At 44.7% G+C, this 144,179-nt stretch overlaps 1 protein-coding gene and 1 non-coding gene across 2 annotated transcripts; both read right to left on the reverse strand.

Annotated features, from left to right (window-relative positions):
* Positions 1–30,663: 30,663 nt before the first annotated feature.
* Positions 30,664–104,408, reverse strand: LOC120932520 (vomeronasal type-2 receptor 26-like). The gene is made up of 6 exons (XM_040345381.1): positions 104,123–104,408; positions 81,318–81,606; positions 64,988–65,764; positions 57,170–57,391; positions 39,778–39,901; positions 30,664–32,151 (listed from the first exon to the last, which is right to left on the reverse strand). The coding sequence occupies exons 1-6, from the start codon at positions 104,383–104,385 to the stop codon at positions 31,259–31,261; spliced, it is 2,568 nt and encodes an 855-aa protein (XP_040201315.1). The 5' UTR covers positions 104,386–104,408; the 3' UTR covers positions 30,664–31,258.
* Positions 104,409–108,602: 4,194 nt separating this feature from the next.
* On the reverse strand, positions 108,603–108,762 carry LOC120925601. Its single transcript, XR_005746848.1, has one exon. It is a non-coding gene; the product is annotated as a U1 spliceosomal RNA (small nuclear RNA).
* Positions 108,763–144,179: the final 35,417 nt, after the last annotated feature.

The raw sequence follows: 144,179 nt of genomic DNA on the forward strand, positions 1-144,179 counted from the left end.
TGGCCCAATTTCCAGCTATGCCAGCTATTTAGTTGGGATATTTTGATATGGTTCTCAATCCAGCACTAGATGGCCTGCACTCATTCTCTGCTATCGCATCACTGACTCAATTAAGTTATTTATTTGTGGACTTTGCTTTGAAGAACACTTGGGGCCAGATTCTCGTAGAATGGTGTATCTTAGCGGCGGCGTAATGTATCTGATTTACGTTACGCCGCCGCAACTTGCACGGGCAAGTGCTGTATTCTCAAAGCACTTGCTCCGTAAGTTGCGGCGGTATAGCGTAAATCGGCCAGCGTAAGCCCGCCTAATTAAAATGTGGAAGGGGGGCGTGTTTTATGTTAAACTACTGTGACCCGACGTGATTGACATTTTTCACGAATGGCGCATGCGCCGTCCGTGGAAATCTCCCAGTGTGCATTGCTCCTAATACGCCGCAAGGACGTATTGGTTTTGACGTGGATGTAAATTACGTCCAGCCCCATTCACAGACGACTTACGCAAACAACGTAACTTTTTAAAATTTCGACGCGGGAATGACGGCCATACTTGATATTGGCTGCGCCTCATATAGCAGGGGCAACTATACGCCGGGAAAAGCCTAACGAAAACGTCGTAACTTCACTGCGTCGGCCGCGCGTACGTTTGGGAATTCGCGTATCTAGCTAATTTGCATACTCGACAAAGGATTTTGACGGAAGCGCCACCTAGTGGGCCAAAACAAAATGCACTTAAGATCCGACGGCATAAGAGACTTACGCCTGACGGATCTAATGAATATCTATGCGTAACTGATTCTAAGAATCAGTCGCATAGATATGACGGCTCAGATTAGGACTTGCGACGGCATACATGGTGCTGCGCCGTCGTAAGTCCTTTGAGAATCTGGGCCTTGGTGTTATAAATATATATTCAATCCCCCATATTCAATCACTGGATAAATCCTGCCACCTTAACCTCTGCAACATCTCCAGAATCCGACCCTTCCTGACTAATGACACCACAAAGCAACCTATTTGCTCCTTGATTATATCCTGACTTGGAAACTCTCTCCTTAATGACTTACCCTTAGGCATGCTATCACCCCTTCAGTCTATTATGAATTCTGCTGCTAGACTAATACACCTCACTAACCAATCCGTGACTGCTGCTCCTCTGTGCCAATCCCTTCACTGGCTTCCCCTACCCCACCGTGTAAAATTCAAAATGCTAACCATAACATACAAGGCCATTCACAACATTGCCCCCATCTACATCACCAACCTCATCTGCAGATATCACCCAAATTGTCCCCTCCGCTCCTCCCAACACCTCCTGCTCTCTAGCTCCCTTGTTATCTCCTCCCATGCTCGCCTTCGGGACTTCTCCAGAGCCTTTCCCATCCTCTGAATGAATGAATGAATGAAAACTTATATAGCGCAGCACATGCGAACTTAATCGCCTCTGGAACTCTCTGCCCCAGTATGTCTGATCAGCCCCTACCCTGTCCACCTTTAGGAGATCCCTGAAAACAAATTTATTCAGAGAAGCCTATGCCACACCTAACTAACAATTATCGCCGAGCCACCACAATAAAATTCTCTGCAGCTATTACCTTTTGTACCACCACCCCCTAGAATGTAAGCTCTACAAGCAGGGCCCTCCTGTACCTTTTTGTATTGAACTGTACTGTAATTGTGTTGTCCCCCTCTACCTTGTAAAGCGCTGTGTAAACTGTTGGCACTATATAAATCGTATATAATAATAATAATAATAATAATAATAATAATAATAATAATAATAAAATAATAAGAAGAAATACCCAACCAATCAAGCATTTTCTTTTTTCTCAGAAATGCATTCAACCATATAGATTTTATAGTGGTGTCCACTACCCTGCTACCTCTGATGGAGGAAGTAAGATTTCACCCTGGAATACCTTCGAACCATGGACCCCTATTGGGTAACTCTCCACCTTGCTCCTCAGGTTATGCCTCATCCTCAGTGATTACACTCTTTTTTAGCTGACTGCCCTGGCAGATTAAGAGGACATTCAGCAAGAATGCAATTTTACTTTAACTTCATAACTCTAACCGCGATACAGCCTAGGTGGGGTTGGTATGGGGGATTGGTATGGGAGGCTTTCAAATTACATGTCCACTCTCTATTATCTAGGTGCATAAACCAGCTGAAAGCCTCCCCCAAAATTATTCTACAACAAGCCACCGACCGGCTGACGTCCCTCGCTGATACTTTTTGCTGATACTTTTGCAGCAAATTCTTCTCCCGACAACTCCATTGCGTTGAAATCACAAACTCGCGTTGTTGACCAACTGCACTACGAAAAAGCTAAACAATAGCTTTTCTTTTGTAGGCAATGGATTTTTAATCAGGGTTAGCGGTCTGGTAAATTGCTGGATTAATTGGCACACCAAGACTGTAGGTTGTTATTTTGTTGGACATGCAGGGCACCCAAATTACTGGTCCATCGCTGATTGCTGCAGAATTTTGTTTATATTATAAATCCTTATACTCCTCACAAGTGACCGGTACTACTTTGGACACTCTACCCTTGAGTCCCCCTCTCCATGGATAAAATTGCCACTGCAACTTCCACCCTTGCCCCTGCTAAAGCCTTTAAAGGAGAAGGCCTTCCCCTTGAATTCTATGCTGCCTATTTGGAGGTATTAGTCCCTGAATTGTTTTCCCTGTACCAATATATCTTTGAAGCGGCTGTCCTACCAGACTTCATGAGGGAGGCCTTGAATATTGTGATCCCTAAACTGGGCAAGGACCTCACTACCCCGAATCATATCGCTCAATTTCTCTACTACATGTGGACATTAAAATCCTAGAAAAGGTTCTGCCCATATGCCTGTAACAAAAAGCAAAAATGGCTTATACGCAGCTTACAAGTAATGAAAAATATTTGTTTTATAAAAATATTATTTTTATTTTCAATGGGTAAAATTGCATCAGCAGAAGAAGTTTCATTCTGATCCACCTTCCATGTTTGACAGCCTGACAGATTTCTAATCTCTAATGTAAACACAGATCAGGTACACAGGAAGAGGGGAGAGCAGAGTGCTGAGCTCTGATTAATGGCTACATTGCTTCTATTAGGAATTTAAGAATGAATTGCTCCATGATGCTAGGTTATATTGGGACAAAATCAGAGCCCCCCACCCCAAAGCACCCCCCCCGTGTTGAGGGAATGTGGTTTGGTATGGTTCAGGGGGTGTGGCACTTGCTCGTCCCCCTCTTTCCTTACCTGTTGGGCTGTATGCTCAGATAAAGGCCTGGTATGTTTTTTGGGGGACCCCACGCTATAATTGCTTTTTCTGCATTTTGTTGTTTACATTTCAGCTGTCAGTGGGGAAGCCCGTGGACAGCTGATGAGTCATCGGTTGTTAAAGACGTGGTGGCCGGCTTACTGGCCCGCTAATTAAAGTGGGGGTTCACCCGTACATAACACTTTTTCCCCTTAGCTTCATGCTCGTTTTGTCTAGGGGAATCGGCTAGTTGTTTTTAAATATGAGCTGTACTTACCATTTACGAGATGCATCTTCTCCGCCGCTTCCGGGTTTGGGCTGCGGGACTGGGCATTCCTATTTTGATTGACAGTCTTCCGAGAGGCTTCCGACGGTCGCATCCATCGCGTCACGATTTTCCGAAAGAAGCCAAAGGTTGGTGCGCAGGCGCAGTATAGAGCCGCACCGACGTTCGGCTTCTTTCGGCTACTAGTGATGCGATGGATGCGACCGTCGGAAGCCTCTCGGAAGACTGTCAATCAAGAAGGAACGCCCGCTCCCGAAGACCCATACCCGGAAGCGACGGAGAAGATGCATCTCGAAAACGGTAAGTACAGCTCATATTTTAAAACAACTAGCCGATTCCCCTAGACAAAATGAGCATCCATCTAAGGGGATTGTTTGAAAAAAAAATTTATGGGTGAACTCCCGCTTTAACAACCAGCTATTCTTCACACAGGATACAAATCGGTCGATCATTTTTCAACTGTTCCGACTTGTATGAAAATTTGGAATTCATTACGAAATGAATAAACAAAATTAAATTTAATGAATTTCAACAAAATGTGTTACTATTTGTTACAATTTTATTCAGAGATTCAGATACAACCGCATCTCTGAATAACCCAAAATGTGTCAGAATTTGTATTCACACTGAAACAAATCACACGGCCCAGATTCACAGAGATCGGCGCATCTTTATGGCGGCGTATCGCATCTCATATGCGCTACGCCGGCGTAATTTAGAGAGGCAAGCACTGTATTCTCAGAGCAAATGCTCCCCACGTTGCACCAGCGTAACGTAAATTCGTAGACGTAAGCCAGCGTAATTTAAAGTAGGAAGGAAGTGGGCGTAATCCATTTAAATGAACCATGACCCCATGCAAATGAAGGGCCGAACGAACGGCGCATGTGCCATGACGTGGACGTATGTCCCGCACCCCTCTGCGCATGCTCACAATTACGCCTGACGTAACCCCTGAGATACACCGGCCCACCACCTACGCCCAGGGCATAAATACGCCCAGACATGCGCCCGTCGTGGTGTAGGTACTTTTGCTTTGAGCCATGTCTTCTCCAGCGTCTGGGAAGGAGAGGAGGAAGAAGAACTTTTCCCCAGGAGAGGGCGATTGTGATATCGGCCATGTCCAGGTACGATGCTTGCCTCCATGGGGCAGAGAGTGACACAACCAGTAAGGTCAAGAAGGATGAGATCCTGCTTGAGATCGCCACACAGGTCAATGCCCTTGGTAATGAGGTAAGGACCCCCAAGGACATTTTAAAAAAGATCAATGACCTGCGTCGTGTGGTCAGAGAGAAGGTGGCCACAATGAGGAAGCATGCCAGGGGCACTGGAGGTGGACCAGCCACTGCTATTATGCTCACTCCTGATGAGCAGGTGGTTGCCCGGTATCTTCAGAGGGAGCAAGTGGAGGGATTGGAGGGCTATGACTCCTTTGAACAGGCCTTGAGGACAGGTAAGTGTGTTTTATCTCCTATCTGGTGTGTAGCATGTGAGGGGGTGGAAGAGAACATGTGACAAGTGTGTGGGTCCACCAACATGTGAATGTTTTGTGTCATCCACAGATGTGCTGGAGGGAGCGGGGCCATCTGCTGCCTGTGGCCGTCCCACGCCATCATCCCCGGAACATCTGGCTCAGCCTGACCCCCTGGGAAGCCAAGAGTCAGCGGTGGAGGGGAGTGCCCATGCCTCTACTCTAGAGGTGGTTGAGGAGGAGTTGGTCAATATGGATCAGGAGGTTTGCCTCTATTTGGAGGATTCTTCCCTTTTGGCCGGGCCCTCTCACACATTCACCCCCATTACGTCAAGCCCCTCAGGGTCCAACCCCATCAGGTCAAGCCCCTCAGGGTCCAACCCCATCAGGTCAAGCCCCTCAAGGGCCTCCCCCTATAGAAGGCCCCAAGCCTCTTCTGGCCCCAGGAAGGCTACGAGGAAGACAAGGGGTATTCCCAAATTTCTCCCGCAACATCTAGCAAGGGAACAGGACCGCCAGACCCGCCATATGGGTGCTGTTGCTGTGGAGATGCAACGTGTGGCAGACAACCTGGCTTCCTCGGGCCACATAAATGACACTCTCCAGGATGTTAGTGGGAACAGTGCTGCGATGGTCACCTGCCTTGGGGAGCTGCAGGCAACAACAGCAGACCTCCTGGCAGAGGTAAAGTCCCTGGCAGTGGCCGTACAGGCAAATACAGCTGCCATCGAGGCGGAGGGGAGGCAGACGCGGCTGTTGCAGGCGGAGACAAATGGGGTACTCACCCGCATTGCCATGGCTTTGGAGGGCAGGCAGCCAGCCAGGGAGAGACCAGGGGATGCTCCTCCTCCTGATGCCCACCCGAGGCTCCCACCAGACAATTAAAGAGCCAAAGCCGTGGCAACAGGCTTGGCCAACGACAGGGCAATTGATTGTTTTTTTTTCTTATATTTGCTCAGGTCATGAGCGTTTTTTTTAATGTTTGCTCAGGTCATGAGCATTTTTTTTATGCTTGCTTAGATCATGAGCATTTTTTTTATGTTTGCTCAGGTCATGAGCGTTTTTATTCAGTAGTTCCTGCACACGGTGAGGAGTGCAGGCTACAGTGTGTCTGGTGTGTGAATGTGGGGGTGACACTCCTGCCAACAAAGGGGTGTCACCCTGGGTCGTCGGGGAGAAATTATCCCCACGACCGTGTGAATGTGGTATGAATGACCAGTGACACCATTGGGGCCTTGGCGCGGCGTTGCTGCTTCCAAGTCCTGCATGGTGGACCATCCAATGTGAGATGGATGTGGTGTGTGAGCTAGGGACCACAGTGGTGTGCATGCGTGCATTCTCCTTGTGCCATGATGAATGTGTGTGTTTACCACGAAGCATCTCCTGACTGCTCTTCCCTCAGCAAACGGGTAGCCTCGGTTAGGGGGGGACTGTGTGGTTCGGGGGTCAGGTCATCACATATGTCAATCTCCAGACCCTTTCTCATGGCATAGTTGTGCAGCATGCAACATGCACCGATGCTCTGGCACACTAAGTTTGGGAAATACAACAGGGTACCCCCGGACTTATCCAGGCATCGGAAACGAAACTTCAAGGATGCCAAATGTGCATTCCACCACTGCACGGGTACGTATGTGTGCAGCATTGTATTTTCTCTCTCCTCTGGTTTGGGGATTCCGGAATGGAGTCAGGAGATGGGGCCCAAGTGCATATGCAGAGTCACCTGGAAGGGATAAGACAGGAGGATGTTAGTCGTGCATGTGCCCCTCGTGATGTCTGCATCATGGGGTCGGACAGTCATGCCTGACTCCCATGTCACTCACCAAGCAGCCAGCTGTCCCCATACACGTTCTGTTACATCTCTGTTGGGATGTTGCTTTGACGGTATATGTAGCTGTCGTGGCTGGCCCCTGGGTGTTTGGCACGGACGTGCCATATGAGGCATTGGGCATCGGCTATCACCTGTACATTGATGGAATGCCAGTGCTTACGATTGCGGTATATGTGCTCTGTGGCACGGGGGGGCCGTAGTGCCACATGGGTTCAATCAATGGCCCCCACAGTGCATGGGAATCCTGCAATTCTGACAAAATCCTGCCTTGCCTTCTGCCGCAGATGCTCATGGGTGGGTCTGATGATGTGGTGGGACATGCGTGAGAGGATTGCGGGGACAACCTGGTGCACGCATCTGCTCATGGTGGATTGTGACATCCCAGCCACTACTCCACTTGTACGCTGGAATGATCCACTGACGAGGAAATGGAGTGTTGCCAGTACCTTGACCAGTGGCTGCACTGCATGTGAGCGTTGTGTCTGGCTGGTGATGTCATCATGCAGGGCTGTGGCTATTTCCAGGATGGCATCAGTGCTGAATCTGAAGATGCGATACACCTCCGAATCCCCCATGCCAAAGACATTCATGCGCGTTCGGTATATCCTCTCCCGTGCCCTCCTTCTACGTGCCTCTGAACCAACTAGTAGTGCTATGACCATGCCTGCCCCTGGCATGTTGGCATACGGATGTGTTGTCCTGCAAGTGTGGTTGCTTAGCTCGTCCATAACGGTGCTGCTGCAGCTGCTCTCCAGCTGACCTGTGCACGTCTGTTGCTGAGTTACACCTGCTTTATGAGGGGTAACTTAAGGCCGGACGTACAACTTACGCGCGTAGCCTGTGTCGGGCGCACGTACGTTCGTGAATCGCCGTATATATCCCTCATTTGCATATTTAAATAGAAAATAAATGGGAGCGCCAGATGCATCCTGCGTAAATATGCACCCACGCTACTCCGGCGTAGGAAAGTTACATCGGTTGAAAGAAGCCTATTTTCAGGCGTATCTTGTTCTGTGGGTATGGCGCATAGATACGGCGGCGTATATATACACTTACGCCGCGCATCTCGAGATACGCCAGTGTAAGTTCTTTGTGAATCTGGGCCCACATGTGTAATGAGCACTGCTTGGTTTCCTCCAGACATAACATTTAGAATTGAGGCTAAACATTTCCATGTTTGTTTCATCAGATGAGAGAATCTCGGTCCTCACAGTCTGAGATTTCTTCAGGGGATTGTTTTGTGAACTCCGAGAGAACCTTTATGTGTTTTGCACTGAGGAGAGTCTTCCCTGTAGACACTAGACATGTGCAATTCATTTATTTACACATCAAGATTCAGACAAAATTTTCATTAATTGGAGATGCGGATGTCTCTGAATTTCCAAATCACAATCATAACAAATGTCAGCTAATAAATTATAACAAAATGAATTATACAAATTTGCAAATGAATATGAATTTGAAATAGAAACATATTACAATAACACTGGACTACAAAGAGTAGAAAGGAAATGAAATGAAAGTAGCAAAATTTTACCAGAATTGTGTCACTAATGAAGGAAAACGAAGTCCTGAGTATTCATTGGCTCCAGTTTCCAAGATACAACTTCAGGTCAAAATTGCAACAAAATAATTCAAAATTATGAGGGGGATGTGCGATTTTACACCATGGGGTAAAATACGCAGTGCAGAGGGAATGTTTGGATATTCTTTTTTAGATCTCTTTTACAATTGGGGGAACCATGAAAAATATCAGTCACTACTATGGTTGGTGGGTTCCTCCACACCATTGGGACTGGGAAAGACATGGAATTGTTTTATTTCTTTCTTTTAGCCAATGACTCAGATAAGTTGCACATGTAATGCAACAACAATGAGGGGCCCGACTCTTGTCCTGATCCCTTATTTTGCATCCAAAATATAGGAGGTATGTCTTTTTTACCACTGCTATCACTTTTGGGGTGCACATTTAAATTTCTAATTTTGCATAAAATAGAATAAAACTGAATAAAATATAAAGAACATAACTGCCATCCAAAATTTGAATTTTGAATAAAAAAGAAATCATATATCCGTCCTGTAAAAAAAAAAAATAATAATAATAATTTTAAATTCAAAACATAATAGAATAGAATATAAAAAATATATACATCTTTTGAAATTCAGAATTCAATGGAATTGAATAAAATAGAAATCATATATAGCTGACTTCAAAAATGTAATTTTGAAATTAGAATTTAGAATTTGAATAGAATAAAAGAGAAAAAATATAGTTGTTTCCAAAAATCTAATTTCAGATAGAATAGAATAGAAAAAAACATAGACAACGTTCAAGAAATTTTATTTTGAAATTTAAATTTCAACTCTAGAATAGAATGGAATAAAAAAAAGAAAATAATTTAGCTGTCGTCTGAAATTCAAATGTTGAAATTTTTATTTTGAATAGAACAGAATACAATAGAAATTCAAAGTTTAAAATTTGTATTTAGACTAAAATAGAATAATATAACCATCTTTCAAAAGTCAAATTTCAAATCAAATGAAATAGAATAAAATAAAATAGAAATAAAATTATTTTTGAAAGATGGTTATATTCATTCTAATTTATTCTAAATTCAAATTTTAAACTTTAAAAGATTTTAGAGCCTTTCTATTGGATTCTATTCAAGATTAAAATGTTTACGTTTAAATTTCAGACAACAGATATATTCTTTCTATTTTAGGTTCAATAAGATTGTATTAAGAAGAACAATTTTTGACAGGTAATAAAAGAATACACGAACCGACCGCCCAGCACTGGGCAGGTCAATCCACAGAACAATAAAAAAAACATTCCACATCATGTAATACAGTGTGAACAAACATTACTACATAATAAAATTGGTTATACCAGCACAAGTACTACGTGTTATTCTGCAACCATCAAGGACTTCCCCCGACCCGGCGCCCCTCTGGGAGCCTGCTGCGCCCGAGGCCAGGTGGAAGTGAGAAGTTAAACTAGTATGGCAAAAATGCAAATATGCAAATAGCAATTAAATATCAGTAAGTCCGTACACCACATAAGGTCCGTAGCTGGCCAGTAAACTTGCAGAGTACAAAAAATAAAAGAGAAGGTAACCCTAGCCGGGCTAAGTCGGTCTGTGGAAGATAACAGAATAGAGGAAAGGAAAATCAAGTGGGCGGAAATATAGAGAAAAGGGAGTAAGGAGGGGGTAGGAGAACGGGAAGGGGGGAGGGAGAGACGGTGTGCTCGGGTTCCCCGCGACGTGTACCAATCAAATGTTTTCAGATTATACTAAGACGCTAACATTGGTGACACACTCACACTAGGTGGAAGTCTATTTTTGAGCCTGTCTGAGGAGGAGTAATGCCTCCAGACTCCCCAGGTGAAGGAGAACTTGGCGTAGTTGTCTAGGGATTTGGCCTGCAACTCTTCCATAAGCATCACCCCATTCATCTCGTTCACCCACTCAGCTAGAGTCGGGGGTTAGAATGACTTCCAATGTCTGGAAATCAATTGACTGCTAGCACTGAGGCAAAACCTAAGGAGGGTATGCTTCTGAAATTTGAAGGTACCAGGGAGAATAGATAGGAGGGCAATAGAAGGAGAGGGATGGAGAGGCTTGTCATACAGATCTGAATAAACTTGAAATACCTGGTCCCAAAAGGGGTGAATCAAATCACAGTCCCACCAGATATGACGATACGTACCAGTGGCTGAGTTGCATCTCCAGCATGAGTCAGAAGCCAAAGGAAATATCACCCTGAGGGCAGTCGGCACCCGATACCACTGCAATAGCACTTTATAGTTCTTTTCCTGAGCATAATTCGAGATAGAAGATTTATGGGTATAGAAAAAAGCCTTTTGCCAATCTGCCTCACTGATTTCCTTCCCCAGATCCCCTGACCAAGCCGTAGTAAATTTAGGAAGAGGACCATGTGTGTGGCCTAATATCATTTTATAGATCAGAGAGAGAGAGTGGTGGGGGGTTTCCGGGAGCGAGCTAAGTTGTTTGAAATCTTTCAGGGGCCTATGGACCTGTCCTGAGTCATGAAGTTGTTTGCAGTAGGCTGTCAGATGTATGCATGTAAGCCAGGTCACCCTGGGGAGCGTGGATGTCTCGTTCGTCAAGAAGGAGCCCGAGGATACGCTCACAAACTGCTGTGCAGTGGGCCAAGAATCCCTCATATATTCATTGAGCAGATGGGCAAGTCTACCCTCTGGGAGTGCCGGGTTATCAAATAAGGGGGTCATTGGGCCCGGATCAGTGGTTAAAGCGTAAACCGCCTTCCGCCGGTACCAAACCGTCAGGGCGTCTCTGGTGAGAGGGGATATCTCCGTGAGAGATCAATGTAACCTATCGTGACCCCAAAGGAGGGCCCGAAGGTCGATCGAGGACAGATCTTGTTCAATTGAGGTGGCAATTTTACCCAACGAGGGAACCACTCCAGGATCCGCGAAAATACCACTGCCGAGTGATACAGCTCAAAGTCAGGGAGGCCCGTACCGCCGTTAGTGATGGGAGAACAAAGGAGTTTGTGCTTCAACCTCGGGCGATTCCACAAATCGTATGGCCATAGAGCGTAGTTTGCGAAAGAAGGCGGGAGGGAGGGCTATCGGAAGTGCCTGGAACACATACAGCAGTTTGGGCAGAATATCCATTTTCAGCGTATTCATACGCCCGAACCAAGACACCGGTAAGTCCAAGCGGTCCTCAGTAAGACGTTTAAGTCTGGACAGGAGAGGACCGTGGTTCAAGGCATAGATCTCTGACAGGTGAGCTGGGATGGCTGTCCCCAAGTAGGAGATAGATTTTGTCTGCCATCGAAAGGAGAAATTAGACTTAAGGGCCGTCAGGATGGGCTGCGACAGTGAAACATTTAGTGCTTCCGTCTTGGAGAGATTTAATTTATAATTACTCAGTTTACCGAACCGGGCAATCTCCGCTAGTATGGATGGAATGGTGATATGTGGTTGGGTGATATATAGCAAAAGATCGTCCGCGTAAAGGGAAAGTTTGCAGTGAGATGAGGGGGTCTGCATCCCTTGTATGCTCGGGTTTGCTCTAAGCGCCTGGGCTAAGTGTTCTATAACTAGGGCAAAAAGGAGAGGGGAGAGAGGACACCCTTGCCTGGTTCCATTCTTAATCGGAAACGTCTCTGATGTGACGCCGTTGACCAATATGGAAGCAGAGGGGTTGGTATACAGAGACATAATGCGTGAGAGCATTTTTGGACCCAAGCCTAATTGGGCGAGGGTGGATTGTAGAAACGGCCAGCTAACCCTATCAAAGGCCTTCTCGGCATCACACAAGAGAAGGCAGGTCGGAATTCGGTGACTTTTGGCGCAATCAGGTGTATCGTCTTAGTGGTGTTGTCTCGGGCCTCTCGGCCCAGTACAAAGCCCTCCTGATCTCCATGTATAATTTTGGGGAGTAAGGGGGAGAGGCGATCAGATAGTATTTTGGTAAATAGTTTCAAATCTACGTTTAGTAGGGAGATCGGCCTATAGTTGGGGCAGTGTGACGGATCTTTACCAGGTTTTGGGAGGATTACTATTTGGGCACGAAGAAGGTTAGAGGAGGGGGAGAGGGTCCCATCAATGGCATTAAATGCCCTTGCTAGGAGGGGAGCTAACTGGGGTGCAAATGTCTTATAAAATCGAGGGGTGAACCCATCGGGGCCAGGGCTTTTACAGTTTTTAAGTTTCTTGATGGCCAGTTGAAAGTCTGCGTCAGTTAGAGGTGCTTCCAGCTCCTCCACATCCTCAGTTGGAATGGGCGGAAGAGCGGTGTTTTGGATGTATGATGATATGTCGCCTGCCGGCTCGTTCTGCGGAGTCAGGGACCTGGGCACTTTTGGGCAGGGGGAGATTATAGAGGTCTGAATAAAATTGACAGAATTCTTCAGCAATGGCTGAGTTATTCATCAGCTTCCCCTTACCAGGAGAGACAATGAAGGGAATATATTTCCTAGCCAGGTGCGGTTGTAGTGTATTCGCCAAGAGCCTACCGCATTTGTTAGCATGAGAGTAGTGTGTAAAACGCCCTTTATCCCTGGCCACTAGAGCACGGTCAGTAAAGATTTGCAGGAGGTCCCTCCGAGCGTTAGCCAGATCCACCAACTTGGCAGCATCAGGGGAACACTTTTGGGAATCCTCCAAAGTGGTGATGGTGTCCAGCAGGCTAGCTATGTCGATTGTCCAGGCTTTTTTAAGTCGGGACCCATGCTGGATGAGTTTGCCCCGAAGGACACATTTGAGAGCTTCCCATTTTGTTAGGGGATTAGTCTCGTCTTGGGCGATAGTTTTAATAATGTCATCAGTACAGACCAAATCCGACAACAAGTTGTCGTTGAGTCTCCAAGATGACCTGGGCTTGGAGGAAGGGACCCTCCCCAAGCATAGGTGAATGGGGGCATGATCCGACCACAACGTGATGCCAATAGAGGCCATTGGAGAGAGATCAAGTAAGGACTGTGAAATGAGGATATAATCCAGTCTGCTGTATGAAGAGTGTGCGGGGGAGTAATATGTATAGTCCCTGGCTGAGGGGTGCAGGATCCTCCACACATCTGTCAGTGAGAGGTCAGAGAGAAGAGAACGCAGCTTGGTCAGGGTAGCTAGGGAGAGTGAGGACTTACCAGTTGACGTGTCAACGCGGGGCATCAGATCAGCGTTGAAGTCACCTTCCAGGATCATGTTGGTCGTGCCACACTTCCTCAGGTGTGAAGTCACGGAGGAGAAGAACTGCAACTGGTCCTGGTTGGGAGAGTAAACGTTAATGACAGTATAAATCACGTTCTTATACGACAGCTTGAGAAATATATATCTCCCAGCAGAATCCACATAGGTATCGAGAACATCTGGTGTGAATGAGACATGAAAGGCTATAGAGACCCCCTTATATTTAGCTAAAGGGTTTGTGCTATGAAACCAGGTGGGGTAGTGTTTGGAGAGAAGCTTTGGGATGGAATCAGATCGAAAATGGGTTTCTTGGAGAAGGAGGATTTGGGTGCGTATCTTGTGAAAGTGGAACAAGATCTGTCTCCTTTTCTCAGGCACCTTGAGGCCCCTGCAATTCAGGGAAGAGACCATCAAGGTGGTAGGTGTAGCCATAGGAAGTGCAGTGAGAGGAATAATAAGAAGTCAGGAAGGGACGAGCACACCGTCTCCGGGGGTTGGGAGGGGAGGAGGGGACAGAGTCGGGCAATGGCAGCTAGCTTCTGCGATAGCAACAACATTTTTCTTCAAATTGCTGACATATAATGATGGCGGGCTAAGTGGTTAAATAGGAGTTTATGTAACATACAGTATGTAGAATTTTTTTGGAGGCTTCTGTTGTTTAAGAGAGAAATGGTGAAAAAGTGGGCCACTTTAGTGATGCCTTTAAAAAATGTTTTAGTCCTTGGCACCCAGGGATGTCAGCTTTAACATCCCATTGGCAGCATCTGCATCATTTGGTGGGAGATTAACTAGGGGCGAAAACAGACAGAGAGCTTTCCAGTAGGTGATTCAACTGGGTTACTGGGTCATGAGAATAGACCACTGGTCAGCACTTTCCCAGTATGCAGTTGAGCTTCTGGGCTGCCCTGTATCCAGCGTGCTTTCCGAACAGACATTCAGTGCTGTCGAATGTTTTTTGACAGATGAAAGTGCATGTCTGTTCACAGACTCTGTGGACTGGCCAACATTTATCAAAATGAATGGATTAGCAGCAGCTATTAAGCCCCTGATACTGATGTCACTGATTAAGTCCTTTCTGGATCTCAAATCTCTGAAAGACGGTGTAGGCTGCTTAGCTTTGTGGGTGTTTATTTCACCTGGAAGACATTTTTTGGTGTAGGTTTCAAGGATACAATTAACACTCAAGGACTGGATTTTCCACACATGTTTGACAGGTGCATATCAATTACATTTTTGACAGCAAAGCCAATTCTTGCTTTCATGAAGAGTACCTCTTTAGGGTTACAGTATGAAGGCGCCACTGACACCCAAAACCAATTTTTTCACACCTGTTTGACAGGTGCATATCATTTCAATTTTTGACAGCAAAGCCTATTCTTGCTTTCACCAAAAGTACCTCTATAGGGTTACGGTGTGAAGGCACCAGGAAAAACCAAAAGCCAAAGTTTTCTGCCCTATTCTGCTTCTATCCAAAGTCTGCGAAAGAGACACCAGAATGTATCCAAAAAATCACTAATTTTGTTCCCAGTGCACTACATTGTGGCCTCATCATACACACTGACTCCCCAAGCTGTTTATAAAATAAAGAAAGCTTGAATGGAAAATGTAATTTTTCGGCTTTATAAATGTGATTATTGCCACAGCAGGTTCTATACACACAGTACAGATGCACCACTTTACAGGCAGACTAAGGTGACTCCCCAGACACCATATTTAAAGGAATTTCTAATTTTTATTGTTATTTCTAATTTTGATGGTTTCACTTTTAGCATCAGTAAATCACTGCTCATTTAAAAATGATGGGCCATATTCTCTAAGAATTTACGCCGGCGTATCAGAGATACGCCGACGTAAGTCCGATTCTAAGGCCGTCCTATGTTTAAGTGTATTCTCAAACTGAGATACACGTAAACATGTCTAAGATACGACAGCCTGCGCCGTTGTATCTTAGGCTGCAATATCTACGCTGACCGCTAGGTGGCGTTTCCTTTGCGGTCAGCGTAGAATATGCAAATGACTAGTCACGCCGATTCTCTAACGTACCCGTAGCTTGCCCGTCGTAGTGATTTTACGTTGTTTCCGTAAGCGATACGCGGCGTAAAGATAAAGATGCCCCCTAGGTGGCGTAGTCAATGTTAAGTATGGCCGTCGTTCCCGCCTCGAAATTTGAAAATTTAACGTCGTTTGCGTAAGCCGTCCGTGAATGGCGATGGACGCCATTTACGTTACCGTCAAAACAAATGACGTCCGTGAGACGTCATTTAGCGCAATGCACGTCGGGTAATTTACCCGACGGAGCATGCGCATTACGATCGGCGCGGGAGCGTGCCTAATTTAAATGATCCACGCCCCCTACCAGGATCATTTGAATTAGGAGTGCTTGCGCGGGTGGACTTTACGCTACGCCGCTGCAAGTTTACAGGTAAGTGGTTTGGGAATCAGGCACTTGCCAGTTAAACTTGCGGCGGAGTAACGTAAAGGACATACGTTACACCGCCGGAGATCTCTAAGAATATGGCCCGATGTTTTTAAAAAAAAAAAATTTCATTGATACATGTTCCCAGGACAGTACTCTGACCCCCATAACCATTGTATGCCCAATTACTTGCATATAAGCCTTCAAAATGGGCACATTTGATTTTTCCAGTTTGTGTCCCATAGACTTCAATGGTGTTCATTATTCGGTTGTGAAAGTTTGCAATGTTCGAAAGTTCTGCTGTGAACCAAACAGGGGGTTTTTCAGCCCATCTCTAGAGGAGATTGTAAAATCTCTAATAAACCATATGTGGAGCGTATTATACTGCTCATGCATGTCTAGTTGTGCTAAACACTTGCCGGTATGTGATAAACATACATTTGCTGCTTTAATTCTTGGAAGAGAATGAACCTTCTCTACTCCATCTTGTAAGCCGGCATCCATTTTATGTCATATTAGCAGAATGGATTTAACTTGTATTCTGCTTTAAATGTTGAAATGCTTTTCTCATGTTTAACCACTTCCCGACGGCCGTACGACTATGTACGGCTGCAGGGTGGCTCTGAATCTCTGGGAGGCCGTCTTTTTAAGGCCGCCCCTCTCCTCGTTCCCCGCGTGCGTTCCCGAGCGCGCATCAGGGAACTTCTGTGCGGCTATTTACAGCGCGATCGTCGTGGCCAATGAGAGATGATCTCAAATGTAAACATATGAGATCATCTCTCATTGCCGGCTCTCCCTCCTCACACAGACACCGCGTGTGAGGAGGGAGAGCAATCTGTGAGTTTGATACAAAGTGTTACAAAGTGTTACAAAGTATTACAAAGTGCCCAATCAGTGCCCAATCAGTGTCCAGTGCCCAATCAGTGCCCAGTGCCACCTGTGCCACCAGTACCACCTGTGCCACCAGTACCACCTGTGCCACTAGTGCCCACCTGTGCCACCAGTGCCCACCTGTGATCAGTGCCCATCTGCCGCCTCAGTGCACATCTGCAATCAGTGTGTATCAGTGCCCACCTGTGCCACCTCATCAGTGCCCACCTGTGCCACCTCATCAGTGCCCACCTGTGCCGCAGTCAATCAGTGCACATCTGTGCCGCCTCATCGGTGCACATCAGTACCCATATCATCAGTACCCATCGCAGTGCCATCTGTGCCGCCTCATTAGTGCCATCTGTGCCGCCTCAGTACCATCTGTGCCGCCTCATCAGTGCCATCTGTGCCGCCTCATCAGTGCACATCTGTGCAATCAATCAGTGCACATCTGTGCCGCCTCATCAGTGCACATCTATTTCACCTCATCGGTACCCATCTGTTCCACCTCATCAGTACCCATCTGTGTCACCTCAGTACCCATCTGTGCCACCTCAGTACACATCTGTGCCACCTCATTAGTGTCCATCTGTGCCACCTTATTAGTGCCCATCTCTTCAAACAATCAGGGCCCATCTGTAACGCCTCATCAGTGCCCATCTGTGCTGCCTCAACGCACATATGTGCCGCCTCAACGCACATCTGTGCCACCTCATTAGTTCTACCTGTGCCGCCTCATTAGTGCCACCTGTACCGCCTCATCAGTGCACATCTGTGCAATCAGTACACATCTGTGCTGCCTCATCGGTGTACATCTGTTCCACCACCTCAGTACCCATCTGTGCCACCTCAGTACCCATCTCTGCCCATCTGTGCCACCTCAGTGCACATCTATGCCACACACCTGTGAAGTCACCAGCAACCATGTCAAAACGTTGCTTTTCCGCCGAGGAGGCATATCAAATTATTTCCGCGCCTGACGAGAGCAACGGGGAGCTCTCTTTTTCGGATTCCCATTCGGATTCTGAGTCGAACGTAGACTTTGAGCCAGTCTACAGTAGTGGAACAGTGACAGGCTCAGAGGGGGAAGATAGTCATCTCGCCAAACAAAGGCGCTCTGGTGAGGAGGCAGTGGCATCCACCAGCACCGCAGTTCCATCCACCAGCACCGGTATGCCATCCACCAGCACCGAAGTGCCATCCACCAGCACCGAAGTGCCATCCACCAGCACCGCAGTACCTTGGCAACAAAGGCCAAGGACCCATGCCAGCCTTCCCTATACCCTTCAGTACCCCTTGTGGCCAGGAGTCCAGGTGGACACGGACAATTTTTCCCCAATTAATTTTTTTGATTTATTTTTTACTGAGGAACTGCAATCTAGCATTGTGGCCCAGTGCAACCTATATGCCCAACAATTTATTTCAAATAATCCAACATCTTCTTATGCCCGTCCCTTCCAGTGGAGAGACCTAACGGTGGAGGAGTTTAAGTTTTTTTTAGGCCTCACATTTTGCATGGGACTCAACCCAAAAAATTAAAAGCATTCCTTTTGGTCAAAACGCCCCATTTACCATATGCCAATCTTCTCTGCAACAATGCCCAGAACCAGATATTTTATGATCATGAGGTTCCTCCACTTCAATGATAATACCCAGTGCCTTCCCCGAAATCACCCAAATTTTGACAGGCTGTTCAAAACTATATTGCGCTATGTGGATTTTTCCTTCCCTTATGTAACTGCCATTATCTGGAGAGTGAAAATTACACGGTGATCAAGGAGATAGAGCGGTATGCTGATCCAATCTACCATCTGACAGTGATATGTTACATTGAAACGCGGTTTTTAATTAACCATCTGGTGAGTGCTTTCCCCGAAGGGGACCCCATATCCCCCCACGCGGTGAATTTCTTTGTGGTGATTGGAGCACATATCATTGATTCTTCTGATCTGGTTACTATACACAGCACACACAGCAATCCAGGGGTTTGCAGCGCTGCTGCAGGACTATACACAAGCTCTGTACGAGCATGGTTTCATTTTTCTGCCTTTTTACATGAACTATTTTATTTAAGCAGCTGCTATCATTGTTTACATTGTGTCCTATTTTTAACAGATTTTATGATTATTTCCGGATTGTTAGAATCATCCTAAGCGCAGGGCTGTACTGAAATAGGGAGGCCAGTTTTTAGTACTTTGCATACTTTGTTCAAAATTCGCCCCTTATTAAATTATTTTTCGTAATTTTTCCCCCAAATATATACCCCGGAACAACACATATGTGTAGATGAGTCCCTTGTTAAATTTTGTGGCCGACTTAAAATCAAGCAGTTTATCCTCAGCAAAAGGGCCCGCTATGGGGTGAAGGTTTACAAACTATGTGAACGAGTCACAGGGTACCTGTATTCCTTCTTGGTCTATGAAGGGAAGGACACCCAGCTGAATCCCCCCAATTGCCCAGACTACTTGGGATCAAGTGGAAAAGTTGTCTGGCAACTCATCAACCCCCTACTGGATAAAGGCTACCACTTGTACGTCGATAACTTTTACACCTTTCTTGCCCTGTTCCACAACCTTCATCGGAAGCAGACCCTAGCATGTGGCACGGTAAGAAAGAACCGGAAAGGCTTTCCTCAAAGCCTTGTGAATAAGAAGCTTAGAAAAGGAGAATTGTCAAGTCTGCGAAACAAGGAGGTTCTGGCAGTGAAGTAGAAGGACAGAAGAGACATGTACATGTTGTCTTCCATCCACAACAATTCCTTTGTGGAAACCCGCAGAAGGCGTGGCACCACCATCCAAAAGCCCACATGTATCCAGGACTACAATTCGTTAATGGGGGGAGTCGACTTTAACAACCAAATGTTGGAACCATACCTTGCCACAAGGCGCACGTACCATTGGTACAAAAAAGTAGCAATTTATTTTTTTCATTTGGCCATATACAATTCCTATATTATTTATCGTAAGTCCACCCAAAACCCCCTACCCTTCCTTGGCTACCAGGAGGAAATCACCACTGCCCTGATATTCCAGAACGACCTACCCCAAAACATCCGATCAGATGTTCTAAGTCGACTCTCCGAACGTCACTTCCCAGATAAAGTCCCTCCCACAGCATCAGGCCGACGAGGTCAAAAAAGATGTAAGGTGTGTGCCAGTGAAGGAGTCAGACGAGACACATTTTATCATTGTGCCGATTGTCCTTCCCAACCAGGCCTCTGTGTAACTGACTGTTTTTGCCGTTACCATACTAAACTAAATTATTAGTTTAGTATGGTAAACGTAATCCTCTGTTCCTGCCTTCACACGCCTTCACACCCCTTATGCCACTGCCTGCTTTGTAACTGACCCCGGCTTGTTATTCGACCACACATCTGCCTAATGATTTTTTAATACCTCTGCCTGATCTGGAAATGACCCTGGACTGTTTTTCGACCACGCTTCTGCCTAACGATTTTGTAATACCTCTGCCTGATCTGGAAATGACCCTGGACTGTTTTTCGACCATGCTTCTGCCTAACGATTCTGTAATGCCTCTGCCTGATCTGGAATTGACCCTGGACTGTTTTTCGACCACTCTTCAAAAAAGTAAAATTAAAGTAAATTAAATACTATATATTTGTTCTATATTTTTGTATATTGTTTCATTGCCCTTAAAATCCCATTTTCTGGAGGTATTTTCCTTTCCGTTTTTTGACCACTCTTCTGCCTAACGATTCTGTAATGCCTCTGCCTGATCTGGAACTGACCTTGGACTGTTTGACCATGCCTTTTGCCTGCCTCATGGACTGATCTTGTACCCTGCTACTGGACTAGTGGGATTCAACACAGGGGTCTCACATATGTGAGGGGCTCCAGAAAAGTTTTTCTGGATGAAGAAAACTATTTTTTTTTTTGTTTTCTGATCCTAGATTAGGGTCTGGTTGCCCGGAGGCTTCAAAGAGATTTGGGTGGGAGAAGCCTCGACCCCTGTCCCCATTCTGTCCTGAACGAGGCCCTACTTCTCCCTGCTGCCTGTAGGATCTATGCCATCATGCCTCTGCCTGTTGCATGAACTGACCACACGACATGGACCTGCCTGCTACCAGGACCAATATTTTTGTCACTGCTGACAATATGTCTGCCTGCACTAACCCTGACGGGACAGTATCCCTGCCTGGACAATTGTGTATGCCGTTGCTGACCAAGTTCCTGCCTGATGCCTGGACCAGTGCTATCCTGCTGTGTAGAACTGCGCTACTATTACCACAGGTAATCTTTTGTTTATGCTTTGCTCAGCATAATGTATTTTGGGGTGTAATTCTTGGTATGTGCATGCTATGTATCTATGGAACACCTGACAGTGTTCCTTGCATGTTGGATCTCTGTATGTGGTCAGGCTGTGTAGAAGTCTCACACATGGGGTATCGTTGTACTCAGGAGGAGTAACAGAATGTATTTTGGGGTGTCATTTTTGCTATCTAAATTCTATGTGTTGGAAATATCTTATAAATTTACAACTTTGTGTAAAAAAAATGCGTTTTAATTTTTTTCCACATATTCCAAAAACTGCTGGAAAAAAATAAACCGTTCAAAAGACTCATAATGCCTCAAAGATTATGCGTTGGGGTGTTAGCTTTCCAAAATGGGGTCACTTTGTGGGTAATTCCATTGTCCTGGTGTTCCAGGGCCTTCAAAAGTGTAATAGGTAGTCAACTAGTTAGATATGCAATTTATGCTCCTAAAACCCCTGATGGCGCTCCCTGCATGTTGGGCCTCCGTATGTGGCCAGGCAGTGAAAAAGTCTCACACATGGGGTATCGTTTTACTCAGGAGGAGTAGCAGAATGTATTTTGGGGTGTCATTTTTGAAATGTACATGCTATGTGTTGGAAATATCTTATCAGTGGACAACTTTGTGGAAAATAAATGCTTTTTCATTTTTTTCCACATTTTCCAAAAACTGCTGGAAAAAAATAAACCGTTCAAAAGACTCATTATGCCTCATAGATTATACGTTGGGGTGTTAACTTTCCAAAATGGGGTCACTTTGTGGGTAATTCCATTGTCCTGGTGTTCCAGGGCCTTCAAAAGTGTAATAGGTAGTCAACTAGTTAGATGTGCAATTTATGCTCCTAAAACCCCTGATAGCGCTCCCTGCAGGTTGGGCCTCCGTATGTGGCCAAGCAGTGAAAAAGTCTCACACATGGGGTATTGTTTTACTCAGGAGGAGTAGCAGAATGTATTTTGGGGTGTCATTTGTGGTATGCACATGCCATGTGAGAGAAATAAGCTATTATAATGACAATTTTGAGAAATTTTTTAAATAGAAAATAAAAATCTTAATTTTGCAAAGTATTGTGGGAAAAAATTACAATTTCAAATAACTCACCATGCCTCTTACTAAATACCGTGGAATGTCTACTTTCCAAAAAGGGGTTATTTGGGGGGCATTTGTACTTTCCTGGCTTGTTAGGGTCTCAAGAAATGAGATAGGCCTTCAGTACATCAGGTGTGATCAGATGTGATAATTTTTTATGATTTGCACTATAGCTTGTAGACTCTAAAACTTTCACACAGACCAAATAATTTCCCAAAATGTTGGGTTATTTTTATTAAAGACATGTAGCAGTATAAATTGTGGCCAAAATGTATGAAGAAAAATTAATAATAAAAAAGAGCGGGGGTCGTTTTGCAAATTAATAATTTGCAAAATGTTATCACAGAAACTAAAAAAAAAACATATTTTTTCCAAATTTTCTGGCTTTTTTCATTAATACCGCAAAAAATAAAAAACCCAGAGGTGATCAAATACCACCAAAAGAAAGCTCTATGTGTATGAAAAAAAGGACAAAAAAATCATTTGGGTACAGTGTTTCATGACTGAGTAATTGTCATTCAAATTGTGAGAGCGCTGAAAGCTGAAAATTGGTCTGGTCAGGAGGGGTGTTTAAGTGCCCAGTAAGGAAGTGGTTAAAGTAGGCATTGTACAAAATCCATAAGGAGAAGTCCTCAGGTCAGTCCATCTGCTCTTTTGCCTGCTGGGGCGCTGTGCTGCATGAAGGCGTCATTCACAGCTGTATGATGGTAGTAGCCAGCGGCGGTGGGGGAGCTTCAGAGCAAGGCTTAGAGTGTAGGAGATCACAGCAGTCGAGGGACAGTGACGTCACTGGCATGCGACGCGTTTCCGAGCGGGCGTACTGCGTGTGTTGCGGCAGTCGCGCTCCTTTGTCAAGCTGTCTTCTTTTCCAAGCCAAACAAACAAACAGAGCTCCTCTCTCTCAGATTCCCCTCTGAGTCTCAGGCCAGCTGTGACATCATCAGCCCACCCAGCTCCAATCCGAGTAGGCTTAACAAGCTCTGTATTCAGCAACAGAGTGCATCGCCCGCTGGGAATTGGCTGAGCGGCGCATACTGTATGTAACAGTATTACCGAGCACCCGGCGGGCTTCACATCCATCTGGCGGCCTCTGCACCCGGCGGGCTTCACATCCATCTGGCGGCCTCTGCACCCGGCGTATAAGATAACCCCCGCACTTTGGCAGTGTAATTAAGGTGTAAAAAGTCGTCTTATATGCCGGATAATACAGTATGTTATTACAAAGTTTTTGCTGAATCAATGGGCTCATAGTTGAAAGTAAACATTGCTCTGGTCCATAGGTGGGATACAGGTGTCAGAGAGGAAGAGGTTAAAAAAAGTAAAGGTATTTATCCCTGTAGGTACATTTAATGAACACAACGTCCATTTATATTACATAACCTTTCTTCCCAAATCTTAAGTCCATTATTCATAGTATTTATTAAAATAAAAATAATTATTAATGTTATTAATATTTTATTGAACAGAACAGTTTGACTTTAATTATCATATACATTTCTTCATATTTTACATGAATACATTACATTACATTGACATTAATAACAATTATATTATTCTGTAATCTTGTATCTGAATGTTAAATATAATGTATACTGAATATCTAGCAAAAGAAACTTCTAAACATTATGGCCCGGATTCAGAAAGCCCGGCGTAACTTTGTGCGGGCGCAGCGTATCTCAGATACGCTACACCGCCGTAACTTAGTGAGGCAGGTTCTGTATTCAGAAAGAACCTGCGCCCTAAGTTACGGCGGCGTAGCGTATGTGGTCCGGCGTAAGCCCGCGTAATACAAATTATCCAGGCAGTGGGCGTGTTGTATGTTAATGAATGGTGACCCCACGTAAATGACGTTTTTTACTAACGGCGCATGCGCCGTCCGTGGACGTATCCCAGTGCGCATGCTCCAAATTATGCCACAAAGCCTCATTGGTTTCGACGTGAACGTAACTTACGCCCAGCCCCATTCACGGACGACTTACGTAAACGACGCAAAATTCAACGCTGGCCCGACGTCCGTACCTAACATTGACTACGCCTCATATAGCAGGGGTAACTTTACGCCGGGAAAAGACTTACGTAAACGACGTTAAAAAATGCGCCGGGCGCACGTACATTTCTGAATCGGCGTATCTACCTAATTTACATATTCTACGCGTAAATCTAAGGAAGCGCCACCTAGCGGCCAGCGTAAATATGCAACTAAGATACGACGGCGTAAGAGACTTACGTCAGTCATATCTTAGCCAAATTTTGGCGTATCTTGCTTTCTGAATACAGAAAGAAGATACGCCGGCGCATTCCTAGAATTTACACGGTGTATCAATAGATACGCCAACGTAAATTCTTTCTGAATCCGGGCCTGAAACTTTTATTTCTCGGCATTGCTGATACTGGAAAGCAGTTCTTCAGTAAAGTATTATTATGCCGTGTACACACGACCGTTTTTTCACGACGAGAAAAATGCCATTTTTTTAATTGGTCGTGAAAAACGTCCGTGTGTGGACGTCAGAGCATTTTTCACAATGAGAAAAATGGCCATTGAAAATTTAGAACCTGCTCTATTTTTTCTCGTCTTTTTTCTCGTCGTGAAAAACAGTCGTGTGTAGGCTTTAACGACGGGAAAAAAAAACATGCATGCTCAGAAGCAAGTTATGAGAAGGGAAATTTGCCTCATCAGCCTAAAGGGTGGAGCCATTTGAATGGAACTTCCCCTTTATAGTGCCGTCGTACGTGTTGTACGTCTCCGAGCATTTTTTTATCATGATCGTGTGTATGCAAGGCATGAGAGGAATCGCGTTGAGAAAAACTTTGTTTTTTGAATAATGGTTGTGTGTACGCGGCATAAGACATCTTCTTCAGGGAACAGGAGGAGTTTCTTCTATTGGATGAAAGTTTCTGTAGAATCTCTCAGGAGATGGAATCTGAATTTACTATTCTTCTCCTGATCACAGAAGTCACATTTAGAATGTTCTATTTCTTGTGTCTTATACAGAAAAAAATTCATCTCCGTGTTGTGTTGGATTCCCCTGATAGGTGATATTCTGGAGGATGGTTACCATATGATGACAATATCTCACACATTGCAGAAGACTAGTAATGCCGGTTACCAATAATAATATTTAGTTATATCTATATTTTTATAACTAGCATTACACAAATAAGTGATAGGATTGTACAGTGATGGTCAATGTGTACATTACAGCCCTAGTTTGCTATTGGTGTTGAACATCCAGTTATTGCGGCTTTTATGTCTTTTACCCCCATAAGGCGCAATACATAATAAAGATCAGCACACATTACTTCAGATGAATTCAAAGAAAAAATAAATACATTAAATACGGTAATGTGATTGGCGTTCTGTGCAGTGAATTGTACATGTGCTAAGCTAAATGACCTGTCAGAAAAATTTCTGTACACTATGATGTCATAGAATAAAAGCAACAAATGTCTGTTTATCATACATCGGCTGGTGTATAGCACAAATATATGTACATGTATGAGCAATATAATATTCTACACATGTTTTATTAGGGTTTTTACAAATTAGGGATTTCACAATCTCCTTTAATAAAAGACAGGCTTCCTTTTGAGAAAATGGTCCTATAGAATGATTATATTTTATGGACAGGGGTGAAAAGATATACAAAAATGTAACTATATGTAGCGCCCCCTTACTTTCAGTATGGGCACTACGCTAAAGTTAGTGGGGAATGGGAGAGTTATTTTGCTCCCATTCACAATTTGCTAAATTTGGGCTGCTGTCATTCCTGAACTGTCCTGTAGGTCAGTCTGCGCTCCAGGGATGCAATCCCATCCCTGGGCGACAGGTGGCGCTAGAGGGGTTCTGGCAGAGCCGCTTTTCCCCAGCAGCCAATTAGAGGAGTTTTTCTCCGCGGGGCATGCTGGGGGAGAGTATATCTGTGGCAGACGCCATTTTGTGTCGTTCTTCGCAGGTTCCAGGTGCGGCACCCACCTTCAGGGTGTGCGCATCCAATGAACCCCGGCGATATGGCCTACTATCACGCTATGCGGAGCTCCATGTTCCTGAGAGGGGCCCCAGTGACTTGCTGGGTCCCCAGCTCTACTGAGGAGATCCCATCTGAAAGTGGGCGTGAGCCATGCAAATGAGGCGTGACCCCATGCAAATGATGGGCTGGGGGGATCATGAAGATTTAATTTGAAGAACACAAAGGAGCTTCTTCCATGTCACTGAGGAGGGATTTATTGCGCTTACCGTATATACTCGAGTATAAGTCGAGTTGTTCAGCACTTTTTTTGTGCTGAAAATGCCCTCCTCGGCTTATACTTGAGTCACCTTTTTGCGCCTGATCTCCCAGATTTTGGGGACCCGGTACTGGCCGGATGTAGGTCCCTTGGACCCCAAAATTGGCACACATTTAGCCCCACTCTTGCTCTACAAGTGTGCGAAGTTTGTTGTCTAGGGGACCTACGGCCGGGGAGCACCAATTTTTCAAACCGGGCGCCCCTTCCATAGACTCCCATGTTAAATGGTAATTTCTTCAGTGATTTTGGGGACCCAGTACCGGCCGGTCGTAGGTTCCCCTGGACTCGGACCTTGGCACACATCTAGCCTCATTTCTCCTCTACAAGTGTGCAACTATTGTTGCCTGGGGGACCTACGGCTGGGGAGCACCGATTTTTCAAACAGGGCACCCCTTCCATAGACTCCCATTTTAAATGTCAGTCTAGGCATGGGCATAGTGAGGCATGGGCACAGTGAGGCATGGACACAGTGAGGCATGGACACAGTGAGGCATGGACACAGTGAGGCATTTACATGGACACATGAGGCATGCAGATGGACACCCTAGGCTTATACTTGAGTCAATAAGTTTTCCCAGTTTTTTGTGGCAAAATTAGGTGCCTTGGTTTATATTCGGGTCGGCTTATACTCGAGTTTATACAGTAGTATTGTGGGGGAATTGATTTTCACATGTTGTACATGATTTACGAGGATTTGATTGTTTTGTACATTCTTTGGCACTTTTATTGTGGGATGAGTTTTTGTATGTTAAATGATTGGAGATCTATGTATTCATCTTATACTGTTTGGCACTTAATTATTTGCACATTAAATAGGTTTTGTGTAAGAGTGATTGTATTTATTTGACTAGTATTATTAGTATTATACAATATTTTTGGTGTTTATTTATTGATTAATAGTATATAATATTTATTGATAAGTATTAAGTAATACTTTTGGGGTTTATTTCTATATGTTTTTATTTTTATGCAGTGTTGTTCTTCGTGATATGATTTGAATACTTATAGAAAGGAATCGGGGGGATTGTTACTTCTCAATCGTTTTAAGCTTTTTCTTTGACACGTCTGACGTGTCAAAGAAAAAGCTTAAAAAGATTAAGTACCAATCCCCCCGATCTATCTTTTTAATCTTTTTCTTTGACACGTCTAACTAGAAGATCTTAGGGATGGCAGAAAGTGTGGGGCTCTTATGATTAAAAACAGTAATTTCAAAATATATTAAGCTAACATAATTCTAATGTTTAACCACTTAAGCCCCGGACCTTTAGGCAGCTAAATGCCCAGGCCAGGTTTTGTGATTCGGCACTGCGTCGCTTTAACAGACAATTGTCTCCTTGAGAATAAAACTGATCAATGAGCACCAGAAACCTGTTTTTTAGCTTTGGAAGTTTCCATATCAGGATCTGGCAAGGTCTTCTGGGCAAGGACTGTTGTCTCTGCAGCATTGTATGGGGAAGCCAAATACTCACTTGTGGCAGCAGATTGCAAAGAAATATACAAGGAAAAAAATGAAGTCTTGTGCCCCATACACACGATCAGAATTTCCGTCTGACGGATTTTTCTGACGGAATTCCGTTCAAGCTGTCTTGCATACACACTGTCGCACCAAATTCCGACCGTCCAAAATGCGATGACGTACAACACTACGACGGGCCGAGAGAAAAAAAGTTCAATGCTTCCGAGCATGTGTCGGCTTGATTCTGAGCATGTGTTTTTTTTTCTCCGTTGGAGTTCCATAAAGACAAACGGAATTTCCGGTAAAAATGTTTTTCATCAGAAAAAAAGAGAACATGTTCTCTTTCTAAGCCTGGCGGAATTTCCGATGGGAAAATTCTGATGGGACATACACACAGTCAAAATATCCGATTTAAAAATTCCGTCTGACTTTTTCCATCGGAAATTCTGATCGTGTGTACAAGGCAAGTGTTTGTTAACCCCTAAAAAAATATACAAATCATGGTCCCTTAAAGCAGATTACACAGCACAGTGCTCTAGACTGTAAAAAAAAAACTCCCTCAACCTGCCACTTCCTGTATCCCCTCTCTGCACTGACCACAGAAATCAGGGCTACTCAGCCCTAACCACTGTGGTCAGAGTGTATCCCTGTTTTATACGTTACCATTAGTGTTGCTCACGAATATTCGCATTGCGAATATTCGACTCGAATATAGCATATTCGAGAAATCGCGCTATATTTCGAATTTCGCGGTGAATATTCGCAATTCCGAATATTCGCATTTTTTCAATTTGATTTTTAAAACAGATCACATCCTATCGACGTCTAAAAGCATTGCTGGTATGATTAGAGACCCTGGGCCGAGTAGCTAAGCTGAGGCGATCCTATTATGTTGCCAAATTGAAAAAAAAAAAATTGCGATTTTTCGCTATTGCGAATGCGAAAATGATTGCGAATTTTCGATAACTGTGGTAGGAGAACTCTGATTGTCTCTGATGCAAAAGGGGGGGGCTTTGTGTATGTGTATGTGTATGTTATGAATATTTGTATGTTTGATATTATTATTTTTTGTAAGAAGGAAAAAATTGCGCATACCTTAAAAAAGGGGAGAATACAGCAGCAACTCAAAAATGTTATACAACATAAATTAATACAAGACAGAAAATGGAGTCGCTCTACAAGAATAAAAAATATGTCTAGTGACAAGACATGTGGGCAAATTATAAAATAAGCAAGCGCAAATAACTTGTGAAATACACAGTGAAACAAATATATAAAGAAATATAGTCCCAATAATAGAAAAATAATCTTTCATAAAAATGTCTTTGATATGTGAAGTGAAAAAAAGTCCAAAGCATGCAGCATGAACGTGTTCAATCTTCAAGGTGTTTGATTGACAAACGGCTGTGACAGATGGATAGAGTAAAGAATCACCACCAATGCAAAACACTTTTTATTTTCTATTGTAAAATATCAAGAATATTCTGAGCCAATCAGAGTGCTCCTTCCGCATTTGCCGAATATTCGCAATTATTTTGTATTGTAAAATATCAAGAATATTCTGAGCCAATCAGAGTGCTCCTTCTGCATTTGCCGAATATTCGCAATTATTTTGTATTGTAAAATATCAAGAATATTCTGAGCCAATCAGAGTGCTCCTTCTGCATTTGCCGAATATTCGCAATTATTTTGTATTGTAAAATATCAAGAATATTCTGAGCCAATCAGAGTGCTCCTTCCGCATTTGCCGAATATTCGCAATTATTTTGTATTGTAAAATATCACGAATATTCTGAGCCAATCAGAGTGCTCCTACAGCATTTCTCGAAATTGCGCAATAAATATCGCATTCGCATGTTGCGATATTTCGATAAAATATCACGAATATTCTGAGCCAATCAGAGCGCTCCTCCAGCATTTCTCGAAATTGCGCAATAAATATCGCATTCGCATGTTGCGATATTTCGATAAAATATCACGAATATTCTGAGCCAATCAGAGTGCTCCTACCGCAGTTATCAAAAAATCGCAATTATTTTCGCATTCGCAATAGCGAAAAATCGCAATCATTTACTTTCGATAAAATATCACGAATATTCGAATTTAGCGAATATATCTCGAATATTCGAATATATATTCGAGATATATCGCGAAATCGAATATGGCATATTCTGCTCAACACTAGTTACCATGCCCTCTAAACTTGTATAAAATTGTCACTGCCAGCCCTTATATTAGAGGCTGGCATAGCACACTAAGTACTTTTCAAAAACGAGCGTTCTAAATACCGAATTTGAGCTGTCTACAGGCTGGTCACGTGATCCATGTCCGCTTTACAGCTCTGAAACAGAGCTTCTGCAGAAGAGAAGAGCAACCACATGATCTCACCAGCTGACGTCAGAGGGAGATCACGGCCCCTCATAACATAAGACATCCATCGGAGCTGTAAAGCGGCCACGAGTCATGTGACCGGCCTGAATACAGCTCAAATTTGGTATTTAGAATGCTTGTTTTTGGAAGCAATTTACATAGTGTGCTATGCCATAGAGGAACTGGAATAGTCTTATATAAATGGGTCACCAAACCCTTTAAGTTTTTATTTCGGTATGACCATGTAAAAAAGGGGAAACTGACGTGTTTTGGCAAGAGCCTTGTGCACAGCACAAGGCTCTTTCTGAAATGCGTTAGTCCACACCCTTTTTTTACATGGTCATAATACCGAAATAAAGACTTAAGACTTAATTTCCAGAAGTGCCGGCTCTTCTATGCTATTATACCAGTGAATTTACTGAGAACATGCTTCCATCAACTTTAACTAGTATTACAAATTATTTTAGAAAATACCAACAACATGTATTTATTAATATGGCCAGATACATCTACATACAATATAATAATATGACCCAGACACTAACAAAAATTACATTTACAATCAGCTTATAAAAAAAGAATGTTCAATGATTATCTTCCGGGAAGGTGGTGAGTAAAATCTTCTCTCTCTTGAAGAGTGATGGGTGTCTCTGGTATCTGACACATTAGGATGATTTGGATACTTTGCCCTCCTCTGGTCACTGTGGTTCCTCCTCACTAAGTCACTACATTATTCTGTATTGACGGAACGGCTGGTGGGGGGGAACCATTACACTCTGTGGGGGACAAGATTTCCAAGAAACTCAAAGTGTCTGATACCAGCGGTGTCTAGAACAGAAATTAGACTCACCGTCCACCCGAGAGGTAATTATTAAACATTTAAATTTAACAGTGTTCATTCTCAGTACACTAACAACATGCTAACATTACCAATAATAGAGATAATGCTATAACTGCTGGTAGCCCAGTGTTGTTCCATACATATTAGCGGAGAACTGTTTTTGTATTCAGGTCAGGTCTGAACAGAATTATGTAACATTTTGGGAAAAATATACAGCCAAGAAGTCCAGAACTTGAGGCCATTATAGCAAAAACCTCCACAGCCACCATGTTTTTCCCTCTGGTGCTCAGATAGGCCGGGATCATGGCAATCCAGACGCTGCAGAACACCAGCATGCTGAAGGTGATGTACTTGGCATCATTAAAACTGTCCGGTAATGTCCTGGCTAAAAAAGCGATAATGAAACTCACAGCTGCCAGAAGCCCCATATATCCCAGGACAGAGTAAAAGCCGATAACTGAACCCTCATTACACTGAATGATGATCTTCCCCTGATAAGAGTGAGTGTCCCGATCCTGGAAGGGGGGAGAAATAGACAACCAAGTGACACAGATTATGACTTGGACCAATGAGAAGACACAAATGATAAAATTGGACAGTTTGACTCCCATCCATTTCCTCCAGGAACTCCCAGGTTTGGTGGCTTTAAAAGCAATACACACCATGATACTTTTGGCAAGTAGAGAAGAGACGGCAACTGAGAAGATGACACCAAAAGAGGTGACACGCAGCATGCAGGTCACATCTACTGGATGGCCGAGGAACAAGAAGACACAGAGGAAGCTCAGCATGATGGAGACCAGGAGAAGATAGCTCAGGTCCCGGTTATTGGCTTTAACAATGGGGGTGTCCTGGTAATGTATAAATATCCATAATATTAAACCAGTCAGAAGACAAGAGAGGATGGAGACAGCTGAGAACACTCCAACAATTGGATCATCAGTGTAGGAGAGAAATTCCACCACTCTTGGAACACACCGATCCTTCTTCTCATTTGGCCATTCATCATCAGGACATTTCATGCAGTTTTCACTGTCTGCAGAAAGAACAATACAAACACAATGAGCGTCTGGGTCAGAGCTTCTGAGAAAAATAATTGTCTTGTGTTGTCTAACAGCTAGCAATTGGATTTCTATAAATGCATTGTAAGAGAGGTAAATAAAATATAAAAAATGGGGGGGAGGGCAAAGTATGATGAGAAATGTAGTGGAAAAGATGGACTTTGTAGGCACTATTTAGAAATATGAAAAATGTTATTTTAATAAGTTACAAAAAAATATAATACAAAGATGTCAGTTACATCTAGTGAAGCATATAAAACACAAGATTAAAAGCAAAAACAAAATGATGACATTGTCACAAAAGAGCGTGGCGGTTATTTTTTTTCTTTTCTTTTTGTTTATTGTTTTTCATACACTGTAGTTCTCAGTGCTCCTGAGGAAGTGGCTCTGATCCACGAAACATGTAGAGCAACTCTTGAGCAACTCCAACAATTGTCAAGATCTTTATGGTGTCGACCCAGGCAATATCAACTCTATCCGCCACGCTCTTTTGCGACAATGTCATCAGCGTTCTAAGTCTATACCTGTGGTTTTGTCACCTGGTCTCATATTCTGACATTTTGTTTTTGCTTTTATTTATTCTTGTGTTTTATATGCTTCACTAGATGTAACTGACATCTGTGAATTACATTTATTTGTAACTTATTAAAAGTAAATTTTTCATATTTCTAAATAGTGCCTACAAAGTCCATCTTTTCCACTACATTTCTCTAAATATTTAGGATGTGGCACTGTATATATTAAGGGTGTTGATTGCCACCCAAGGGCCCAGCAATCAAAATCTAGCAGCAGAGTATGATGGCCACTCACTGACTTGGATCTGCACTGTGGAGAGAGACCAGGACTCACAACAGGAGCAGGGATCGCCTGTCACTAGTGATCCTGCTCTACCCAAGCTGCAGCAACACATGGAGATGTTGAGGAAGGAGTAGGGGAAGCCTAGGAAAATTGCAGAGCTTTTCCCCCTTTATTACCATTCCTTCACCCAATATTGGCAGGTGCCGGAGACTGGATGTCCGCCGGCACCCACCGATCGATGAGGAACGACACAGAACTTAGATCTGCCTATGTAAACAAGGCAGATCTCAGTTCTGACTGGAGGGAAGGGATGGAGTTTGTGACCCTGCAAAGCAGGGATTAAAATTCCATCTCTGCCCCTAGTAAAAGCACCACACACAGTACAGTAAAACACTGGTTAGGCACACAGCTAACCCTTTAATTGCCCCTGATGTTTAACTCCTTCCCAGCCTGTGTCATTAGTAGAGTGACAGTGCATATTTTTTTAGCGGTCCTGTTACTGCCCTGTTACGGCAGCTCACAGTAAGGGCAGTAACAGGACCGCTAACCACGCCACCCACCCAGGTTGTGAGACCTTGGGCACACTACCAGCTTTTGGGCACTATTTTTAACAGGCTGTCTTTTCCCAGTCTACGCAATAGCTCTACCACTCTTGCACATGTCCTGGTGGATCAAGTTAACTACACCTAAAAATCCCTTTTCTGCCTCCCGGCAGACTGTGCTTCGTTTACCACGCTGCTGTTTATTATTATGATCCTTACAATCCTGACTGGCTATCTACTCTAGATATACTGCCAGTGCCTGGGTATCTAGGTCTGTGTTACACTATTCAACACGACCTGTTTACTATCATGCTCCTGAAGAAGCGTAATGGTACGCGAAACATGTAGAGGAAAGCAATACAATTATTTTGTATTTTGACCGATGGACCGTTTTCATCGGACAAACCGATCGTGTGTGGGTCCTATCAATTTGTTTTCCATCGATGAAAAAAAAAAATACAACATGTTTTAAAATGTTCCTATGGATAAAAAACCGATAGAAAAAAATGATCGTCTGTGTGGAACTCCATTGGAGAAAAATCCACGCATGCTCAGAATCAAGTCGACGCAAGCTCGGAAGCATTGAACTTCATTTTTCTCAGCACGTCGTCGTAAAGGGGGGGAGGAGAGTCCAATCAGCAAAAAAAGTCAAGGACCTAACAGAAGAGGGCATTTTCAACCTAAGTACTCAAACTTTGACTAAACCAGAGATTTCAATATTGAGTAAGGGTTTGAAATCCCCCCCCCCCCCCGAGCATTAAACAAATTCGAGACTTACATGGACATACACAAATATGTCACAAAAATGTATATAAAAAGGTATTTTGCAAGCACACCTGGTAATACGGGAGTATACCAACACTCAGGATTGTCGAATGCATCAACATTTAACCCCTCAGGAGTTCTGGCTCCCTCTTTGAGGGTATTTCCTGATGTTGTCCTGCGATTTGGAAAACATTAAAATAGTCAACTCGAAAATGGACAAAACATTGGAGGAAGGGCTGGATACTTTGTGCAAGAACAAAGAATTGGTTATCCGCCCCGCTGATAAGGGCGGGGGGGATAGTAGTTCTGGATCGCAAAGACTATCTACAAGAACTAAATAAAATAGTTGGTGATCGGGACACCTATGTTCCCTTATTAGGGAATCCAATTATTCAATATAAACAGACATTGGAAAAATTGATTCATAAGAGTGCCCGATCAGGCATTTTAAATGAGAAAGAACAACTTTTTTTGATACCAAAGGCACCAAGGGTTCCAATATTATATTGCTTGCCAAAAATCCACAAAAGTTTGACTTTCCCCCCGGGATGTCCTATCGTGAGTGGTATAGATTCCATCACGTCCCGGGTGGGCAAGTATATAGACCACTTCCTCCAACCGTTAGTCCAACAGGTACCCTCATACCTCAAGGACACCAAACACGTTTTAAACCTATTATCCCAACAATCATGTAACGATCAAACCTGGCTGGTAACAGCGGATGTCACATCCCTTTATACCATCATTCCACATGGACTGGGTTTATCCACAGTAAAGTACTATTTAAATCTTCTTTGCACCATACCAGAGGAACAACAATCATTTATCATGGACCATTTGGAATACACAGCGAATCTTACTTTTGGTTTAGCTCAAATTTCTACAGGCAACAGCGGGGCGTGGCAATGGGGGCCAAGTACGCCCCTAGCTTGGCCAATTTATTGATGGCCAAATGGGAGGAGGACATCATCTACAGGGACCGCAATCCTTGTCTGGCCCTATGGGCAAGATATATTGATGATGTCCTCCTCCTCTGGGATGGCACTGCTCCACAGCTCAACAAATTTTTCCTTTCTATCAACAACAACGATAGGGGCATTCGGTTTACATATGAAGCCAGCCAAGAACAAGTACATTTTTTGGATCTTACAATCATCAAAAATAAGACAGGCTTCAAAACCACATCTTATTTTAAGAAGACCGATCGGAATGCGTATATTCCTTTAGGGAGCTGTCACAAGGAATCGTGGCTCCAGTCAGTACCAAAGAGCCAATTTGTAAGAATGAGACGTAATTGCTCAGAAATCACAGACTATCAAATACAGGCAGATATTTTAAAAACAAGAATGGTTGAAAAAGGTTATGATAGGGACTCTCTAGACATTACTCAGAGAAAAGTAGCCAGGATCGACAGAACCTCACTACTAGAGGATGGTCCCAAACGAAAAAGGGATAGACCAATGATTCCTTTCATTACCACTAGAGTTGAGCGGACACCTGGATGTTCTGGTTCGGGTCCGAACCCGAACTTTAAAAAAAAAAGTTTGGGTTCGGGAACCCGAACCCGAACTCCAAACCCCATTGTAGACAATGGGACACAGACTTTAAAAAAAAAAATGCGCAGAGGTCCCCGCAAATTCAATAACCAGACCCTTTAGGTCTGGTATGGATATTAAGGGGAACCCCGCCGTCAATTTAAAAAAAAAAATGACGTGCGGTTCCCCCTAAATATCCATGACCAGACCCTTCAGGTCTGGTGTGGATTTTAAGGGGAACTCCACCCCAAATAAAAAAAAAATGTTGTGGAGTTCCCCCTAAAATCCACACCAGACCCCTTATCCGAGCACGTTGACCTGGCTGGCCGCAGAAAAGAGGGGGGGAGTGCGGCCCCCCCTCTCCTGAACCGCACCAGGCCACATGCCCTCAACATGGGGAGGGTGCGTTGGGGTGCCCCCCAAAGCACCTTGTCCACATGTTGATGGGGACAAGGGTCTCATCCCCACAACCCTTGCCCGTTGGTTGTGGGGGTATGCTGGTGGGAGGCTTATCAGAATCTGGAAGACCCCTTTAACAAAGGGGACCCCCAGATCCTGACCCCCCCTGTGTGAAATGATAATGGGGTACACTGTACCCCTACCATTTCACGAAGGAAGTGAAAATAGTTGTCTGAAAAAAAAACACACACACTGTTGAACAAAATACTTTATTAATTAAACCAAAAAAAGATACAGCGGTGAAAATAGACGATCCATGCTGCTCCCTGATCCATCGTTGTCTTGTATCCCGCGGCGGATGACTTCTCCTGCGACGGGTGTACGGGTGTTCTCGCCCACGATTGGTCCAACGATGAGAAGGTCCGTCCATTCAGAGCACAGCTCCGCGAATGACATTCCGGAGCTTGACGTTTCTTTTATAGGGGAGGCGGGCCACGTGTCACGTGACCCCGTCCCCCTCTGATGCACACTGTGCTACGTCACTGGGACAGCCCTATTCCTTAGTAAGGAATTTCAATAGAATTTTATTTAATTTAAGCAAGATAAGGTTACTCTCTTTACCTTTAGATATTAGATATATTGTCCATTGAATGTTGATATTTCTACACTTACACTAATTCATATTCATGTGTTGGGTGAAGTTTTCAATATTCAATATATAATCCACTTGATACAGGCCAATTACTGAGCCTTTAACTTGGTTGACTCCTCCACCCAGGGTTATCTAAACGTTTAAGCAGTTTAGCCCCTTTCCCCACCTTAAAGGGTCACTAAAGGATTTTTTTTTAGCTAAATAGCTTCCTTTACCCTACTGCAGTCCTGGTTTCATGTCCTCATTGTTTGTTTTTGCTCTGATGTTGCTGTAATTCCTCTCTGTTCTGGACACTTCCTGGTTGTCTGTTTCCTGATCACCACAGTACTGGGAGATTTCTCACTGTGGTGACTAATCAAGGAGGTGTGATTACTGTTTGTAAAACAAAACTGGATTGGTGCTGAGGGGTTTTAGACAAAGCATCACTGCCCTGTATTGGCTCTCTGGCTCTGTACATCAGAGAACCAGGAAACAGCAGCAACAACTAGACTAAACTGTAGGTACATTATATGATTGGTTTTTATCTATTTTTAATCATTTTTAAAAGGAATCAGTTAACTATTATGTCTCTATACCCTGTAAACAGTAATTTCAGCAAAACATTTTTTTTCCTTTAGTGACCTTTTAAGTGCATTACGGGACGGGACGTCAGCGTCACATGCGGGCGGATGCTATGACGAGGAGTGGGCATCACTACAGCGGGACACACGCGTCATTCATACGGCGCCCCCGTCGTAGTGCGGGCAAGCTTGCCCATAACCGTTATGTGAACGCCAACCAAGGCACAGCCGGGTAGTGTGGGAGGAGCCTCACTGTCAGGTGACTGGCCGACCTACGACGGAACGTTGGACGTTCTGGATAGGCTGACAATCGTCATCTGTTCAGTACAGTGTGGCCCCACCTTACTAGTGGCAAATTCATCTACCTGAAGCACGGCATTGATGGACATGGAATTGCAAACCACAGTGATTGAGAGGTCACGGCATGCGATCAGATGTCTCTTGGTGAGCGTGTTTTCTAGATTCTACTTAGCAGATAGCAAAATTTTACAGTTAGATATGAGTAAAATCATTTATCCTTTATCATTTTTTAAGTTACATATAGACAATTCTGACACCTTAGCCATAAGTAATATTGTGGGAGGATATGTTCAATCTTTTCACCCATATCAGTATAAGATCTTTCCCTCATCCAATATGGCTACTATAGCTTCGGAAATGCTGGGAGCTCAGATGGGGGTTGTCCCATCTTTGTTTTAGAGATATAAATAGCGGTGAGTCAGCATGCCGCTCGTGCCCCAGGACAAAGTCAATTGTGACGAAACAGCGTAGGGTAGCTGCGTGCTGACGTCATCACTACATTCAGAGTCCCGGAGTGAACGGGCTGTGTTAGCCAGCCGGCTATAAAACTTTTACATGCACATTTTTACTTACTTATTGTAAGTGCGATTTTAAATATTTTTTACATTAAATTGTTTTACTGGATTACGCTATGTCAGCCTTCTTTCCTTCCTCACCTTGGCTGTAATCACAATTGAGCATCTGTGAGCGGTGGGAGATTTATCGGATACCGGATAAAGGATATCCTGCTACATAGACCCCTAGGCTGGGTAGAAAGCCACACGCCAACAGAAGATCTCTGGTTGGGATCTTCCCTTTCGGTAAGAGGCAGTTTGTTTGGAAGGTGGAGGATTTCCTTTCTATCTTATCACTGTTCTGTGGTTCCCTTTGGTTTGATGTCACCATTTTATTTGAAGGAGAGCAGTGTATTTCCAGCTACCAAACCACCATCTGATGCGTCCTTCCCTTGAGTATAGGACATTGATTTGCTCACTTTTCTCACTGGGACTCATTGGAATGTGTTACGGATAGGGCAACCCATTCGTTAAAGTGATTTCAACCTATCAATAGCACAAAGATTACAATTATGTATGCTAGATGTTTTTTTTTTTTTAATTATCACGTTATTTGCACGGCTTATTTTATTTATATTGGTCTAATTTGTGTGTGTCTCACATTTAAAGCTGCAGCATTTTGCTTTCCGTTCATCCACTTGACAGCGCAGTATCAGCACAATTTTACTAGCTCATTATGCCTTTGTTTTTTTTTTATTATTTACAATAGTGTTGAGCAGAATACGCCATATTCGATTTCGCGATATATCTCGAATATATAGTCGAATATTCGAGATATATTCGCTAAATTCGAATATTCGTGATATTTTATCGAAATGAAATGATTGCGAAATTTCGCTATTGCGAATGCGAACATAATTGCGAAATTTCGACAAATGCGGAAGGAGCACTCTAATTGGCTCAGAATATTCGTGATATTTTATCGAAATTTCGCAAAATGCGAATGCGATATTTATTGCGGAATTTCGACAAATGCTGTAGGAGCACTCTGATTGGCTCAGAATATTCGTGATATTTTATCGAAATTTCGCAAAATGCGAATGCGATATTTATTGCGGAATTTCGACAACTGAAATGAAATGAAACTGAAAATGAAAAAAAATGAAACTGAAAAAATCGCTCTGATGCGGAAGATAGGGCGAAAAAAATAATCGCGCGATATTCCGATTGCCGAATAATCGCATTGCGATTTTTCGGCAAGATAAAATGATCGCTTCAGCTACTCGGCCCAAGGTCTCTAATCATACCAGCAATGCTTTTAGACGTCTCTAGGATGTGATCTGTTCTAAAAATAAAATTGAAAAAATTTGAATATTCGGAATAGCGAATATTCACCGCAAAATTCGAAATATATCGCGAATACTCGAATATGCCATATTCGAGCCGAATATTCGCAATACGAATATTCGTGAGCAACACTAATTTACAACCACTTTAACCACAGTGGTACTTTTTGTCCAGTCCAACATTAACTTGCTAACAAATACAAACTCTACCGGAAACGTTGGAGATCTCTCCTTCTGAACACGGGACGCACTCATAGCAGCATTTGTGAATTGAAGATCCAAACTTTTTTCTGCTGCCGGGTATACAGGGATCTGAGCATCGAGATACCAGAACCTGAAATCACATATTATTATTATTATTATTATTATTATTATTATTATTATTATTATTATTATTATAATTAATATTCATTTTCTTTTTCCATCATATCTCATGAGGATATACAGACTAGGTGCTATAAATATAAATGAGGTTCATGTTTGCCTCTACCATGTAGTTCACAGTGAATTCTTCAGGTCTGAGATCCATTTGGGGGGAGGGGCAGTATTTTTTTTTTTTATTCATTTGGGGTGTTTATTGATTTCTATTGCATGTTGATAGTTCCACATTTTTATGCCAATTTTCAGCTTTCAGCGCTGTCACACTTTGAATGACAACTGCTTGGTCATGCCACACTGTACCCCTTTTGAAATTGTTATCTTTTTTTCACACAAATAAAGATTTCTTCTGGTGGTATTTAACTTCTTGGAGCCCGGGCCACAAGGTGGCTCTTCAGGTCCGGGAGGCCGTCTATTGACGTCCTCAGCTCCTCCGGCCACCTCGCGCGTTCCCGCCGCGTCACTGAGATGCCGATGCGCGTGCCTGGCGGTCTCAATGTCCGCTAGGTACCCTCGATCCGGTACAGTCCCACAGTTGGTCCCCTCCTCCCACAGTAAGAATCACTCCTAGGGAACACATTTAACCCCTTCCTCGCCCCCTAGTGTTAACCCCTTCCCTGACAGTCACATTTATCCAGTAATCAGTGCATATGTATAGCACTGATCGCTGTATAAATGTGAATGGTCCCAAAAATGTGTCAAAAGGGTCCGATGTGTCCGCCATAATATCGCAGTCCTGACAAAAATCACAGATAACCACTATTACTAGTAGAAAAAAATTGATTGTGATTTTTTGTTTACCAAAAATATGTAGAAGAATACGTATTGGCCTAAACTGAGGGAAAAAAACGTTTTTTATTTAAAAAAAATTGGGATAATTATTATAGCAAAAAGTAAAAATATTGGGCTAGATTCAGAAAGAATTTACGTCGTAAATTCAAAGCTGCACCAGCGTATCTTCTTTCTGTATTCAGAAAGCAAGATACGCTGAAATTAGGCTAGGATCCGACTGGTGTAAGTCTCTTACGCCGTCGTATCTTAGTTGCATATTTACGTTGGCCGCTAGGTGGCGCTTCCTTCGATTTACGCGAGGAATATGCTAATTAGGTAGATAAGCCGATTCAGAAACGTACATCTGCCCGGCGCATTTATTTACATCGTTTACGTTAGGCTTTTTCCGGCGTAAAGTTACCCCTGCTATATGAGGCGTATCCTATGTTAAGTATGGACGTCGTTCCCACGTCGAATTTTGAAAATTTTACGTCGTTTGTGTAAGTCGTTCACGAATAGGGCTGTACGTAAGTTACGTTCACGTCTAAAGCATTGACGATTTGCGGCGTAATATCGAGCATGCGCACTGGGATTCTTTCACGAACGGCGAATGCGCCGTTCGTAAAAGACGTCAAATACGTGGGGTCACACTAAATTTGGATAAAACACGTCCACATCATCCACATTTGAATTAGGCGGGCTTACGCCGGACCTCATACTCTACGCCGCCGTAACTTAGGGCGCAAGTTCTTTATGAATACGGAACTTGCGCCCTAAGTTACGGCAGCATAACGTATCTGAGATATGTTACGCCAGCATAAAAATACGCCGGGCTATCTGAATCTAGCCCATTGTGTTTTTTAAAAAATTGACGCTCTATTTTTGTTTAAAGCGCAAAAAATAAAAACCGCAGAGGTGATCAAATACCACCAAAATAAAGCTCTATTTGTGGGAACAAAAGGACTTCAATTTTGCTTGGGAGTCACGTCGCATGACCGCGCAATTGCCAGTTAAAGCGACGCAGTGCCAAATCGCAAACAGGGGCCTGGTCCTTTAGCTGCATAATGGCCCGGGGCTTAAGTGGTTAACACATAAGAAAATTATGTTAATGTTAGAAATTGGATGCATCTTTGTCCATCGCCAAGACCCTCTTTCCCTTGCAATAGGATTTTCTTTTTTTCTAGACACTTAAAGCGAGAAAATATTTTTTCAGAATATTTCACTAGTTATGACTAGGGATGAGAGGAATGTACCCGGGTTCTGTTTGACATAAGTCCTGCGAATGTTGTCAAAGTTCAGATCCAGAATCTCAACCCCATTAAAACCAATTGAAGCCAAGTTTTAGAAATCACTAATGGCAATTTTCTAGTCTAATAGACTAGGGCAGGGTTTGACAAATTTGCTTGGAATCTAGGAGCCAAAAAACGCACCCCGTCCCGCCAAGCTCGCACGCAGAAGCGAACGTATACGTGAGTAGCGCCCGCATATGTAAACGGTATTCAAAACACACATGTGAGGTGTCGCCGCGATTGGTAGAGCGAGAGCAATAATTCTAGCCCTAGACCTCCTCTGTAACTCAAAACATGCAACCTGTAGAATTTTTTAAACGTTGCCTATGGAGATTTAAAGGGTAAAAGTTTGTCGCCATTCCACAAGCGGACGCAATTTTGAAGCGTGACATGTTGGGTATCAATTTACTCGGCGTAACATTATCTTACACAGTATAAAAAACAAATTGGGCTAACTTTACTGCCGTCTTATTGTTTTATTTAAAAAATTTATTTTCTCCCATAAAAAGTGCGCTTGTAAGACCGCTGCGCACATACGGTGTGACAGAAAGTATTGCAATGACCGCCATTTTATGCCAATGGCCACCACAAGATGGCCACTCCTAGATTCCTTCTGCAGGCCTCAGCTTCCTTCTGTGAAGGCCGCAAAGCCTTGGCCTCAATTACCGGCGGGCCCAAAAAAAGTGTGCTTGTAAGACCGTTGCGCAAATACGGTGTGACAGAAAGTATTGCAATGACCGCCATTTTATTCTCTAGGGTGTTAGAATAAAAAATATTTATAATGTTTGGGGGTTCTAATTAGAGGGAAGGAGATGGCAGTGAAAAAACACATCAGAACTGCTGTTTTTTGCTACTTGTAATATAATGTAATGTAACCTGTAATGCCAACGGCCACCACAAGATGGCCACTCCTAGATTTCTTCTGCAGGCCTCAGCTTCCTTCTTTGAATGCCACAAAGCCGCGGCCTCAATTACCGGCGGGCGCAGGCCTGCCGCGATCACGCCCCACGCCGGCTGGTAATTAAGGCCGCGGCTTTGCGGCCTTCTGCAGCCCTAAGCTTCCCCAGGCGCCAGGTCACAATTTCTTGTCGCAATTGCTACCTGGCGCCCGGATTTTGTTGAGGCCTGGACTAGGGATTGTAAAGCAAGGGGCATAAGGAGCTTGGCAGTGGTCTTGAGGGCCAGGCACCAACTGCAAAAAAAAAGAAAAAGAAAAAAAAAGATCATTCAGCTGGGACGTCAAAAATACAAATTATGTTCTTTATTTTTTTCATTTTGATTTTCACCGATACTAATGAAGCAAATAAATTGTAATAATTATAGATCTCAAATGTTACAGATATTAAAGTATCCAAATATTCCTCTAATATGAACAAAGAAGTAAATTGCCTAAACCAACAATATTCATCCTCTCATACACACAAAAAACAGACCGACAGCTGCCTTCTGCCTCGACAGCTAAGAATGAGTTAAAAAAAATACATATTGGAGTATCTTCATATTATATTTCACATATATAAAATCAAGCAGATTATAATGAACCTTTCAATATACAGTACAGTGGAACCTCGGATTATGAGCATAATCTGTTCCAGGAGAATGCTCGTAATCCAAAGTACTTGCATATCAAAGCAAGTTTCCCCATTGAAGTCAATAGAAACTAAAATAATTTGTTCTGCATTGACTTCAATGGCATGCAATACCGCATGCGCCAGAGGCGGAGGGGCACCGGAGAGCTTTGGAAATGGCCGAAAAGGCCAGAGGACACTTCGGCTGACCTCGGCAAACCTCGGAAAGACTTCATTCCCGAGATTTGCTGAAGTCAGCCAAACTGTCCTCGGGACGTTTCGTGTATTACCGAACGTCGCCGATCGGCTGCGATCAACGATATTCGGCTCTGCTCGTCTCCAGTGCACCCCCACCTCAGGCCAAACGCGGTACTGTACACCACTTTGGCCTGAATCCTACTTGTTTAGCAAGACAACACTCGCAAATCGAGTTATGATTTAAAAAAATACATTGCTCGTATTGCAAAATGCTCGTTAACCGCGTTACTCGCAATCTGAGGTTCCACTGTATGTGTTCTGTGTAACGGAATGGCCCGTGACACCCAGAGACCTTTGAAGGATGTGGGGTACTCCTGTGCCAGCGTCACTAATGACTCTTGGGTCTAGGGTCATCCTATGCCCCTTTTGGGCATAGGGTGACTGAGAAATGATAATTCATGTATTGCAGGAGATCTGGACATATTACAGGTGATTTCATGCTGACCCACAACAGGTCAATAAGAGACCTTCAATGCTTAACATAGACTGTTGAGATGCTAAGTCTGTAAAGGTCAGATGTCTAACTTTTGGGTGTTAATTGAGGCTGGCTCCTGAAAGACATTCCATTGTGTGATGCTAATGACACTGTATGGTGTGAATAGCTCATTGTCGGAGACAGAACGTCTGACATAGGAATGTGTATTATGCAGGTGAATCGCTTATTGTCAGAGTCAGGACGTCTGGGGGATAATTAACTCAACTGAATGTCATTATCTAAAAGAATGTGTATGAAGCCCCATTGTGTGATGTTTTGGGGGTGGAGAGTTTCATTGTCCCTGTAACATGCTTTTTGGTTGTGAACTGTATAAAAACCTGAGTTTTTCATTCATTCATTTGAAACCAGAAAGAACAGAGCTTGTGTCTCGTCTTAATTCTGGGGGAATTCTTATGGAATGGATCGTGTCTGTTGGATGGTTGGAGTGTCGGATAAGCTTTCGTGGTTGGTGGAATGGAAATCGTAAACGGTGGTGACTGTTACATTCTGGTTGGATCAGAAAAAATTTAAAAGGCCCAAGGAGCCCTTTGGCTTCTCTGAGTTGTACTATCAAGAATTTTCGAGAATATCTAAACAACAAAATAAGCGTCCTCTGAAACCAAAATGAAGTAGAGCCTGAAATAGCCACTTCCAATGGCTCCTGACTCCGTAAAAAAGTCCACCAATTTATAGTTCTCAGGTACAGTAATAACCTTCCCCACATTAATAATCGCTTATCTACCAACCACAAAACCTGCCTGTTCAGGACCTATCAATTGAGGAAGAAGTGTTGACAGCTGGATTTTATAATTTTCTGATACCGGGGCCCCTATACCCTTTTTATGCCTATAAACTTGCATATAAACCTTTAAACCGGCCACATTTGATTTCTCAAGACTTTAATAGGGTTTGTGGTTCTGGTCTGAACATTTGCAGTGTTCGATGGGTTCTGGCCAAACCCAACTGGGTGTCCTGCCCATCACTACTCTCAGTAGCCAATGGTAGTCAAATCTTTAAAGTCAGTTCTGAAGCAAGGGATTGTCAAACACGTATCATGGTTGGTTGTTTTTAAATATTTAAAAATGCCAGTGGTGGCTCTTTTAATAATCCTTAACCACTTCCCGCCCGGTCAATAGTATATTGAAGTGGTTCTGAAATCCTGACTGGACGTCTATTGACCGTGGGGGCGCGCAGCGCGACAATCGGTGATGCGGGGTGGAAGTCTGACACCCTGCATCTCCGATCTTGGTAAAGAGCCTCCAGCGGAGGCTCTTTACCATGTGATCAGCTGTGTCCAATCACGGCTGATCACGATGTAAACAGGAAGAGCCGTTGATCGGCTCTTCCTCACTCGCGTCTGACAGACGTGAGTAGAGGAGAGCCGATCGGCGGCTCTCCTGACAGGGGGGGTTTGCGCTGATTGTTTATCAGCGCAGCCCCCCCCTTGGATGCCCACACTGGACCACCAGGGAAGCCACCATGGCCCCATAAAAGCAATAATAGGCAAAAAAACAAAAACAATAAAAAAAAGCACAATGAATGCCAATCAGTGCCCACAAATGGGCACTGACTGGCAACATGGGCACTGACTGAAGTGATGCCCAGCAATGCCATCAGTGCCACCCCTCAGTGTCCATCAGTGCCACCTTTCAGTGCCCATCTATGCCCAGTGCCCACCTATCAGTGCCTATCAGTGCCATCCATCAGTGCCACAGATAAGTGCTGCCAATGAGTGCCCATCAGTGCCGCCTATGAGTGCCCATCAGTGCCACCTATGAGTTCCCATCAGTGCTCATCAGTGCCGCCTATGAGTGCCCATCAGTGCCGCATACCAGCGCTGCCTATCAGTGCCGCCTCATCGGTGCCCATCAGTGCTACCTCATCGGTGCCCATCAGTGCCACCTCATCAGTTCCCATCAGTGCCGCCATATCAGTGCCCGTAATTGAAAAATAAAACGTACGTATTTACAAAAAAATTAACAGAAAAAAATAAAAACTTAATTTTCTTCAAAATGTTCACTCTTTTTAGTTGTTGCGCAAAAAATAAGAATCGCAGAGGTGATCAAATACCACCAAAAGAAAGCTCTATTTGTGGGAACAAAATGATAAAAAAATCATTTGGGTACAGTGTAGCATGACTGCGCAATTGTCATTCAAAGTGTGACAGCGCTGAAAGCTGAAAATTGGCTTGTTCAGGTAGCTGCCTAAGTGCCTGGTATGGAAGTGGTTAAAGCAAAACATTAACACAGCACATTTTGCTTGAGGGATGCAGACTTGTACAATGTATACAATGTACTGCAGGAAAGTAACATTTACAAGGAAATAAACTCTTAAATGAGGAACCCCTCCCCCCCCCCCTCCAAAAAAAAAAGAAAATAGCTTTTTTCCTTGTTAATGTCACTGTTGCTATCTCCTACATACAAAAAAACAAGCAAATAACAAAATGGTATGGGTTTCCCCAATATCCGTACCAGACCCTTATCAGAACATGCTGCCCAGGGTGGCACTCTAACGAAGTACCTTGTTTTTATGTTGATGAGAAAAAGGGTCTCTTCCCTACATCCCCGGATTATCAAAAGTGACTAAAATGATCTTCATGATTTTCATCCCTGAAATTTCATGCTAGAAAAAAGAATACATACTGTCCAGCAAATCAGTCTCAGAAAAAAATAAAACAGAAATCTTTAATTTCCAGAAAGAAATCTGTTCTCTTCCTCTGGAATTGCATCCTAGTAAAAGTAACTACATACTGTGCAGCAAATGTGCAACATGGTTCTGTTTTTTTGTTTCCAGATTAATTCTGCCTACTCTCTCCTGTCTTCTGTAACAGGCGCTCTTGGTGTCGTAATGCATTCCACATCATCGCCTGGCGGCGCTGGATTCAGTGCTGATGCACTACACCTGTCCCCTGCCTATAAAGGCATTCACCTTAAAAAGAAACCATGTTCTATTATTGTCAGCCCTACTGGCCACGCTACAATACAGGCAACATTATGGCCAGCTAGCAAAGACCATCATTGCGTCTAGGCTGCCATCGCTGTGGACAACCTAAGACCCCGTACACACGAGGGGATCTCCGCTGGAAACGGTCCTCCTCCGGATTTGGATCCGATGGCTTGTACTCACCATCGGATCAAAATCCGCATGGAATTCATCCGCGGTGACTGTCGCGCCGTCGCCGCGATGATGTGCGACGCTGGAAGGTAAGTACTTCCACGCATGCGTCGAATCATTACGACGCATGCGAGGGAGGGGAGCGGACGGATTGATCCGGTGAGTCTGTACAGACCACCGGATCAATCCGCTGGACCCGATTCAAGCAGATACATTTCTTAGCATGCTAAGAAATTTATATCCGCTTGAAATCGATCGGGCCGAGAAACGTATGCGGATAAATATCCGCTAGGCCGTACAGACGACCGGATTTATCCGCTGGAACTGATCCGCGGATCAATTCCAGCGGATAGATCCGGTGGTGTGTACGAGGCCTAAGAGTTCTTCCTTGCTGACACCCTACACTATGCAATCCCTTGCTGCAAAACTCAAGCCTGCAAACAGATAACGAAAGGAGGTGGCCCCCCCGCAAGAGCTTCACCCAGGAGAGGTCAAGGGCCTCTTAAGGGACCACCTTTGAAAAATCAGGGTCGCCCGGCAACGTCTAGATTCAATTTTAGACCAGTTTTCAGTACCGGCCCCCCACAGGGAGCTTCTGGCTACAATTATAATTCGGCTGCCCCTTCAGGTGGAGCTGGCTATTACCAGAGCCAGCCTCCTAGAGTATCACACCAAGTACCTAGAGGGAGGGGATGGGGACAAGGTGGCCTAAGAGGACAGAGCCATCCCTCCGTTGGTACCAATAACTGGCGTCAGGGACAAATGGGGGATGTTGATTACCCCTCCCCAGTGTATTTTCAACCTGAATCGGGGCTAGGATGGGACTATAATATACCCACCAATAACGCCTTTTTCCCTTTACGTGATATGGATGGCCCTGATGAGTATCAGATGCCTCAGGCCAACCATTTCTCTGCCCCTCAGGGAGGGCCCTGGTTTGCACCTCCTCCCTATTTACCACAAAGTGCCCCTGCCCCTTCAGGAACTCCTATGGTTCCCAATGGTTCCTTGAATTGGGGTTTTCACAGGCCCAGCCAGGGCACCAAAAGGTTGGTCGAAAGAGGCGAGGTAACAGAGGGGGGAGGGGACGCAGGACAGCCCAAGCGTTCCAAAACGTAGAAGGTAGAGGTATTTTTAATTTGAGCTCCAGAACACTGACAGACTCTGAGAGGGTGATATTGGATAAAGGTCTTAAATTTGCACCCCCCCAGAGTCTCAACAAATTTGGAACATACATGGATATCCACAAATTTGTCAGAAAAATCAACATTAAGAGATACATGGTGGGTATCCATTCTAGTAATCAAGTTTCTGGAAATGGCTACGTTCATTCGGGCCTTTCTAACGCCTCTCTGTTTAACCCTCCGGGAGGACTGGCACCTTCCCTGAAAATTTTCAGGGATGTTCTACTGAGAGATTTGGAGGCGATGGATATTAAGAAAGCCAAACTTAATAAAACTCTACAGGAAGGATTGGATTCCTTGTGTACCAACAAAGATTTATTCATAAGACCTGCAGATAAGGGGGGGGGGGCATTGTTGTGTTAGACAAGGTCGATTATCTGAAGGAAATGCATAACATTGTCGATGACACCAGTACTTACTCCATTTTACCAGTGACCCCAAAAGTAAATATAAAAGGGATTTGGAGATTTTGGTGGAAAGGGGTGTGTTTGAGGGGATACTTACACTAAAAGAAAAACTTTTCCTCATACCTAAAGCCCCCCGAACTCCGACGATATATTACCTTCCTAAACTTCATAAGGATCCTGTCTGCCCCCCGGGACGACCTATAGTGAGTGGTATAGATTCCATCACGTCCCGGGTGGGCAGATATATCGATTTTTATTTACAGCCTTTAGTTAAAAAAATCCCTTCCTATGTTAGGGATTCTAAACACATTATGAATGTTCTATCTGGTATTCCACCCACTCCGGATATGTGGATGGTCACCATTGACCCTTTATACCATTATTCCCCATACATTGGGACTGGAAGCAGTTCAGCATTTTCTCGTAAGAGATTCAGGGTTATCGATCAGACAGGTGACTATATTATGGCGTTATTGAAATTTGCTGCTGATTCCAATTATTTTTGGTTTGAAAACAATTTTTACAAACAGGTTACAGGAGTAGCCATGGGGGCCAAGTATGCCCCCAGCTTGGCCAATTTATTTATGGCCAAGTGGGAGGAGGATGTCATCCATGTGCGGGATTTTTCCCAGATTGCCCTTTGGGCAAGATACATCGATGACATCCTCCTCCTATGGGTTGGCGAGTATGAGGACCTTACCAGCTTTATGTCCACACTCAATTCCAATCAGAGAGGAATAGAGCTGAAATACGAGGCAAGCCAGACCAGCGTCCATTATTTGGATTTAAACATTGGGATTAAGGCAGGCAGTTTTGTTACGTCCACCTATTTCAAGGACACAGATCGCAACGCCTTTATTCCAACCGACAGTTGTCATCATACCCCTTGGATTAAAGGTGTCCCTAAAAGCCAGTACTTGAGGTTGAGACGAAATTGCACAGATCTACAGGACTTCTTTGTTCAAGCAGGAGTACTGACTGACCGCTTCTTGGAGAAGGGTTATACTCAGGAAGAACTAGAGGGAACCCTGAATCAAGTCCTTGCCATAGACAGGAAGGACCTGTTGGTTGATAAGATAAAAGATGAGGGTGCCGATTTTTTGAATTGCACACCTTTCATCACAACTTATTCTGTCCAGCATCGGTCTGTTTCCCATTTGATTCGGAAACATTGGCATATTGCAACTAATGATCCCATATTGAAAGACATTTTGCCAGACAGGCCTAAAGTAATTTTTAGGGGAGTCCAGTCCCTGAGGAACAAAATCTCACTTAATGTGGTCGACCCCCCGACTGGGAGTAGAGGTTTTTTTGATCAACTTAAGGGGTACTATAAATGTAAGAGATGTAGAATTTGTTCTTTGACCACCAACACTAGGAGGTGTGTTACAACGTTCACTTCTACTGTTACCAATAAGGAATTCAAAGTTGTTCCATGTATAACCTGTGCATCTACAGGGGTGGTTTATTTGGTCCAATGTCCGTGCGGCCTACAATATGTAGGCCGGACTAAGAGGTCCTTTCAAATAAGAGTAAACGAGCACATCACCAATATACTGGGAGGTTTCAAAGACCATTCAGTGTCTAACCATTATAGACTCAAACACAACCGAGACCCTTCCAACACCTTATTCCTGGGTATCGATAAATTCAAACCCCACTGGAGGGGTAGTAACCTAGTGAGGGATATATCCCAGATGGAGATGTGGTGGATACATCGATTAAAATCATACACTCCTTTTGGTCTAAACATTGATACGGACGTTAATGCTTTTATTAACAATGCATAACTATGTATTCTTTATGAAAGGCACCCTTGGAGGTGGAAAAAAGTTGTTTTAAGATTTCCTTAATTAATCACGTCATAAGACCCTTATGGTCAAAAAATATTTTTTCATAATAAACTACTTTTCCATAGTAGCATATCACTATTGTTAACTATGCACATTGGGGGTTTGATTACCCTTAGTTTTATTTGTTTATTATATCATAAATATTTACACTTAAGTAATACATTTTTGTATTTTGGTTTTGAGACCCAGAGAGGGTCACACTGGTTCTCTATGCACAATATTCCAGTTTAGGGAGACACTAATTGATATGACCATTTATGTGGCTATATCTGTTTTATAATTATAATTTAATTCTTATTCTAATATTGGGATGCCTTATTTAATTATTGCACCCATCATCTTCACGTGTTCTGAAAGGATCTGTAATCCTGTCAGGTCATATTGGTTTATTCACCTCTCAACTACATTTATATTATCAAAATCACGTTCTAAACTTTTGCAGGATAGTTCTGTATCTCCGATGGAAGCTCTACAGGTGACCCTAACTTACATCGGGTTAAATAGATTATAGGAGTTTATGGGGAGGGAGGTGTCCAGTGCCAGGGAGATCTCCGTCCCGCGTTCGGGTTTTATCCGTGTGTACATATATTTAATTTTGTTTAATATATTTTTCACTGAGCCCGGTATATTGGGTAGTAGTGAATGAGTTTTAATTAAACTTGTTACATATTTTTTATTAATTTTTTCAGTTGCAATGTCCTGGTTGCGTTGCGCCGCGCTCCTTGGTATGGGCATTTAACCTTATCTAAGATGGCGCTTTCTACATCCACTGGGCTGCCTTTCATAACGAGTGGCAGCTATTTAATGGTGTCTCACTGCCGAGAGCCCCACCCCCATTGATAACGTCCGCTTTGTGACGAAACGCGTCAGGGAGGCTACGTCAGTGACTTCACCACGCTCGGGAGGAAGGGCTCCTACATACCTACATGCCGACCGGCATTTCCACATTTTAAAACACTGGCTGTTTTTTATCGTTTCTGCTGTAAGTAGATTACTTTTAAATAAATTTTGATACCGTACGTTATTACGCTATATGCGTCCTCTTTTTTCATACACTCTCTCCAATGGAGCGACTGAGGTTTTACTGATCGTGACGCTGTGGACTCCGCATCTGAGATCCCTGGGGAAATAAAAGGCCGAGGCTGGGTTATAGCCATCCGCTTTGATTTCTTACCTTCTGGTAAGAGGCTTTAATTTCCAGGTGGAGGAACTTCACAAACTGCATGCATGTCACCGGGTGTTGGAGAAATTTATATCCATCGTTTCAATACTGAGCCACACTACATGGAATTTGTGTTTTTGTACTGCAATAGTGCATTCCTAGCCTCTGCATAAGAGCTCACAGACGTTTTCCATTGTTGTTACTTCTACCTTGAGTAGGGGATCTGTTCAATTATTTATCTTGGCGCAGCTTTTTGTTTTTTATGCAAACAGATAAGTAGCAATTGTTTCACTTGTAGTGCCTTAGAAAGACCTGCTACATATATTGCTTCTAAACATTGCTGTATTTAACTATGGCTTAGTGTATACTAAGATACTGCTAGGGCTGGCTGTTGTGCCTGTACGCTGTTTGCTGTGGAGCATCTTAAAGGGACATACAATCCCAAATTAGCTGAGCTATAAGTTCCTCTCCTATGCTACTATTAATTGTTATCACAATTCCTATTTACTACATGCTTGACATAAGTTCTTACTTGTTTATGGGCTCATGCCCTAAGTTACTGAACATGTGTCGCCTAAACTTTTCTATGCTAAGGGTTGAAGGTATTTCATACCTATTCCCTTAGTGGCCTAATGTACTTCTTTATGTTAAAGTGATATAATGTAGAGAACCCCCAAACTCCTGTTCCCTGATTGGAGTGATGCCTGGGGTCCCGTACTGATAATCCCTTGCATTCAGAAGTGCATTGGAATATTCACGTGTATTGTATACTTTTAACCGCTAGGGGTTGGTCGCATGTTGTAATACGTCCTCCCCTAGTAGCTCAACGCCTTCCTTTATGTGACAGAGAGATGATGTAGAGAACCCCCCAAACTCCTGTTTGTGTGGAGTGACGCCTGGGGTCCAATACTGAATTCTCACATAGAGAAGTGCATTGAAATCCTTGCTAACTGCAGTTGTGGTTCGCTCCCGTTTACCAGAGCCGTTACATCTTCATTCTCTAAAAACCCATTATCTCTGGTCAATTATTTTACATACAGTAGCTGGTTGGAATCGGTCATTTTGCAGCAGTTCTGCAATTGGTTAACATGATGAGGCGATGAATTGCCATGTTGGTGGGTCGTGGTGGTGGCAGGTAGCTGCTGGACAATGTGATTGAATTTGATTTCCATCAGGAAACATTGTTTGTTTGTTTTTAATATTTTTAATATTAATAAATAAAGGACTTTTCCATGATGTGGGTGTTTTGATTTACTTTGTACATTTTTTGTAAAGAGGGATACTATACTCTGCAGTAATTCGTCCAATGACTCATCGGTTGTCAGCGGGCTTCACCACTGACAGCTTAAATGAAAACAAAAAGATTGTGGGCCCCCTCCCAATCCATACCAGGCCCTCCGGGGGCCCAAAATTCGTACCAGATCTGTATTTGAGCATGCAGCCCGGCAGGCCAGGAAAAGGGGGGGGAACAAGCAAGCGCCCCCTCCTAAATCATACCAGGCTACATACCCACAACATGGGGGGGTGTCCAAGACGCCTTGTCCCCATGTTGATGGGGACAACAGTCTCATCCCTACAACCCTGGACTGTGGTTGTGGGGGTCTGTGGGCAGGGGGCTTATCAAAATCTGGAACCCCCCAGATCCTGACCCCCCTATATGAATAAGTATGGCTAACAATTCACCAAAAATGTGCAAAACCCGGACTTGTTGAATGTTTCTCTCAGACTGCTTGCTCCTCCGTCTGACATTTTTTTAAATAACAAAGGGGCGGAGTCAACCGAACATGATAGTGGGTGACCCCGCTCCCTTGTGATGTCACCACTCAGGGCATGCTGGTTTGATGACGTCACAGGGGACAGGGTCACCAGGTGACCTTATCAGGTGACTCCGCTCCCTGGCTGGAAGCGTTCCATGAGGCTGGAGCGTTTTTTTCTTCTTTTTTTGGGGTTCAGCGGTGCGGCAGGCAGCGTGAAATAGACCTACATTGGGGGGACATTCGTTTTTCTTTTTTAATAAAGTAATTGTCAGAAACTTGTTTACTATCTTTCTTCACTTTTTACATTAATTTGGTGAATGGGTAGGTGTACTATGTACCCCATACTCATTCACATGGGCGGGCCGAGATCCCTGTGTGAGAGATTTACGACTCCCTTTATCTGCTCTGACAACTTTATTCCAGAACACATAAATACACACATAGAACATAAATATCTTATAAGAAATTTTCCATATGTACAACAATTTTCACAGTCAAATATAGGGTTGTCCCGATACCACTTTTTTAGTGCAAGTACCGATACAATTTCTAAGAACTCGCCGATACCGATTACCGACACTTATTTTTAATGTCATGTGACAGTGGCACTAATATGCAGCACTGATAGGAATTGATAAGGCATGGACTGTGTCAGTAGATTTTTTTTTTTACAATATTTTTACAATATTTTTTTACAATATATATATATATATATATATATATATATATATATATATATATATATATATATATATATATATATATACACCAGTGATTTATGATGAGCCACAAAAGCGCCCAGACTCAAAAAAATCAATCAAGCGCTCATAGAAAACCAGCCCACAGATTAGAAACACATGCCAATGTTAATGGCTATAGCTGCTGCCTTACACTAGACTGGCTTTTGAAAACAAAAAACATCAACAAATGATTAACACAGGGTGAATATAAATAAATCCAAAAGGTAAAGAAATATAGATATCAACACAGGATGTGATAAAACAATAAAATACAATACAATTAAAGGAATCTGATGGGTGTGTCTGAGCAGAGACAGGGTGGATGAAAGCCGAACAAACATGGACGCCATCTCTGGTCATAACAACCCAAGACTCCCGTTTTACCGCTGATAGGAATCCTTATTCTGTGCTATTCCAGATAACAACGCATACCTGGATTATACTATTATTGCTTGTGGAAGGGAGGCTTTCTGCAGGCGTGCGCTATGAATCCCAACCATGCTGACCAGACATAGCAGAGACAAGATCGCACATCCGCCTATAACCAACAATGTCCTTGCAGAGCGAACATATCCCCCCTTCGACGATCGTCTACGCTAATGCACAGAGGGCCCTTCATCGGTGGACATACCCCCACTCTGCAAACATCACTCTTCAAGCTTATAACGTTTTCCACTACCAGTCGGGACTCAACCAGCATCAGTCTGCCCCAGTCAGCTCTTTAGAGCAGGTTTCAGGAGAACTAACACTCGGAGACACTATGACAATATATATTAAATACATCTTCATAAAATTTCCCCGACAAAAAGCACTGGGGTGAACCAGGACTAAAGCAGCTGAAAGCTACAGAGGGGAGAGGAAGAGAAGTGGCTGCCAGCTGACAGCCACTTCTCTTCCTCTCCCCTCTGTAGCTTTAAGCTGCTTTAGTCCTGGTTCACCCCAGTGCTTTTTGTCGGGGAAATTTTATGAAGATGTATTTAATATGAAAGCCACACAGGGAGATGAGTGTTTACCGCCCTGATCATCCCAGAGTGTCCAGGTATCGGACTAGGCATCAGGAGCATTTGCACGAGTACAAGTACTCCTGAAAATACTCAGTATCGGGATAATGCCGCATACAGACGGTCATTTTTTGTGATGAAAAAAAATGACGTTTTTGAAAACGTCATTTAACCACTTGCCGACCGCGCACCGTCGAAATACGTCCACAAGGTGGCTCTGCTGGGCGAGAGCACGTAATATGACGTCCTCTCTCCCAGCCGCCACTAGGGGGCGCGCGCGCGCGCCCCCCCCTCGCCCCCGACTCCCGTGCGTGTGCCCGGCGGGCGCGATCGCCGCCGGGCACACGCGATCGCTCGGTACAGAGCGGGGACCGGGATCTGTGTGTGTAAACACACAGCTCCCGGTCCTGTCAGCAGGGGAAATGCTGATCTTCGGTTCATACAATGTATGAACCGAGGATCAGTGTTTTCCCTAGTGAGGCCACCCCCCCCCCCACAGTAAGAACACACCCAGGCATACTTAACCCCTTCCCCGCCCCCTAGTGTTAACCCCTTCACTGCCAGTGGCATTTTTATAGTAATCCAATGCATTTTTATAGCACTGATCGCTATAAAAATGCCAATGGTCCCAAAAATGTGTCAAAAGTGTCCGAAGTGTCCGCCATAATGTCGCAATACCGAAAAAAAAAAATCGCTGATCGCTGCCATTACTAGTAAAAAAAATATAATAAAAATGACATAAAAATACCCCCTATTTTGTAAACGCTATAACTTTTGCGCAAACCAATCAATAAACGCTTATTGCGATTTTTTTTACGAAAAATATGTAGAAGAAAACGTATCGGCCTAAACTGAGGAAAAAAAATGTTTTTTTATATATTTTTGGGGGATATTTATTATAGCAAAATGTAAAAAATATTCATTTTTTTCAAAATTGGCGCTCTATTTTTGTTTATAGCGCAGAGGTGATCAAATACCACCAAAAGAAAGCTCTATTTGTGGGAAAAAAAGGACGCCAATTTTGTTTGGGAGCCACGTCGCACGACCGCGCAATTGTCTGTTAAAGCGACGCAGTCCCGAATCGCAAAAAGTACTCTGGTCTTTGGGCAGCAATATGGTCCGGGGGGTAAGTGGTTAAAATGATAGTGTGTGGGGAAAACGTCGTTTTATGTCTTCAGAAAAACGACCAAAAAAAAATTCGAACATGCTCGAATTTTTTGTGTCATTTTTCAAAATGTCTTTTTTTGTTTCAATTAAAATGATAGTGTGTGGGCAAAATGACGTTGAAAACCCGCACATGCTCAGAAGCAAGTTATGAAGCGAGCTTCAATGGAACAGAGTGCCGTCATACGTGCTGAACGTAACATCGCTTTGCTAGAGCATTTTGAAAAACGATGGTGTGTATGCTACATCGTTTTTGAAAATGAAGTTTCAAAAATGTAGTTTTTTTTTATTACTTAAAACTTCATTTTTTTTTCATCACAAAAAATGACCGTCTGTACGCGGAATAACACTAATCAAAAAACTTCAAGGGCTCCAAAAATGACCCCATTCATGGAGAGGCAGATTGGTTTGTGTATCTATAAATCCCAATTACAAACCTCCTCAGAAAACAATATAAACAGAAAATAAAGTGATTTCTTACGTTGCCTTCTCTCCAGAAGGATGGATCGCTCATATTGGGAAATGGTCCCGGCACATAATCTGGGCTTTGCATAGTGGAAAGTTTTCTATATGAATAATAGGTCTCGTTAAAATAATACCAGCTTTGTAAAATAAGATCAGCTGGAACTTCTCTTCTCTCATTAAAGTGGATCTCGCCTCCGGTTGGGTCGGTATAATGAAGATTTCTCATATATTTGTTCAGCTTTTGATAGAAGACAGAAATACACACATTACTATATACAGGTATAAGAGTTCTGGAATTATAGTTTGCTTAACAAAATACAAAATGTGATGGAGTTATAATCCAGTTACTGGGCGGTCTTTCTATAAACGTGAATAGGAATGAATGAATCCCATCAATCCAAGAGAGACAGAAATATCTGGTAACTGCACATTAAATACATCATTACCAATAGGAGATTGCATTGTCATATACAGGTTTTTCACATAATGGGTGAAGTTTTGCTTTAAATACAGGGACACTTTCAGAATACTCCCACCCACCAAGTCGGCACCTTAGTTGTCCTGAGAAGCCTCTGACTTACCAATCCCCTCAGAGGTGTCCAGGGACATCTGCTGCCCAAGACATGCTAGGGGGAGATACATTAACAGAGAAAATCTGAATTTCATTTGCATTCTCAGCAGCAATAAACTTCACATTCACATTTTCATCATCAGTGCTTAACATCTCAACAGTTCTTCCAACTTTGGTCACTCCCAATTTACTGTATTTCTCACAACCATATATATCAGTTTGTAAATGGATAGAAAACTGTCTGAAAGATAGAATTCAGAGAGAAGTGGTTAATGATTCTTACTCTGAATGGTCGAAGGTTATCAGTGGTGTACCCCAAGGTTCAGTGTTGGGACCCTTACTATGTAGTGGGAAGGAAAGGTTGATGAAGCGATAGAACTTGCGGTATCAGGCCTGGATATAGAAAGAGCAATCCTGCTCTCAGCTGCACAATAATGATAGTCACCGTACGTCGCCACTCCAGCCAGAGTGGGTGAAGTGCCCCCCGACAGACTTCTGCCACAAGCCTGGCAGCCAAAGTGTCACTTTAGATTGCTGGGAGGAACAGGCCTCTGCCACAGACCTGTCTCTAGGGCCTCTGCCACAGGCCTATTACTTGAATGAGCTAAACGGATGAATTGAGCGAATCCTCCAAGTAGATTGAAAGTAGGTCAACGGATGACAGCAAGGGTACCTGTCAGCATTCCGGTCACCAGATCCCCGATGGTTCGTTCAATCTGCCTCCTGGTTCTCCTCAAGCCGACCCCCCAATCGAGCGGCACACAGCCTGGAATCCTCTCAGTAATTTGGGGGACCCAGTAAGTCACTGGGGCCCCTCTTAGCAATTTGGATCTCCGCATAGCATACGACCCCGGCCTGGAAGGCCATCGCCGGGGTCCGTTGGACGCGCACACCCTGAAGGTGGATGCCGCACCTGGAACCTGGAACCCGTGGGAAGAACCAATAAAGATGGTGGGCCAGATTCAGATACAATTACGTTACGCTGCGGCGGCGTAACGTATCCCATTTACGTTACACCGCCGCAGGTTTACAGCGTAAGTGCCTGATTCACAAAGCTCTTACCTGTAAACTTGCGGCGGTGTAACGTAAATCCGCTCGGCGCAATGACGTCATTGGTTTCGACGTTAACGTAAATGGCGTCCAGCTCCATTCACGGACGACTTACGCAAACGACGTGAAATTTAAAATTTTGACGCAGGAACGACGGCCATACTAAACATGGGTTACACCACCTAGAGGGCAGCCTTAGTTTTACGCGGCATGTCTCGACGGAAACAACATAAATTTAGAGCGACGGGTAAAGCGTACGTTCGTGAATCGCCGTAACAAATCATTTGCATATTCTACGCCGACCGCAATGGAATCGCCACCTAGTGGCCGGCGTAGAATTGCATCCTAAGATCAGACGGTGTAAGTCAATTACACCTGTCGGATCTTAGGGCTATCTATGCGTAACTGATTCTATGAATCAGCCTCATAGTTACGACGGGCGGATCACAGAGATACGACGGCGTATCAGGAGATACGCCGTTGTATCTCTTTTGTGAATCTGGCCCGGTGTCTGTCACAGATATGCCCCCTCCCAGCATGCCCCACAAGGGAAAACTCCTCTAATTGGCTGCTGGGGAAGAGTGGCTCTGCCAGAACCCCTCTAGCGCCATCTGTCGCCCAGGGGTGGAAACAACACCCCTGGAGCACAGACTGACCCACAGGACAGTTCTGAAATGACAGCAGCCCATAATTTAACAAATTGTGAATGGGAGCAAATAACTCTCCCATTCCCCATTAACTTTAACGTAGTGCCCATACTGAAAGTAAGGGGGCGCTACACTTTAAAGAGACACACTCTAGAAAAACGCTTCTCTGATCTTTTGCACTTTTATATTTGTAAAATTGGCTTAACCATAAATGTATATAAACATAATCATACACACATAAATATCATAAATAAATACAAGAGAATATAAATACAGTATATATAATAAATATATTTAAATATGGACTATTTAAATGTCTCTCTTAACACCCCCCACTTCAAAAAAAAGAAAAAAAGAAAAAATGTAATTATGTATAAATCCCCGTTCGCGCCGACCGTATGCACATTTGTGGTACCATTTTTTAGAGCGGGCTTTCTTGGGATAACAACCGGAGGAGCGGGAGGGGACTCCCCCCCCCCATCCCGCCGCCTTCCGCCACTCTTACCAGGCCTCCCGTCTTACCGGGAGACCCGTTCCGCGATCCGCCTCTTTTAGACCCCCGATCTCTCCATAAAGAGTACATGTCACCACCTATTACTGTCACAAGGGATGTTTACATTCCTTGTGGCAGCAGTAAAAGTGACCAAAACATTTAAAAAAACACACAATGTAAAAAAGTTAAAATAAATAAGAAAAAAATAATATTTTTAAAGCTCCCCTGTCCCCGCAAGCTCGGGCAGCAAAGAAAACGCACACGTAACTAGCGCCTGCATACGTAAACAATGTTCGAATCACACATGTGATGTGTCGCCGCAATCATGCGAGAGCAACAATTCTAGCACTAGACCCCCTCTGTAACTCTAACCTGGTAACCATTATTTTTTTGTAAAGCGTCGCCTATGGAGATTTTTAGGTACCGTAGTTTGTCGCCATTCCACTAGTGTGCGCAATTTCAAAGCGTGACATGTTAGGTATCTATTTACTCGGCGTAACATTATCTTTAACATTATAGAAAACAATTGGGCTAAATTTACTGTCTAGTTTTTTTTTTAATTCATTAAGGTGTCTTTTCCACCAAAATAGTGTGTTTGAAAAACTGCTGCACAAATACCACGTGACATAAAATATTGCATCGATCGCCATTTTATTCTCTAGGGTCTCTGCTAAAAATACATATATATATATTAGGGATGAGCCGAACACCCCCCCGTTCGGTTCGCACCAGAACCTGCGAACAGACCAAAAGTTTGTGTAAACTTTAGAACCCCGTTAAAGTCTATGGGACTCGAACGTTTGAAATCTAAAGTGCTAATTTTAAAGGCCAATATGCAAAAAAAGTTTTAAAAACGGACGTTGTTTCGGGAGCAGTGATTTTAATAATGCTTAAAGTGAAACAATTAAAGTGAAATGTTCCTTTAAATTTCATATCTAGGGGGGTGTATAGTATGCATGTGAAGTAGAAAAAAGTAATTTAAAATAACTCGCGGCTATAATGAATTGTCAGCTCCTGGCAATACAGAAAAATATCATTCATAAAAAAAAATGCGTGGGGGTCCCCCCAAATTCAATTACGGGGAACCCCGCATTAAATTTGAAAAACATGTTGTGGGGTTCTGCCAAATATCCATTCCAGACCCTTCAGGTCTGGTGTGGATTTTAAGGGGGACTTTATCCGAGCACGCAACCTGGCAGGCCAGAAAAAAAAGGGAGGTGACAAGAGAGCGGCCCCCCTTCTGAACCGTACAAGGCCACATGTCCTCAACATTGGAAGGATGCTTTGGGGGTCTATGTCCCCATGTTGATGGCCTCATCCCCACAACATTTGCCCGGAATCTGGAAGGCCCCTTCAGAAATGACACTTTGTGCAGGGACAGTTCTAAGCACAGTAAACAAGCGCTGCTTTACAAGCATACTATACACCCCCCTTAGGTACGAAATGTCAAACAATATTTCACTTTTATTGTTTCACTTTAAGCATTATTAAAATCACTGCTCCCGAAAACTAACTGCCATTTTTAAAACTTTTTTTGCATTGATACATGTCCCCTGGGGCAGGACCCAGGTCCCCAAACACTTTTTTAGGACAATAAATTGCATATTACCCTTTAAAATTAGCACTTTAGATTTCTCCCATAGACTTTTACAGGGTGTTCCGCGGCTTTTCGAATTTGCCGCAAACACCCCAAATTGTTCGACTCGAACGTGAAGCTCATCCCTAATATATATATATATATATATATATATATATATATATATATATTGTTTGGGGGTTCTAAGTAATTTTCTAGCGAAAAATACGGATTTTCACTTGTAAGCAACACATGTCAAAAATAGGTTTAGGCACGAAAGGGTTAAAACCTGTATACTGTAGAGAAATCAAAGAATTTTGGTGATACATATGTTTGAATTTAGCTTATGTAAAGCAACTAGTAAATCAATAATAGATAAATATCCAATCATCCTTCCCCCAACTTATTATAAAACAAATTACCATTTATGTAATTATATTTAAACTCATATAGAGAAACCAAAGAATTGAGTGATTGCAATTTTCCCGATTGGCCAGACAGCGAGAGGAGCGTGGAGATAGCTGTCTATCCACATTATTATGTACTATAGCAGGGGTCTCCAAACATTCTAAACAAAGGGCCGGTTTATTGTCCTTCAGACTCTTGGAGGGCCGGACTTTGGCCAGCAGAGTGAAAATTTTCCTGGCATCAGTTGGAGTAAACATCTTGTATCATAAGGAGGAATAGTGCCCCATTGCTGGTATCATAGGGAGGAATAGTGCCCCATTAATGGTGTCAGTGGGAGAAATAGTGCTCCATTTTCGGTGTCAGATGGCAGAATAGTGCCTCATATCATTTGGAGTGACAGTGCTCCAAGGGCCGGATAAAGGCAAGCAAAGGGCCGCATCCGGCCCTTGGGCCGCAGTTTGGAGACCACTGTACTATAGGATAAGGATCATACTAATATAAACACTTATTGTCCAACTTACTCTTTGCTGGAATCCACGTTGTTCAGCTTTATTTATCTCCATGTACATTCCATGTAGAGCGTGGGCCACAATATATACAGCCTTGTACACATAGGAGTGCAGAGTTGTATAAGAAGACAATAAGGATGAAACATTTTTTACACCTGTACAAGGTTTTACAATAATATTATACAACGCTTGAAAATAGTAATTTTTTAGATAGTCTGGGGAACTACAGTGAAACCAACGAGCCCCAACATCTTCCAGTATGGGGTCATTTATGGAGCTGGAGAAGTCGACACCCTCGGTATAAACATCCATGCTTAGCTTTTTTTCTTCTGGCCACACAAATATGAAGCTGCAGTTAATTAACACATACATCCCCTGAGAATTATTAGGTATTGTAATCCATGATGGTGGGAAAATTAATGTTATATCTCTTATATAAGAGAATAACCGAAGAGCAAAATACAAAAAGTTTATTGCGGAAGTTCCGCACGCTATGACAATCCTAGCTGTTGATTTAATAATTGTCTGACTATCAGTTACCGAATTTGATTGGCGTGAAATTATATAATCTGTGCAGATCCCGTGTTCTCTCATCATCTTTCTCAGTTCTTGGGCCTCCTCATCACCGCTGCCGTCCCACGATGTTATTATTCCAACCCAGTTCCACCCAAAATGCTGCAATAATTTAATAATAGCTGCAAAACGGACCCGTTCGTCTGGTGTCACACGGAATAAAGTTGGATACATTTTTCCATCACTCAGTTGAGGGTCAGTGACTTGATAATTGACCTGGATGATATGTTGGGAAATATTTTGATGGGATGTTATTATTCAAACAATGAAATATGAGAAATGTAATAAATAAATGACACACAAAGATCTCTTTAACATATTTATTTTTGCTGTTCTAATAAAAAAAAAGTAATTGTCAAATTTTTATCATAGAGATCTGAGATTAAGAGAGCAAACAATGCCTACTTACCTTCTCCACCCTCACATTTCTCGGCAGAATTCAGCCAGAAACTCGATCGGAGCTGGATTCTGCCAGGAAACTCGGTCGTGTGTACACTTTTCAGCGAGGAAGCCGACGAGGAACTCGTCGGGCCAAATAGAGAACATGTTCTCTATTTCCTTGTTGTTCACTGAGGAAAGTCGGCCCGCCGAGATCCTCAGCGGCTTCAACACTGAACTCGACGAGGAACTTGATGTGTTCGGCACGTCGAGTTCCTCGGACGTGTGTACGGGGCCTTAAAGTGGTTGTAAACCTTTATATATACCCAGTTCATACACAGAGATAATGTACCTGTTTACCTTTAATGCCCCGTACATACAATCGGTTTTTCTGTAGGAAAAAGTCAGATGAGAGCTTTTGATCAGGAATCCCGACCATCTGACTTTTCCAATAGGAAAACAGCCAAAAACGTCCGGCAAAAGATAGAGAGCTGGTTCTCTTTTTTTACCTTCGGGATTCCCGACTGACTTTTTCCCGACCGTGTGTACGGGGCATTAGACTTATCTTCTCTACATCCATTTAAATTGCCGAATTTATATGGTTGTCTGAGAGTTCTGAAAAAATGTGGTGAAAAGCTGAAGTTACACCCTGCAGAGCTCAGTGAGGAGAGCTCTGAGAGCTGATTGGAGGGAAGGGACACACCCCCTTCACACAGCACACAAAACAGAGCTGAGGCTGTCAATCTACTGGCGCTTCCTCCCCCGTCACCATTTTTCCCTTGGTGTCAGGAGAACTTGTCAGAAGTGACTCCTGCAGATAGCGGAGAAAGGAGGCAGCAGACAGAAATGATACTTTAATTGCTTTAACGCCATCGATTTCAATGCATAACATGTAAAGCAGTATATTTATGTGCGTTAGTGCACGTTTAATGCAGTATATTTCAGTGTATTACTGCAAGTTTAATGCCGTAGATTTCAGTAAGTTACGTGCCGTTTAACACAGTATATTTCAGTGCGTTACTGCATGTTTAACGCCATGTTTTGCAGTGCGTTACATGCCATTTAACGCAGTATATTTCTGTGTGTTAATGCATGTTTAATGCAGTATATTTCAGCGCATTACTGCAAGTTTAACGCCATATATTTCAGTGCGTTTAGTGCCGTTTAATGCAGTATATTTCAGTGTGTTACTCAAAGTTTAATGCCGTATATTTCAGTGCGTTTAGTGCCGTTTAATGCAGTATATTTCAGTGCGTTACTCAAAGTTTAATGCTGTATATTTCAGTGCATTACGTACCATGTATTGCAGCATATTTCGGTGCGTTAGTGCACATTTAATGTCGTATATTTCAGTGCGTTACGTGCTGTTTAATGCAGTATATTTTAGTGCCCCATTGCTGGTATCATAGGGAGGAATAGTGCCCCATTAATGGTGTCAGTGGGAGAAATAGTGCTCCATTTTCGGTGTCAGATGGCAGAATAGTGCCTCATATCATTTGGAGTGACAGTGCTCCAAGGGCCGGATAAAGGCAAGCAAAGGGCCGCATCCGGCCCTTGGGCCGCAGTTTGGAGACCACTGTACTATAGGATAAGGATCATACTAATATAAACACTTATTGTCCAACTTACTCTTTGCTGGAATCCACGTTGTTCAGCTTTATTTATCTCCATGTACATTCCATGTAGAGCGTGGGCCACAATATATACAGCCTTGTACACATAGGAGTGCAGAGTTGTATAAGAAGACAATAAGGATGAAACATTTTTTACACCTGTACAAGGTTTTACAATAATATTATACAACGCTTGAAAATAGTAATTTTTTAGATAGTCTGGGGAACTACAGTGAAACCAACGAGCCCCAACATCTTCCAGTATGGGGTCATTTATGGAGCTGGAGAAGTCGACACCCTCGGTATAAACATCCATGCTTAGCTTTTTTTCTTCTGGCCACACAAATATGAAGCTGCAGTTAATTAACACATACATCCCCTGAGAATTATTAGGTATTGTAATCCATGATGGTGGGAAAATTAATGTTATATCTCTTATATAAGAGAATAACCGAAGAGCAAAATACAAAAAGTTTATTGCGGAAGTTCCGCACGCTATGACAATCCTAGCTGTTGATTTAATAATTGTCTGACTATCAGTTACCGAATTTGATTGGCGTGAAATTATATAATCTGTGCAGATCCCGTGTTCTCTCATCATCTTTCTCAGTTCTTGGGCCTCCTCATCACCGCTGCCGTCCCACGATGTTATTATTCCAACCCAGTTCCACCCAAAATGCTGCAATAATTTAATAATAGCTGCAAAACGGACCCGTTCGTCTGGTGTCACACGGAATAAAGTTGGATACATTTTTCCATCACTCAGTTGAGGGTCAGTGACTTGATAATTGACCTGGATGATATGTTGGGAAATATTTTGATGGGATGTTATTATTCAAACAATGAAATATGAGAAATGTAATAAATAAATGACACACAAAGATCTCTTTAACATATTTATTTTTGCTGTTCTAATAAAAAAAAAGTAATTGTCAAATTTTTATCATAGAGATCTGAGATTAAGAGAGCAAACAATGCCTACTTACCTTCTCCACCCTCACATTTCTCGGCAGAATTCAGCCAGAAACTCGATCGGAGCTGGATTCTGCCAGGAAACTCGGTCGTGTGTACACTTTTCAGCGAGGAAGCCGACGAGGAACTCGTCGGGCCAAATAGAGAACATGTTCTCTATTTCCTTGTTGTTCACTGAGGAAAGTCGGCCCGCCGAGATCCTCAGCGGCTTCAACACTGAACTCGACGAGGAACTTGATGTGTTCGGCACGTCGAGTTCCTCGGACGTGTGTACGGGGCCTTAAAGTGGTTGTAAACCTTTATATATACCCAGTTCATACACAGAGATAATGTACCTGTTTACCTTTAATGCCCCGTACATACAATCGGTTTTTCTGTAGGAAAAAGTCAGATGAGAGCTTTTGATCAGGAATCCCGACCATCTGACTTTTCCAATAGGAAAACAGCCAAAAACGTCCGGCAAAAGATAGAGAGCTGGTTCTCTTTTTTTACCTTCGGGATTCCCGACTGACTTTTTCCCGACCGTGTGTACGGGGCATTAGACTTATCTTCTCTACATCCATTTAAATTGCCGAATTTATATGGTTGTCTGAGAGTTCTGAAAAAATGTGGTGAAAAGCTGAAGTTACACCCTGCAGAGCTCAGTGAGGAGAGCTCTGAGAGCTGATTGGAGGGAAGGGACACACCCCCTTCACACAGCACACAAAACAGAGCTGAGGCTGTCAATCTACTGGCGCTTCCTCCCCCGTCACCATTTTTCCCTTGGTGTCAGGAGAACTTGTCAGAAGTGACTCCTGCAGATAGCGGAGAAAGGAGGCAGCAGACAGAAATGATACTTTAATTGCTTTAACGCCATCGATTTCAATGCATAACATGTAAAGCAGTATATTTATGTGCGTTAGTGCACGTTTAATGCAGTATATTTCAGTGTATTACTGCAAGTTTAATGCCGTAGATTTCAGTAAGTTACGTGCCGTTTAACACAGTATATTTCAGTGCGTTACTGCATGTTTAACGCCATGTTTTGCAGTGCGTTACATGCCATTTAACGCAGTATATTTCTGTGTGTTAATGCATGTTTAATGCAGTATATTTCAGCGCATTACTGCAAGTTTAACGCCATATATTTCAGTGCGTTTAGTGCCGTTTAATGCAGTATATTTCAGTGTGTTACTCAAAGTTTAATGCCGTATATTTCAGTGCGTTTAGTGCCGTTTAATGCAGTATATTTCAGTGCGTTACTCAAAGTTTAATGCTGTATATTTCAGTGCATTACGTACCATGTATTGCAGCATATTTCGGTGCGTTAGTGCACATTTAATGTCGTATATTTCAGTGCGTTACGTGCTGTTTAATGCAGTATATTTTAGTGCGCTGCTGCACGTTTAATGATGTATAGTTCAGTGCATTAAATGCCATTTAACGCAGCATATTTTAGTGCATTTCTTTCATCTAATGAAGTATATTTCTGTGCATTAGTGCACGTTTAATGCAGTATATTTCAGTGCGCCACTGCAAGTTTAACACTGTATGTTTCAGTGCGTTACATACCATTTAATGCAGTGTATTTCAGTGCATTACTGCAAGTTTAAAGCTGTATATTTCAGTGCATTACGTGCCATTTAACGCAATATGTTTCTGTGCGTTAGTGCACGTTTAATGCAGTATACTTCAGTGAGTTACTGCAAGTTTAACGCCGTATATTTCATTGCGTTACATGCTGTTTAATGCAGTGTATTTCAGTGCTTTACTGCAAGTTTAATGCTGTATATTTATGTACGTTAATGCACATTTATTGTAGTATTTTTCAGTGCGTCACTGCAAGTTTAACGCCGTAAATTTCATTGCGCTATGTGCTGTTTAATGCAGTGTATTTCAGTGCACTACTGCAAGTTTAATGCTGTATATTTATGTACGTTAATGCACATTTATTGTAGTATTTTTCAGTGCGTCACTGCAAGTTTAAAACTGTATTTTTCAGTGCGTTACTGCAAGTTTAACACCATATATTTCAGGCCATTAGTGCATGTTTAACGCAGTACTGTATATTTCTGTGTGCTACTGCGCATTTGATGCAGGATATTGCAGTGCGTTAGTGCAGTTTTACTGCAGTATATTATAGTGTATCAGTGGAGTGTGTCTGTGTAGTGAGTACTCAAGTTAAATTGCACCAAACACCACTTTCCATTAATCAAAGTGCATCCACGTACACATTTCCACATCTTCATTACATTTTGTTATTAAGCACACCCCCCCATCATGTCTGGGAGGGAAAAAACGAGAGGCAGACATTTGCCCATGACACTGTGATGCCGCGTACACACCATCACTTTATGTGATGAAAAAAAACAACGTTTTAAAAACGTCACTTTAATTGACCGTGTGTGGGGGAAAACGTCGTTTTATGTCTTGTAAAAAACGACCAAAAAAAATTGAAGCATGCTTCAATTTTATGTGTCGTTTTTCAAAACGTCGTTTTTTACTTCACAGAAATTGACCGTGTGTAGCAAAAAACGTCGTTTAAAAAGACGTTTTTACACCCGTGCATGCCCAGAAGCTAGTTATGAAGCGAGCTTCAATGGAAAAAGTGGTGAGAACGTAACCTCGCTTTGCTAGAACATTGTGAGAAAAACGATAGTGTGTAGGCAACTTCGTCTTTGAAAATTGAAGTTTCAAAAACGTCGTTTTTTACTTCACAGAAAATGTCGTTTTTTTTCATCACATAAAGTGATGGTGTGTACGGGGCATTAGGGGGCCAGCAGCATATGTGTCCACAGGCAAAGGTGGATATGGTCAGTCCTTGGGCAGGGCTCAATTTCCTCTGTTTAGTGATGTTGCCATGCTATTCAGCCACACCATGCAGAGGAGGTGGTAGACTGGCTTACTAAACCATACTCATCCTCCTCATCTTCCGTCACCCAAGCAGAGACTAGTGCACAGTCCACTGCAGCTGCCAAAGTGGCTAAACCTGCCTCCTTGCCCACAGCTATTCCTGCCATACTCCCAGCATAAGGCATGGAGAAGTCATCTGAGTTATTTGAACACCTCATCAGCCACTTGATCCTTGATGATGCACAGCTATTACTTGATTTAGATGTTGGTTCTGAGGTTGAGGAAGGCAGGTACATGAGCCTACAGTGAGGGGAGAACACTGGTACAAAAATTGGCAGTCATGTTCCCCCAGCTGCAGTGTATTGCCAAGTTGTCTCCAGTGGTGAGAAAGTGAGTGAGTGAATAACTTGTATAGCGCTACAAATGCGAACTGAATCGCCTCAAGGTGCTTGGTATCCATTTTCTTCCTTATCCTTCAGAAGAGGTGGGTCTTAAGTTTTTTTCTGAAGGCCCAATGATTTTCTTCTATTCAGATGGTATTGAGGATGGAGGAGATGATGATGAGGTTACTGACGTGATTTGGGTGCTGGATAGAGCAGAGAAGGAAAATGAGGGTGAGGCACAACCCTGACGTGGCATCCATCATGGATAAGTAGAGAGCAGCCACCCTATTCCATCACATTGTGGAGTTGTTATCTCCCGACCCACTTCACACAGCTCAGCTATCTGGGCTTATTTTAGCACATGTGCAGCCGATTGCACTGTTGCAATTTCCACACTTTGTCTCAAGCACATCAAGCATGACAAAAACACCAACCATTTGGCTACCACGTGCTTGACAAGGCACTTAACCTCCCACCACTCAAAAGCGGTAAAAGCGTCTGAAAGCCACACAAAAGGGGCGCAGTTCAGTTCCTTCTCCTTACTCACCTTAGTCTGCCCTGCTATACCTCATTACCTCTCAGCAGATTCCACTGACTGGGGTGATGGTATAGTGCAGGGTGTCCCAGCAGGTCATTGCAGCACAGCAGCCAGTAGCACACCATCAGCTGCAGACTATAGCCAGCAAATTTCCCTACCCTCATCTGCAGCATCAGAAAAAAAATACAGTCTATGCCACCCATATTCCCAGCGCCTAAATGCAAGCTTGTCAAAGCTGCTGGCTTTACATCTTCTGCCTTTCCATCTGGTGGATTCTACCCCTTTCTGTGAATTTACAGAATGTGCTGTACCACAATTTCAGGTTCCCAGTTGCTATTCTTTCCACATAGGTCCATTCCAGCGCTGTACCATCATGTGGAAGGCAATGTTGTGGCATCGTTGGGCAAGGCAGTCATCTGCAAAGTCCACGTTACTGCTAACTAGTGGTTCAGCAAATACAGTATGGTCAGGGATGATATATTTTGTTTACAGGACACTGGGTAACTCTGCTTGCAACTCAGACGGATGCAGGACAGGGCTCAGTGCTGCAGCTTGTTGTGCTGCCATATGTTCATACAGCTAGTAGTGATGATGCAAGATTTGTCAGCTCTACTCCCTCCTCCTTATCCTCCATGCCCTCCTCTGTGGAATTGTCCTATGAACCACAAGCATTCAAAGGGCTATTCAATGAGTCAGGCTAAAAGATGACATGCAGTGTTTCAGCCTGTGTGTTTAGGGGACAGGAACCACACCAGAGCAGAGATTTTTGCAGCTCTGCAGGGGCAGGCCCAGAAGTGGTTCATGCCACACCAGCTGGAGACAGGAATGGTGGTATACGATAATCAGACTTTTCCATGGATTTTGGTCCGAATGGTCGTTAGCCGTGAACTTGTTCTGGATACACGCGGCAGAACATTTTCAGCCAACTTTCACCAAATCACATGTTTTTTTTAGCGCTTTACCGCCACCCTTTGGGAAACTTCTGCTATCGTTGGCAGATGTTAAGCATTGGTTCTGAGCATGCGCATTTGTACTTTAGTCCGATGGCCTTGTGTACACACAATTGGATTATCCTCCATCGGACATTTGTTGTTGAAAAGTTTGAGAGTATTCACAGCAAAAAAATTTGTCAGTTGAAAAACCGAACACAATTGTCCGATGGAGCATACACACGGTCAGATTGTCCAATAAAACACATCTGACGGACTGTTGTTGTCAAAAAGTCAGATCGTGTGTATGGGCCTTAAGACAGGAATTGTTGACACGTGTGCCATGTCTTGCACATGTCCTCAATTTGGTGGTGCAGTGTTTCTTAAATAGGTACCCAGGGTTGGAAGATCTGCTAAAGCAGGACAGAAGAGTCTGTAGCCATTTCAGGGGGTCATACACAGCCAGTGCTCAATTGGCTGACATTCAGTGGAAATTCCACCCGTCCATAAACCGCCTGATTTGTGACATGCCCACCAGGTGGAACTTGACTTTGGCAATACTGCAGTGGCTGCACAAGCAGTAGAGGGCCATCAATGAGTACCTGTGTGAGTATGGCACAACGACATGTCAATGGCTGTTGATAAAGGATGCATGCACTGTACTGTCACCATTTGAGGAGGCCACAAGGATCGTGAACCATGGCAATGCATGCATCAGTGACACAAACCCTGCTGTGTTCCTGCTGGAGCAGACTTCTGTGTGGTATTATGGACAGGGCAGTTGAGGCAGTGCAGCGGGAGGAAGAGGAGGACTTAATTTCCTCTTAAGGCCTACTTTATGCAGACACCATTGTTCCTACGTGACAGAACACACAAGAGGAGGAGGAGTAAGATTCTGGCGGGGGCGTGGCCTAACTCCGGACCAGGATGGACGCTTGAGCCGAGACCTCCGGCGCGCAGGGGAACAAATCCGCCGCCATCGGCCACTAAGGTACTAATCCGGGCGTCTAAAAGGCAGTACTAAGCCGTCCTCATACCAGGGCACAGATGGAGCCAGGCCATCAATCCACCGCCACAATTCCGGCGATGTTCCGGACACCGCCGGGAGAAGGCCCAAAAGCCGCGGCCTCGAGTAAACCCCTTACCCCACACAGCGGTCCAGGACACAGCGCGAGCGGCGCGATCGCTCAAATCTCCTCACAGAGCCTCACATCCCCTTCCACTCAACCCCCACAAGCCCTCAGCCTTGCCGACCTGCAGGCTAACTTACAGGCCATGACTACTGACATCAAGGCCTCCTTCTCTGCCGCCATTACAGAGATCAGGGCAGAGATACAGGGGATGGCTGCAAGAACAGGGGCACTGGAGCAAACGTCAGGACGTCATGCAGATGCCATAAAACAGGTACAAAGACATACTGACATGCACCTAACCCATTTAATTGAGATTCAACGCCATCTTGAGGATTTGGACAACAGGGGGCGGAGACATAATATAAGGATTAGAGGGGTCCCTGAAATGGCGGATCAGAACCCTGTTGAACAGACAGCCACTGCAATATTTAATGAATTGCTTGACAGACCCCTTGAATCCCCCATTGAATTTGAAAGGATCCACAGAGCTCTCAGACCCAGGGGAAGGGATAATGAACCGCCAAGAGACATAATATGCTGTTTAGTGAACTTCCCTCTTAAAGAAGCGATTCTCAAAAAAGCTAGAGAAAAAAACAGGATCATCTATAATGGAATGGAGATTAAACTGTTCCAGGACTTATCAAATATCACTTTGAGACAACGCAGGGCTCTGCGTCCCATTACAGAAATGCTCCGCTCCAGGGGAATTCCCTACAGATGGAAATTTCCATTCTGCCTCTCAGCCACATGGAGAGGCCATACAGCACTTCTGCGCACACCTGAAGATATCCGACCATTCTGTGACGCATTAAATGTCCCCTTCACAGAGGCTCCAGAATGGTACGAATCTTTTATGTTGAATGATCCATGGATTGTGGTGTCCTCTAACAGCACCCCTAGAGCACAAAGAAACAGAGATCGCCGCCGCAGATCACTGACTCCCCAACACAATAGGGGAGCCGGTGCCCAGGGAGGACAAGGCGACTCGCCACCAAGACGAAGAGACCGGATGGATCGGCATGACCAGATGGACACTTAACTCATCTAATCCCAAGAAGGTAACAATGAATTTTCAGTCTGCATCCCACAGATGTACGCTGCTTTCAAAATACAGCATTGATACACGCCTCCACCAGATCAACTATTCAAACACAAGGACTTTTTTCTTCTGATGCAGGATCCTGCAGCCCTCACATAACCTGCACAATCTCCACATCACCCAGAACGACATTCATCCCATTTTTGCTCTGCTTTTGATCTCTCTCATCCTGTCCCATCTTCTCCCTGTAGAGCCCAGCGCTGTTGTTTTCTCTTTGTGTTTTATCGTTTGCTCGCAGGGGACTCAATATTCACGTATGTGGAAGCAGGATGGGAAGTGGTTTAAGGACTACGTTGAAGAGAAAAGGATGCTGCAACGACAGAGACTACTAGAATATATACTAAGAAAAGTGCGTGGACTTGCATACGCAGGTATGACAAAAACTTTGCTTTTCACTCCAGGAAAGAAACACAAGGGTCGTGCATGCATTATATCACACAATTTTTATTACATTACCCACAAAAAGACAAAGTTGGAGACAGTTGTCTAAGGTATAGATATCCATAGCTACGAAAATAATTTGGGTATATCTTATGATGTGGTGACCAGGGATGAATAGGTCTCAGGGTGACAGGAAAAAGCTCTTTTCAACCAACGTTCCTGTGATGTGGGGAGGGGGGGGGCGGTACCCATACCATTCACAGGTGTGCGCCCTGGGGAGTATGGGGATAGCACAGCCCATTTACTGGAAACATAGTGTCACCTATAGAGGGTTGTTTTTGTTAATGTTACTGATATACTTAGTGCATCTGTTCAGCACTACAATGTTCAGTTTAAACTCTTTATTCTTATATGTATATGAACAAGGCGTAGTATAGGACAGCGACATGCTACATAATTCGTTCTAAATTTGCTACTCAGATGAGCAGGAATATTGGGTAAGCCCCAGCCTGAGCATTATTAAGTTGTGGTGGCATCCAACACTGGGAATCCTTCAACAAAAAAAAAAAAAAAAAAAAAAAAATTCAAATAAGAAAATAGATGAGGTCATGTTCTAAACTACGCTGTGTTGTGCTCACTTTAGTACTTTGTTAGCGGACCATAATCTGGTGGTTTACTAGGCATATGGGATTTGCCCTGTGCCTCAGTAAACATATAACATCCTTAGAGGAAAAAGTGAAGTAGATAAAGGTGTGAATGCATTTAATATCTGTAGTGGGTTAAAATCCTTTATACACCCTCTTAACTTGACAACATAAACACTTATAGGCAAACACTGCCCTCCAGTGGCGAGCTAATAATATTACACAAGTCCAATTAACAAGTATCCACCATAGCTTATAAATCACGTGTTTTGTGGCAGAAGTGTGACTACATCACCGAAACATTAGCTAAAAGCTTGATAGAACATTAAAGACGTAGCCTATAAGGTTCATTGAAACTAAGTTCAATTATAAGACTGATGAATATGGTAAGAGGACATAACATGCCTTAGTAACTGGTGAATCTAGTGGATATAACATAAACACATACTGCTAGTAACAATTTTTGGCCAACTATAAGTCTTTACATTTTCTATATCTGACGGCGCACTCCCCCTGTGCGCCAGCGAGTAGAGTGAAATTACAAAACCAATAGGAGAGATTCACTCCCTTCTATTTGAATCATTCAGGTTCTACGTTGACCACACCTCCACACAAGGGGTGTTCTCTATCCCACCCCTTGACCCAACCGGTTTATTGTACATTTAGGATAGATTAGCGAGCCTAAATCTATCCCCGGTATCTCCCCTCCCTGTCCATACATACAACACCGTTTTGTATTCTTTTGCCCCCTAATAACCCACCACACCCAAGGGGTTTCCCCCCCTTTCCTCCCCCCCCCCCTTTTTTTTTTTTTTTTTTTTTTTTTTTTTTCTCAATCTCGAGTCACTGAATCCCAAGATGCCTCCTGACAATTCTAACAAAGCACAATCGATACCTCTATCACTGAAACTACTTTCAATCAATGCAAAAGGACTTAACATACCGGAAAAACGGACCAAACTAATTAATGAAATACACAAACAAAAAGCTAACATTACTCTTATTCAGGAAACCCATTTCAGATCGGACAAAATCCCAAAGCTAGGAGACAAACGATTTCAGGTAATCCTACATGCTACTAACCCTTTGGGTAAGACAAAGGGAGTTTCGATACTGATATCCAGTCAGACCCCTTTCCAGACAATAGACACCCTAATAGACCCTGAAGGGAGATACATTTTCCTGAAAGGGAAACTGAGTCAACACCCCATCACTATCGCTAACATCTACGCCCCAAATGTTAGACAGGTAGCCTTCTTCCGCAAAATTAAAGAACTACTGACAACTTTCGCCTCAGGCACCCTCATTCTTGGAGGAGACTTCAACACCCCCCTAAACCCTCTCATAGATACCTCAAATGGAACTTCAAGTTTAACGTATAGGGCCTTGAAACAAATTAAAAACCAATTCCAGGAGCTGGCATTGCATGATGTATGGAGAATTCTAAACCCTCAGACCAAAGATTATACCTACTTTTCCAATGTCCACCAAAAGTATTCTAGAATTGACTATTTTCTTCTCTCACAACCAGACCTACCTCTATTGACTAAATCAAATATTGAGTCAATGACCCTATCTGACCATCACCCAATCACCATGACGCTTACATTCCCAGACAGAAATAACATAACTAAAACGTGGAGACTCAACACCACAGTACTGAAAGACCCAGTAGATATTTCAAAGTTCAAGGACACATTAAATGACTATTTTCTACGGAATGAAAATGGAGACACTTCATTCACAACACAATGGGAAGCGCACAAATGTGTCATTAGAGGAGAATTTATTAGGAAACTGACAAGCATAAAAAAGGAACAACAGTCCAAAATAAAATCTCTACTAGAACGCATACACCAATTAGAACGAGCACATAAAAGAACTGTGGCGGTTTCAACATTCGAGGAACTAACTAAGACAAGAACGCTGTTGGCGGAAGAACTAAATTTGAAAGTCAAAAGGCAATATATTCTGAGACACAAAATATACTATGAACAGGGAAATAAGTGTGGTAAATTGCTTGCAAAAGCTGTTCAAGCTAAGAGAACTGCTAATACTGTCCACCACATAAGAGACAAGCAAGGCGAGTTGCGGTCTTCGAATGAGGAAATTGCCAAACAGTTCGAATCATACTATCATGATCTATACAATATTCCCTCCAATCCAAAATGCCCACAGGGATCAGACAAAAGAAATAAGCTCATCCAAGAATTTCTTGAAAAATATAGTCCACCCCACATTTCCGCGAATATTGCCAAGGAACTTGAAAACCCCATTTCCAGCCTAGAATTTGACAGAGCCATAAAAGAGATGAAAATAGGCAAAGCCCCGGGCCCTGATGGACTACCCCTACAATATTACAAAACTTTTACTGATATACTGAAACCAAGGTTTTTGAAAACATTTCAATCACTACATTCGGAACAAAACCCCCCCAAACAACTTCTAGAGGCCCACATTGCGGTAATACCAAAAGAAGGAAAAGACGTGACACAGGTCAGCAATTACAGACCAATATCACTAATAAATGTTGACGTAAAGATATATGCCAAAATATTGGCAAATAGGATCCTTCCCCTGCTAACCTCTCTTGTAGCCCTAGACCAAGTGGGATTTATCCCGGGAAGGGAGGGGCGTGATAACACAATAAAGGCCCTCAACATAAATCACTGGCTAATGTCGAATCAGAAACAGGGCTTTTTCTTATCCCTAGACGCCGAAAAGGCGTTCGACAGAGTGGCCTGGGACTTCATGGACGCAGTGTTAACACACATTGGCTTTTTACCTCAAATGAGAGCTTTCATTAAAGTCCTATATTCTAATCCTACCGCCAGAGTCCGGGTCAATGGCCATCTGTCGGGCGCCTTCAATCTGCGCAATGGAACCAGACAGGGATGCCCCCTTTCCCCCTTATTATTTGTTTTAACACTCGAACCCCTATTAAATAAAATCAGATCAAATGAAGATATCAAAGGAATTAAGATCCAGAATACTACATACAAATTGGCAGCTTTTGCAGACGACATGCTCCTCTTCCTTTCAGAACCTCACATAACCTTGCCTAACCTTCTTAAAGACCTGGAACATTTCCAATTATTATCTAATCTAAAAATAAACCATTCCAAATCTAATGCCCTCAACATCTCAATACCTTCCAGCGTAATAGACCTTTGTAAAAAAAACTTTACATTTAACTGGGCAAAACGAAGCATCAAGTATTTGGGAATTGAAATCTCTTCTGATCTGAAAGACCTCTTCCATCTCAATTACATCCCAGCAATGAAGGAAACACAAGAGGATCTGAGGAGATGGAATTCTCTTAATATTTCTTGGTTCGGACGAGCGTCACTAATCAAAATGACTATCCTACCGCGGTTCCTTTACATCATGCAAACATTGCCTATCAAAATCCCCCTTTCATTTTTCAATACTTTCCGTAAAGCTTGTTCCTCCTTTATCTGGAGAGGCAGGCCCCCAAGAATTAGGTTTTCCAGATTGAATCTGCCCAGAAATGGGGGAGGCATAGCTCTACCTGACCTAAGAAAATACCATCAGGCTGCCCTACTAACAAGAATTGTAGACTGGAACCTACATCATAGGCTGAAAGATTGGGTGAACCTTGAGCAATCCCAATCCCCTCACGATTTAAAGTATCTACCTTGGATTGATCCCAAGTATCACTCAAAGTATATCAAAACACATCCCATTATAGGTCCCACCCTAGAGATCTTTCGATACACCTTCAAGAGCATAAATCCTTCCCCGTGGCTAAGCCCTCTAACACCACTTTTAAACAATCCAGACTTTCCTCCTGGACTGGAGAAATCGTTCCCGACGCATGACTGGCCTCACAGCAATGTCCTATCTAAACACTTCTTTAAGAACGACAAGTTCCTATCTAGAGATGACCTACTCAAGAACATCAAGCCCTGTATCTTATCACACTGGAAATACATCCAAATCAAGCACTTTTTAACCAAAAGAGATAATATTCACCATTGGACAAGACCCTTGACAATGTTAGAGAATCTATGCACCAAAAAAACTCCTCAAAGACACATTATCTCATCCCTTTACAATTCCCTATTTGAGGACTCCAATGACTTCTCCAGTTCATCATGCAAGGCTTGGGAGAGAGACTTAGACACCACTCTGTCCACCGAAGACTGGGAAAAAATATATCTGTACGCCCAAAAAGGATCACTCAATGTGGCCACACAAGAGAGTTGTTATAAGATCATAACCAGATGGTATAGAACCCCTTCTACTCTACACAAAATTTCACCTCAGGTATCTGATAGATGCTGGAGATGTAAACGCGAGGAAGGCTCGATGCTACATATTTGGTGGTCATGCCCTTTAATTCAATCTTTCTGGATGTCGGTACACGAAACTGTTGAACAGGTCACATCAGAGAACCTGAGCTTTACGCCGCTTCAATATCTACTGCACTATAACTCTATCCCTAAGAAACAATACCTGAAATCCCTCTCCATGATCATGATCAACGCGGCGCGACAGTGCATTCCCTGTCACTGGCGCTCCCCCCATGTACCAACGAAAGTGGAATGGTTTAGGAGAATTAATAACATAGAAAGAGTTGAAGAAATCATCAGCATTTCCCAAGAGAGAATTATACAATTCTCAGCGATCTGGTCCAACTGGACTGCATTTAAGGTATCCCAAAACTATCAGCAGGTTACTACATGAAAGTGGTCTAAAGACAGGAAAATACCTTAGATTTCAGTGTATATATACTCTTTACTTCATCTACATATGTCACCATGGCTAAAATGTCTTGGAGAATTATTTAATATTTATTTATTTATTTTTTTTTATTTTTTTTTTTTTTTTTTTTTTTCTCCCCTTTCCCCTCCTTCCTACCCCTTCCCATACACCGGTAAGAATATGCACTTACATGCGCATACATATATTTCGTCTTTTTTTTTATGCTTCAGTTAGAAAAAATGAGAAAACACAACTTAAGGAGACGGATCTGCTATTTATGCTCGATTTCCAAAGCTATTCCATGTCATAATTGAATGGTTGTATTTTAACTATGCCAAAATTATCTTATTGTCAAAATGCCTTCTTATTGTATTATGTACTATGTATGGTACACTGTTATTCACCCAATAAAGAATTTGTGAAATAAAAAAAAAAAAAAAGATTCTGGCAGTTTTGGAGGCTTCGAAGCAGAGGAATGCATACATCAAACTGTAAGAGATGGTTTTCCATCCCTGAAACCTTTGGGAGTAGTACATGGCTGGGAGGAGGCAGTTCCAGATACTATAATCTTCAGTGACACCGAGGAGTATGCTTCTCATGCCTCCACAAATTTGTGGTGCATGGGCTCCCTCATGCTTCAAAGCCTGCAAAAGGACCCAAGAATATGTGGCATAAAGGGAAAGGATCACTATTGGTTGGCAACCCTCCTTGACTACCGTTACAAAGGGAAAGTCTCAAAACTCATCTCATCCCCACAGAGAGTGCAGAAGATGAAATCTCTTGAGGAAAGAGGCATTTGTCTAACGCTTTTCTCAACTCTGGTAGGTTACAGTGTCGTGGGAAACGTAATTTTGAGGCTTCTGTTGGCCAAGAGAGGAGCGGTGGAGAAGGTGGCTGCCTAAGTGATGCATTTGATTTTTTTTTTATTTCTCGCCGCCCATGGCTATCAGCTTCCACATCCCATCGGCAGAGTCTGCATCACATGGTGGACGATTATCTAGGAGTGAAAACAGAAATGGAGAGCTTTCCAGTCAATGATCCACTGGCTTATGGGGTCATGAGAATAGACCACTGGCCAGAACTTGCCCAGTATGCAATTGAGCTGCTGTTCTGCCCTGCATCCAGCATGTTTTCCGAATGGGCATTCAGTGCTGCTGTTGGTTTTTACTACTGACATTCAGATACATTTAGTTCTGATCAGTTTGAAAGCAACTACATAAAGAAGTCCTAAACAAATGACACAACTTGTTTTATTACAGTTCCTAATTATTATGCAACATTTCTGGGCATTAGAGCCAAAACACCAGAAAACAACTTAAAGAACCTACTAAAGGGACATGATGGGATTGGGCCAACTGGATTGTTCTCTCATTCAAGCAATTAAAACTGTTCAGTAAAATGGTGGAACTGAGTGGACTGTGAGGATAATGATCACCGAATAATGATCCCAAGTGTAGCGCTACCCCCGGAGGAGCCGCTGATTAGATTTGGGATTGGCGTATTTAAGTTACCTCTTTACTGTGTCTAGGGGTGATGGTGGTGTTGAGAGCAGTAACAGAATGTCCATACCATTGGCTGTGGTTTTCAATGCTTTATTTTCCGGTCAAACATGACCAACATGTCAACTTGAGGTAGACAGGACAGGTTGATGAAGGAAGAGCAACTTTACAGAATCAGGCTATGGATAGTTAAGGCAGTCCTGCCCTTTAGCAGTTGTATTCGTCTACGTCGCCACCTGGAGTGGGTGAAGTGCCCCTGGACAGACCTCTCTCACAGGCCTGGCAGCCAGAGCGCCACTTAGAACTTCTGGGAGGAACAAGTCTCTGCCACCGACTTGGCTCTGATTGAGTTAGGATATTAAGATGAGACCTCTGCCACAGGCCTAGTACTTGAGAGTTAGAACGATAGAGCAAATCCTCCCAGTATGTCTTTCGGGGTCACCGACTGACAGTTTGGATGTAACCTGTCAGTGTCCGGTCACCCAGACCCCCGATGGTTTGTTCAAGTCCTGTTGGATCACCTGCTTCCGGGTTCTCCTCAGACCGATCCCCCATCGAACAGCACCCAGCTCGGGAACTTCTCAATAGGTATAGGAACCCAGTAAGTCACTGGGGTCCCCTGGCAGCATCAGTTGCTCCGGGCTATGTGAGCCCAGAGTCAGGAACTCTGCGTAGCACGCAACCCCCGCCTGGTAGGCCATAGTGGTGGGGCCCGTGATGTGCGCACACCCTAAAGGTGGGTGCCGCACCTGGAACCAGGAACCTGCAAAGAACCTCGAACAGCGGCCTCCGCCACATAAATACCCCTCCCCAGCATGCACAGCAAGGTTCTACTCCTCTCATTGGCTGCTGGGAAGAAGTGACTCCGCCTGGACTCCCTCTGGCGCCACCTGCCGCCCAGAGATGAGACCACATCTCCGGGACACAGACTGACCCACAGGACAAATCCAGATTTGGCAACAGCCAAATTTGACAGATCACAGAATGAGAGCAACATAACTCTCTCATTCCCCACTAAATTGAAATATAGCACCTGTACGAAAGTACACAGGCGCTACACAAGTTACAATGTTTTGTGCATCTGAATTATTCGAAGTTCAGTTAATTCTGATCTGCACTCATTTAAGAAAAATCCACATAGACTGTACTAAGCCATCTATTGGACATACCTTACATACAGTATATCATATATTGCAGTGATCACTTACCTGTGTGTATTTATACAGACTAAGTAACTGAGCCATTGCATGATTTGATTGGAAAGTACTGTCAACAATAAAACCGGCCACTTCTCCACGTCCCGGACAGTAATAGTTAAGAGTTTCCTTTTCTCCAGACAATATCTTTGTGACATATCCTAAAGTATTCCTTGGATCATTACAAGTATCAAATATATGGTAGCCCAGGGTAACATTGGGCAGAAGATCGGGATCCTTGTTAATCTTATTGACAGCAAACATCATCACCAAGACGCTTTTATACTCTTCAAGGTCCACTCTGCAACATATTGAGGGGATTTAAAATTAAACAAAAGAGTTATGAGATTACAGTTTGACCACATCCCACAAAACTAATGCCGCGTACACACGATCAGTCCATCCGATGAGAACGGACCAATGGACCATTTTCATTGGTTAACCGATGAGGCTGACTGATGGTCCGTCACGCCTACACACCATCGGTTAAAAAAACGATCGTGTCAGAACGCAGTGACGTAAAACAACGACATGCTGAAAAAAATGAAGTTCAATGCTTCCAAGCATGCGTCGACTTGATTCTGAGCATGCGTGGATTTTTAACCGATGGTTGTGCCTACAAACGATCGTTTTTTTCCCATCGGTTAGGAATCCATCGGTTAAATTTAAAACAAGTTGGCTTTTTTTTAACCGATGGTTAAATAACCGATGGCGCCCACACACGATCGATTTGGACCGATGAAAACGGTCCATCAGACCATTCTCATCGGTTTAACCGATCGTGTGTACGCGGCCTTACACAAAAAAGTTTCACAAAAAACAATGATTTAAATTTAGTGTTGAATATATATATATATATATTTTTAACTAGATTTCTTTATTGATTTTAACCACTTAAGGACCACCGCACGACTATATACGTCGGTAGAATGTCACGGCTGGGCACATGGACGTATATATATACGTCCGCTTTAAGAACCCAGTCCGAAGCTCCATGACTGCGCCCGCGGGACCCGCAGACCCGATCACCGTGGGTGTTCCGCGATCGGGTCACAGGAGCTGAAGAACAGGGAGAGGTGAGTGTAAACAAACCTTTCCCCGTTCTTCTCTGTGGCAATGTCAGTGATCGTCTGTTCCCTGATATAGGGAACAACGATCACTGACGTCACACGCAAAGCCCCGCCCCCCTACAGTTAGAAACACACATGAGGTCACACTTAACCCCTACAGCACCCCCTAGTGGTAACCCCTTCACTGCCATTGTCATTTTCACAGTAATCAGTGCATTTTTATTAGGGTTGTCCCGATACCACTTTTTTTAGGACCGAGTACAATACCGATACTTTTTTTCATGTACTCGCCGATACCGAATACTGATACTTTTTTTTAATGTAATGTTATAAAGTATAGTAAAATTGTACAGGATAAAGCAGCATTGATAAATCCACCACAATCTGCTTGCAAGTAGAGAGAAGCAGCTACTGTCAATCATTGCGGTGGTGTTAAAAAAGTTCTTTCTTCTAATAGGCTGAACCTGAGACTGGACATGTCGGCATGCTATATATTGGCATGTTATACATTGGCATGTTGTGAATATCTGTAAAATGGTGCTGCTTCATACAGAGTTTTAAAGGGGTGAGGTAGCAACCCTAGTCATCAGCCATTTCAGACCCGGGAAATGCTAAAATGGGGTCGGATTACTAACAGGAAGCATGCCGTGTACAGCAATGTCATGCTAATTTCATTGTAAGATCACCTCACGTTTCTCCTCACACACCCTACCTGCCAGACATCCATTTCCACTGGAGTGAAGCCCAAATTCGTGTCACATGAATGGTCAGCAAGTTCCCGAAACACCATTAACAGACCTGTCCGGGCAGAATTTATTCCAGCTACCTCAGCACTCCCAGCCGACTCTCCGTCCCCGCCCCTCTGTTCGCCCACTCTCCGTCTCCGCCCCTCTCTCCTCCCACCACAGCTCTCTCAGCCGGCTCTCCGTCCCCGCCCCTCTGTCTGCCCGCTCTCCGTCCCCGCCCCTCTCTCCCCCCACCACAGCTCTCTCAGCCGGATCTCCGTCCCCGCCCCTCTGTCCGCCCCTTCTCCGTCCCCGCCCCTCTCTCCGTCCTCTCTACACCCACCACAGCTCTCTCAGCCCGCTCTCCATCGTCCCCCCGCTCTCCGCCCCTCTTTCCGCTCGGTCACCGCCCGCTCTCCGATAATAAGTATCGGACTGGGCATCGGGAGCATTTGTGCGAGTACAAGTACTCGCACAAATGCTAGGTATCGGGACAACCCTAATTTTTATAGCACTTTTCGCTGTGAAAATGACAATCAAAAATTTGTCAAAAGTGTCCGATGTATCCGCCATAATGTCGCAGTCACGAAAAAAATCGCTGATCGTCGCCATTAGTAGTAAAAAAATATATTAATAAAAATGCCATAAAACTATCCCCTATTTTGTAGACGCTATAAATTTTGCGCAAACCAATCGATAAACGCTTATTGCAATTTTTTTACCAAAAATAGGTAGAAGAATACGTATCGGCCTAAACTGAGGAAAAAAAATGTATATCTTTTTTGGGGATATTTATTATAGCAAAAAGTAAAAAATATTGAATTTTTTTAAAAATTGTCGCTCTATTTTTGTTTATAGCGCAAAAAATAAAAAACACAGAGGTGATCAATAACCACCAAAAGAAAGCTCTATTTGTGGGGAAAAAAGGACGCCAATTTTGTTTGGGAGCCACGTTGCACGACCGCGCAATTCTCAGTTAAATCGACACAGTGCCGAATCGCCAAAAGGGGCAAGGTCCTTAACCTGCATATTGGTCCGGGTCTTAACCGGTTAATGTGGCATGGATAACCAGGTGGGTGTGAATAGAAGAATGTTAGAATATGTATATGCATCTCTGATCTTGAATTCACGGTTGCCACAATTGATGAAACGAATGCCTCGTACACACGACCGTTTTTTCACGACGAGAAAACTGCCATTTTTTATATTGGTCGAGAAAACCGGTCTTGTGTATGCACCCTAGCAGTTTTCTTGACGAAGAAACTGCCTGCAAAAAATTTAAACCAGCTCTCTTTTTTCTTGTCATGTTTCACGTCAGTCTTTTTCTCGTCGCGAAAAACGGTCATGTGTATGCTTTTCCTAGGGGAAAAAAACACGGATGCTCAGAATAAAGTATGCAGCCCAAAAGCAGACCAAAGGGTGGCGCCATTTGAAAGGGACTTCCCCTTTATAGTCCCGTTGTACGTGTTGTATGTCACCGCGCTTTGGACGGACGTTTTTTGCATGAACGTGTGTATGCAAGTCAGTCTGGAGAGGAATCACGTCGTGAAAAACGATGGCGTGTACGCGGCATTAGACATGGGTTTATGCGCATTTTAGCACATAAAGATAGGAAGCGATCATTCAAGATTATAAAAATCAATAAAAATTGTGCTAAAAAAACTCAGACTAAAGTCCATGGGCCGGATTCACAAAGCACTTACGCCGACGTATCTCGAGATACGCGACGTAAGTGTAACTATGCGCCGTCGTATCTGTGCGCCGTGCCCACAAAACCATATACGCCTGAAAATAGGCTTCATCCGACCGACGTAACTTGCCTACTCCGTCGTATCGTAGGCGTATATTTACGCTGGACGCATTTGCCGCTCCCATTGATTTTCTATGCACATATGCAAATGAGGGAGATACGCCGATTCAAAAACATAGTTGCGCCCGGCGTATAATATACGCGCTTTGCGTAAGTCGTACGTCCGGCGTAAAGTTATGCCCCATATAGGAGGCGCAAGTCATGCTAAGGTATGGACCAGGAAACACAGCCGTCGTATTTTACGTCGTTCAGGTAGTACGTGAATAGGGCTGGGCGTAGGTTACGTTCACGTCGTAGGCAGTGATCCGTCGTATCTTGGGGAGTAATTCCGACGTGATTATGAGCATGCGCACAGGGATACGTCCACGGGGCGGCGCATGCGCCGTACGTTATTTGTATCTTCATGACGCTCAGTCCATCATTTACATGGGGTCACGCCTCATTAGCATGGCTCACCCTCACTTCCACCTACGCTGGTTTACGCCGAGGAAACCCAGCGTATCTTTAAGAGCGAGTGGGGGTGAGTGCTTTGTGAATCCAGTGCTTGCCTCTGTGCGCTGCGCCGGCGTAGCGTAAAAGAGATGCGCTACGCCGGCATAAAGATGCGCCGATGTCTGTGAATCTGGGCCCATATGTGTACAGTAAAACCTTGATTTGAGAGTAACTTGGTTTGAGAGCGTTTTGCAAGACAAGCAAAATTGTTATATACATTTTGATCTACAAGCGATGTCTTGATATTCCCAGTAGCATCATGTCACAACTGAGTATATAAGAGAAGAGAGGCCCCTTCTCTTTGATACTCTGTAGATCCTGCTGGATTTTGCTTCTAATCCCCTTGTGGAGGCTTCCATTTGTGGATGGACATTTTATGGTTACACAACCAATCACATTGCTATAATCTTTTTATTTGGACTATAAATTGAAGGACCTATGAAACAAATCATCTGAGTTTCCATTATTTCTTATGGGGAAATTTACTTCGATATAAATGTGCTTTGGATGACAAGCATGTTTCTGGAACAAATTATACTCGCAATCAGTGGCGGTGCGTCCATAGAGGACGTACTTGCGCCGCCCCCTCTCGCTCTGCATTGCATGAATCTGTGTATTGTTTCTGCCGCCCACTATTCAGATGGCCGGCCACCTGGTGAGCGTCAGCCATCTGAATAACGGCAGCTGGTTGGCCAGCGGCTCTGATAGGCTTTCCGATTACAGCCCTCAGTCTTCCAAATAGTTATCCAGGGGATGCACGGGGGGTGCGTTCCTTGGATAAGACTGACAGGTGTCTCAGCCAATCAGGTTCACCGGTTCTGGTTACCGGTAACCTGATTGGCTGAAGCGTCATCGAGGGCGGGAGAAGACATCGAGGGACCATGGAAGGAGGATGGCTGACCCCAGAAAGGTAAGTGCCAGGGGGGGCAAGGGGGCAGCATTTTACAGGGCACAGTGGCGACAATTAAAGGGCACAGTGGCGACAATTAAAGGGCACAGTGGCGACAATCGATGTGGGCACAGTGTTAACAATTGATGGCATTGCACAGTGGCTGCATTTGATGGCAATGCCCACCAAATGCAGCCCACCTGTACAGTGCACACCAGTGCAATGCCCACCAAATGCAGCCTAACAGTGCAATGCCCACCAAATGCAGCCCACCTGTGCAGTGCCCAACAATGTAATTGCCACCAAATGCAGCCCACCAGTGCAATGCCCACCTGTGCAGAGCCCACTAAATGCAGCCCACCAGTGCAATGAGACAGAGAGATTATTATACAGATTACAATTTGCAGGGGCAGCAAGCAAAGGTGACAGAGAGGGGGCACCATCCATGCAATGGTGAGAGAGATTATTATTATACAGATTAGAATAAAATTGCAGGTGCAGCAAAGGTGACAGAGAGAGGAGGGGGGTGCACCGTGCAATGGTGAGAGAGAGATTCATTATACAGCTTGCAATATGTTCACCTTAATTGTTCTGCTCCAAGGGCGGCCAACGCCGTTCAATTCTCCTATGTCCTCACTCGTGATTCTGCAGACTGAGACTAGTGGGCAGTGCTGGCGCCGCACAAGCCGATGGAAGGGGAAATAAAAAAAAGCAGGTGCCGGATCAGATTAGAAGGCAAAGCATTGCATAGCTGGAAAGTGCGGCGGCAATGATGGCCGCGGCTGCGGCCCGCCCCCGCTTTTTTTACCGACAGCCAGGCAAAAGCGGCCCCAGGGCACTGAGTCCAGGCGGCCAGTCCGGCCCTGAAGGCATTGCATAGTTGGAAAGTGCGGCGGCGATGGCGGCCGTGGCTGCCCCCCCCGCTGCTCTTTTAACTGACAGCCAGGCAAAGGCGACCCCAGGGCACTGAGTGCAGGCGGCCTACCGGGGATTTTCCTGGTATCCCGGTAGGCCAGTCCGGCCCTGGTTTGCCGATGATCTTCTGTTATATATTACTAATCCAATAGTGACTATACCAAACCTAATACACAAATTTAATCGTTTTGGTGCAGTGATTAATTTTAAAGTCAATTATGATAAATTTTGAAGCATTAAATATTACATTATCAAGTAAAATTTTTCTTTTACATTTTTCTTTTAAATGGCAAAAAATGCCATGAAATATTTAAGGATACAGTATACATCCCTCGAGACCTAACTAAGCTTCAAGAATTAAATTACGATAATTCAAAACGTAATAAAATCTTATCCAAAAATGCGACAAGGTATTTTTTTCCTTGATTGGAAGGATTAATATACTGAAAATTGTGTTTTATCAATCAACTGCGCTTAATCTTGATTATTGTTATTATTATTATACAGGGTTTATATAGTGCCAACAGCTTGCGCGGCACTTTACAACATCGTGGAAGAAAGTGCAATTACAATACAATTCAATACAGGAGGGATCAGAGGGCCCTGCTCATTAGAATTTACAATCTAGAAGAGAGGGTCATGTGGAACAAAAGGGTAGTAGCTAGGGATGAGCTTTGAGTTCGAGTCAAACTCATGTTCGACTCGAACATTGCCTGTTGGCCTGTTCGGCGAACAATTAGGGGTGTTCGCGGCAAATCTGAAAAGCCGCGGAACACCCTGTTAAAGTCTATGGGAGAAATCTAAAGTGCTAATTTTAAAGGCTAATATGCAAGTTATTGTCCTAAAAAGTGTTTGGGGACCTGGGTCCTGCCCCATGGGGACATGTATCAATACAAAAAAAGTATTAAAAACGGCAGTTTTTTAATAATGCTTAGAGTGAAACAATAAAAGTGAAATATTCCTTTAAATTTCGTACCTAGGGGGGGTGTAAAGTATGCATGTGAAATAGCGCATGTTTCCAGTACTTAGAACTGTCTCTGCACAAAGTGTCATTTCTGAAAGAAAAAAGTCATTTAAAACAGGACTCGCGGCTATAATGAATTGTCGGCTCCCGGCAATTCAGAGAGAATTCATTCATAAAAAAAAAAAAAAAGCGTGGGGGTCCCCCCAAATTCAATTACCAGGCCCTTCAGGTCTGGTATGAATATTAAGGGGAACCCCGCCGTCAATTTAAAAAAAAATGACGTGGAGTTTCCCCCAAATAGCTATTCCAGACCCTCCAGGTCTGGTGTGGATTTTAAGGGGAACTCCAACCCAATTTTTTTTTTTAAATGGCGTGGAGTTCCCCCAAAAATCCACACCAGACCCCTTATCCGAGCACGTAACCTGGCCGGCCGCAGAAAAGAGGGGGGGACAGAGTGCGGCCCCCCTTCTCCTGAACCATACCAGGCCACATGCCCTCAACATGGGGAGGATGTCCCCATGTTGATGGGGAATGGGGACAAGGGCCTAATCCCTACAACCCTGGCCGGTGGTTGTGGGGGTCTGCGGGCAGGGCGCTTATCAGAATCTGGAAGACTCCTTTAACAAAGGGGACCCCCAGATCCTGGCCCCCCTATGTGAATTGGTAATGGGGTACATTGTACCCCTACCATTTCACGAAAGAAATGTAAATAGTTGTAAAAAACACACACACACACCGTAGAAAAAAGTCCTTTATTAATAAAAAAATAAAAAATAAATCCAGCGGTGGTAATCCATTCTCAGTCCAGCTCCCCGCTCCAACGTTGTCGGCATCCAGCGACTGGTTATCTACTCTCCGGTCCAGCGATGAGAAGATCGTCTGGGACCCAGAGCGCAGCATCGCCCGCCTCCTCTCTCTGCCGGACACAGACTGGCGAATGACGCGGCTGAAGCTGTGACATTTCTTTTATTGGTGAGGCGGGGCCACCCGTCACATGACCCTGCCCCCCCTGATGCAAGGGGGAAGCCAGGCTTCCCCAGTGACGTAGCAGAGGGTGCGTCAGAGAGGGCGAGGTCACGTGACGAGTGGCCCCGCCTAACCAATAAAAGAAATGACACAGCTTCAGCCGCGTCACTTTCGCCGGGCTGTGTCCGGCGGAGGGAGGCGGCCGGCGATGCTGCGCTCTGGATCCCGGACAATCTTCTCATCGCTGGACCGGAGAGGAGATCATCCATCACGTTGGAGTGGGGAGCCGGGACCGAGTGGATTACCACCGCTGGATTTTTTATTTATTTTTTTATTATTAATTAAGGACTTTTTTCTATGGTGTGTGTGTGTGTGTGTGTGTTTTACAACTATTTACACTTCCTTTGTGAAATGGTAGGGGTACAATGTACCCCATTACTAATTCACATAGGGGGGGCAGGATCTGGGAGTCCCCTTTGTTAAAGGGGTCTTCCAGATTCTGATAAGCCCCCTGCCCGCAGACCCCCACAACCACCGGGCAAGGGTTGTGGGGATGAGGCCCTTGTCCCCATCAACATGGGGACATCCTCCCCATGTTGAGGGCATGTGGCCTGATACGGTTCAGGAGAGGGGGGGCCGCACTCTGTCCCCCTCCCTTTTCTGCGGCCAGCCAGGTTACAGTATGTGCTCAGATAAGGGGTCTGGTGTGGATTTTTGGGGGAACTCCACACCATTTTTTTTTTTAAATTGATGGCGGGGTTCCCCTTAATATCCATACCAGACCTAAAGGGCCTGGTAATTGAATTTGGGGGGACCCCCACACTTTTTTTTTTAATGAATAAATTCTCTCTGAATTGCCGGGAGCCGACAATTCATTATAGCCGCAAGTCCGGTTTAAAATGACTTTTTTCTTTGAGAAATTACACTTTGTGCAGGGACAGTTCTAAGTACGGGAAACGTGCGCTTTTTCACATGCTTACTTTACACCCCCCCCTAGGTACGAAATTTAAAGCGGGAGTTCACCCATTTCTAAAAAAAAAAAATTTCTTCCCCTAGATTCCTGCTCGTTCGGTCTAGGGGAATCGGCTATTTGTATTAAAATATGAGCCGTACTTACCCGTTTTCGAGCTGCATCTTCTTCCGTCGCTTCCGGGTATGGGTCTTCGGGAGCGGGCGTTCCTTCTTGATTGACATTCTTCCGAGAGGCTTCTGACGGTCGCATCCATCGCGTCACTCGTAGCCGAAAGAAGCCGAACGTCGGTGTGGCTCTATACTGCGCCTGCGCACCGACGTTCGGCTTCTTTCTGAAAATCATGACGCGATGGATGCGACCGTCGGAAGCCTCTCGGAAGACTGTCAATCAAGAAGGAACGCCCATTCCCGAAGCCCATACCCGGAAGCGACGGAAGAAGATGCAGCTCGAAAACGGGTAAGTACTGCACATATTTTAATACAAATAGCCGATTCCCCTAGAGAAAACGAGCAGGAAGCTAAGGGGAAAAAGTGCCCTCTAAGGGTGAACCCCCGCTTTAAAGAAATATTTCACTTTTATAGTTTCAATTTTAGCATTATTAAATTCACTGCTCCCGAAAAAACTGCCGTTTTTAAAACTTTTTTTTGCAATGATACATGTCCCCTGGGGCAGGACCCAGGTCCCCAAACACTTTTTAGGACAATAACTTGCATATTAGTCTTTAAAATTAGCACTTTAGATTTCAAATGTTCGAGTCCCATTGACTTTAACAGGGTTCTAAAGTTCACACGAACATTTGGTGTGTTCGCAGGTTCTGGTGCGAACCGAACAGGGGGGTGTTCGTCTCATCCCTAGTTATGACTGAATGGAAGCAAGGGGTTCCGCACACGCCAAGGAAAAAATGTCTGCCTTGATGAACTCATATGGTGCGGTCAACTAGGGCCAAACTGTTCAGGGAGGGCCTCGCTTGATACAAATGTGGCTACTTCAGCTGCTGCTTCTAAGGGACTGCAGACCACCAATCTGACCAAACTTAGAAAGCTCATAGAGTCTCTACTAAGGAACCCTATCTACTACCAGTCATGGTTATCAGAAATGGAGATTATTTTCTGGTAATACCCCTACACCCTCTTGAGAACATGACTTTAACACCTTGATCGATCAGGCCATCCAGATGGTGGAGGAATGATACTGTGAAGAGACAGAGGATGGTTTAGAGCTTGTGAACCCCGGCTTCAGACATTTTTTAGAAGTTAAAACGAGACAAACCTGGCACACTGTTTCTGAAAAGTCCAGAACTGAGTCCATACCTGTTTGAGCACACTTACAAATGAGAGGGTAAAGCTGTCCAACTATGTTATAAGGCTGGACAATATCCTTTACCAGGTGATAGTGCAAGGAGGCGTGAAAGCATCAATGTCAGTGAAGCTCTTTGGGAGCAATTGCAGAAAGGGGCTCAACCTCTTGACCCTATTGTGCTGATGCTTTGGGTTAGAGACCTAAATGGCCCAGTAACATACTCCAAACTGTTAAAGACTATTCAGGAGAAGGACACTCTGACTGGGGCTGAGGCCCAAAATGCTTAAAAGGAACAAGCTAATGGTTCCTACTTACCTTGCCCTGATGGCATCGGATGATGAAGGAAACTCTGAAGCTAAAGCCTCAGTTCCAGTGGATGCCATAGCTCAGGCCCTAACACAACTAATCCAAGCTCAGGTCACCTTTCAACAAGCTTCTTCCCAAAGCTGGCAGGAAACTTCTGGGGGACTGAAAGAGTTAAGGAGCCAGCAAGTGGCGGCGGGTGCTCAATTTTTTTTTTGGGGAGGGGGGCGGCCAACAAACATCCCCCGGTCGATCGGTCAATTACCCGTGATAGGGCCTATGGTGGGGTATGATCCCAGTCCCCCCAGTACATACCGGTATAGAAGAATCCAGCAGCAGCTAGTTGCTTTGGGCTGGACCCAGTGTGTTGCGGCCAGTTGTGGAAGGTCCACATGCGCCTGGTCATGTCCAGTAGCTCTGGGTAGACATCGGGGTCCTCATTCTCCTGCTCCCCGGGCAGTCGGTGCAGCCTCAGCTCAGTATCTGTCCGGTGGGTCCGGTTGCTGGGGACATTGCTGGGCTCAGTTCCCTGGAGGAAGGGATGGATAGGGAAGTATTTGTAGTGCCTGTATCAGGCCAGTCCCCGGGCTCCCAGCTCAGGAGAAGCACTGGACCTGGTGCCCAGATAGAAAAATTATAAACGGAAATATGGGACTTTAGATGAGGCTGCAGACATGGTGCGGGTAAAAAAAGGTACATATTTATAGATGCCTAGCATACATCAAAATCAGAAGACATGTAAAAGGAACGATCATTTCAAATAAATGTCATTTCATAATACTTGCCACACACATAAAAATGTGCGGGTCGGATTCAGAAAGGATGTACGCCGGCGTATCTCCAGATACGCCGCCGTAATTTCAAATGTGCGCCGTTGCCTCTTTACGCCGATTCACAAAGCGAGTTACGTCCAAAAACATGGCTTCAGCCGTCCGACGTAACTTGCCTACGCCGGCGTATCGTAGGCGCATAGTTACGCTGGACGCATTCGAAGTTCCAATTATAAATATGCAAATGAGCTAGATACGCCGATTCACAAACGTACTTATATACGCTGTTTACGTAAGGCGTACGACCGGCGTAACTTTACCCCTCATAAAGCAGGGGTAAGTCATGTTAAGGTATGGACGTCAGAAACGTCGGAACAGCTTCGTATTTTACGTCATTTGCGCAAGTCGTACGTGAATGGGGATGGGCGTAGGTTACGTTCACGTCGACTAAGCATTGAGCCGGCGTAACTTAGGGAGAAAATTTGACGTGATATTGAGCATGCGCGCGCATGCGCCGTTCGTTAGGCGCGTCATTTACGTGGGGTCACGATTTATTTCCATACAACACACCCCCTACCAGCCTACTTTGAATTAGGCGGGCTTACGCCGGCCAATTTACGCTACGCCGCCGCAACTTACGGAGCAAGTGCTTTGTGAATACTGCACTTGCCTGTCTAAGTTGCGGCAGCGTAGCGTAAATAGGATACGCTACGCCCGCACAAAGATGCGCCCAGATACGTGAATCTGGCCCTGCATGTGCACATGTGCCCCCAGCCGGTGTGCGCTGCATGTCACCTCAGCTCCCGTGGCCGACCTACCGTTTTGGCCTTGGCTTCATACCTACCGCATCCACTTACCTAAGATTCCATGTGAGTACCCAAGGTGGACATCTCTGTTCCATCTTTAACCTACTATGATCACCTATTATATCAATTCATTTTACTTTATTATATCATATATGTTTTTTAGATACTCCAAGCATCCGCCCCTGAAGAGTGTTCTATTTGCACGAAACGTGTCGGGCTATTATGGATGTAACATATAATTTCATTGCATTATCCGCTTTGATCAACTGTACTCTCCATGTTTTTTACTGGTTATTGTATTTTTATCCTCTTCGCTATTGCTGTCAATATGACATCTGTACATATGCACATTCATTTAATGTATCTACCAATCAACACAGATTATCATGTGGCACCTGGCTATGCACTGCTGTATCCTTGTTGCTTTTACTGCACATGCACATTTTTATGTGTGTGGCAAGTATTATGAAATGACATTTATTTGAAATGATCGTTCCTTTTACATGTCTTCTGATTTTGATGTATGCTATGCATTTATATGATCAATAAATATGTACCTTTTTTACCCGCACCATGTCTGCAGCCTCATCTAAAGTCCCATATTTCCCGTTTTCTAATTTTCCGAACCAGGGATGGAGATGCACCACATATGCACCTCATTTAAAGTCCCAAACTCCTTCCTTTTTACCTTGTGCCCAGATAGAAGAACCTGGCTTGGGCCAGGTGATGGGAGGACACCGAGCCCGACCAGTCACTGGAGCAGAGGATGTTCTGGAAGAGCTTTTCCTGATTGGCCAGGAGGAGAAGCCGGAAGACAATAGCGAATGTTAATTTGCTATTGTCACACAAGTGGGTGGACTTGGGGCACCGTGACCCCACCCTTTTTGAAGCCAGTTAGAGCCTCAGGCCCCGTACACACCATAGAATCCATCCGCAGATAAATCCCAGCAAATGGGTTTCAGCGGATAGATCCTATGGTGTGTACACGCCAGCGGATCTGTTTCCGCGTATATATCTCCCCTGGGATGGATTCCAGCAGATCGAATATTTGCTGACATGCAGAACATATCCATCTGCTGGAGTCCATCCCAACGGATGGATCCGCTGGTCTGTACAGACTCACCGGATCCATCCATCTGAAGGGATCCCCTGCATGCGTCGTAATGATTCGACGCATGCGTGGAATTCCTTATATGACAGCGTCGCGCACGTCGCCGCGTCATAATCGCGGCGACGGCGCGACACGTCATCGCCAGAGGATTTCGGCGTGGATTTCAATGCGATGGTGTGTACACGCCATCGCATAGAAATCCGCGGAAATCCTCGAGAGGATTTATCCGTGGAAACGGTCCGCTGGACCGTATCCGCGGATAAATCCTCCCGTGTGTATGGGGCCTTAGACTCTAATCATGTGCTTTAAGAAACAAAAAAAAACATTGAAATCCATGCATGGAGATTAGGGGCCGGGCACATGGAGATTAGGAGGGTGGCGCCCCTGTGCCCCCTATGGACCAGCTGCCACTAGAGCCAGCTGAGTACCCAAAGAAAATGTTGTGCTCCACTCCTCACGGAACACAGAATCTTAAACCACTCAAACATCCTCCAGTAATGGGTCAAAATAACAATAAGAACTAATAGTTAAGCGGTGTATAAATAGGATAGAGGGAGCAAACACTGCAAAACCAAATGTAAAAAGTAATTTCAGCCAGTAGTAATTGTGAAACATAAAAAATGACCAATTCCTTAAAATAAAATTTCGGGGGGGTGCCCTAATCCTGCCCTTGAAGAAATGCATATCTGTGATGTACACAAAGCTCTACGGCTAACATTGAGGCCGCGTACACACGACCGGTTCATCTGATGAGAATGGTCCGACGGACCGTTTCCATCGGTTCACCGCTGAAGTGGCCTGATGGTCTGATGTGCGTACACACCATCAGTTCAAAATCCGATCGGTTCAGAACGCGGTGACGTAAAACACACGACGTGCTGAAAAAAACAAAGTTCAATGCTTCCAAGCATGCGTCGACTTGATTCTGAGCATGCGCAGGTTTTGAACCGATGCTTTTGTGTACTTGGTTTGGACCGATCGGTCAGCGGTCCAGCGGTTCGATTTTAAAGCAAGTTTTAAAATTTTGGTCCGAAGGACAAAAGTCCGTTGGGCCGTACACACGGACGGTTTGGACCGATGAAACTAAACTTCGGTCCATTCTCATCGGTTTTGACCGACCGTGTGTACGCGGCCTCACATTTACAAAGGAACAACGCGTTTAAAATTGCTGGCAAATGACATTTAATTTCCGGCTTCTATCAAAAAAAAAATCAAAAGAATATCTGAGATCTGAGATCTGTTTGCCAGCTTCTACCACTTAAGGACCTTGCCTGTTTTTCAGACTCGGTGTTTGCAAGTTTAAAACAGGTTTTTTTTTGCTATAAAATTACTTAGAACCCCCAAACATTATATATATTTTTTCTAACACCCTAGAGAATAAAATAGCGGTCATTGCAATACTTTTTGTCACACCGTATTTGCGCAGCGGTCTTACAAGCGCACTTTTTTTGGAAAAAATTCACTTTTATTAATTAAAAAATAAGACTAGAGTGAAGTTAGCCAATTTTTTTTTTATACTGTGAAAGATAATGTTACGTCGAGTAAAATGATACCCAACATTTCACGCTTCAAAAGTTGCGCCGGCTTGTGGTATGGCGTCAAACTTTTACCCTTAAAAATCTCCATAGGCGACGTTTAAAAAATTCTATGGGTTGCATCTTTTGAGTTACAGAGGAGGTATAGGGCTAGAATTATTGCTCTTGCTCTAACGATCGCTGCGATACCTCACTTGTGCGGTTTGAACACCGCTTTCATATGCGGGCGCTACTCACGTATGTGTTCGCTTCTGCGCGCGAGCTCGTCGGGATGGGGCGCTTTAAAAAAAAACAAAATAGTTTTCTTATTTATTTTAATTGATTTTATTTATTTTTACATGATTTAAAAAAAAAATGGGTCACTTTTATTCCTATTACAAGGAATGTAAACATCCCTTGTAATAGAAAAAAGCATGACAGGTCCTCTTAAATATGAGATCTGGGGGTCAAAAAGACGTCACATCTCATATTTTCACTAAAATGCAATAATAAGAAAAAAATTGTCATTTGAAAAAATGACAACAAAAAAATGTGCCTTTAAGACGCATGGGGCGGAAGTGACGTTTTGACGTCGCTTCCGCCCTGATATGGGTGGGGGCCATCTTCCCCTCACTTGTATCCACGGCAATCTGCAAAAAGGACCCGATCGGGCGCCGCCAGAGGGGGGCTCTCTCCCGCAGCCGATAACTGTGATCTTGCGGTGAATCCGCCGCGGAGACCACCGTTATCGTTTACAGGACCGGACACGGATAGGATGAATATCTTGGTTGTGGCAGCAGCTGCTGCCGTTACCGAGATATTCATCTATAAAGTGATGACGTATATGTACGTGAGCCGACCCTTAAGTGGTTAAAAAACGTAAAACAGCAATGTCATTTGCCCACATTTTACCCCTTTGTGACAGAGGGTAAAACAAATGCTATCACCCAAACACAATTTTGCAACTTTGACATGTGTTAGTAACATTGTACATATCACCACAACTACTTAGTGTATCCAGGTGGATTATACCACGTTTTTTCCAAGATTAATTATTAACCGCTTCCCGACAAGCCGCCACAGTTATACTGCAGCAGGCTGGCCCCCGTGCGAAAGCCGTCGTAGCTGTACGTTGGCTCTTTAAGACGCCTCCGGGGGCGCGCGTGCCCGATGCGTGTCCCCGGATTTGATGCGAGTGCCCGGTGGTCGCGATGACTGCCGGGCACCAGTGATTGCTCATTACAGAGCGAGAACGGGTTCACATCCCGGTTCTCTCTGGGGCGAGGAGACTGATCGTGTGTTCATATTATTTATGAACACCGATCAGTCTCTTCTCCTAGTCAGTCCCATCCCTTCTACAGTTAGAAAACACATTAGGGAACACATTTAACGCCTTGATCGCCCCTTAGGCCCCGTACACACAACCAAACATGTATGCTGAAACTGGTCCGCGGACCAGTTTCAGCATCCATGTTTGGTCGTGTGTAGGCGCGAGCGGGCCGAATTCCAGCAAACATTTTCCCGCCGGGCCTTTTCCCAGCAGACAAATATTCCTGGACGTGTTTTAAAACCGTCCGCTGGAATCCTGCCCGCTCGGACATGTATGGTCGTCTGTACAGACCTACCGTACATGTCCGAGCGCCCGCCGTCCCTCGCATGCGTCGAATGACTTTGACGCATGCGTGGAAGCCTTTAAATGGCAGGCCCGCCCACGTCGCCGCGCCATCGCCGCGTCGACGACGCGGACACGCCCCGCGTATTGTTTGCGCGCGGACTTCTGTACGATGGTTAGTACAGCCATCGTACAGAAGCCCTCTGGCAGACATGTACGGTGAAAACGGTTTGATGGACCGGTTTCATTGTACATGTTTGCTCGTTAGTACCCGGCCTTAGTGTTAACCCCCTTCCCTGCCAGTGACATTTTTACAGTAATCAGTGAATTTTTATAACACAGATTGCTGTATAAATGCCATTGGTCCCAAAAATGTGTCAAAAGTGTCCGATTTGTCTGTACTGGTGTCTGATCTGACCTACCGTACTGGTGACCCCACAATAGGCATAAAACCTTTTTCGCATTAAAACTCGTGCGGTTGCACGTTTGGCAAACATTGGTGTCCCGCAATTTCAGTCAAATGGAAAGATTTTTTTTTTAGGTACCATATTTATCGGCGTATACCGCGCACTTTTTTTGCCCTGAAAATCAGGGCAAAATCATGGGTGCGCGATATATGCCGATACCCGCTTCCTTCACCGAGTTTGAACCACTGCGCCGGCATATACCGAGCGCAGTACACTCGGGTATAGTCGGGCAGGCTCGGCTCCTCTCGCGGTCACGTCCTGGACATACAGTACGTGACCGCGAGAGGAGCCGAGCCTGCCCGACTATACCCGAGTGTACTGCGCTCGGTATATGCCGGCGCAGTGGTTCAAACTCAGCGCGGGAAGCGGGGATCGAGCAGGGAGGACACTACGATGGCAGCAGAAGGACGCCGGACCCGACGAGGAGGACACCACCGAAGCCGCAGACGGACGGCGGACCCGACAAGGCCGCCGTTGGACGCCGCGCAAGACACCAAAACTGTAAGTACTAAAATGTTTTTTTTTACAGGAATGCGGGTCAACATTAGGGGTGCGCGCTATACGCCGGAGCGCGCAATACCCCGATAAATACGGTAAATGTAACTCAATTAGAATATGGAAATGCAAATACCTTAAAAGTTTTTTGTCTAGATTACTAAATATTATACATTATTTTTGTAAATGTACAATGTGTGTTTTAAGAACTAATGGAACTTAAGTAAGGTACTTAAAATATCAAAATAAATTAATTAACATTTATTTTTATTTTGAAAATTATAACATTTTTATGTTAAAATTACAAGCCAACAGAATCTTTTTTATCAGTGTAGAAGAAAACCTGTTATGATCGTAAATTCCGACAAGAAAACCGTGGATTTTTTTCCGATGGAATGTTGGCTCAAACTTGTGTTGCATACACACGGTCACGCAAAATTCTGACCGTCAAGAACGAGTAGACATGTGCATTCGTTTTCGTCCCATTTTCATCCGAATTTCAGGTATTTTCGTTATCGTTTTATTAAACGATAATGAAAGCACAGAAAACGAAAACCGAAAGATCCGACATAAAAAAAAATGCTTTATTTTTGTTTTCGTTGCGGTCGAATGTGCCTAGCCTTAACTCTATTAGTCCAATTAGAGAAAAGATTCGACATAGAGACAAAAGATTCGACATAGCGAGACATGAAGATTCGACATAGAGAGACATAAATATTCGACATAGAGAGACATGAAGATTCGACATAGAGAGACGTGAAGATTCGACACAGAGAGACATGAAGATTCGACATAGAGAGACATGAAGATTCATTTTTTTTTTTTTTTAAAGATTCTGTTGAATCTTTTTTTTTCTTCTTCTTCTTCCTCTTCTTCGTCTTAGAACATTCGACAGACACCATAAGCCTTCAATGACAGATTCAACCTTAATTGTGCCTAACCTTAACTCTATTAGTCCAATATTATTCTACATAAAGAGAAAAGATTCGACATAGAGAGAAAAGATTTGACATAGAGACATGAAGAAGAGTCGATATAGAGAGAAAAGATTTGACATAGAGAGAAAAGATTCGACATAGAGAGAAAAGTTTCGACATAGGGACATGAAGAAGAGTCGATATAGAGAGAAAAGATTCGACATAGAGAGTCGACATAGAGAGACATGAAGATTCGACATAGAGAGACATAAAGATTCGACATAGAGAGACATAAAGATTCGACATAGAGAGACATGAAGATTCGACATAGAGAGACATGAAGATTCGACATAGAGAGACATGAAGATTCGACATAGAGAGACATGAAGATTCGACATAGAGAGACATGAAGATTCGACAGAGAGAGACATGAAGATTCGACATAGAGAGACATGAAGATTTGACATAGAGAGACATGAAGATTCAATTTTTATTTATTTTTTTAAAGATTCTGTTGAATCCTTTTTTTTTCTTCTTAGAACATTCGACAGACACCATAAGCCTTCAATGACAGATTCGACCTTAATTGTGCCTAACCTTAACTCTATGGCCTCGTACACACGACAGAGTTTCTCGGCAGAATTCACCGAGAAACTCGGTCAAACCCGGATTCTGCCGAGAAACTCTGTCGTCTGTACACTTTTGGCCCGATGGAGCCGCCGAGGAACTCGTCGAGAAAATAGAGAACATGTTCTCTATTTTCTCGTTGTTCTATGGGAGAAGGCGGCCCGCCGAGCTCCTCGGCGGCTTCATCCCTGAACTCGACGAGGAACTCGACGTGTTTGGCACGTCGAGTTCCTCGGCCGTGTGTACGGGGCCTATTAGTCCAATATTATTCTACATAAAGAGAAAAGATTCAACATAGAGAGAAAAGATTCGACATAGAGAGACATGAAGAGTCGAAATATATATATATATTTTTTTAAAGATTCTGTCGAATCTTCTTTTTTTTTTCTTCTTCTTCTTCTTAGAACATTCGACAGACACCATAAGCCTTCAATGACAGATTCGACCTTAATTTAGATTTTCGGACGAATGCATTTTTTTTTTATGAAAAACAAAATAAATAAAAACGAATTTCGGGAGTAACTAAGTAAATGTATTTTTCGGACGAAAACGAAATTACGAAAACAAAATATTTCAGTGTGCACATGTCTAGGAACGAGGTGACGTACAAGACGTACGACGAGCCGAGAAAAATGAAGTTCAATGCGTTGACTTGATTCCGAGCATGCATGTTTTTTTTTGTGCGTCGGAATTGCATACAGACGATTTAAATTTCCGACAATAACTTTTCTTGTCGGGAAAAATTGAGAACCAGCTCTCAAATTTTTTCTGTCGCAAATACTATAATATATTTGCAACAGAAAAAGTCTGATGGAGTCTACACACGGTCGGATTTTCCGACCAAAATCTCACATCTGAGTTTTCTTGTGTGAGCGGCATTATGCCGCATACACACACAATCATTTTTCGGCATGAAAGAAAACTTTGTTTTTCAGCATGTCCAAAAAACAACGTTTTTCCAACATTAAAAACGATGTTGCCCACACACCATCATTTTTAAGAAATGATGAACATAGCGCAGTGACGTACAACACGTACAACGGCACTCTAAAGGGGAAGTTCTATTCGCCTTTGGGCTGCTTTAGCTGATTCCTTGTGAGTAAAAGACGATTTGCGCTTTTTTGTCTGTTACAGCGTGATGAATGTGCTTACTCCATTGTGAACGGTAGTTTTACCAGAACGAGCGCTCCCGTCTCATAACTTTCTTCTGAGCATGCGCAGGTTTAAAACGTAATTTTAGCCCACACACGACCATTTTTTACAACCCGAAAAACAAAATTTTTTAAAACAACGTTAAAAAATGCAGCATGTTCGAATTTTTTTTTTGTCGTTTTTTAGAAACTGAAAAATTATGTGCAGCCCACACACAATGATTTTAAATTACATTTTTAAAAACTAAGTTTTTTTTCATGCCGAAAAATGATCGTGTCTACGCGGCATAAGAGTCTGCAAAAGACTTGAGACCGGGGTGGCGGTTCACCTTGCAGCAGGACAACAACCCTAAACATACAGCCAGAGCTACAATGGAATGGTTTAGATCAAAGCATATTCATGTGTTAGAATGGCCCAGTCACAGTCCAGACCTAAATCCCATTGAGAATCTGTGAAATCCAATCTGACAGAGCTTGAGATATTTTACAAAGAAGAATGGGCAGAAATGTCCCTCTCTAGGGGCCAGATCCACAAAGGAGTTACGCTGGCGTATCAATTAATACGCCCCGTAACTTCTAGTTTGCTCCGGCGTATCTTTGTTTTGTATCCACAAAACAAGATACGCCTGAAGCTGTGCTAGATCCGACTGGTGTACGTCTTAGTACGCCTTCGGATCTAAGGTGCATATTTACACTGGCCGCTAGGTGGCGTTTCCGTTGATTTCCGCGTTGAGTATGCAAATTAGCTAGATACGGCGATCCACGAACGTACGTCCGTAAGGCTTTTTTCGGCGTATAGTTACCCCTGCTATATGAGGCGTATCCTATGTTAAGTATGGACGTCGTTCCCGCGTCGAATTTTGAAAATGTAATGTCATTTGCGTAAGTCGTTCGCGAATATGGCTTTGCGTAGAATGATGTTCACGTCGTAAGCATCGGCTTGTCGCGGGTTAATTTCGAGAATGCGCACTGGCATACCCCCACGGACGGCGCATGCGCCGTTCAGAAAAAACGTCTTTTACATCAGGTCAAGTTAAATTAACATAAAACACGCCCACATCTTCCACATTTGAATTACGCCGCCAGATTTACGCTACGCCACCGTAACTTTAGAGGCAAGTGCTTTGTGAATACAGCACTTGCCTCTCAAAGTTGCGGTGGCGTATCGTTAATACGATACGCCTGCCGAAAATTACGATCCGCTACGTGGATCTGGCCCTAGATGTGCAAAGCTGGTAGAGACACCCCCAAAAAGACTTGCAGCTGTAATTGCATAGAAAGGGGGTTCTACAAAGTGTTGACTCCGGGGGGCGCCATACAAATGTACCCCCCCACACTTTTCACATATTTATTTGTAAAATTTTAAAAACATATATCATTTTCCTTCCACTTCACAATTATGTGCCACTTTATCTATCACAAAAAATCTCAATAAAATACATTTACGTTTTTGGTTGTAACATGAGAAAATGTGGAACATTTCAAAGGACATGAATAGCCAGATTCAGGTATGAGAGCCTAACGTTAGGCAGGCGTAGTGTATCGCATATACGCTACGCCGCCGTAAGTCAGAGAGGCAAGTGCTGTATTCACAAAGCACTTGCGTCCTAAGTTACAGCGGCGTAGCGTAAATGTGCCGGCGTAAGCGTGCCTAATTCAAATTGTGAAGAGGTGGGCGTGTTTTATGTTAATAAGGCATGACCCCACGTAATTGACGTTTTGATCGTACGGCGCATGCACCGTCTGTGGACGTATCCCAGTGCGCATGCGTCGGATAGAATGCCTAAGATACGTCGAACACTGCCTACGACGTGAACGTAACTTACGCACAGCCCTATTCGCGTACGACTTACGCAAAACGACGTAAAAAGATACGCCTGTTCCGCGATGTCCATACTTTGCATGGGCTGCGCCACCTAGAGATCAGCTTTATCTTTACGCCGGCTTATATATGTCTTACGTAAACGGCGTATTTTTACTGCGACGGGCAAGCGTACGTTCGTGAATAGGCGTATCTCGCTGATTTACGCATTCTAGGCGTAAATCGGCGTACACGCCCCTAGCGGCCAGCATAAATAGACAGCTAAGATACGACAGCGTAGGAGGTCATATATTAGCTAGATTTAAGTGTATCTCTATTTGAGAATACACCTAAATTTACGACGGCGCAGATTCAGAGTTACGACGGCGTATCTACTGATACGCCGGCGTAACCTTCTCTGAATCTGGCTAGAATACTTTTTTCAAGGGACTGTACATGCCATTAAGGTTCATGTGTGTGTTTTGTCTACAGCCGTGCTGGTTGCTATTTTTGTATTAACATTTCACAGCGCAGTATATTTTTTCCATTTTTATCATGTGTGTGTGTAAAGGCAGGTGTCCCAATACTTTTGGTAATATAGTGTATATCCCTACGTTTTCCCCAGGGTGGCTTTTTGCTATGCTGTGAGCTGCCCTGATAAATAGAAGATCATACACACAAGCTAATACATAACAACACACTTCTCTCTCTCTAGGATGGAATGATCTCGAGTTTTAGTCTGCAGGAGCCATAACTACATACATGACATGATTATTTATCAGACATCCCAGCATGACCTGAAGACAACATATGATGGAAGACAAATGTAATCATTGTATATTGGTGCCACACAGACTGTAACCAAATCATGAGAACATATATACATATATATATATATATTGCCTACAAAGTCCATCTTTTCTACCATATCTTGTAAACATTAACTAAGGATGTGGCACTATATTTACTTAGGGTGTTGATTGCCACCCAAGGGCACAGCAATCAAAATCTAGCAACATATATAAAACATCAGTAGAAACAGCTGTAAATGTTCATAAAATATTACAGTGAAAACAAAGAATTCTATTATCCTTTTGTTGAGTTATACAGAGAGAGCAAAAAAGAGAAGAAGAGACTTACCGTCCACAGATGGAACAGCCTGGTGAATCAGTAAAAGCATTCTTTGTAAAAGAAAATTTGTTATGTTGGCTTTCTATGTGAGCAGAGAATAATCCTCCGATAATGACGTCTCCCTCCCGGTAATATTCATACTCAAACATTGGCGTTGGAATAGTAAGTCTACAAGGAGAGTCTGAGCTCTGGGTCAATACGACTCCATAGAATGTGACGGGGATGATGAGGATCAGCAGGTAACAGACACAGAGGAGAGGAGAACATTTCATGGCACACGGCAGGTCCTCTCGGTCACCGGCAGATCTGCCCAGGAGGAGACACAATCACCAGAACTTTATACACATCGCCTGACACCGATTTACACTACAGAACAAAGAACACAATAATAGAAACATCACCTGAGACCGATTTACGCTACAGAACAAAGAACTGAATAATAGTAACTTCAGTCTGAAAATATAACATCTATATCTAATAAAGTTGGTTTATTCTTTTATTTTTATATCCAGTACACTTTCAGTGGTTAGAATTATTCATTTTCAAGATACAGTATACTTCTCAAAAAAATATGTTTTTTTTTGTTAAAAAATAATGTTTTACATCAATGGATGGAATGTGAATGTCCATTAGGCCTCGTACACACGAGGGGACATGTCCGATGAAAACGGTCCGCGGACCGTTTTCATTGGACATGTCCGCTCAGAGATTTCGGTCTGATGGTTGTACACACCATCAAACCGAAATCCGCGCGGACAGGATACGCGGTGACGTGGCCGCGGCGTTGCGGCGACGTGCGTGACCCTGGAAGGTCAATGCTTCCACGCATGCGTCGAATCACTTCGACGCATTCGAGGGCTTTCGGCCGAGCGGACATGTCCGGTAAGACGTACAGACGACCGAACATGTCCGACGGACAGGCTTCCAGCGGACATGTTTCTTAGCATGCTAAGAAACATTCGTCCACTGGAAACCTGTCCAATCCGCCGGAAAATTGTTGTTCGGTCGTGTGTACGAGGCCTTAGGGGTGAATGAGTGATTCATAATTCATTTTTTGGACCCCAAATTCACCCTCAAAACTCAACAACAAAAATTGGTAGATCAGTAAAATGAGTTCCTGTGGTGTTGAAGCAGAGGCGGCTCTCTAATTAGGCAAATGGGGCGGTCGCCTAAAGCCTCGCACTCACGGGGGCCTCACGGCCGCCTAATTTGCCTGTGATCAATACCAATGTCGGCGTCATCGGATCTCTCTAATACTCCTCTCTCTTTCTCACTTCCCTCTCTCTCCCCCCTCTTGCATTGGCTGAATATGTCTGATGGGTGAGGAGGGTGCCCTGGAAGTGGTGCTGATCACCTGTGTGCTAGATCCGTGTATTTTCTGCAGCCATTTTTCCTGATTGAATAATTTTTCCCATTATGGGCGTGAGTGTGGGCCTCAAGTTTTGCCTAAGGCCTCATAAAGCCTAGAGCCACCTCTGTATTGAAGGAGTTTGGGGGGCATGTTGATGCAACTGTATGTAGCAGGTACCTCTCCAGGCTGATGAAATCCATGAGGGGGAGAGCTGCCTGCTAGCAACTGCATGGGTTTTTTTTGTTCACCGCCCTTTCTCTTTTTACACACACACACACACACACTAGGGTGCCCACGTGTCCCGGATTTCCCAGGACTGTCCCGCAATTGACATGTTTGTCCTGGGTCCTGGGCAACTTCATTCCGGGACAATACAATGTCCCGAAGTGAAATGGAGGACACCGCCACCCCATACTAACTGATAACTACATTTCCGGAACTGGTTGCTAGGGCCAGTGCTGCCTGGCATCTTGCAACCAGTGACAATTTACTCTCAGACAGTGAGACTGGGAGCAAGGCCTGCGCCTAGTGCAGCACTGCTGTCCCCACCCACCTTGGCACCTCCTTTTTCTCTGGCACCCAGCGGGAAGCAGCACTCCAGATAGTGACGCCACTCCTTTCCTTCTACGCACATGGCTCATGCAGAGGGAGTGGCAGAAGCACTGCATCTGGTGGCAGGCTATGGGTGGCAAGGGCACTGCATCTGGTGGTAAGTGGCACATTCACCTGACAAATAACCCGCTGCCAAATTCCCCATCAACCCCGAGACTACATTTCCCCCCGCCCCCCTCATCTTTTTTGGGGAAGGTGAGAGAGGGGGTGTGTCCCTGAATGTCAGTTTGGAAATGTGGTCACCCTAACACACACAGAGACATTCAGAACTGCTTGTTAGTAACCTCCCTATTGGAAGAGAAGGAGAGCTAATCATCAGGCAGCAGCAAAGCACTGTGGGATAGGAAGTCCAGCACAAAGCAGCCTGACTGACTGGTGAGGGGAGCAGGACTGCAAATCCCAGGCTGCATTGCAGAGAGCAAGAGGATTGTGGGAGAGATTATAAAAGACACAGAGGGACTAGGCCAGAAAGCGCTGTTCCTGGATCCCCTCAGAAGAAGTTTGCTTCTGTTGCTGTGTGCGAGGGGGATTGCAGCCTATTAAGTGGCTCCAGAAGGACGCTCTACAACAGCGCGGAATGTCACAGAAAAGACCGTTTCAACAGCTCAGAGACTGAACGCCATGCAGTCAGGAGAATCGGTCGATCGCTCTGTGGAGGACTGCTGATTGCATATAGGATTGGTGAGGGGGCTTTACCCTGGAACCCTATTGCCTTCTATAAGATACCACATCTGGATACTGTGCACAGATGCCGTTTATTTGGATCACATAGAGGAGTGTTACCCCACAGGCTGCATTGCAGAGAGCAAGAGGATTGTGGGAGAGATTATAAAAGACACAGAGGGACTAGGCCTGAAGCCTTGTTCCTGGATCCCCTCGGGAGAGCAACCCCTCTGTTAGCCATAGCATTCTACATACATCAATAGCTTGGTTGGGGAGTCAATTTAATCTGTGTGTATTGTTATTTACTTTTTATTTGTTGCATAGTGTTATTGACAGGTTTTTTTAAACTGTTTCAACCAAGCCCTGGCTACTTATACAGGCCTTGGTTGACTAATATTAATCTAAACTTTACTCTGCTCCAAGTAAACTTGAAGAATAGAATTGTGTTGTCAATTATTATAGGCTTATTCCATTAATTATATGTGTGCCGAAAGGGCAGAGTAGTGGACTGAACAAACAAAAGCAGCATCTCCAGGGGTTGTCAGGTCACCTGTGGCCAGGTGACAAGTGCACCCCGTTGGGGTCAGGGATGCACCACAGGGTAGTGAACCCTATATCCGACTGCTGCTATCAGAGAGGAAGCATGAACCCAAGATCGCCCAGGGCCCGGAGTCTAAGACCCAGCTTTGTGTTCACCAGAGCCTCTAGTGGTGAGGATGGCCTTCGCCGCAGCTGGATCCAGGTCGCGACCCCTGGGATCCCCTAGGTCACGCTCCTCGGAGAGAGAGAGGGGAAGCAGCAAGCAGGACAAACAGTAGCGATAGGTAAGCCGAGGTCCGGGCAACAGGCAGACAAGGGTAACCGAGGGAGAGGCAAAAGGTCAAGGGCACAAGCAAACAGGAGAAGTCAGGGACGAGCCAAATACGGTACACAGGAAGGTAATCGTAGCACACTGCAGACAGGAACTTAAGCAAACAACACTGTTGAACAGCACTACAGACCTGTAGTGCAACAGTTAATATAGACTTCCTGGGATGGCCTGGGTGGGGCCATACAGGAAGGAGAAGTGATAAAAAAGGGAACCAGAACAGAGTCAGGCCTCTAATGAGCAGATGGAAACAGGTAAGCTGCCAGACTTCATTGCGTATCCATGACAGGGGTATTGCTACACGTGGGGGCTCACATCCGGGATTTCCGTTTCTCTGCAATCAACTCCCCTACAAGCGCCAGAATGGACCCTGCCACTGCTATCCAGTGGTGTGAGGAAGAAGGCTCCCGCTTAGAGTCAAGCGTGGTGATCAAACTCCCAGGGGAGGCCTGGGCTGAGGAACAAATCAGCCAAGCTGTGAGGACACTATCTCCGGACGGGAAGGCGTGGGTGATTGCTGTCAAAACAGACTGTGGGACCTCCCGCACCTATGCACTATTAGAGTGGAAACAAAGAGTCCCTGAAAGCTTCAAAGGTGCCAGTGTGCAATTGGAGAACAAGACGGAGCTTTGTAGAATTCACCTGAAGGTTCCAGACGAGGGTTCTACCAGCTCCAGTCAAGCCGAATCAAATACAGAAGAAGTTCCCTCCCCGTCACCACTGGCCATAATCAGGCTGGAATTTTTCACCGCCATGGGAGAATTTGTATCAAAATATCAGAAGGGCAATCCAGTGTGTTCTGGGGCTGGATACCGGAAGCTGAGGACCTTCTCTGGAAAACAGCCTGTGCCCACTGGAGAGGAAGAATATGAAGTCTGGATGGAACAGGCTATGCAGGCCCTAGAAGAGTGGGACCTGCCAGAGCCCCAAAAGAAGCAACGCATCAGTGAGAGTTTGCTGGGAGCCGCTGCTGAGGAACTTGAGATTTTTTTTTTTGAAAGCGCGAACGCAGTCCCCCACTACCACAATTTATGCAGTCAAGTTTCCCGCATTTGGGGAAATTGCAGGGGTCAGCACAGCCGGAGTGCAATGGCTGAGCCTCACCCTGGGAAAACCACCTTAGTGATCATGGTATCTCCCCTGCCAGGTAAGTATGAACTTGGAACTTGAGATTTAGTAACACAACCTGTACGACTTATGACTGGCCATGCTACAGGAGGCGTTTGGGTGGACAGAGAAAGCAGCTGACCTGATCTATCAATTTGAACTTGCCCTCCAACGCCAAGGTGAATGCCTGTCTGAATATTTTAGACGGCTGAACAAGATGCTATACCAGATTGTGCTAAAAAAAAGGGATGATTCCTTCTGCCATAGACCAGGCCAGAATACAGCAAATCCTAAAGGGGTCCTTATGCTCTGACCCAGTCTGGCTTCAGCTGAAGACCTCTGAGGGTGTTATGTCCCTAAAATACAGAGACTTCTATGACAGGCACTTCAAACACCTGCCATTACAGAAGTTAGAAGAGCTAGAGATTTGGGGCATTGGGACTCAGAACTTCCCTTATCATGGCTATATACCAGTATAGCTGACCTTTGATTCCTCCATTGCAGGGAAAGCTGAGACCTTTGACACTTTGGCAGTGGTCTGTCCTCACCCACCAGGGGCTAGTTAAAGTTCTCTCATCATCAGGACTGATCTTGTCAGAAGACTGTTGACACCTCGGGACACTTTGACTACAATTGTGCACCCCATGTTGAGACAAGTCTTTCAGCACCTAGTGCAAGAACAGAAGGATCCAGTTGAAGGAGTGGGAAAGATCTGGCATTTGGACCAGAGAGAAGGTATTACAGCCTGGTGAAGTGACCTGTTTACGGCATCTGTCAAGCTGAACTGGAAACAACCAGGCCCTTTCATCGTCCTTAAAGTGGACAAACAGAAAGAAGACATGGGAGTGGAGATGATTCCTGAAATGATTTCAACCAAAGCATTGCAAAGAAGCAACGGGAGGATATCGGTCAGTGTCCGCAACATAACGGCCATGCCAGTGAAGATGGCGGCTCGGATGTTGCTGAGACAAGTGAATCCAGCTACCTCAATCTCGCCATCTGATTTGGTGGAGGGAGAAAAGGATGAGATCCCTGTCGAGGAGTTCTATTCGAAGAAACCCCCCCCCCCCCCGGAATGGAAAGAAAGAGCCAAAACACAGCTCTTGAGATGGCAGGCCACATTCTCAAAGAGTGAATTCGATGTGGGGTGTGCAAAGAGCGCTCAACACCAGATCCGTTTGCAAGAAGACAAGACGTTCAGAGAGAGAGTCCGACGGATTCCCATAGCGGATTTGGAAGACTTGCATGAACAATTGGCAGAATTGAAGAAAGCTGGTATCATCCGAGAGTCCATGCGCTTCTCCAATAGTGGTGGTACAGAAGAAGAATGGGTCACTGAGGCTTTGTATTGACTATAGAACGCTTAACAGAAGGACCATTCCTGACCAGTACACCATGGCTATCTACCAGTATAGCTGACCTTTGATTCCTCCATTGCAGGGAAAGCTGAGACCTTTGACACTTTGGCAGTGGTCTATCCTCGCCCACCAGGGGCTAGTTAAAGTTCTCTCATCATCAGGACTGATCTTGTCAGAAGACTGTTGACACCTCGGGACACTTTGACTACAATTGTGCACCCCATGTTGAGACAAGTCTTTCAGCACCTAGTGCAAGAACAGAAGGATCCAGTTGAAGGAGTGGGAAAGATCTGGCGTTTGGACCAGAGAGAAGGTATTACAGCCTGGTGAAGTGACCTGTTTACGGCATCTGTCAAGCTGAACTGGAAACAACCAGGCCCTTTCATCGTCCTTAAAGTGGACAAACAGAAAGAAGACATGGGAGTGGAGATGATTCCTGAAATGATTTCAACCAAAGCATTGCAAAGAAGCAACGGGAGGATATCGGTCAGTGTCCGCAACATAACGGCCATGCCAGTGAAGATGGCGGCTCGGATGTTGCTGAGACAAGTGAATCCAGCTACCTCAATCTCGCCATCTGATTTGGTGGAGGGAAAAAAGGATGAGATCCCTGTCGAGGAGTTCTATTCGAAGAAACCCCCCCCCCCCGGAATGGAAAGAAAGAGCCAAAACACAGCTCTTGAGATGGCAGGCCACATTCTCAAAGAGTGAATTCGATGTGGGGTGTGCAAAGAGCGCTCAACACCAGATCCGTTTGCAAGAAGACAAGACGTTCAGAGAGAGAGTCCGACGGATTCCCTTAGCGGATTTGGAAGACTTGCATGAACAATTGGCAGAATTGAAGAAAGCTGGTATCATCCGAGAGTCCATGCGCTTCTCCAATAGTGGTGGTACAGAAGAAGAATGGGTCACTGATGCTTTGTATTGACTATAGAACGCTTAACAGAAGGACCATTCCTGACCAGTACACCATGGCTATCTATCAGTATAGCTGACCTTTGATTCCTCCATTGCAGGGAAAGCTGAGACCTTTGACACTTTGGCAGTGGTCTGTCCTCGCCCACCAGGGGCTAGTTAAAGTTCTCTCATCATCAGGACTGATCTTGTCAGAAGACTGTTGACACCTCGGGACACTTTGACTACAATTGTGCACCCCATGTTGAGACAAGTCTTTCAGCACCTAGTGCAAGAACAGAAGGATCCAGTTGAAGGAGTGGGAAAGATCTGGCGTTTGGACCAGAGAGAAGGTATTACAGCCTGGTGAAGTGACCTGTTTACGGCATCTGTCAAGCTGAACTGGAAACAACCAGGCCCTTTCATTGTCCTTAAAGTGGACAAACAGAAAGAAGACATGGGAGTGGAGATGATTCCTGAAATGATTTCAACCAAAGCATTGCAAAGAAGCAACGGGAGGATATCGGTCAGTGTCCGCAACATAACGGCCATGCCAGTGAAGATGGCGGCTCGGATGTTGCTGAGACAAGTGAATCCAGCTACCTCAATCTCGCCATCTGATTTGGTGGAGGGAGAAAAGGATGAGATCCCTGTCGAGGAGTTCTATTCGAAGAAACCCCCCCCCCCCCCCCGGAATGGAAAGAAAGAGCCAAAACACAGCTCTTGAGATGGCAGGCCACATTCTCAAAGAGTGAATTCGATGTGGGGTGTGCAAAGAGCGCTCAACACCAGATCCGTTTGCAAGAAGACAAGACGTTCAGAGAGAGAGTCCGACGGATTACCTTAGCGGATTTGGAAGACTTGCATGAACAATTGGCAGAATTGAAGAAAGCTGGTATCATCCGAGAGTCCATGCGCTTCTCCAATAGTGGTGGTACAGAAGAAGAATGGGTCACTGAGGCTTTGTATTGACTATAGAACGCTTAACAGAAGGACCATTCCTGACCAGTACACCATGGCTATCGACCAGTATAGCTGACCTTTGATTCCTCCATTGCAGGGAAAGCTGAGACCTTTGACACTTTGGCAGTGGTCTGTCCTCGCCCACCAGGGGCTAGTTAAAGTTCTCTCATCATCAGGACTGATCTTGTCAGAAGACTGTTGACACCTCGGGACACTTTGACTACAATTGTGCACCCCATGTTGAGACAAGTCTTTCAGCACCTAGTGCAAGAACAGAAGGATCCAGTTGAAGGAGTGGGAAAGATCTGGCGTTTGGACCAGAGAGAAGGTATTACAGCCTGGTGAAGTGACCTGTTTACGGCATCTGTCAAGCTGAACTGGAAACAACCAGGCCCTTTCATTGTCCTTAAAGTGGACAAACAGAAAGAAGACATGGGAGTGGAGATGATTCCTGAAATGATTTCAACCAAAGCATTGCAAAGAAGCAACGGGAGGATATCGGTCAGTGTCCGCAACATAACGGCCATGCCAGTGAAGATGGCGGCTCGGATGTTGCTGAGACAAGTGAATCCAGCTACCTCAATCTCGCCATCTGATTTGGTGGAGGGAGAAAAGGATGAGATCCCTGTCGAGGAGTTCTATTCGAAGAAACCCCCCCCCCCCGGAATGGAAAGAAAGAGCCAAAACACAGCTCTTGAGATGGCAGGCCACATTCTCAAAGAGTGAATTCGATGTGGGGTGTGCAAAGAGCGCTCAACACCAGATCCGTTTTCAAGAAGACAAGACGTTCAGAGAGAGAGTCCGACGGATTCCCTTAGCGGATTTGGAAGACTTGCATGAACAATTGGCAGAATTGAAGAAAGCTGGTATCATCCGAGAGTCCATGCGCTTCTCCAATAGTGGTGGTACAGAAGAAGAATGGGTCACTGAGGCTTTGTATTGACTATAGAACGCTTAACAGAAGGACCATTCCTGACCAGTACACCACCCCACGGATAGAAGACGCTTTGCAGAGCCTGTCAGGGGGCAAGTGGTTTAGCTTACTGGACCTAAAGAGCGGGTACTATCAAATCCCCATGCATCCTGAAGATAGGGAGAAAACTGCCTTTATAACCCTGGGTTCTTTGAGTTCAACCGCATGCCTCAGGGTTTTTCTGGTGCTCCAGCCACTTTCCAAAGGCTCATGGAGAAGACCATGGGTGACATGAACCTGATAGAGGTGTTAGTGTACTTAGATGACATCATCATCTTTGGTAAGACCTTGGAGGAGAATGAAGAGCGTCTGGAGAAGGTCCTAAAAAGACTCTATGATGAGGGGTTGAAGCTGTCTTTGGAGAAGTGCCAGTTTTATCAACCCTCGGTCAACTACCTTGGTCACATTGTGTCTGCGGACGGAGAGGCCACTGACCCCCAGAAGCTGGAAGCCGTCACTTCCTGGCCAAAGCCCACTAATGTGACTGGGATTCTGCTCCTATTACAGAAGAGGGATACGCTAAGATAGCCCGCCCACTTAATGAGCTACTGAAAAGTGAGGAGGAAGATGATGACCCGAAAAAGCCTGTCAGACCAGCTGGAGGGCCCAGAAAACCCAGAGAGTCCATTCAGGAACAGTGGACTGCCCAATGTGAAGAGGCCTTTAGGCAGCTGAAATGGAGCCTAACAACTGCTCCATTTATGGCCTATGCAGACACAACCAAGCCATATGAACTACACGTTGATGCCAGTCAAGATGGGTTAGGCAGGGGCTGTATCAAGAACACGACTGCCACCTACGGCCTGTTGCCTATGTGAGTCGGAGCTTGGCACCCGCCGAGAAAAACTACCCCACAAACAAACTCGAGTTTCTGGCCTTGAGGTGGACAGTAGTGGATAAACTAAGGGATTGTCTATATGGAGCAGAGTTCGTGATTAAGACCGACAATAATCCTCTCACCTACATCCTCACTACTGCCAAGTTGGATGCCACAGGTCACAGATGGTTGGCTGCCCTATCAGGGTTTACTTTCAGCCTGAAGTATCGACCGGGGGTCGGGAACAAGGACACAGACTTGACTCCTGAAGGGGTACGAGCCTTGTGTCAAGGAGCAGAACACCAAGCTGAAGGAGGACTCAGGGCCGAAGACATTGGAGTTTCAGCTGCTGGTGTCCCCAAATGTTATTGCAATGTCACCCAAGTCTGCCAAAGCTTTCTAAGAAGGATTTGTGAAGGCATGATTCTCTCAGTAGCTTGGCATTGAAGGCCTTGGAGAACAAATGCCCTGACATGTTCCTCACTGACTCCCCGAAGGAGGCCCGTCTACTGCACCGAGAGTGGGATCGGTTGCAGCTGCATCAAGGGGTGGTCTACCAAAAGGGGCCCCTCTGACGATCTCAAAGAACCATGACCACCTAGGACCCAAGAGGACTTTCCCACCTGGCGAGGGACCGATTTTACTGGCCCTGCATGCAGGCTGAAGTCAAGGGCTATTGCCACTCCTGCATCAGATGCATCCAAAGGAACACTTTGCCTCACTGAGCCTCCCCAATGGGCCATCTTCAGAGTCAGGGACCCATGGAGCTGGTGTGCATTGGCTTTCTGTGCTTGGAGTCTGATCTAAGTGGACAGGGAAATATCCTGGTAGTGACTGACCACTTCACTGGGTATGCCCAGGCATTTCCCACAAAGGATCAACACGCATCAACGGTGGCCAAGATCTTAGTGGATAAGTTCTTTGTACACTATGGCCTGCCCCAAAGTTTCCATTCTGATCAAGGGAGAGATTTTGAAAGCAGCCTGATCAATAGACTTGGTTTTTCTAACGGAATTCCGCTCAAGCTTGGCTTGCATACACACAGTCACACAAAAGTTCTCTGAACTTTCAAGCATTAAGAACGCGGTGACATACAACACTATGAAGAGGCGAGAAAAAAGTTCAATGCTTCCGAGCATGCGTTGAATTGTTTCAGAGCATGCATTTTTTTTCCCGTTGGAATTCCATACAGACGAATGGATTTTTTTCCGTCAGAAAAACTGAGAACCTGGAGGAGCCAGCGACGTCCCTCCGGTTCTCTGTTACACAGGAGGTGCAGTGATTGTTACTATACGCCCATACTTTTCAATATCAACCTTACCCCATGGCCCGTGGCTCCACTAAATGTACTCACTCTCAATGTCCAAACTCCCCCCTACAAATGGGTCAAGGCCTTTAAATTTTTGCTTTAGTCAAGGCCCATGGGGTCTGCTGACAGGAGACCCAATTCACTAGCCATCGTACTCCTATGTTTATCAGAATCTTATACTACCAGGTTTATACAGCCTCTGCAGATTCCAAACACAGAGGAGTCCTCAAGGCATTTCATTGTACCATTTAATTTGGTCTCCACGCAGAGTTTCTAAAGGCTGCTACCTTATTTTAACCAATCACCTCCTCAAATCTGAGGTCACTATACCTGTAGTCTCATACTATGCTCTCAACCAAAATCCAACCTCGTTTGTCTTCCATTTGTTTCTATGAACAGGGGATTTTGTTGACCTGTGGCGACTAAAACCAGATAGTGTAACCCTTTCTGGATAAGTCACCTGTCCCAGCTTCTTCCAGTCCAAGCAAACTATCGTTTTAGCAATTACTACATCGCCACTTCCTATTGGACTCTTCGAGAGAAGCTAACCTGACTAGGCAGCAGTACACGCACTACTCCCATCCCCACAAAACCTTCTCCCATATTGACCTCCCTGGCTCTCCTCTATTCCATTATCTTACCTTATACACAGACAAACCACAATTCTGTCCTCACATCCCTGGATTTCCTGGTACCTCACCAAAGCAACCCTACATGGTGCCTCAATGATGGCCTTCTGTCAGACCTGGTTTACAGGATGGACATCGAACTCTATCAAAGACTATCTTACACATAATACCAAGCCTAAGGTTTTCCCTTAACTTTATGGGAGGCTCAAAAGCCTGTCCTTTGGGGCATCTGTATCAGTCAGGCCTCCCACCTCAAGAAGGAGAAGCAACCCCTCTATCAATGCCTGGAAGCCATTTTCCAACAAGCTCATGCAGCTTTCCAAGCTGATCCTACATCAACTCATAGACAAAATTTGGGTAAGGCAAGACTTGAGTTGGATCTTTTTTTTAACTGAATCCATGGAAAGGGTGCTGTGTTGGTCCGGGCATGGGGTATATATGAAAGCCAACAAACCAGATACCTTCCTTGCCCTGGTTCTCTGCAGACTAGACTGTACCCATAAATCCATTTGCTTGAAACTCTGCAGTAACCCTTTATGAGTATTCTGCAAACACCTTACTGACCTGTATTCTGCTACGGGACAGTTCGATGAAGCCCTAGCAACCACACTCTCTTCTAAAATTACACTCCCAACTCTTGCTATATCCCAGTGCATACACCTTAACAACCCTATCTCAGAACTGGTGATCCTTAATACAATCAAGTCGCTGAAGTCTAGCAAGCACCCTGGCCCCCGATGGCTTCATAGTCACAGATTATTAACGGTTTGCTACTCAGTTAGCACCGCTGCTGGTAGTTGCCTTCAATTCACTTCTGCCCGGATACCCTGACAACCATCATTTCCATCCTCCCTAAACCCCATTGTGATGATACCTCATGGACTATTTATCAGCCCATCCCTCCCTTCATAACCCTGATATCAAGATCATGCCCAAAGTCCTACCTACCCATTGAATTTTGTCATTGGCTCTCTGATCCACATGGACCACGTGGGCTTCATACCTCTCCGACAAGCCAAGGATAACGTCTGCAGGGCAATTATGCTGGCACATGCAGCCAGCTTGAGACGTATCCTCACTTGTTTTCTCTCATTGGACATTAGGAAGGCTTTCAACATGGCCGTACTTACAGTTTGCTTTGCACTCCTGGGGTTTCCGCCCACACTTCCTCAACTGGATCTCCCTAGGGTATACTTGAAGTATGCAAGCTACAAATACGATCCTTTCCCTATCCAACGTGGGACAAGAGAGGCGTGCCACCTGTCCCTAGTCCTTTTTGCCCTGGCTATCAATCTTTTGGTCCTATTCATTCGAGCTAACCCCAATATGGGCATAGAGCTTGATGGACACTATCATAAATTGTGTCTGTTTTTAGATGATATTCTCCTCTTTTTTTTCCTCCCCCTTAATATCCAACTGTAACATCCTTACAACTTTGGACCAGTTTGTGGCAGTTTCAAGTTTGGTGGTGAACCCTCACAAATCCATAGCTCTTAGTATAACTTTGCCTTCCTCTACCCTAAACCATCCTCAGGAGAACTTACCTTTCTCCTTGTCACAACAGTCTATCATTTACCTACAGTAGGTATTAAGTTAAGTGCCAACCTCTCTGCTCTTTACTCTGCAAACTCAGCTCACTAACCTTAAGACCTCTTGGTCTGCCTTACGCTTGGCATGGATAGGATGGATTAACGTTGTCAAAACGTAAATTTTGCCAAAAAAATTATATCTTTTCAGTGTCCTGCTTATTCCAGTCCTATCCCACTTTCGTTAGATCATAAAGTGCGGAGCGTTCGCCTATGTTTTGGGGCAAGGTCAGACCCCAGGTCATTTTCTGTTTTTAATAGCCCACTTTAGCTGACTCACTCACTTTTTAGTTGGTGAATTGTTTGCATATTTTCCAGCATATTTTCCTAATAATTTTGTTTATTGATTCCACACAATATGTTGGGTGTGATTACAAGAAGGATTACGTTTGTTGTTCACAAAAATGATTGTGTGAATATGGTCACAGGACATATGTTTGTTTTATAAGTACCACTGCACTCTTATATATAGTCATATTGGGTTTGTGTGCATTACAATACATTTTAAAGGTCTCCTCATGCCATTTTTTTAAAGGGGCAGTGTACAAGTTTTGTAAACAATGTGTACTGTTCCTTTAAGAAAAACATTGATAATGGACTTGTAACGAGACCCTTGCTCGCTCGCTTCCGCTCTCCCGACACTCCTCTGCTACTAGTGAGTCAGCTTGCAGATCGCAACGTCTGATGGTTCGGTCATCCAAGGCCCCCGGGATCCGAACTACAGCTATGTGCCATTTGGAATCCATTAGAACAAACACCAGGCAGGCTGTATGTGAGTTCAAACAGGAAGACTTTTATTGGAAGTACACAACACAATTTTATACAGAATTTGGAACATCCCGCCCCCAACAACCGCTTTCCTATTGGTCAATTGTAAAGTACATGTAGTCCTCCTTCAGGTCCTCCTTAGCCATGCAAATGAGGACTTGAAAATAAGTCAGCAGGGATAAGTCCGATAGCTTGATTAGAAGGACTGTTATGTGTAATGAGACGGAAGCCCCAGGGGGCAATCAATGTACACAACAGCCAGACACAGAACAAAAATTACCATGAGCTAATTATCTAATTATTTAGCCAGACGAGGAGACCAGACGCCCCGACTCCTGATTATCTGCTATACACTACACAATCTCTTAAGCGTAAACACAGAGCATCTTCACACACAATAGATTCAATTAGCACAAAGAATATAGAGATGGCTGGTGGTGACGGTATTAGCATTTAGCAGTATGAAAGAGTCACATCTACAATTAACCCTTTGAGTTCAGAATCAGCAAACTTAAAATAGTCCTACATATATCTCGGAATATAATGTGGATAATACATAATAATAATCCCATCTCAGGTAGTCCAAGATATCATTCTTCAGTTCATCCTATGCCCCTAGTGGTCATAGGATGATTTTAGACATAAGAGAGTCTGAGTCTGTCACAGGACTGGTTTGGATTTTGATGAGAGAGGGGGTCCGACACTAGGGAACTGACAATTAGCACCGGTAGTTTTTGTTTTTGTCATTTTTTTTAAAAAGAGTCCATCATACTGGTGCAAAACTTTACATGCAGCTTTAACCGCTTCAGCCCTGGAAGATTTGGCTGCTCAATGACCAGGCCTTTTTTTGTGGTACGGCATTTCGTCGCTTTAACCGACAATTGCGCGATCGTGCGATGTTGCACCCAAACAAAATTGACGTCCTTTTTTTCCCACAAACAGAGCTTTCTTTTGGTGATATTTGATCACCTCTGCGTTTTTTTTTTGCGCTACAAACAAAAAAAGAGCGTCAATTTTGAAAAAAAAACAATATCTTTTACTTTTTGCTATAGTAAATATCCCTTTTCTTAACATTTTTTTTTCCTCAGTTTAGGCCGATATGTATTATTCTACATACTTTTGATAAAAAAATCGTAATAAGCATATATTGATTGGTTTGCACAAGTTATATATCTATATATCTGTAGACGTCTATAGCGTCTACAAACAAAAAATGTATGGTATTTATATGGCGTTTTTATTTGTTATACTAGTAATGGCAGTGATCTGGAATTTTTTTGCGGTATTGCGATGTTGCGGCGAACAGGTCGGACACTTTTGACAAATTTTTGGAACTATTGCCATTTACAGAGCGATCAGAGCTTTAAAAATGCACTGATTACTATATAAATGTCACTGGCAGGAAAGAGGTTAACACTAGGGGGCGATCAAGGGGTTAACTGTGTTCCCTATTTTGTGTTCTAACTGTGGGGGGATGGGGACTGACTATAGGAGATGACAGATCATGTTTTCTACTTTGTAGAAAGACACGATGGGGGTTATTTACGAAAGGCAAATCAACTTTGCACTACAAGTGCACTTGGGAATGCAGTCGCTGTGGATCTGAGGGGAAGATCTGAAATGAGAGGAAGCAACGAAACAAAAATAAAGTATTTTTTATGTCGGATCTTTCGGGTTTCGGATTCTACGCGTTCGTTATCGTTTGTTAAACTGAACACGAAAATCCCCGTAATTCGGACGAAAACGAAAGCACATCTCTATTGCTGAAACTCTCCATGAAAATTGTACTGTTCCAGTGAATAGAGTGCTTACCCAGTTTGTGTGGTCCCAGAAACCCCCGAGGCTAGCGCAAACAGTTCTTCGACTACCAAAGCAAGCTGAAGGGAGGCATGGCTTTGCCAGATGCCATTCTTTACCACACAGCATGCCACCTCACACGTATTCTAGATTGGTGCCGCCATAGTGCCTTAAAACAATGGGTGCTAATAGAGCAATCCCTGACGGAGTTGCACCTGGACTCGCTGCCCTGGTGCCAACTGCCTCTACCGAGGCAGGCCTCCGGTCATCCTACTGTGGGGGTGACGGTCCGGACGGCTTTAAAGGCGTTCAGTGAACTGTCGATTGCACCGCTTCCATCCCCACTCACCCCGGTGATTGGCAACCCGGCCTTCAGCCCGGGTCTTAACGACCCTAGATTCCTAGACTTAAAACCTGTTGAGAAATCCCAGGCATGACAATTCCTTTTTCGGTGGCCAATGGAAAAGCAGGAAGCACATTTTGGAAGATCCAGCCCTGGCGGGGCTGTCTTTCTGGCAAAAGATACAGCTCTTCCACTACGTTAGCTTGTTGCCTTCCCCAGAGGCCTTCGGGAGACAATTAACCCCCTTTGAACTACTAAGCTTAGACCAATCCCCGCTGAGACATGCGATCTCCCTGACCTACCAACTACTGATATCTCCGCGCCCGGAGCAGAGACCTTCTTATATCTCCAGATGGGAGCGCAAGTTGGGCCTACAACTTACGGACAAACAAGTTGATCGGATCATCCTTTTCACTCATAAGATCTCTATTTGTGCAAGGCTCCAAGAGACGGGGTATAAAATCCTGTCCCGTGGGGGCGTGGCTTGCGCGCGAGGAGTATGGAGGCTTAGATCCCGAGCTCCTGCTAGCCGGACGACAAGCGACAAATATACAGCAGGTTCCCCGGCCCATCAAACTCACAACCCGCCGCCAGAAGCTTAGCAGAGCCCGGTGAGACGATGTCCCGCAAGCGCAAGGAGGACCGTTACCTCCAAAAACTAACAGCCCTCTCATTCCTGCCTGCTTGGCGGTGACTCAGACAAGAAGGCGCCGACGGAGCTGCATGGAGGAGACCCACAGCCTACACTGATCTTCCCAGCAGCGATCCGGGAGATACAGAAGGCGGACTGTCATCTCCGCCTCACACAAGCTCCCCTCCGCTGTCCCCCGGCACTCGGAGCCCAGCGAAAGCGTGGATGCACTTGGATCCTTCACACCAGGCCAGAACTGTGAGTACAGCACTTCACAACCCTGACGCCATTTCCTCACTGCAATCCTCCATTGCGGCCTTCCCCACGACAGGGCAACCTGTCCTAGACACTACAATGAAAGATATGTTGCTATTACTGCAGTCCTCACTGATGTCCAACGTGTCCTCCCTGATGCAGAAATTCTCCACTGACATGCAGCATATGGGGGATAGAGTGTTATACATGGAGGACAAAATGGAGGAGTGCACTGATACTGTGAACGACCTTGTGGATGCCTGCATGGCCCAGCAGGAAGACACTGACTGGATTAAATCGAAGTTAGCGGACCTCGAGGACAGGTCCAGACGCAACAATATAAAAATTAGGGGTGTCCCTGAGACTATCCTCCCCGCAGACCTCCGTACGTTTGCGAGTACCCTATTCTCTACTCCACTTCCTGAGCTATCCTCCAATGAGCTAACAATTGACCGCATCCACAGGATCCCTAAACCGTGCCACCTAGCGGATACAGTCCCGAGAGATGAACTACTGCATATTCATTTTTATCAAGCAAAGGAACAGATCCTGTCTAAGGCCCATTCACTCCAAACCCTACCTGCTCCCTATGCAGATATTCAGATGTACGCGGACCTGTCCCAACATACACTTCAGCTGAGAAGGCAGCTAAAAACAGTCACCAAAGCTTTGGCAAACCATAAAATAATTTACAAATGGCGTCACCCGGCAACCATCCTGGTAACGCACAATAGTATTCCGCACACCATTTCCACCATTGAGGGGGGCACAAAGCTGCTCCTATCTTGGGGCATCATCCCGGAGCTCCCGAAGGCCCACGCTGACACGTCAGGGAAGTTCTCGCCATCCCAAAGGAACCCCCGCCAAGCGGGGCAACCCATTACCAAGCTGCACTGATCGATTATACCTGCACTTGCCTTACCATGATACTAAGTCCGTACCGGCTAGCAGCCCGTATGTTGCTCTTGTTTTTTCTTCTTCACTGTTTACTGAGCCTGAACTTTACCCCCAGTTGCTCAGCAACCGGATACAGTCCGTCTTGCTGATTAGTTTTGGTTTCTTTTGAGTCTTGCTTTTATTTTGATTGTTTTGTAATTCTCATTATAGCGCTCGGACTCTCCTACATATCCAGGGACTGAAATTCCAGATTCGATCACCGAATAGCTCCCACCCAAGCGTTCTCCTTGCGTGCCCTCTCCCTGCACAGTTTCGACAGTGGGTCTGAGGACCATCTGACCATCACCTCCTAACTGTAAGTTACTTCTCTGCACCTTACACCCCTGTCTTACCACCATGGCATTCACCATTCTAACCCTGAACGCAAAGGGACTGAACCATCCGGCCAAACGATCCTCTATGTGGAAATCGGCAATGTCGCTCAAATGCGACATACTTTGTGTCCAGGAGACCCACTTAGTACGAGACTCACACCCCCGATGCCAAAACCAGCAATTTCCTCACGTTTTTACATCCTGCTACAAGAAGAAGCAGAGAGGAGTGCTAATTGCTATCCAGAATACAGTTTCATTCCAATTGCAACACTGCATCTCTGACCCAGAGGGTCGGTATCTTATTTTACTGTGCATGATTAACAATGGCCAATACACATTGGTTTCCCTATATGCACCGAATCAAAGACAAATTGTGTTCCTTAAGACTGTTTTGAAAAAAGTTAAGAGCTACCAGAAGGGATACCTTCTGCTGTGTGGAGACTTTAACCTTGTCCCAGACCAAGATCTGGACTCCACAGCATGTGCCAAGAGGCATGCCGCTCCTCTGAAAAAGTTTGTTTCTGATAACGAATTGTTTGACGTGTGGAGGTGTTGTCACGCGAGCGAACGCGATTACACCTTCCTTTCCCCGCGTCACAACACCAACTCGCTCATAGACCTGTTCCTCTCTGACAGATTGCTCCTTCAAAGGGTTTCGGCCTTGGTGATCCACCCCACTACCTTGTCGGATCATGCCCCTGTTAGTATTACCATTGACACTAGGGCCCCGCAAACCAACTCCTACCTCTGGAGAGTTAACAACTCCCTGTTACGAGACCCATCTACTGCTAGTATCATACAGCACCGCCTGGAGGAATATTTCTCCATAAACTCCCATTCGGTATCTGACCCGGTGGTGGTGTGGGCCGCCCACAAAGCCGTCATTAGGGGTGTCTTCATCCAATTGGGTGCCAGAGCAAAAAGACTTAGAGCAAAAAAAATAGATCAAATCGAGATCATCGAATCCCAAAACAAATCCCTGCCCTCTCCCTTTCTACAGACCAAGATCTTTAAATTGCAACATGAGCTACGCTCGCTACTCCTAGAGTCCTTTGAAAAGGCTTGCACGAGGGTTAGGGCCACTTCTTATGCCACAGGGAACAAAGCGGGAAAGATGTTAGCTTTAAAAATACGTGGCCACAGAACCAAGACCAAAATTCATTACCTCTACCATCCCCATACCAAAGAGAAACTGCTGAAACCTAATGAGATATCTAACGCCTTCAGTGCATATTATGCTGATCTTTACAATTTAAGAGATGATCAGGGTACCATTCAACTGACCCAGCAGGACATAGAAACCTTTCTAGAACGAGTTCACCTCCCTTCGCTCTCGGCAGATCAGTTAGCTTCCCTTAACGCCCCCTTCACAATATCTGAATTAGATCGTACTATTGCCAGCCTTCCTAACTCTAAATCACCAGGTCCCGACGGGTTCACCGGAGAATACTACAAAAAATTCCACACTGTTCTAAGCCCCACCCTTTGTGATGTCTTCAATTCGGCCGCTACATCATCGTCCTTCACCTCAGACATGCTAAATGCTTTAATAGTCACTCTCCCGAAACCAGGAAAAGACCCGACCTTGCCCCAAAACTTTCGCCCCATTTCTCTGCTCAATGTGGACACTAAATTATATGCTAAATTGATAGCTAATAGAATGAATGACATCCTCCCCACACTTATCCATAGGGATCAATCGGGCTTCACAAAATCCTGTCCCGTTGGTATTACACACCGGAAAAGTTACACAAGATGTTCCCTCAGAGCACCGACTTATGCTGGAGATGCGGGGAGGAGGTTGGAACGCTCCTTCATGTCTTTTGTTCATGTCGCCTCCTACAATCCTTTTGGACGGAGGTACATCGGATCACGCAGAAATTCACAGATCGGGTGCTACCATTCTCCCCTGAGTTCTTCCTTCTGCATCACCACAGGATCCCGGGTAAGGCCTATAGAAGATCCATACTGCCGCTCCTGATCACGGCGGCAAAAGGCTGCATCCCCCTGAACTGGAAGCAGGCCCAGCCTCCGTCGGTGGCCGGTTGGTTGAGGAGAATGGAGGACTTGGTAGCCACGGAAAAAGGCCTGAATGAAAATTTTTCCAAAACATGGTTTCACTGGCACAAATTCATCTACTCAGAGGAGTACGGACTGTTGATGGCCCGGTCTCCCTGAAGGGGGTAGACTCTAAATGCTCCCCAGTTGGGATGGCTGCGGTTGGATGGTGGTATTTTCTCCTCCCCCCCCCTTTTTTTTTCTTTTCTTTCCCACTTTCCCCCTTTTTTCCTTTTATCTTTCGTTTCCTACTTTGATCTCCTTTCTTGTTTCATTGTCGGACCTTGGAGCCGGTTTTAAAAAACGGGCGGACACCCCTAAAATGGCCATGCGGAATGCAGAGGACCCCTGCTCCCTGGAAAAATACTGTGAGCTCCCTCGGTTAACATATTTCTTATATGTGTTGTTTCATACATGTATGGAGGTGTGGGGAAGGCTAAACCCATTGTAATATACGTTGAGGGTGTCTCTTTATTTCTGTATGTTCTTCCTTCCTGAATAAAAAAAAGAAAATTGTACTGTTCCATACAGCTTTAAGGTATCTTACAATCATGTCATCTAAAGGATTTGTTGCATTCAAGGCCAAAAGAGAGGACCTTCTTCCTGTTTTATGGTTGATAATAATTTAGTATCAACATTCACCACTTATAGACTTTACTAAGGTTAGAGTTGGTGAACCCCCCACCAACCACAACAGGGCAGATTCATTCCTCCTAGAAATAATAGTAATAATAAAACAAATATATATATATATATATATATACAGTATATATATATATATATATATATATATATATATATATATATATATATATACAGTATATAGTTGGAGTTTTTTATATCTTTTCACTGAGAAAATAAAGAACTCTGCGCTATGGTAATGTAAAATATATTAAGGAAGCTGCTCCCCTAAAGTGCTGTGAAAACAACTTTAGCAATGTGGGGGGTGTATAGTAATAAGGGGGCGCTGAACGGGTCATGTTGAGCTATTTCCGGATTTGGCACAGAGAGGCGGTGGAACGCACGCTACACCTACCCATGAGAGTGAGACACAGTGCGGCCGGTGCTCCACGTCACATCTAGCTGTAACACGCTCGATTCCTTAGTGTCAAGCAGGCCCGGACTGGCCATAGGGCATTCCGGGCAAATGCCCGGTGGGCCGCGGTCACCAGGCCGCAAATTTTGGACTGTGACATGCAGGGCTGTCCGCGGGTGGATGGGCGGCTTGCAGGGGCCGTTCGCGGGTGGATTACGGGGGCCGTTCGTGGGTGGATTGCGCCGGCGGGATGCAGAGCCAGCAGCGGGTGGATTGCGGGAAACGGCCGGGCGTGGATTGCGGTGACCGTGTAGGTGGATAGCGCCGGCCGGCCGCGGGTGGATCGGCGTGAGGAAGAGCCAGCAGCGGGTGGATTGCAGGGACCATCCGCGTGTGGATTGCCTATGTAGGGGTGGATTGCGATGGCCGGGCAAAGGTGGATTGTGGGTGGATGGGCGGGATGCAGAACCGGCCGCGGGCGATGTGCTGCATGTGCGGGAGAAGTGGATGGAGTCTCACCATTCCCCCACACACCAAGCCGCTCCATAGCAACCTAGGCTGCCGCCACAGCAGAAGCGAAGGTCCTGGTTTACACATGTGCCTCGCAGTGGCCGGTCACCTATCAACCAGGACGCCAGGAGAGAAGGAGAGGCTGAGTGCTTCCACATCATTGAATACTGTAGATGCAGCTGCAGAATCTCAGACCCGCCTCCTGCACATGAAAGCTGGCTAGGTGCTGCCACTGCTCATAGGGAAAGCAGTACGGATGGTGTACACCCACCTGTCTTCCCGCCCACTTTTTTTCCCGCTGATGAAGAGATTTTGATCTGACGCTCCAGGGCCAGAGAGTGCTCCTTTGATAGAGGTAAATTAATTATGCTATTTTTCTCCTCTTATGACTGCAGTCTTTTAATCTGCCAGCTCATGGACAGGCATTTTTAAATCCGTGTGCATCTACTGTTTGGGCAGTGGCGTAGCGTGGTGGGGCTGGTGTGGCAGACCGGTTATGGCCCTGGGCGCAAAATTTAGAGGAGCGCTGTCCAGAGTGTGCTGCCCTTGATGTCATGTTCTCCAGGTGCGGGATAAGAATCGTTCTACCCAGAAAAGTTGACTGTGGATGAAATATTTAACATGCTTCGTAAGCACTACTAAAGCTACTTTCACACTGGGGCGGGGGGTGTTAGCGGTAAAGCGCCGCTAATTTTAGCGGCACATTACCACTGTAATAGCGGTGCTTTTCGGCCGCTAGTGGGGTGCATTTAACCCCCACTAGCGGGTCGAATAAAGGGTTAAAAGCGCCTCTGTCAAATCGCTTTGCTGGCACTTTGGCAGCAATGCCCATTGATTTCAGGGGCAGGGGCGGTGGAGGACGCTCGAAAGATGCTTCTTGCAGAACTTTTTCTAACGGCCTACAAGCACACCTCCCCAGTGGGACTGTACTAGGGCTCTCAAACTGGGGCTGCAGGGGAGGCGTTTTTCAGGAGCTTTACAGGCGCTATCTTTAGCCCAAAAGGACCTAAAAAACGCCTCCAGTGTGAAAGGGGTCTTAAAGTAATACTCAAAAAGACTGCTCAGTCTAAAATGCCCGGGCCTATTTTTCGTCCCAGTCCGGGCCTGGTGTCAAGGTATCGGCACTTGCACAAGTAAGCGGCCATTTGGCTTTTGTTTTTAATCTGTTTTACCATAAATTGCGGAACTTCACTATGGCCCGTTTTTCTTCATTTTATCCATGGTAATTTCTTCTGTTGGAGTCCATTCCTGGCCAGTCCCATCCAGGTACCAGTACAACCCTTAGGCTACCAACTGTACTAAAGCTCCACCTGATCCTTTTTTAAAACGAATAGTCATGGTGGTCTGGTAAGTTGACACTTAAATGAATGAATGACTTGTATAGCTCTACACATGTGAACTGAATCACCTCTAGGTGCTTTTTTTGCAGCCAGTGTCTTCCTGGCTGGTGCGGTCATTTTACCCCGTAGGATCTTGACACGCTTGGGACACACAGTCGTACACACATATATACATATATATACTGGGCCAATTTGGCCAGGATCCAATTAGCCTACCAGCATGTCTTTGGAGTGTGGGAGGAAACCGGAGTACCCGGAGGAAACCCACGCAGACACAGGGAGAACATGCAAACTCCAGGCAGATGGTGTCGTGGTTAGGATTCGAACCAGCGACCCTTTTGCTGCTAGGTGAAAGTGATAACCACTACACCACTGAGCTGCCCTTCTACCTCTCACCGGGTGTAGCCAGTTTGATATCTGTTCCATGGTGATGGTGTCTACTCTCAAGTTAACCATTTGATGCATGGACTTACCTATTGCTTATCATCTTGTTACCATTGCTGCATTTTTTGGACCTGTTTGCACCTACCCTTTGACGTTGTTATCATTAGGGCCGGCACTAGCGCAAGCCAACATGGGCACTTGCCTTAAGGCGCCAGCGCCGCCAGGGAACAGGGCGGAATATTTACCGGGACAGTCGCCCGCCCGATCATATAGTGTGTCTGTGTTGGCTGCCGCTGCGGACGGCATCTGAAGGACGAGTCCCCCCGGTCCCTGGCGGCGCTGACCTGTGCAGTGAGTCACTCTGTCAGACAGTCTCAGTGTGTGACAGACAGTCTCACTGTCTGTCTCGTCCATGGCTACGCGGCGGCTACGTCCTACGTCAGTGAGTGACGTAAGTGGCCCCGCCCCTGGTTCCCCTGCCCGCTCAGCTCAGCCGCATGATGTGAAGGAGCAAGGGCTGCAGGAGGCGAAGCAACGGACGGACCAGTGCAGCCTGCGGCGTCATCCTGGAGGCGACGGCGACCTGTTGAGGGACTCGGGACGGGAGCCGCCCAGTGCACAGATTGGTCAGAAACAGGTAAGGGGGACCGACCTGTTTTAAAGTTTCCTGTAAAAAAAAAATTGTCAGACTGCATTGCTGGGATTTGTAGTCCTCTGTAACTGCTGGTATTCTGCATTGCGTTTTATATAATGTATTGCTGGGATTTGTTGTTCCACTATAGCTGCTGGTATTCTCCATTGCGCTGTATTATGTATTATTGCTGGGATTTGTAGTTCCTCTATAACTGGTGTATGCGTGCGTGTCGGGGGGGAGCGGCAAAATGCACCTTCGCCTGAGTTGGCAAAAATCCTTGCACCGGCCCTGGTTATCATATAAGCACTTGCACTTTGAATCACTATTGCATTGTTGACCTTATAATTAACATATTGTTTCACGTTAGAATTTGCATTTTATTCATCACATACTATTAGCGCCCCCTTATTACTATACACCCCCCCAAATATCTTTTCACTGCTGTAGAGAAAAAAAAACAATTTGTGAGACGATTTTCTTGAAAGGAAGCCTGTCTATTGTTAAAGAAATTAGTAAAAAAACACTTTATACATCCTATGTGTAGAATATTATATTGCTCTTACATGTATATTTGTGCTATACACTAGCCGGTGTATGATAAATAAGAAGGCCAGTATGGTGGCCTGAGTTTATGGGAGGAGCCCGGAGGGTATTTAAGCAGCCCACTCACACATGCTCTTTGTCGGTTCAGTGTGCGGTACTACACGTCACTGGGCCGACTCTTTCCAGCTCACCTCATGTCCGTGAGTCTGCGCATTCAATCGCATTCGACATCGCAAGCGCTTTGCGGCTTCTCCCTTCATGGTCTTCGCCGGCGGTTCCCGCTTACTGTCGCAGGTAGGATTCAAACCTTTTCGTATCTTGTGCAATCTTGCAATTCGTTATGCTTCCTATCCTGCATCCCTTTTGGAAAAAATCTGCTTCTGAGTTACTTTTGCTCATGTTTCAACATCATTTGGCTCAGGCATAGTACATTTGCAACTTCCTTCTGCCAAACATACAATTCATTTGTAAATCCATTTGGAGATTGACATGTGTTTGTATGGGTTCTTTGGCAGATTGAGGTGGTAATTGGACTCACATGGTGCCTTGTCTGCACTTGATTAGCCTGGGGGGATGGGTGGTTGGTAGGTGTTCGGTTTCAAAGCAAGGGGTTGCATACACTCTACAACCAATTCGTATCAGATTCGTTCAATACTCCTTACTATCAATTCGTATCGGATTCATTTCATGCATTTTACAACCATTTTGTATCACATACATTGCATACTTTCTACCGTTGTCATTCATTGTTTCCCCCATGTCGTGTGTTTTATTTCCCACAGCGGAACTTACGAATTGCTTGTACACGGCTCTTCTCTCTCATTTATTTACCAAAGTTATTGCCTGTGCCTCATGCATGGCGCCACACCACACTCTTGGGATGTGTTGCACATCCACTCCAGTCCAAAGCAAACCCAGTCGCACGTTCACTGTCCCAGGTAGGATTCGTTAGCTTATTTGTCATGTCAAATTCGTGGCCACTCATGGTGTCACCTGTACCATATGTTTGGTTCCCGCAGTGGAGCTTACAAAGCATTGATACGCACTTCTCGTGTTCTATTTTCTACACCAAACCTCGTTGTTTTGCCCCACGCCCCATGGCAGCACGCTACACGTTCCCGACATGTTTCACTCCAGCCACAGTCCGCCGCAAACTCACTCGCATGGCCCACTGTCGCAAGTAAGATTTACACATGCCTTATGTCTTATCAATTTGCTACCATTCGTTCTCTCCCATATCGTTTATTAGTGGCCCCTGCGGAACCTACGATTCAAACAGGTGTTGTCCTTCTACCTTATACTGCTTGCTTAAGGTACAAACAAACCAGGTGTTTCTATCCTTTCTCAGTAACCCAATTCTTATTGATTGAGACCTTGCAACCATGCAAATCATCTCAGCAGTCTGATACCCTTGCTGAGACCCTTGCAACACATGACCCTTACAAAATGCAAAATGCAAAAAAAAAAAAAAATAAAAAAAACGCAAAAAGAAAAAAAATATATATATATAAAAAAACAAAACAAAAAAAAAAAAACAATTGCCGCCACGTAATCTCAGCCCAGCAACCTGACACCTGTTGAGACCGTTGCAACTACGCAAAATTTGTTTCCACAGCCTGACACCCTTGTTGAGACCCTTGCAAACGCAATACCGTCTCAGCAGCCCCACACTCATCGAGACTCTTGCAACCACACAAAATCGTCTCAGCAGCCTGACACCCTTGTTAAGACCCTTGCAACACATGACCCTTAAAAAAAAAAAAAAAAAAAAAAAAAAAAATATAAAAAAAAAAAAAAAAAAGAAAAAGGCAAAAAAAAAAAAAAACGCAAAAAAAAACGCAAAAAGAAATATAAAAGTGCAGAAAAAAAATAAAATTGCCACCACACAATCTCAGCCCCACAACCTGACACCTGTTGAGACCGTTGCAACGATGCAAAATTCGTCTCCGCAGCCTGACACCCTTGTTGAGACCCTTGCAAACGCAATACCGTCTCAGCAGCCCCACACTCATGGAGACTCTTGCAAGCACACAAAATTGTCTCAGCAGCCTGACACCCTTGTTAAGACCCTTGCAAACGCAATACCGTCTCAGCAGCCCCACACTCATGGAGACTCTTGCAAGCACACAATTGTCTCAGCAGCCTGACACCCTTGTTAAGACCCTTGCAAACGCAATACCGTCTCAGCAGCCCCACACTCATGGAGACTCTTGCAAGCACACAAAATTGTCTCAGCAGCCTGACACCCTTGTTAAGACCCTTGCAAATGCAATACCGTCTCAGCAGCCCCACACTGATGGAGACTCTTGCAAGCACACAATTGTCTCAGCAGCCTGACACCCTTGTTAAGACCCTTGCAAACGCAATACCGTCTCAGCAGCCCCACACTCATGGAGACTCTTGCAAGCACACAATTGTCTCAGCAGCCTGACACCCTTGTTAAGACCCTTGCAAACGCAATACCGTCTCAGCAGCCCCACACTCATGGAGACTCTTGCAAGCACACAAAATTGTCTCAGCAGCCTGACAGCCTGACACCCTTGTTAAGACCCTTGCAACACATGACCCTTACAAAACGCAAAAAAAGAAAAAAAAAATTTATAATAAGTGCAGAAAAATTGTCACCACACAATCTCGGCCCAGCAACCTGACACCTGTTGAGACCATTGCAACCATGCAAAATCGTCTCAGCAGCCTCACACCATTGTTGAGACCCTTGCAAACGCAATACCGTCTCAGCAGCCCTACACTCATCAAGACTCTTGCAACCACGCAATACCGTCTCAGCAGCCTCACACCATTGTTGAGACCCTTACAAAACGCAATACCGTCTCAGCAGCCTCACACCATTGTTGAGACCCTTACAAAACGCAATACCGTCTCAGCAGCCCCACACTCATCGAGACCCTTGCAACCACGCAATACCGTCTCAGCAGCCTCACACCGTAGTTCAGACCCTTGCAAATGCAATACCGTCTCAGCAGCGCCACACTCATCGAGACCTTTTGCAACCACGCAATATCGTCTCAGCAAACCAGACTGAGACCCTTGCAACCACGCAATATCGTCTCAGCAGCCTCACACCATTGTTGAGACCCTTGCGAACGCAATACCGTCTCAGCAGCCCCACACTCATCGAGACCCTTGCAACCACGCAATACCGTCTCAGCAGCCTCACACCATAGTTCAGACCCTTGCAAATGCAATACCGTCTCAGCAGCCCCACACTCATCAAGACTCTTGCAACCACACAATACCGTCTCAGCAGCCTCAAACCATTGTTGAGACCCTTGCAAACGCAATACCGTCTCAGCAGCCCCACACTCATCGAGACCCTTACAACCACGCAATACCGTCTCAGCAGCCTCACACCATAGTTCAGACCCTTGCAAATGCAATACCGTCTCAGCAGCGCCACACTCATCGAGACCCTTACAACCACGCAATACCGTCTCAGCAGCCTCACACCGTAGTTCAGATCCTTGCAAATGCAATACCGTCTCAGCAGCGCCACACTCATCAAGACCTTTTGCAACCACGCAATATCGTCTCAGCAAACCAGACTGAGACCCTTGCAACCACGCAATGCCGTTTCAAAACAAACCTTCATACTCAAGGCCCCTGCAACCACACAATATCGTCCCAGCAACCTGACACTCACTGACACCCTTGCAACCGCACAATATTGTCTGCAGTAGTATAAAACACTTTGCGGCAGGCACCTACGTGCAAACCCGAATACAAACTAAACTTGCAAACACACCTCAGTGACAAACGATCAGCCACACAGACACACAGTGGCGCCCAGTTGGCCGTTCGTCTTCAGTGGCGCGCGGGCCGCTCATCTTTTCTCTGTTTTTTCCCTGCGGTTGGTTCAGGTTTTCATCCAGCACCAGCGAGTGCACGTTGGCCTGCGAGTGCACGTTGGCCTGCAAGTGCATGTATATCGTCTTGTTGAGCACCTGTGTATTGTCTTGATTTTCTCACACCAATGCAAGATCCAGTCCAAGTTCTCAAACTAGACCAAGCATCAGTAGCAGACTTAGCTATGTGGGACAACTTCCCCACCTGATAGAACAGCATTTCAATCTTCATCCGGGCAGTGTCAGCCGAGCCACCAAAGGCTTTTGCAGCCATTTTTAGGCCGCCACTGGTTCTCCAAAACTTGGCCCCCAGAAATTCTCTTAAAATTTTTCACCCAGTCTTCATCACACCTCGTGCTGCACCCCATCGTGGCAGCTGCCCAGGTCTGGGACCACACTTGAACAGGACAGACACTGTTCTTCACCACAGACAATCAGGCCACAGCCGACATCATCAATTAAGGTAGATCTAAGTCACTCCCCATCACTTCCTGCGCAGGCTCGCGCAGCTGTCACTCCGTCACCAGTTAATATCTTATGTAGACCTTTTTTCAGGCAAATGCAAAAAGCAGCTGATGCGCTTTCCTATTCCAACCTTGGAATGGATGTTTTTTCCAGCAAGAGCCTGGAGCCGACCTAACAACTATCCCTGTCCCACCATGGACATTGCTGACGATGGACTGAAGTCACATCTCACCAACGCAATCCAACTTATTAACCACTCCTTGGCACTCAACACACTGAAGGCCTATCGCACTGCTTGGAACACTAATCGCAAATTTTTGGCCCCTTGCCCCGAAGCAGCAGTTGGACACATCCTAGCCTTCATATCGTATTGCCACATGCAGCTGACCATTTCTCAATACTATCACGCCATATCTAGATGGCATCCAGCATTTCCTGTCCCTACAGGACCCCAGTAAACCGTCAGTATTCTCGAGCCCATGCAGTCAAGTCCCTCCTACAGGGCATACAGAAGCACCAACCTGTAGTCAGTGGCAAGCGCCTACCTTTCAAGAGTCCCATCTTTAGAGACATGTCTAAAATCCTTACTCGTTCCCTGTTTAGGGCTTTGCCCAGACTAGTCACCCGAACAGCCATCTACCAGGCCTTCTACGGTTCCCTACAACCTAGTGAATTTAGTCAGCGGCTCCGGCAGTCACACACTGCTCCGACGCCACCCGACTCGCTTTCGAACCACTACACTCTCACAGTCTGCAAACGCAACAAACCAGCCCCTGGGGTTGACATCAACCTGTTTCAGACTGACAACGCCTGATGCCCAGTGACGGTGCTCGACCCACTACTGCTCCATCTACCCAGCCAATCTGATGGTAGCTCGTTGCTACCCTTTCTATACCAGCTCCCTGAGTGTCAGCCAGTGTGTCAAGCATGTCAGAATCCTCCTAAGTAACTTGGGCTTCAAACCCCAGTCAGTTCTCTAGACATTCTTTGGAGCAGCCTCAGTTGCCTCCCAACAGGGAGTACCAGACTACGTAATCAAGATACCAGGCTGATGGAAGTCTCCTTGTTTTGCCACATACATCCCAAATCCTCATGAAGGAATGGCACAAGCCTTTACCAAGCTGGCTAAATAAATACAAGACATCAATATAAACTATTTCCCTATCTGAGTCTTTTGCCCCCTTTTCTTGGCATACTGACCAGACCACCAAGCCACACTTCAGGTCTATTTATGTTGTAAGTCTTGTCGCGTGTTTATGTGATCCACATCTCTCTCGGTCAGAGGGTAACGACCATAAATAAGAAGGCCAGTATGGTGGCCTGAGTTTATGGGAGGAGCCCGGAGGGTATTTAAGCAGCCCACTCACACATGCTCTTTGTCGGTTCAGTGTGCGGTACTACACGTCACTGGGCCGACTCTTTCCAGCTCACCTCATGTCCGTGAGTCTGCGCATTCAATCGCATTCGACACCCTCCCGCCCTTCCCTTTTCAGGGCACTTCTCAGCATATCCTTCTTCAATTAACTACCCATTACTTACCTTGGGTATGCCCCCTTTTCTTGGCATACTGACCAGACCACCAAGCCACACTTCAGGTCTATTTATGTTGTAAGTCTTGTCGCGTGTTTATGTGATCCACATCTCTCTCGGTCAGAGGGTAACGACCATAAACATACATTTGCTGCTTTTATTCTATGACATCATAGTGTACAGGAATGTGTCTAATATGTAATTTAGCTTAGTACATGTAGAATTTACTGCATAGAACGTCACTCACACATTCATTTACTTATTTTATTTTTCCTTTGAAATTATCTGAAGTAAATATGTATTGCACCTTATGGAGGTAAAGGGCATACATCAACAATAACTGGGTGTCACACACAACATTCAAAATGTGGCTGTACAGTGAGTCCGATTAGTACAGATCAGACTGGATTTCTCGGTCACCCTGTGCCCCTATTAGAGACACGGGGTGATTTACACATAAGAGGGCCTGGGGAAGCTGGACACGAAGGCCCGGATTCACATACATCGGCGCATATTTATGCTGCCGTAGCGTATCTCATATACGCTACGCCGACGTAGCGCAGAGAGGCAAGCACTGGATTCACAAAGCCAGTGCTGCCAAATCTGCACTGGGTTTCCTATGCGTAAGTCGTCGTAGGTGGAAGTGGGCGTGAGCCATGCAAATGAGGCGTGACCCCATGCAAATGATGGGCCGAGCGCCATGAAGATGCGAATAACGAACGGCGCATGCACCGTCCCGTGGACGCATCCCAGTGCGCATGCTCAGAATCACGTTGGAACGAATGCCTACGATACGACCGATCACTGCCTACAGCGTGAACGTAACCTACGCCCAGCCATATTCCCGTACAACGTAGACAACGAAAAATACGACGGCTTGAGTTCCCTTGTCCATACCTTTGCATGGGTTGCAAGTACGTTCGTGAATCGGCGTATCTCCCTCATTTGCATATGTGCATAGAAAATCAATGGGAGCGGCAAATGCGCCCAGCGTAAATATGCGCCCACGATACGCCGGCGTAGGAAAGTTACGTCGGTCGGATGAACCCTTTTTTCAGGCGTATCTAGTTTTGTGGGCACGGCGCACAGATACGTCGGCGCATACTTACACTTACGCGCCGTATCTTGAGATACATCGGCGTAAGTGTTTTGTGAACCTGGGCCAAAGTTTCCAGAGCTCTCCAAGGTAAGCCAAGTTGCACAAACCCCTCACCCAAAGTCCAATAGCAAACTAGGGCTGTAATGTACACATTGACCATCACTGTACAATCCTATCACTTATTTGATATAATGCTAGTTATAAAAAAAAAATCTGTATAACTAAATATTATTATTAGTAACCGGCTTTACTAGTCTGCTGCATTGTTGGAAATACTCTCATCATATGGTAACCATCCTCCAGAATATCACCTATCAGGGAAATCCGACACAACACCGAGATGAAAAGATGTTTTTTCTGTATAAGACACAAGAAAAACAACATTCTAAATGTGACTTCAGTGATCAGGAGAAGAATAAATTCAGATTCCATCCCCTGAGAGATTCTACAGAAACTTTCACCCAATAGAAGAAACTCCGACTCTTCCCTGAAGAAGACGTCTAATAATACTTTACCAAAGAAACTGCTTTCCAGTATCAGCAATGCAGAGAAATACAAATTATAACGTTTACTAGTTTCTTTTGCTGGATATTCAGTATACATTATATTATATTTAAAATATAGATGCAACTCTGCAAGTATTCAAAATATTGTAATTGTTATTAGCATGTAAAATATCAAATGTCTTTAATTTTTTTTTTTTTTTAACCATCTCAACTCTCACACCTGTATTCCACCTATGGGCCAGGGCAGTGGTGTATTTAGGTTTTGTGCTGCCCTAGGCCTGACTAAACTCGTGACCCCCTAATTGAAATATGACCCACCCCTTCCTGTCAAGACCACACCCCTTTCTATTTAAGACCCGCCCTGGCATTTTCAAGTTGGTACACTAGTTCTGATGGCCTGCGGGAGGGGGGGGCGGCAATGGATTCCCTTAATCTTCATAGATTTCCCCTCACTTCCTGGTAAAAAAATAAACTGACAGGGGCTGAAACCCTCCTTTACTCTATCCAAAATGAAAAAAAAAAAAAGTGTTGCCTATAGTTCTACTTTAAGCACAAATTCCTGATAATTTTATGGGGAGGACTAAGAAGATATAACCATGCCAATGGTGCATCAGAAAACATGTAGCACAGTGAGGAAGGTTTGTGGTCCAGGACCAGGATGATAGGACATTTAAAATTAGAAGCAGAACCCCCCCCCCCCTCGTAGTTGCGGAATGCCGGCTGCCCGTATACCGGAAGCAATGTGGCCGCTTTATGGGGGCGCTAGACTAATTTGTCTCTCAGCCCAGTCCACCCCATAAAACTGGCGCTACACTAAGGCCGCGTACACACGGTCGGTCCATTCGATGAGAACGGTCCAAAGGAGAACGGTCCCAGCGGCTCTGATAGGCTTTCCGAGTACAGCCCTTAGGCTGTATTCGGCTTCCGAATGCTTATCCTCGGGATGTACCGGCGGTGCGTTCCTTGGATAAGACTGACAGGCGACTCAGCCAATCAGGTACACCGGTTCTGGCTATCGGTAACCTGATTGGCTGAAGCACCATCGAGGGCGGGAGAAGACATAGATTCAATTTTTCAACTTTACATAAACATCATTTAGGCAATACAATCGTTCTGCAATGGAAATATTTTTTTTCTCCTAAGGGTTACCTGGTTCTGAGGCTTTACAGTGGCCTTTCAGGTCTCTGCCACCAGTGGGTATGGCCGTCAAATCCGGTGGCACACGGTTTCCTGGGTCTGGGAGCTATGTGTCCTTATTCCCAGGAGTCAGTGTGGCAGCCGCTCGTTCATCGCGATATTTGCGAAACCAGAAGTGACGCGATGACGCAATGGTTCCTTGGAATCTTCCGTCTCTAAATGTTTTTGTTTTTGTTTATGTTCGTTACCATCACAATGGGGTGGGCACTTCCAACGCCGTCACCAGTTGTGATGGCAATGGTGCTGCGTGGCGTACATACTGCGCATGCACGGGAACAGGCGGCGCATGCTGGTAGCTTAGCAGCACCATATCCCAAAACTGTATGCTTGTGGGCTTCACATGCCCACAAGCAAGATGAAAACGAGCAGGAAGAAATTTTTTAACTTAGTTTTTTAGATGAAACCGGACATTGGCGGATGAATTTGACTAAAGAAGTGAGTGATACTTTGAAATGTTATAAACGTAAGAATTGTTTAAAAATATATATATATATAAAAGTCGTTGGAACTCCACTTTAAAATTGTGTATACCCATGGAACCGCACTAAACTACAGTACCTACAAATCTCTATAGGCTACTTTTTAAAAGCCTTTACAGGTTACCAGTTTAGAGTTAAGCCGTGTACACACGATCGGTTTGTCCGATGAAAACGGACCGTTTTTATCAGACAAACCGATCGTATGTGGGCCCCATCTGTCTTTTTCCCATCGGTGTTAAAAAATAGAACATGTTTTAAATTTTTCCTATAGATAAAAAAACGATAGAAAAATCCGATCGTCTGTCCATCGGAGAAAAATCCACGCATACTCAGAATCAAGTCGACGAATGCTCGGAAGCATTGAACTTAATTTTTTTCGGCTCGTCGTAGTGTTTTACGTCACCGCATTTTGGCACGGCCAGAATTTAGTCTGATAGGGCCAGATTCAGAAAGAATATACGTTGGCGTATCTCCAGATACGCCGCCGTAATTTCAAATGTGAGCCGTCGCATCTTTACGCCGATTCACAAAGCGAGATACGCCCAAAAACATGGCTTCAGCCGTCCGACGTAACTTGCCTACGCCGGCGTATCGTGGGAGCATAGTTACGCTGGACGCATTCGGCGTTCCCATTATAAATATGCAAATGAGCTAGATACGCCGATTCACAAACATACTTGCGCCCGGCGTATTAATATACACTGTTTACGTAAGGTGTACGACCGGCGTAACTTTACCCCTCATAAAGCAGGGGTAAGTCATGTTAAGGTATGGACGTCGGAAATGTCGGAACAGGGTCGTATTTTATATTGTTTGCGTAAGTCGTACGTGAATGGGGATGGGCGTAGGTTATGTTCACGTCAACAAAGCATTAAGCAGACTTAATTTAGGGAGAAAATTTGACGTGATACTGAGCATGCGTGCTCATGCGCCGTTCGTTAGGCGCGTCATTTACGTGGGGTCACGATTCATTTCCATACAACACGCCCCCTATCAGCCTACTTTTAATTAGGTGGGCTTACGCCGGCCCATTTACACTACACTGCCGCAACTTACGGAGCAAGTGCTTTGTGAATACTGCACTTGCCTGTCAAAGTTGCGGCGGGGTAGCGTAAATAGGATACGCTACGCCCGCACAAAGATGCGCCCAGATACGTGAATCTGGCCCATAGTGTGTAGGCAAGACTGATGGAAGACAGCTTCATCGGATATCCGACGAAAAAATCCATCGGGTTAGATTCCATCAGATATCCGATTGTGTGTACAGGGCATTACACAGGAAGTCTAGTGCTAGAATTATTGCTTTCTCTCGGACATTCGCCAGTCATGTACCCTATACAGCACCTTGTTTAACCATCACTCCATATCGGTGGCAGCTCCTCAATAAGACTGAAGTCATCTCTGCAATATATAGATTATCTCACAAAAGTAAGTACACCCCTCACATTTTTGTAAATATTTTCTTCTATCTTTTCATGTGACAACACTGAAGAAATTACACTTTGCTACAATGTTCTGTAGTGAGTGTACAGCTTGTATAACAGTAAATTATTTGTCCCCTCAAAAAAACTCAACACACAGCCATTAATGTCTAAACTGCTGGCAACAAAAGTGAGTACACTCCTAAGTGAAAATGTCCAAATTGGGCCAAAAGTGTCAATATGTTGTGTGGCCACCATTATTTTCCAGCACGGCCTTAACACTCTTGGGAATGGAGTTCACCAGAGCTTCACAGGTTGCCACTGGAGTCCTCTTTCCCTCCTCCATGACGACATCACGGAGCTGAGTGAGTGAGTGAGAGTGAGAAACTTATATAGCGCAACACATGCAAACTGAATCGCCTCTGGGTGGATGTTGGAGACCTTGCGCTCCTCCACCTTCCATTTGAGGATGCCCCACAGATGCTCAATAGGGTTTAGGTCTGGAGACATGCTTGGTCAGTCCATCACCTTTACCCTCAGCTTCTTTAGAAAGGCAGTGGTGGTCTTGGAGGTGTGTTTGGGGTTGGTATCATGTTGGAATACTGCCCTGCGGTCCAGTCTCTGAAGGAAGGGGATCATGTTCTGCTTCAGTATGTCACAGTACATGTTGTCATTCATGGTTCCCTCAATGATCTGTAGCTCCCCAGTGCCGGCAGCACTCATGCAGCCCCAGACAATGACACTCCCACCATCATGCCTGACTGTAGACAAGACACACTTGTCTTTGTCCTCCTCACCTGGTTGCCGCCACACATGCCTGACACCATCTGACACCAAATAAGTTTATCTTGGTCTCATCAGACCACAGGACATGGTTCCAGTAATCCATGTCCTTAGTTTGCTTGTCTTCAGCAAGTTTGTGGGCTTTTTAGTGCATCATCTTTAGAAGAGGCTTCCTTCTGGGACGACAGCCATGCAGACCAATTTGATGCAGTGTGCGGCGTATGGTCTGAGCACTGACAGGCTGACCCCCCCCCCCCACTTCTTCACCCTCTGCAGAAATGCTGGCAGCTCTCATACGTCTATTTCCCAAAGACAACCTCTGGAATTGACGCTGAGCATGTGCACTCAACTTCTTTGGTCGGCCATGGCTATCCGTCTATCTCCTTCTCTTTTAGCTTTTCGAGGATCCCTGAAAACCCTCCTCTTCAGAGAAGCCTATCCTACCCACATCTAACAACTGTATTTAAACTTTGCCCACCTGATCACCCCTCACATCTACTACCCTCTGTTCCACTTCACCCTCCCTTCTAGATTGTAAGCTCTAACGAGCAGGGCCCTCTGATCATTCCTGTATTAAATTGTATTGTAACTATAATGTCTTCCCTGATGTTGTAAAGCGCTGCGTAAACTGTTGGCGCTATATAAATCCTGTATAATAATAATAATAATAATGGCGAGGCCTGTTCTGAGGGGAACCCATCCTGTTATACCGCTGTATGGTCTTTGCCACGTTGCTGCAGCTCAATTTAAGGTTCTTGGCAATCTTCTTATAGCCTAGGCCATCTTTATGTAGAGCAACAATTCTTTTTTTTTTTTCAGATCATCAGAGAGTTCTTTGCCATGAGGGGCCATGTTGAACTTCCAGTGACCAGTATGAGAGAGTGAGAGCGATAACACCAAATTTAACACACCTGCTCCCCATTCAGGCCTTGTAACACTAACAAGTCACATGACACCAGGGAGGGAAAATGGCAAATTGGGCCCAATTTGGACATTTTCACTTAGGGGTGTACTCACTTTTGTTGCCAGCGGTTTAGACATTAATGGCTGCGTGTTGAGTTATTTTGAGGGGACAGCAAATTTACACTTTTGATACAAGCTGTACATTCACTACACAACATTGTAGCAAAGTGTAATTTCTTCAGTGTTGTCACATGAAAAGATATAAGAAAATATTTACAAAAATGTGAAGGGTGTACTCACTTTTGTGAGATACTGTAAAAGAAACAGCAGAGTGCTCCTCAGGCTTAAAAAAGGAGCAGTTACGCTCTAAAACTTGTAGCCATGCTCTTCATGCTTAGGCCCTCCCAGGTGTGACGTCACTTCCAGTCCTGTGCAGTCCATACCCTTTAGGATGGCTTTGGGTTTTCCGGTTTCGATTCTGGTGTGCTACATTGTGTAGGCTACACAGCTCCAGACAGTGGCATATTTTTTCTGCCTCCTGAAGACACACTGAGGTTTATTAGCAAACTGCACTGGGTGGATTACATGCTCTTATCCTTATGCATCTTGAGAGTTGATACTTTTGATTTTTTTTTATTCTTTTTATTGAGGAAGATGCAAATCGATGGCCAGAGCCCAGAATTATTATTGTTATGCAGTACACGATTTATATAGTGCCAACAGTTTACACAGCGCTTTACAATGTAGAGGGTGGAAAGCACAATTAGGCCTTGTACACACGACCGAACATGTCCGCTGAAACTGGTCCGTCGGACCAGTTTCCGCGGACATGTTCGGTCGTGTGTAGGGCCGACCGGACAGTTTTTCAGGTTTCCAGCGGACAAAAGTTTCTTAGCATGCTAAGAAACTTGTCCGCTGGAAGCCTGTCCGTCGGACATGTCTGATGGTCAGTACGACTCATCGGACATGTCAGGTGGCCCGAAATCCCACGCATGCGTGGAAGCATTGAACTTCCTGGTGCGCGCACGTCGCGGCGTCATTGTCACCGCCACGTCACCGCGTATTCTGTCCGCAAGGAATTTGGTCTGATGGTGTGTACACACATCAGACCAAATGATCCCAGCGAATATGTCCGATGAAAACGGTCCGCGGACCGTTTTCATCGGACATGTCTGGTCGTCTGTATGAGGCCTGACAGTACAGTTCAATACAGGAGGTACAGGAGGGCCCGGCTCGTAGAGCTTACATTCTAAAGGGAGGGGGTGGTGGTACAAAAGGTAATAGCTGCAGAGAATGATTTGCTGGGGGTGGCTGGGGGAGAGTTGTTGGGTGTGGGAAAGGCATCCCTGAATAAATTAGTTTTTAGGTATCTACTAAAGGTGGACAGGGTAGGGGCTGATCGGACATACCGGGGCAGGGAGTTCCAGAGGATGGGAGAGGCTCTGGATAAGTCTTGAAGGCGAGCATGGGAGGAGGTAACGAGTGAGCTAGAGAGCAGGAGGTCCTGAGAGGAGCGGAGGGGGATGATTTGGGTGATATCTGCAGATGAGGTTGGTGATGTAGATGGGGGCGATGTTGTGGATGGCCTTGTATGTTGTGGTTAGCATGGGGTGGGGTAGGGGAAGCCAGTGAAGGGATTGGCTGAGAGGAGCAGCAGTCACGGATCGGTTAGTGAGGTGTATTAGTCTAGCAGCAGAATTTACAGTAGACTGAAGGGGGAGGAGCCTGTAGGCCATTAAGGAGAGAGTTGCAGTAGACAAGGAAATAATCAAGGAGTGAATAAGTTGCTTTGTGGTGTCGTTAGTCAGGAAGGGTCGAATTCTGGAGATGTTGAGGAGGTTAAGGCGGCAGGATTTAGCCAGTGATTGAATATGGGAGCTGAAGGAGAGGTCAGAGTCAAGGATTACACCCAGCACCCAGGCATGTGTGGAGGGACCAATGGTTGTGTTGTTGAACCCAATTCAAACATCTCTGAAGAGATCTGAAAATGGCTGTGCACCGACGCTCCCTATTCAACCTGATGGAGCTGGAGAGGTCCTGCGAAAAAAGAAAATGGGAGAAACGCCCCAAAAATCGTGTGCCAAGCTTGTTAGCATCATACACAAAAAGACTTGAGGCTGTAAATGGTGCCAAAGGAGCTTCACCAAAAGTATTGAGCAACAGATGTGATACTTATGTGAAACATACAAAGAAAGAGAGCACACGGCTGCCCTAGTGTATTACCGCTTTAACCACTTAAGACCCGGACCTTTATGCAGGTAAAGGACCTGGCCAGTTTTTGCGATTCGGCACTGCATCGGTTTAACTGACAATTGCGCGGTCGTGTGACGTGGCTCCCAAACAAAATTGGCGTCCTTTTTTCCCCACAAATAGAGCTTTCTTTTGGTGGTATTTGATCACCTCTGCGGTTTTTATTTTTTGCGCTATAAACAAAAATAGAGCGACAATTTTGAAAAAAAAATCAATATTTTTTACTTTTTGCTATAATAAATATCACCAAAAAAGATATAAAAAAACTTTTTTTCCTCAGTTTAGGCCGATACGTATTCTTCTACCTATTTTTGGTAAATAAAATCGCAATAAGCATTTATCGGTTGGTTTGCGCAAAATTTATAGCGTTTACAAAATAGGAGATAGAGTTATTGCATTTTTATTAATATTTTTTTTTTTACTACTAATGGCGGTGATCAGCGTTTTTTTTTTTCATGACTGGCGGACACATCGGACAATTTTGACACATTTTTGGGACCATTGTCATTTTCACAGCAAAAAGTGCTATAAAAATGCATTGTTTACTGTGAAAATTACAATTGCAGTTTGGTAGTTAACCACTAGGGGGCTCTGAAGGGGTTAAGTGTGACGAGAATATAGAACAGTACCCCTTCAAGAAGAGTGGGCAAAATCGGACTTTGAGGCTCGTGGAAGTATAAAAAATATATATTTTATTACATAAATTTACAAAATGTACACTAACAATGGTATAATGGAATGCAACTGATAACAATCACAATACAACCATTCAGAACAAGAGAATAGTGAAAGAATCCTATTGAAGTCGCCTACGCGTTTCACCGTGGGGCTTCTTCAGGACAAAATGAACAGGATTATTGCTACTATGTA

Source organism: Rana temporaria, chromosome 1 (assembly GCF_905171775.1).
Source record: "Rana temporaria chromosome 1, aRanTem1.1, whole genome shotgun sequence".
NCBI classification, from domain to species: Eukaryota; Metazoa; Chordata; class Amphibia; order Anura; family Ranidae; genus Rana; species Rana temporaria.

Bases quoted from the DNA above. Each gene is read 5' to 3' on its own strand.
- LOC120932520 (XM_040345381.1), bottom strand. From the start codon at position 104,385: ATGAAATGTTCTCCTCTCCTCTGTGTCTGTTACCTGCTGATCCTCATC. The intron at 81,607-104,122 runs GTAAGTCTCTTC...AATATGTTGCAG, and splicing joins GGCTGTTCCATCTGTGGACG to AGTGGACCTTGAAGAGTATA. The intron at 57,392-64,987 runs GTAAGTTGGACA...TTCTATCAAAAG, and splicing joins AACGTGGATTCCAGCAAAGA to CTGAACAAATATATGAGAAA.